Source organism: Nuphar pumila, chromosome 16 (assembly GCF_984573655.1).
Source record: "Nuphar pumila chromosome 16, dmNupPumi1.hap1.1, whole genome shotgun sequence".
NCBI lineage: Eukaryota > Viridiplantae > Streptophyta > Magnoliopsida > Nymphaeales > Nymphaeaceae > Nuphar > Nuphar pumila.
This window is the reverse complement of record NC_143264.1, coordinates 76632890-76773835: the sequence shown is the minus strand read 5'-3', so window position 1 is coordinate 76773835 and position 140946 is coordinate 76632890. Positions and strand designations below refer to the sequence as shown.

Genomic DNA, 140946 nt, shown 5'->3' with positions numbered 1-140946 from the left:
CCCATGTAGCTTCAGCTGGTCCTTGCTCACTCCATTGCACCAACACTTCTGTCGCTAGGCGCCTCTCTACGCATCTTCTTCTTTTTGCAAGCACTTGGACTGGAACCGGTTGGGCTACTTCTCCCAAATCAGGCAGCCCCATTGGTTGAGTAGGTGGGGGACCCTTGTGGGGCTTAAGCCTTGATACATGAAACACCGGATGTATCTTGGCCTCAGCTGAAAGTTGTAACCTATAGGCCACCTTGTCGATGTGCTCTATGACTTCATATGGGCTATGTATCTTGGTGCCAACTTGTGGTAACGTGCCTTCCTCAAGGTGAGCTGCCTATATGGTGGGGGTTTCAGCAAAATCCAAACTCCAACCTCATATTCTCGCTCCTTATTATGCTTGTCATGTTTGTTTAGTTCTATTTTGAACCTCTTGTATGTGCACCTTGAGCCCCTTGAGTAGTTTCTCTCTCTCAAGCAATGCGGTCTCAATCGCATCCATGAGCGGATCCCGTGACGTAACATTTTATAGTGGGAGGTTGTCTTCCATAAAGAGCCTCATATGGTGGCATCTTGATGGCTGACTGTATTATGGTATTGTATGACCACTCAAGCCAAGGCAATAACCAGATCCATTGTTTGGGTTTGTCTCCCACAAAAGCACTAAGATAGTTCTCAAGGCATCGATTTAGAACTTTCGTTTGTCTATCGGTTTGATCATGATGACATGTTGTGCTTATAGAAAGCTTGGTGCCCTGGAGGTTGAAAAAACTCATCCAAAAGTCACTCACAAAGATTGGATCTCAGTCACTCACTATGATCTGTGGCATGCCGTGGAGTTCAAAGATAGACTCCACAAAGACTTCGGACACCGATCTTGCCACGTAGGGGGTAGTGAAGAAGAATGAAGTGGTCATATTTTGTAAGTTGATCCACTACCACAAGTATGGTAGTGTACTCAGGCACCTTAGGCAAACCCTCTACAAAATCCATGAAAACTTTCTCCCAAACTTGGTTGGGAATAGAGAGAGGTTGTAGGAGCCCAATGGGTAATGTAGTCTCATGCTTAGTTCTTTGGCACACATCGCACTAGCCACATAGTCTTTCACGTCTTTCTTGAGTCCATGCCAAAGTGAACTCCTTATTAATTTGATAGTATGTCTCTCAAACCTTTGTGCCCAGCCACCTTGGTGTCATGGAAGTGTTGGAGGAGCTTGGAAATGAGGGGTGACCCTCTTGGCACAAGTATTCCATTTTGTATAGGATGTAGGCACTTTGTATTTCAGAATGCTTTATCTCTTGTGGATGGCTCTCCAATTGAGTTTTGTGCCTTTGGATCCCTCATTTTGCTGGTATTATTGGACCAACTCGTCAAGGAATGAGAAACTCACTCCAATAGCTAAGTTCATCTCCCCCTCTTCAAGCTCTCTTAGACAATGCATCGACAACCCTTTTTTCAACTCCTCTTTTGTATTGGATTTTAAAGTCATAACTCATGAGCTTAGAGATCCATATATGTTGAATTGAATTGGAGTGAAAACTCTTTGCTCAAACAGGAATTTGAGAATCTTGTGGTCGATTTGGATGATGAAATAGCATCTCAATAATATGGTCTCCATTTGGTGACGGCCATGAACTCCTTCTCTTTGTTGAAAGGCCTATCTTCTGTAATAATCTGTTAGAAAAGTTTTAAAATATAACTTAACTGTAAAGTCTTGATGATTTATTGTTTCCCATCAAAAGTGCTTTGAAAATGTTTAGTCCCATTTCTAAGAGAGAGAAGTTTTTCTGGTGGTTTAAATAGAGGGTTTGTTCTCTATTCTTTACTTTGGTAATCATTGAGTCTTTAGGTGGCTTGCGAACGTTGTTGTGCATCATGCAGTAATGAACATGTCGTTCGCACACACGCATGTGTGCGTGTGTGCGTGTGTGCGCAAGGGTGCTTGAAGCGCAATGTGGCATTTTGGTGGTGCACTTTACACTTCGCATGCTTGCAGCAGCGCGAGGTGCATATGAGGTGCAAAGATCCATTTTGAATTTTCGGGTTTTGAGTTGCCTGGCCATTTGAAAGGCTTTAAAATGCATTTATATAGAGATTATGGTGCATTGTGGTTGTTGGACGGTTTTGAAGGTCTTTAATCAACAGTCAAAAGTGGGTGACCGTTCAAGGACCTTTTCATCATAATTTTAAACCGTCAGATTTATGGACATTAATCTCATTTATCGCAAAACGTTTTGGCCTTTCTAAAAGTCTATAAATCTCTCAGTTTTTTATTTTTTAAAGCATCCGAATTTCTGACTCTCCAGTTTTTCTACTTTCTTTCTTCCCGATTTGGCTTGCAGAGTTCAAGTGTGGGAGAGGTCATTTGTTCTTGCGAAGCTTTCTTGAGGTTCAAGCCTAGTTGTATCCTGGGAACTCAGTCGTAACAAACCCTTTTTTGCATCTTCAAAATTCTTGAAGTGGGGTGATTGAAGTTCTAAAGATAGCGATCATAAGAACGTGCCTCTAGGCTTGAGATCTCCATTTCCTTAAATCCTTATTTTATCACTTGTTTGAAGTAACAATTTAAGTAACAATTTTAGAACTTCAATATGGACTCTAGTTTGACATCCAACTCTATCAATCTGCTTAGTCGTGACCTTGAAAAACTCGATCGATTTGATGGGTCAAACTTCAAGCGGTGGCAATCAAAGGTTTTATTCTTGTTGTCCGAGCTGCATATTGACTATTGTTGAGAAACAATGTTTTGATGATGAATATGTGATATGATATTGATAAAATATAATATGTTTATGCTTAACATGATGATAGGTGAAATGTTATATTATGACTTAGTATGATTTGTTGTGTATCTAACGTGTATTTGATGCAAGGTTGTTTCACTTAAGAAGATTGAAGACAATATGATCAAGTGCAACAATTTGATGCAATTATACTTGATTTTGAAGAAAAAGCTTGATGCGCATAGTATTCATAAAGTCTCTCCAAAGATGATTGACTGCCTCAAGATGATGATTTTTTCTTCTTTATAGTCATTTGTAACAGAACCTTCATAAGCATGCATATTTCATATTACAATATATGTTTTAAACTCACTCAATAAACATATAAGTCATTCATATACAAAAGGACAAGTTTTCATAAAAGTAACTGTTGAGTATGTGTTGTATTATTTTAAAAAGACCTTTTTAGAACAATCATTGTACTTTTAAAAGCATTTATGAAAAAGACAAAGTGATAAGATATATTAGCTCATAAGATAAGAGCATTCATATATGAATTGATGATTTTTCAAGAAAGCATTAATTGTATTTCAAAACAATTAATTCAAGAAATGACTATTTGAAATATAATCATTACTTTAAATCACTCAAGCATTAATTGTATTTCAAAGCATTTACTCAAGAAATGACCATTTGTAAAATAATCATTACTTTAAATCACACAAGCATTAATTGTACTTCCTACAAGCATTTACAAAAAAGACAAATTGACAAGATATAAAAAGCTCATGATTTCAAAAGCATTTATGAAAGAAAAAACAAATTATGAAAAGATATATTGGTTCATAATACACAAATATTTATGTAAAAAAATTTGGTTCATGCTTCAAAGCATTTATTCAAGAAAAGACGATTTGTAAAAAAAACATTATTTTAAATACTCAAACATTTAATGTACTACAAATCATTTATTTGAGAAATGACAAATTACAATATAATTCTCATTTCAAAATACTCAAACATTTAATGTACCTCAAATCATTTCATTTGAGAAAATAAATATTATAATACACATATTTATTGTTTTCCAAAGCATTTATTTAAAAATGACAATTTATGAAAAGTGAAATGGTACACAAAAATTATTATATTCTAAAGTACACAACTTTTTCATAAAAGAAAGGATGTCTTGAAGATGACTAGGCATCTCATAGCAAAAAGGAAAATCATTTCAAATGGTATTTCAAAAAGACATGACTTTTTGAAATCCTATAGATACAGACAAAAAGGTGTTATCTATATAAGAGTTTTTCAAGAAACACATAGCAGATGAAAATAGATACACTTATACGATACACAGAAAAAGAGCATAGAAAAAAAAAGAAAGAGAAAGAGAAAAAGACAAGAAAAGCTCTCTGACAAAAATCAAGTGTGCATTTGAGAAAGAGCAAAAAGAACAATTTGTTCTCCTGAGTGACTATTCTGCCTATTTTTGAAAGAGAGAACATTTTGTGAGAATCTTTAAAAGAGTGATATTTCAAACATGCATTCATCTTTTGCATATCATTCTAAAGGTTTTATAGAAAAGTGTTGTAACTTTCTGTTGTTGTTATTCCTTCTTGGTTTGAGAAGAAGACCTCTACAGGGTTGTCTGTATAAAGGTATTGTTCCTTCTTGGTTTAAGAAGAAGACCTTTACAGGGTTGTCTGTACGAGGGTGTTGTTCCTTCTTGGTTTGAGAAGAAGACCTCTACAGAGTTGTCTATATGAGGGTGCTTGTATTATTTATCCTTGTTGGGTTTAACAAGGAGTAAATAATGGATTACTCAAGTGGTAAGAGTTGAGGACAGGACGTAGGTCAGTAACTTGACCAAACCAATATATATCTTGTGTTGACAGAGTGGTGCTTGCAATTATTTTTAATTATTGATCTATAATTAAATTTCACTATTCACCCCCCCCCCCCTCCTAGTAGAATTTTAACTATGTCATCAAAAAGGCCTATCCCACTGTTGTTGCTGGAGAAGTTGAGACAGAAGAACAGAAGAAAGAGCGAGAGAAGTGGCATACTGACAACTACCAATGCAAAGGGCATATCCTCAGCACTTTAGCCGATTCTCTCTTTGACTTGTATTCTCCATTGGAGTCAGCTAGAGAGTTGTGGAATGCTCTCGAGATCAAGTACAATGCAGAAGATGCTGGTAACAAAAGGTTTATCATAGATCAGTATGTTAATTTTTCTAATGTTGATGATAAGTTTATACTTGCTCAAATTCATGAGATGCAACAGGACTCGAAGAATCATCGACTGCTGCATAAATATTTCTCACAGAGTGATGTAGATAGTTGATCATGCATATATTTTAGGGATATTTCATATAAAAATATGCATGATTTCATGAGAAAATGATTTAAAACCCCAATTTTATATTAGTTTCGAGTAAATGTGCTAAAATGATTTAAAAATAGAAAATGCATGAAAATTAGTTTTATTTTACATTTTAATGCCTATTTTAGTTTTTGTCATAGTTGTAGTAGTTTAGTTTTTGAAAATCATAAAAAAAATTAGATTTAAAATAGACTTAGTTTTATAATTTCTAAAACATAGTCATTTTGAGTTGTTTTGCAAATACTTTTTGAAGAGAGGTTTTGAAATGGAATTCTTTAAAAAGAAATGGACTTATGGAAAAACTCAAACTCTTTAAATATGATACGTAAGGGGAAAGAGAAGCTTGTCTTCTCTCTTTTGCCCAAGCCCTCTCTTCTTCCCCTTCCTCTCCACCTGTTCTTACCTCTTCTTCTCCTTCTCCCTATTTTCCCCTCTTTTCTCATCCTCTTTCCGGTGGAGAATTCCGACAACGGCTAAAGAAAGAGAGAGGATTCCAACCTCTCTTTTAATCCCTCCAGTTACGGTGAGTTCTTCTTCTTCTATTTTCTTCCTCTCTCTTTATTTTCTGAATTTCATTTAATTTTTTGTTAAGAATTCATAACTCATGTTAAAAAATTTGTTCTGATTTACTGTTTTTGTTTCAAAAATTTTTAGAATAAATTTTAATTTGTTCTTCATATGCATTTGTTTCTGCATTAAAAAAAATAAAAACAGAAAAAAAAATATCAAAGATTTGATAGTTTGATATGTCGATACTTTGATCTAAATTTTTAAACTGATTTGAATTTTTTTAATATGATTCAAAGTTGTCGATAATATGATCTGGAAACTTCAGTTTACAGTGATCTAAATTTGTCACTGGAGCATCCAGATCGTCTGGATCTCGATCAATTAACAAATTTTTACAAAAATTCAATCGATCGATTTTTGTTTTTTTTTCGGCGATCAATTTTTTTCAAAGCTTCTTGAAAGAGAGTTCTGGTATCGATCAGAGCTTTGGACTGTCGTAAAGAACCTGCCGGAATACAGATACAATGTTTAGGTGCCTGAAATCTCTGGATCTGTCGGAGATGCTGATCGGAATCCCCTGCTTTAGCCGGAATAACTTCACGATTATCGTGAAGATGTGAATCCAGTGGTTTCATTCTTGATCCACCATGAAATTCATTTCACGATTGCTATTTGAAGTTGATACTATTGTTTTTCTCGGTGATCGATTGTTTGAAATTGGATTGAATGTTGTGTTTTACTGATTTCTGATGGCTGTTACCGATCTTTGATCGCCATCCGTTGAAGTCACTGAATATTTGATCTCTGTTGCTGTTTGGAATACTGGCAAGTGATAGTTTTCCCGGTAAGTCTGATCATCGATCAAGGGAATTCTGGCAAATGTCCGGTTGATTCCCAATTGATTCCAGCATGTGTGAGTATTGCTTGATCGAATGGAATCAGCCGATTGAGATGTCTTCAATCAATTGATATGCAAATTGATGAGGTTTATTTCCAATTTTCGATCAATGTGTTTTTAATGTTTTCCGGTATCTCTGTTTTACCAGCAATAGATCGCCTGATCAGTCTAGCGACTTGACATTGTGTCTGAGAACTGCATCTCTAGTGATTCCTCTATGTTAATCGTGATTTATAGCAGAAATTTCTGAATTTTACTGATGATCAATGTTTTCTGGCAAAAGTCTTCTGGCAGATGAAGTTGAGTGAAATCTGGCATTTGTGAAAATAATTTGTGGCAAGAGTGTATTGATTGAAAAGTGTTGTGATTGAAGTAAAAACTTTGGTAGATGTTTGAAATATCCGTGAATGATATGTTGAGTAAATCTAGTACATATCAAATGCATGAAATGCTAAGTTTCACAGTGTATTTCCTATGAACTTCACTGTTGATTTTCAATGAGTTTCATTGCATGTTTTTATTAAGTGTTAGCTGGAGCAAATTTGAGTTTCGTTGAGAATTGTTGAGTTTTAATTGTTGATGCTTCGTTTTAAAGAGTATTAGTTCATTAGCTTGTAGTTGTTTAGTTTAATCTACCAATAGTTAGTTGTTAGTTCATTAATAGTTAATAATTAGATTAATCAATTAGTTAGTAGTTAGATTTAATTAGCATCTTTGTAATGATTAGCATTTTATTTTAGGTCAATTAGTAGTTAGTAATCATTTTTTAATTTGAAGTGTCATTTAGATTTTATAATTCTTTAGTATAGTTTTATTCTTTTATTTTGTATTGCTCGTGTTCGTTTGAATTGTGCAGGATAGCACAAGAGTGGAGCTGAAGCGCACACGTGACACAGAAGTACATGAAGATATAAGCTTTTTACTTCCAGATTAGAATTAGGAATTTGATTCTGGGTTTGTAAATATTGCACTTTATGCCCTCTGTGAAGGGTATTCATTTGTTGTAATAGGTAGTTGTTTTTACTTTACTCGAACATTTTATATTTTATAATTCAGCAATAAAGAAATAGTTTAGATTTGTATGTTTGAATACGAAATATTCTCGTTCCTTGAGTTCGACCCGGTCTCATCCACTAGTGAGAACCAGTTTTTATTATTTGATGTCTGGTTTTCACATATTTTACATATAAAAATCTTTTCAAAATTATAACGATTAAAAAGAAGACATCAATAGTAGACTCCATTTTCTTCATAGCCTCCACCAATCTTCTTTCCCGTCAGCAAATCCTGAAAATGACAACACACAGGATCAAATATCACTCTACAATTTAGCCCTTTTGTAAGGCAACTAAATGAGAGTAAACTTTGAGGAAATGAAGGACATTGTTCAACTGTAAGGAATAGGATATAGAAACATTTCCCTGACCAATAACAGGGGAGAAACTCCCATCAGCTAATGAGACACTCCGATGTGCAATAATAGCCTTTAGATCTGAAAATTTTAGAGTTTCCGTATAGATGTTTAGATGCACCAGAGTCAATAATCCACTTACTATCATGGGGAGAAAGATGGTCTCCTGTTGAGTAGGTCACACCCTCTACAGGAGAAGAGGAACTTGAAGGACAATGAGCAACCAGTTCATCATATTCTGCACGACTAAGAGTGATACAATCACTGGGGGAGTTGGTGTCATTCGCTACCTCTAGTTTTGTAACATTAACTTTTGAAACATTAGGCTTCAATGGAGAAGAAGCAGGTCGTCCATGTTTATCCCAACAACGATCTTCTAAATGTCCTGATTTTCTGCAAAAGGTACATTGGAGTTTAGCAACTGAGAACTCTGACGATAGGCCTGTGAGGAACCGAGCAACCATAGTCTCTTCTTGATGATCCTTTTGTTTTGAACAACACAGTGATCTATGAGCATTAAGTCTTTCAAAAGCAGCTTTAACAGAGGCATAATACTAGGCCAATCTCTGATCACCTTGCTGCAAATTATATATTTCATGTTCAACTTGAAGAATACGACTCACATTAGTCTCTTGAAAGTACGTATCTCGAAGATTATCCCACATCTATTTAGCCGTATTGTAATAAATTAGGCCATCTGCAATATGAGGTTCAATGTTATTCATGATCCATGACATAACAATGTCATTATCTTCTTCCCAAGTAATATATTTTCATGTCTTATCATTTGGTTCAGATTCCAACAGAATATGTTTTCTACGATGTCCAGACACTGACATCATAAACGTTCTGGACCACCTTACATAGTTTGTTTCATTTAATTTCACAGAGGACCCATAGAAGAAAGGATTTGTGAAGGCTTTATATTCCCCAATAGCCTCATTCTTGTAATCAGATTTTGGAACTTTACCCATAATGAATAACACTACCTCAGTAGTCACCACCAATATCGTTGCTGCAATAAACGTCCACGTGAAAAAAAATGTCACAGTTTGTAAATCTGGTAGAGATTTGTTCCACATTATGCATATCCACTACGGTGATGAGTCTTCACTACGACACCAGATCCACTACGGTGATGAGTCTTCACCACGACACCAGATCTGCGATCAGATCTGAACTAACCAGAACAAATGATCATATTTGAAAAAAAAAATACAAATCCATGACTATTTAATATAAATTTTCTTCACGACGGCCAAATATGAGCGAACCAAAACAGAAGTATGCAGGTCCACGACTGAAAAGTATATTTAATCTTCACCACACTCAGATCTGTGATCAGATCCCTAGAAAAAAATGCAGATCCACGACTATTTAATATAATTTTTTCTTCATGACAACTAGATATGAACGAACCAAAACAGAAGTATGCAGGTCCACGACTGAAAAGTAGATTTAATCTTCACCACACTCAGATCTGTGATCAGATCTCTAAAAAAAAATTGCAGATCCACGACTATTTAATATAAATTTTTCTTCACGACAACCAGATATGAATGAACCAAAACAAAAGTATGCAGGTCCACGACTGAAAATTATATTTAATCTTCACCACACCAGAGCATACGGTCAGATTAAAAAAAATGCAGATCCACGACAATAGACTGCATTTAATCTCCACCAAAAAAATTTGTCAATCTGACCGCCACCCACTTCATGACTTCAGCACAACACCCATACCTGTATCCACCCGATCTGGTCGACAGAGACCCATAGATCCACGCTACTTTTAGATCTGATTACAGATCTGAGTCATGACTCTTGTCAGACCTCAGATCTGTTATCAGATCTGTACCCACTCGTTCTTTAAAAAAAATTTAAATCGGACACACCTTTTTATCTGATCCTCTTCACTTGATCTAATACCCTTCACTCAAACTTTGGCGTAGAACCCGAGATCACGCTCCCAAGGTCGACAACTCTGATACTATGTAGAAGAAAAACTAAGAGGATACTCAGAAACGAGAGAGCGAGAGAGAGAAAGACCTCAGAAAATTTAATTAGGTCTAATCTCCTTTAGTTTAAATAGAGATTAGCCAAAAAGGTAAATTTACATTAGGGTCCCTCGTTATTTATAAAATACCAAAAACAATCTTAAGAATAAATAAACTTTACTTTAAAGAAGTCTACTTATCTTAACATATATCAAACCATATTGTCTAGAATTTAAAGCTAAAGAGGAAAGAAAATTGCTTTGGTTGGTACTTTTCAGGTTGACAAGGAAAGTTCAAGCAAATCTTTAGGAAATATGTCGAGGTTCCTCCACAACTGGTGTTGATGTCTCCACTTCATCACCATCTGGTATAACTCCTTGGCTTTTAGATTTTGGTGTTTCATTTCATATGACTTATAATAGTTCTATGCTTACCGACCATAGTATTGATTCAAGTAAGAAGAATGTTTTTATTGTGGATGGAACCTCTCTTGATGTTAAAGGAATTGAAAATTTTGAAAAATCTTCAAATTTTTATATTCAAAAAATAAGAATTATTCTAAAACTTAATTTAAATTTACTTTCGGTTTCTCAAATCACTGATCAAGGTTGTAGTGTCTCCTACACATCTAACCAATGCTTAATACAGGATCTTCGGTCAGGGAATCTAATTAGGGAAGGTCATATAGAAGGAGATCTCTACTACATGGATCGGTTAATTATTCAAAAGAAACCATTTTGTCTTAATGTATAAAAATTGGATTTAATTTTTTGGCATCAAAGACTCGGACATCCTAGTATTACTAAACTGCCAAACATATCTCATTTGAGAATTTTTTGTAATGAGAAAATTCAATGTATTGATTGTATACTTGCAAAAATGAAATCTATTCCTTATCAAGAGAGGACCTTTTTTGCTACTAAACCACTTGAATTAATACATTCTAATGTTTGAGGGCTCGCTCTAGTAAAATCTAAAGGTGGATACATATATTATGTTATCTTTGTGGATGACTATTTTCGTTATACATGGATTTACTTTCTTAGGCACAAAAATGAAGTATTTGAAAACTTCAAAAAAAATCACAAATTAGTTGCAAATCTGTTCAAAACAAACATATCTATATTTTGTTCTGATTTAGGGGGGAGAATACATGTCAAACGATTTCAAAAGTTACTTAGAATCCAATGGAATCTTGCACCAAAGGTCTTCTGCAAATACATCTCAACAAAATGGATTAGCTGAGCAAAAACATAGGCATATAGTACAAACTACAAGGACTCTGGTCATCTCCAAAGGTGTTTCAAAACATTTTTGGGTTGAGGCAGCCCTTACTGTAGTGTACCTTATAAATCGGCTTCCATTATCAAAACTTCAAAATGTAACTAAATATGAAAAACTTTTTGAAATTTTTATATATTCTTAGAATTGGTTTCTAAGAATGATGGTGATTTGATATCAGAAGGGAATCAAATTGATGATGATCAAATATATACTCAGTGTGGTGGACATCAAGTCATTCTCAAATTATTCAATATAAAAGAAGACAAGAAAGCTATCATCTTAATGCTTTAGAAAAATACTCTAACTTAGAAGCCCAAGAAACTAGAAATATTAGGCACTCCGAACGACAACATAAAGAACATGATAGATTTGTAACATATGAATCCTTTGTCCCTCAATACAGAGTCCGTTTAGCAAAAATTTTCTCCTACTTCAAACTAGTCTCATACAATCATGCTAAGGACTAACAAGAATGGCACAATGCCATGGGTGAAGAAATAAGAGCATTAGAAAAATCTAAAACTTAGGAAATCCATAGGATATAAATGGGTCTTCAAGGTTAAAACTAAAAGTGATGGAACATTGAAAAGACATAAAGTCATATTAGTAGCCAAAGGATACTCACAGAAATATGGGATAGATTATGATGAGACTTTTGCCCTTGTCGCAAGAATGACTACTGTTAGAAAATAGTTGTAGTTGTTATTAGAAAATGACTCATTTATCAAATGGATGTCAAAAATGTCTTCCTTAATGGAGAATTAAAAGAAGTATACATGAATCCACCACCTCGGTATGATATTCCAAAAGGAAAGGTTCTTCATCTTAAAAAGACTTTGTATGGTCTCAAACAAGCACCAAAGGCCTAGTATGATCGTTTTAGTTCTTTTATGACTAGTCTTGGATATTTTTCATGTTATACTGCTTTATTTGTTAACTAATATGCTACAAGCATTGTAATTTTGCTCTTTTATGTTGATGACATGATCATAACAGGAGAAGATAAACAAGAAGTAAATCACATTAAACATGTACTTAAACAAAATTTTGAAATGACTGATTTAGGCTTTCTTATATTTTTTCTCGAGATTGAAGTTGCTTATTTTCCTTAAGGATATTTATTATCTCAATCTAAATTTGCTACTGAGATTATTGATAGGTCTAGATTGACTGACGAGAAGAGAGTAGATACACCGGAAGTTATCAACTCAAAGATGAAGATTGATGATAGAACTTTATTAGATGATCTCACGCTATATCGACAGATGATTGGTGCCCTGACATACTTAACCATCACCAGATCAGACACTTCTAATGCATTTCACTCTACAAGTCAATTCTAGGACTCTCCTACCTCAATTTATAAGTGTTGTTATGTGTATTGTTAGATATTTAAGAAATTCTATTAACAGAGGACTATTATTGTCTTTCTCCTCCCCTTTTGAATTAGTTGCATACTCTAATTTTGATTGGGGAGGAGATCCCAATGATAGATGCTCAACCACTGGCTTCTATGTATTTGTAGGAGACTCACTGGTATTCTGCAAATGCAAAAAGTAACAAAAGGTTAGTTTGGTTGTAATGCTATGCATTTTGTGTGCATTGTGTAAGAAATAAAGATTATATTTTTAAAGTGTTGTGTGTTCCTCTAAGCCCCTAAGTGGCTATTGTGTTTTTGCCCCTTGTGTGGACTTTGTATTGTCCTCTTGTTTGAGGTGTGTGGAGAGCACTTGGTTTCATTAGAGACCCCTTATAAGCATATATCTCATTCTTTCTTCTTAATGAAGTTTCGTTTTTTCCTCTCTTGTGCCCTCTTTGTTGCTTGTATTGTTCTTATTCTCATAATGCACAAGTTGATACTGCTTTGCCCAATATACTTGCAAGATATTGTTAGGAAAGTTTTAAATTATTAATGGTTACTACCAAAAGTGTTTTGAAAAAGTTTAGTCCCATATCTAAGAGAGAAAAGTTTTTCAAGAGGTTTAAATAGAGAGTTTGTAATCTATTCTTTACTTTGGTAAGCCTTGAGTATTTAGGTGGATTGCGGACGTTGCTGCGCATCGTGCAGCAACGGACGCGCCGTTCGCGCACACGCGCACGCGCGCGTGCGTGCGCAAGGGCGCTTGAGGCGCAATGTGGCGTTTTGATGGCGCAATTTGCACTTCGCACGCTCGCAGCGGTGCGAGGTGCATATGAGGCGCAAATATCCATTTTGATTTTTCGGTTTTGAGACATCTGGCCGTTTGAAAGGTTTTAATAGCATTTATATTGAGTTTAAGGCGCTTTATGATTGTTGGACGGTTTTGGAGGCCTTTGATTGACAGTCAAAGGTGGGTGACCGTTCAGGTACCTTTCGTCCTATTTTCAAACTGTTAGATTTATGGCCTTTAATCTCATTTATCGCAAAACGTTTTGGCCTCTCTAAAAGGTTATAAATATCTTCTATTTTTCGTCTTTTGAATATCAGAATTTCTGACTCTCCAGTTTTCTCATTTCTTTCTTCTCGGTTTGGCTTGCAGAGTTCATGTGTGGGAGAGGTCATCTGTTCTTGCGAAGCAGTGACTCTCTTGAGGTTCAAGCCTAGTTGTATCCTGGGAACTCAGTCGTAACAAAACCCTTTTTCGCATCTTCGGAATTTCCGGAGTGGGGCGATTGAAGTTCTAAAGATAGCGATCTTAAGAACGTGCCTCTAGGCTTGAAATCTCTTTTCTGAAATCCAATTTTCACAAGGTTGGAATAACAATTTTAGAACTTCAATATGGCCTCTGGTTCGACATCCAACTCCATCAATTTGCTTAGCCATGACCTTGAAAAACTCGATCGATTTGATGGGTCAAACTTCAAGCGGTGGCAATCAAAGGTATCGTTCTTGCTGTCTGAGCTGCATATCGACTATGTCCTCAAAAAGCCATGTCCCACTGTCGTTGCTGGAGAAGTTGAGACAGAAGAACAGAAGAAAGAGCGAGAGAAGTGGCATACTGACAACTACAGATGCAAAGGGCATATCCTGAACACTTTAGCCGATTCACTCTTTGACCTGTATTCACCATTGGAGTCGGCTGGAGAGTTGTGGAATGCTTTCGAGATCAAGTACAATGCAGAAGATGCTGGTAACAAAAGGTTTATCGTAGATCAGTATGTTAATTTTTCTATTGTTGATGATAAGCCTATACTTGCTCAAATTCATGAGATGCAAATACTGGCCTATAAGATCAAAGGAGAAGGTATGTATCTTGATGATGACTTCCAAGTTGCTGTCATCATTGGGAAGCTGCCAGATTCCTGGAAAGAATATAGGAATCACCTAAAACATAAAAATGAGAAAATCACTTTAGATGGCCTTCTTAAGGACATCCGAATTGAGGAAGAGACTCGTCTTCGTGACAAAAAGAATTCGAGTCCTAAAGAAGGTTATCCTAAAGTGAACTTTGTTAGTAACAAGGGTGGCAAAATCATGAAAACCCAGAAAATCAAAAAGAATTTTGTGAAAGGGAAAAAGCCAACTGATAAAAAGAAAATTAGTTGTTATGTTTGTGGCAAGTTTGGCCATTTTGCTAGAGAATGCAGAGAACGGAAGAGGACTGGTCCTAAGCCAAATGAGTCAGAGGAGAGGCTTGTTGCTGTAATCTCTGAAACCTTTATGGTTGCTGCAAATAAGGACTGGTACCTGGATACTGGAAGCACTGTTCATGTGGCAAACGACAGGAACTTGTTCAAGTCGTATGAAGTAGTGGGGGAGGGATGCAATCTCTTTATGGGAAACTCTTCCTCAACTAAAGTGCTGGGAAATGGGAGTGTGGAAATTAAGTTCACCTCCGGGAAAGTCCTAACACTTGAGAATGTCCACTATGCTCCAGAAGTTCGAAAAAATTTAATCTCTGCAGATCTCCTGTCACGAAATGGTTTTAAGATTGTTATTGAGTCTGGGATTGTAACTGTGACCAAAGGGAAAATCTTTGTAGGAAAAGGGTTTGCCACTGGTGGTATGTTCAAGATGAGCATAAATGAAGCTACTACTTCTGTTTATATGGTTGACTCTTATTTTCTTTGGCATTCAAGATTAGGACATATAAATTCTCGTTGCATTCATAATATGAATAACTTTGGTCTTCTTCCGTGTCATGTGAAAATAAAACATAAACATAAGTGTGAGACATGCATTCAAACTAAGCTAACTAGACTCCTGTTTCCTAGTGTAGAAAAGAATTATAAATTGCTTGAATTAGTGCATTCTGATGTGTGTACGATGGATAATGTTTTGAGTCGTGGTGGCAATAGGTACTTTATTACCTTTATAGATGATTACTCAAAATTTTGTTATGTTTATTTATTGAAACATAAATCTGAAGCATTTTCCAAATTTCTTCTTTATCTAGCTGAAGTACAAAATAGGTTTAAAACAAAGATTGTACATTTAAGAACAGATAGAGGAGGTGAATACTTAGGTGGAGAATTTGATAAATTCTGTGAAGATAATGGTATTATCCATCAAACGTCAGCTCCTAGAACTCCTGAACAGAATGGAGTAGCAGAAAGGAAAAACAGAACACTTGTAGAAATGATGAATGCTATGCTTCTTAATACGGGTTTGCATTCCAACTTATGGGGAGAAGCTATACTTTCTGCTTGTTATATTCTTAATCGAGTTCCTTATTCCAAATCTGATAAATCACCTTATGAATTGTGTTTTGGTAAGAAACCTAATCTGAGTTATTTTCGTGTTTGGGGTTGTTTAGCATATGTTAAAATTCCAGAAAATAAAAGGAAGAAGGTTGGACCTAAAGCATTTAAATGTGCATTTGTTGGGTATGCTGAACATAGTAAAGCATATAGATTTCTGGACATTGTTAATGATGTTATTGTAGAATCTAGAGATGCATCTTTCATAGAACATAAAAATGCATTTGATTCTCTTCTTGATGGTAGCCGGATTATAGTAGATGAACTTCCTGTAAATGACTTGATTGAATATTCTAATGAATGTGTTGATGAACCAGAAACTGAAGTTAGACTCAGTAAACGCATTAGAAAACCAACTAATTTTTGTTCTGACTTTTATACATATCTAATTGAGAATGATCCTGTGTCTTTTCAAGAGGCTATGTCTTCTCAAGATGCTGCCTTTTGGAGAGAAGCTATTAATGATGAAATAGAATCAATTATGTCTAATAATGTTTGGAAATTAGTGGATTTACCAGTTGGTTGCAAAACTATTGGCTGCAAATGGATTTTCAAAAAGAAATTAAAAGCTGATGGTACAATAGATAAATTTAAAGCTTGTTTGGTTGCAAAAGGCTTTAAACAAAAAGAAGGTATTGATTATTTTGATACTTTTGCTCCTGTAACCAGAATATCTACTATTAAAATTTTGATTGCCATGGCTGCCTTATATAAGCTTCAAATCCATCAAATGGACGTGAAAACGGCCTTTTTGAATGGAGAATTAAATGAAGAGATATATATGGAGCAACCTGAAGGTTTGGTAGTGCTAGGGCAAGAGCGCAAAGTTTGCAAACTTGAGAAATCCTTATATGGATTAAAGCAAGCCCCTAAGCAATGACATGAAAAATTTGATAGTTCTCTGGTGCATAATGGTTTTAAAATTCATGATGCGGAAAAATGTGTCTACAGTAAAGTAGATAGTAGCTCAATTATTATTATTTGTTTATATGTTGATGATATGCTTATTTTGGGTAACAATAGTGAATGCATAAATCAAACAAAAAGATTTTTATCTTCATTGTTTTGTATGAAAGACTTGGGGGTTGCAGATGTTATTTTAGGAATCAAAATAATAAGAAATAAAAATGGCATTGTATTATGTCAATCACATTATATTGAGAAAATTCTTACAAAGTATGGATATCTTAATAGTTCACCAGCATGCACCCCATATGATCCAAATATGAAATTGACTCCTAATGATGGTGCTAGTGTTCAACAATTAAAATATGACAGTGTTGTAGGTAGCCTTATGTATGCAATGAACTGCACAAGGCCTGACATTGCCTATGCAATGAGTAAAGTGTGTAGATACACTAATAATCCTGGTCATCAACACTGGAATGCAGTGAACAGGATTCTTAGATATCTAAAGCATACTTTAGACTATGGAATTCACTATACCGAGTTTCCTGCTGTTATTGAAGGGTATAGTGATGCAAGTTGGAATACTGACTTTGAAGATTCCAAGTCTACGAGTGGTTGGGTATTTACCCTTGGAGGAGGAGCAGTTGCATGGGGGTCTAAGAAACAGACCTGTATAACTCATTCTACAATGGAATCTGAGTTTATTGCTTTGGCATCTGCTTGTAGAGAAGCTGAATGACTTAAGAATATGCTGGTGGATATTCCACTAGGTGAGAAGCCTATACCTGCTATTTCAATGTTTTGTGATAGCCAATCAGCTATATGTAAAGCAGGTAATATGAAATACAATGGGAAGTCTAGACATATTAGTCTAAGACACATTTTTATAAGACAAATGATTGATGACAATATTATTTCATTGAAATATGTGAAGTCATGTCAAAATTTGGCAGATCCATTTACGAAAGGCCTTTCGAGAGATGTCATCAATAAAACATCGAGGGGAATAGGAATTAAGCCAATTAAGTCATCACCTAAGGATACCCAACCTAGAGCGCTGGAGATCCCACATGCATAGGTTCAATGGGAAATGAATTGGTGAATGACAGATATTGAGCATATTTATGTAAGCCCATTACTGATGTGTGCTCATGAGCTGTAACTAATATGAGGGTTGAGCTAATAGCTCTTAATGAGTTTGTAGGCCTTAAGGCTAAGGTGTGTGTTACAGTACACCTAGACAAACTCACCTATATGAGTGTAGAAATGTGAGCCGTTTCTTATGAGAATTGGCAATTCTCTAGAGCACTCATGAATCCAGGAAAGCACAAGGCTCTAAATGTGCCAACATGAAATCCACACAATCGAACTTTTGGAAACCTATGTATGATTGAAAACTCCGTTAACAATATAAGGAGCTAAGTTCAAGGTAAGTCCACTTAGCACCTTGGTTAATTTAGGTTTTCTTTCAAATAGTGGGGGTTCAAGTCATGCAGACACTCTCACTAATGCATAAGTTTCTATGCAAGCCAAATATATTTTAAAACTAATGGGGGATTGTTAGGAAAGTTTTAAATTATTAATGGTTACTACCAAAAGTGTTTTGAAAAAGTTTAGTCCCATATCTAAGAGAGAAAAGTTTTTCAAGAGGTTTAAATAGAGAGTTTGTAATCTATTCTTTACTTTGGTAAGCCTTGAGTATTTAGGTGGATTGCGGACGTTGCTGCGCATCGTGCAGCAACGGACGCGCCGTTCGCGCACACGCGCGCGCGCGCGTGCGTGCGCAAGGGCGCTTGAGGCGCAATGTGGCGTTTTGATGGCGCAATTTGCACTTCGCACGCTCGCAGCGGTGCGAGGTGCATATGAGGCGCAAATATCCATTTTGATTTTTCGGTTTTGAGACATCTGGCCGTTTGAAAGGTTTTAATAGCATTTATATTGAGTTTAAGGCGCTTTATGATTGTTGGACGGTTTTGGAGGCCTTTGATTGACAGTCAAAGGTGGGTGACCGTTCAGGTACCTTTCGTCCTATTTTCAAACTGTTAGATTTATGGCCTTTAATCTCATTTATCGCAAAACGTTTTGGCCTCTCTAAAAGGTTATAAATATCTTCTATTTTTCGTCTTTTGAATATCAGAATTTCTGACTCTCCAGTTTTCTCATTTCTTTCTTCTCGGTTTGGCTTGCAGAGTTCATGTGTGGGAGAGGTCATCTGTTCTTGCGAAGCAGTGACTCTCTTGATGTTCAAGCCTAGTTGTATCCTGGGAACTCAGTCGTAACAAAACCCTTTTTCGCATCTTCGGAATTTCCGGAGTGGGGCGATTGAAGTTCTAAAGATAGCAATCTTAAGAACGTGCCTCTAGGCTTGAAATCTCTTTTCTGAAATCCAATTTTCACAAGATTGGAATAACAGATATATCCCCAAGCTTCTTTAGCCTCATGAAACTTGGATAAATTGTCTGCTATTCTCTATTCTAATCCATACATTCACCCTTGCATAGCTTTTGAGTCATAAGATAGCTACCAAGGCTTTGCCCATCACGGCTGTTATAAAGTCAGCCCAATAGGCATAATTCATTCAATCATGCTTCAAGGGAACAAGCTGAATCCCTTCTCCCTTCTCCCTTCTCCCTTCTCCACTTCCACCACAAAACCCCCAAACTACAACTCAGAAGCTGCACACAAACGCTGATGACAGCTAAAACAATGCCAATTATGCTGAAAGAAAGCAATATTGCAACACAAAAAGCCACTCCAATATGCACGAATAAAACAAGGCGCACAAGCATACTATTGATAACCAAGATTTAATGTATGGACCCACAAAGCCTTCAATAATCTTCAAATTTCATGCACATTATAGCCAAGACATATATTCATCAGGTTCAGCAGGCAAAACTCAGATTAATAGGCGAAATACTTAAACCCTATAGGCAAAACCACTTTACCTCCAGCAATATAACCTTCAAAAACTGCTCAAATCTCTCCCAAATCACAAAATACTTCCACCAAGCGCATTTGACAACTTTCTAACACAAAAACAACCCAAATGATGCAAATCTAGGGCATTGAAAACCCACGATGAGATCATTGCCAGCATATTTCTCAAATCTGAACACTATTTATGTCACTATTCAAAAAAAAAAAGTGCATAAAATCGAGTATACCTTCGATCGGAATGATTCTTGATTTAGAAATCATCTAAAATCAAGAGCTAGCAAAGTCACAACTCAATCGAACCAAACTGCATCAAATGTACAGGCATCCTTCTTGGGACACGCCAATGTTGTGAAAGGCATTGAGGCATAGCAAAGCGCTCCACCAAAAATGAAAGGCATAAGCCTCGAGGCGTAAAGTGTAAGCCTCAAAAATATATATTTTAAAAACTTTTAAATTTTTTTAAGAAATATATCTAAAATACAAATAAATAAAATATGCTTTATTCATGAAGCAACAACCAATATAAAATAGGAAATATCAAATAAATACCGAAAAATATCAAATAAAAGTAACATTAACGCAACAACTTGATTTATCTAAGTATCTAACAAATAAAATATGAGCATTCAATGAAAATTTAAGTAACAAAATCACTAACAATCAAATTCCTCAACATCATCATATAATGCACACAAATTCATCTAAAGTTCTAAAGAAACGTTAAGCTAATTTTTCTGCATGCTTATTTGAAAAAATAGCCCTGTCAAACTACTAAAACCACACATTCATGATCTAACAGTCAATTACATGTACATACACAGTCACATGCATATTTGCAAATAATTACACAAACTGAAAGTAACAATTTCACATATGTGATTTTTATATAAACAAACTAAATCATAAATAACAAAATTGACATATACAATTTTTATATACAGTCAATTGCAAAAAAAAAAACAGTCATTAAGAAGGAGGAGGAGGAGAAGAACTGAAGAAGAAAAAGGAGGGAAGAAGGGAACAAGAAAAAGAAGAAGGATAAAAACGAAAGAAGAGACGAAGGAGAGAGGGAGGTTACGTCTTCTTCTTTCGACAGAAGAGAGAGAGAGAGAGGAGGTAAAAGAGGGGCTTCAGGCCTCCCCTTTCTTTCTTTCTTTTTTTACGTATTAGATTTGGATCAAATGGGGGCTTTGACCTTCATTTGACCCAACAGTGTGAGGCATGCACCTCAGGCTGATGTGCGCCTCGCCTCGCCTCCAGGCGTATGCCTCAAGGCCTATGAGGTGCACGTCTTGGGCCTTTTGCACTATAAGTGTGTGCCTCAAGGCACAAAGGCCCTCACCTTGAGGTGAGGCATGCTTTTTGGGTATGGCTCACACCCGACACACTACAATAGAGTTTCTTTTTCCTCTTTCCTTCCAGATGATCACCAAATATCTCTATCTAGGGTTGGGTATGGCTCTAATACCATATCAAAGCAATAGAGTTTCCAACCATGAGAGAGATAGCAAAGAAGATGAGAAGAGAAACTTCATTTAGTGAGAAAAGAAGAAGATTGCACTATATAAGGGGGACATCCCTTCCACTACACTACCAGACAAAACTTGTTGACTTAGAGCTACTTTTACATGGACAAGAATACCCCTAAAAAGAATCCAATGTACAAGTAAATACATAAAGAAGGGTAGCACAATAATAGTGATACACATATTATATACTACTCTTAACACATTCCTAGGAAATTCATCTTCAACATGTCCAAGGGTGCACTTCTAACTTCTCAATGTGAACCATCATTTTTATTTTCCCTGGAAATCCCTCAAAAAATTTCCCATCAATGAAATCCTGATTTTTCCTTTTGTTCTTAGAGATCCACTTTGAAGTGCACATTCCAAACCCACATACTCTGTTTTATCATGACGAACATCTTGTACCCTATCATAATGCACTTCTTAACTTTTCTATATAAAACTGTCATTCAATTAATGAAATCCTTTGTGTCCTCCACATTACCCATCCTGTGCTCACCTTTTCAGTGTTTCAGCTTTAATGAGAGTATAAAAATTCTTGTTTCATCTTTCATGGAGTTACCTCTGTTCTGCCATATGCCACTCATCTATTCATTTCTTCCTTTTTTGTTTCAATTTCAAGTTTCAACTGTACAGTTTTTTTTTTATGAGGAACCACACTGGGCCCTACCCTGTGTGGTAGTCTCAGGAGTGAAATTGGCCCCACAATCGATCTCCTGGTAAATTTTCAAGCGTGCCCTCTGGTGGTTCGATTTGACCTCCAGATGTCTGGAGCCTGAACTCGCGACCCTTTCCCCTATCTAGGAGGATTTCAACTGCAGTGGGAACCATACAGACAATTGAAAATAGATGAAATGTCACGAAAAGTGATAGGACATTCATATGATTTTATCATGAAGATGTACATCCTTGAATGCACAGTTACAATTTCGTTTTCTTGTTATTTTGAAATTTGTATTTGTATTGTCAGGACAAAATCACACTCCTGTATTGTGACTATCGCCAGATTCCCAAGTCAAGGAAATATGACAGGATCATATCTGCGTAAGTAATTGACCACTTCATAAACTAAAATAGGATTTTTTTTCTAAGTTATAATGTGTTTTTTTCTTCAACAGTGGGATGATAGAATCTGTTGGGCATGAGTACATGGAGGAATTTTTTGGCTGTTGCGACTCGCTTTTAGCTGAAGATGGAATTCTTGTTCTTCAGGTCCAACTGATTCATTATTTCTTCATGATTGTTATTCAGAACCATGGTTCTTATTGTTTCTTTGGCTCCATTAGTCAACTAATATATAATTTATTCTTTGATATTGTGTGTGTATTGATGTAGTTATTGTGTATTCCCATGTGCATGCACAAGCACCTTCTTAAGAGTTACCAACATGTTGCTTACTCTGGTTCCTTTAAATATTCAAAGGTTGTTTATTGAGTTTCAAGAAGAGAGCTATCCTCAACTTTGCATTATTTTCTGGACATGTATTAATTGGGTTGGAGATCATGATTTTATGCTCGCAGTTTATATCGGTACCAGATCAACGTTACGATCAGTTGCGGCTAAGCTCTGGTTTTATTAAAGAATACATTTTCCCTGGTGGCTCTCTTCCTTCTTTGAGTAGAGTGGCATCAGCCATGACCTCTGCATCACGACTTTTGGTAAAAGCCTGCCTGCCCAAGCTTCTTTTCCTAAAAGTTTTCTTCCATTTCTTCTTTGGATAGTCTAAACGTACAACGGATACAGTGTGGAGCATGTGGAGAATATTGGCATACATTACTACCAGACCTTGCAATGTTGGAGAAGAAATTTCATGGCAAACAGAAGGTATGAGTTTTCCTTTGGGTTCAGGTCGGTATAAATCTTCTAAAGTTTGTAACGTCCAAAAATTCTGATCCTTGATGTTTCAGCAAAATTCTGGCTCTGGGATTTGATGAGAAGTTCATTCGCGCATGGGAATATTATTTTGTCTACTGTGCTGCCGGTTTCAAGTCACGTACACTTGGTGACTATCAGGTTAGGTTTTACCCTCTTGCATGTAATATGCCACTATCCACTTTTTATCTGTGGTAGATCAAGCTAGTTGTTGAAGGAATGCTAAGGTTCAAACCTGCCTGCTCATGCAGATTGTATTCTCTCGGCCTGGTAACTTGACCGCTTTCAGTGACACCTATCAGAGCATGCCTTCTTCCTACAAGATTCCTTGATGAACATGGTGCTTTGATGCATAAAAGCTGATTCAGTTAAAAGGAGGTTTGTGTGTTTTTATTTATGAACCACAAGAAGTGCGCAAAAAATTAACTCACTTAAATATATGTTCGCACATATTTTTTGTGGTCTTCACCAAACGTACAAAAATAAAATTTGAGAACCTTCCTATGATCCACCCAAAAGGGTGTGGATCGGGTCGCCTCGAGTTTGTTATGTTGGAACCGATCCGGTACCCAGCTTATGAAAACATGATAACCCAACTTGCGGTTTTCAGTTTCTTAGAAACCGCAAAGCATCAGACGACCCACATTGTCGATCGAAAGGCCTGTCGGCGACGACGGCCAATACAGCGCCCAACGGACTTCGGCAACATCTGACTCCCCATGTACTTTTCGGCGATTGGCAGCTGGATGGCCTGCCAAAACATAAAACCCCCTTTGGCCTCTGGTTCAAAGAATGCCATCCGCGAGGATGTCAGTGACCTAACGGCGAATGTCACACCCTGCTCCTCGGCGACGATGGTGGGTGAAACAAAAAACCACAATCGGTTGGATCCTTACAGTGGTCGGCCAGTGAGGCCGTAGGTGAAGCCGACGGTGGAAAATCGATGAGGGCACAACATAGCCAGCGGCGCCAGCGAGACTGACGGCTTTCTATGGCCCTCCCTTCCCCTTCAATCCCTTGGCGAGAATCGGCAAGTAATCTGTGGAAACCCTCTCTTTTTTTATATTGATCGATAGGAATGTCTGTCGCCACCAAAATGATCTTCTCATAACACTTCAATTCGGTGATCTGTGTCATGTCCTTTAATGTGATAGTCATCTCAATATGTTCGAACTGAAATGTATTGGTTGTTATATTTCATAATTGCACATTAACCTCTATGAGGGGGGTGATTGTTGTTTCATATTGTTATCTTAAAACAAAAAAATTTAAATGCATACAATCAGGCATGTCTTTCATATCCTTCAATAGAGATAGGAACCTTGTGGCTCTTACTATATATATATATATATATAATTTAATAAATTATTGCAAACATCTTAAAAATATTTATATACAAAGGTGTCTATAGTAGTTATTTTTTTTATAAAAGAAAACCGAGTCCTACTTTGTTGGCATGGACTTTTCTTACTTCTAGCTGTTTGCTTCACCCAAGATTGGAAAAGTAACATTTTCTACCATGTTGGATTTTTTCCATCAAAATGGGCTGAAACAAACAGGCCCCTAACAGATGAGAAACGCATGCGTTCTTGAAAAGCAGTAAAAGTAACAATCTAGTTGGAATCTCATGGGGTAAGTTGCTTTGACGCAATCTAACCTCATAAATATGTTTAGCATACTCAATTTAGTGGAAAATGGTTCTCGGGACATGTTTTTTAATGAAAAAACATGTTTTTTGACATGAGAAAGTACCGCACATTGTAACCCATTGATTTTTTTTATCGCCAAGGCTGGCCGTTTAAACCTTACACGGGTCAGAATTCGGTGATCCCACTAAAAAACATGCAGGTCACATCTATGATCCAAGGCAAAGAGAAAAAGAAGCTTGACGACTCCTTGAGGGCAAATAGTGCACCACAGGTTTACACTGTGGAGTCGTGGACACAGCAACCGTAAGTACGGCAAGCTTAGCCCTAGGTCTCTGATTCCGAGGGTTGTTTCCCGTCCATGGAATCTAAACCTCGCTCAATACACTCCCACGTTTAAAGACCCCCGACATCTTCTCTTCGCATACTGCTTCGGTTAGGCATGGAACCAGCTGTAACCAATTTATTCATCTTCAAAGGTCAGATTTCTCCCAGTTTTAGTTCACTATCACAATGCCAACATGATTTTGGCTTGATTGCTTGCTTGAGGAATGAAGAAATACCAACTATTACAAGAAATGGAATCAAGATTGGTTCACACGACCAACAACAAAAGATCAGACAAAACACTCTCTTCAAGCAAAACACGAAAGAACTTGTTTGTAAACCCCTAGACCTGCCTCAAGCAATAGATTTTTAACAATATAATCAGATGAATGACGTAGAAGATGCTTTTGAAGTGTGTTAATCCTCACAAGCCCAGATGAGAAGTATAGCAGGCATACAGGACTGTCATCACACTTTGCTGCCTGCAGTTTTTGTAAGAATCAGCCAAGCGCAAACAGCAAGGTTGCCATAATTCATGAGGGAGAAGAACCACCACAGTTCTAACCGCCGTCTGGTTGGGTTACAAGTTGAAATAATCCTGCAGAACCGGCATCTTCATCCCTATCCCAAGTCCTGGATCTCGGCATACTTAAAAAGCAGCATCTCCCCTGTACAAAAGGACAAATACAGGAGGAAACAAATTATGCCACTGTCAAATATTTCCGCTACTAATATTCCTATCCTGAGCTGAAGTGTTTAGCTCCCTTCCCCCTTTATACTTAGCTGTCTACTTCAAAAGGCTACTCAATAGCAAGTATCATGCAGAACTAATAGTGAGGCTTAGCCCTTCCCATAGTACAAATCATGCTGCCAAGATAAATAGCAAGTTCTTAACAAATATTTTGCTAGTCTTTCTCAATCACGAATAATAACTTTATGCTACTACAACATTACCACTAGAAAAGAAATAAAAGGAAAGACAAGCTCCGCAAATACAAACCAACTACACTTTAAGATGAAAATACTGATGTATCTAAAAGCTAGATATGGCTAGCAAGTACACCTAAAAGACACCCCACAAATTTAACTACAACGGAAATACTAAGAGACTTATACTCCTTGGATCTACTGATCTAAATAACAAAAGAGCTACATGTAACTATGAGAAATTTATGCAACCCAACCAGTCCAGCATTCCATTTCGTTCTGAAAGAGAAGCTGCCACCAGAGGAAGGAAAGCCAGGTGGTGAATGATCAGAACTCCCACTTGCCAGTGTAGCCACTTATCATGAACCAGAAGATCCACTCATCTTTCAAACACTCTACTGGCCCTGCCGATTCCCACCACCGTACCCACCATACCCAGCTTGGCCTCCAGGAGCACTGTTTGCCTGAGTTACACCATAGCCTCCACCTTGTCCCATACCATGCAAAGGATCAGACCTCCATAGAGAAGTTGGGTATCCTGAGTTCCCATTAGCATCTGCATAGCCACCACCCTTATAACCGGCACTTCCCCCAGGTTGCTCATTGCCACCACTGGGGGCAGTATTAGGAACAGTGCTAGCACGACCACCAACAGCACCATAGTTACCTGGATTACCATATGACCCCTCACCCCCTCCGTAACCATACCCATAACTTGGATTGGTAAAACATGCACCACCACCTGGTAACTGCCCTGAAGGAGCACCACCACCTCCAGCACCAGATGCACTCCACGGAGCTGCACCTCCATATCCAGCACTTCCACCATAACCAGTAGCATTCCCTTGCATTCCGTAGCCTGTAGGTGCTTGGTCGTTCCATAGGCTTCTGGGAGCACTAGCTGGGCCACTGTACCCAGAACTAGGGGGAGCACTGCCATATCCACCAACCCCATAACCAGGATACCCGACACTGCCATTACCTGGGGTTCCATACCCATAGCTAGGTGTCCCATAGCCAGCAGAACCATATGCAGGAAACCCACCTCCTGGTGCTTGAGGTTGACCATATCGGTTTGCATCCATTCTACCATCATATGTGTTCATGTTGGAACCAGCACTGCCATAGCTCTGATAGCTCCCACCAGTTGTACGACCACCATTTCCAGGACTTGCATCCTTCGGCAAAGCACGCTTGACCTCAACAAGTTTACCATGCAAATCATGAAACGTCTTGTGAAGAACTCTATCAACAGCCTCCTCGGAATCAAATGAAATAAACCCAAATCCCCTTTGCCTTTGGGTGCTCTGATCATACATAACTACAACATCTGTTACATTACCATACTGCTCAAAATATTCACGGAACCCGTCTTCGGTCAAAGTTGAAGGAAGGCCTCCCACAAAAATTTTCTTGGTTCTGCCTATGCTGCCACCTCCAATGTTCCTCCCTGCATTACCATTCCCAGCCTTAGAAGATGTCTGCTGTTCTTCTCTTGATAAGGCCCTCTTTGCCTCAACCTGAATAATCAAAGCAAAGATAACTGTCGGACACAATAAATGAAAGCACATGCACATCTATGAAACCACAAAATTGAAAGATAAATGCAATTCATACAGAAAACAAGGTGCTACTTCATGAGATGAAACAGAATTGGATTTCACAACTCATACAAAGTGTTTATTAGACAAGCGGAAACATCATCATATATCATTGTTGGTTCAAATATCTCACTTAATGAATAGCAACAAATCAACAGTGGAAAAGGAAAAAAGAAAAAAACCACATAAAACCGAAAAATCTCTTTAGTTTTACTTCTACAGGAGAGATGTTAGACATGTATAAAACATTATAAAAGTAAATGAATAATCAACACAAAATCGAAACGTAGATCATCAAATCCATTCACACCATTATCGCGCATTAGTGCTATCAGACTAGCACCAACAATAAAAAAACATATATATTTTTATAATGAAACAAGATTCTGGAGAATATGATTGTTCCTGAAAGAGCTACGAGGCAATAACATGGTTTCCAATATAAATCAACTGCGATGCACAGCAGAAACAGCTATTATCATCATTAACATATAGGAGGAACAACATTTAAAATCAAACTAGCATCAAGTCACAAATAAGCATAACCACCAATCATGTATTGTTCAACACAAAGTTTGCTTATGATAAAGCCAAGCTGAGTGAGAACATAACGAACAGAGATTATGTAGCGACAGAGCAAGCAAGCACGCGCTCACACATAGATCATCCCCTCGTACCATCATTAAAATTCGTTCGAAAATATCATAAAAGTAAAGCAGAACACGATGCAACGCAATGGTTTGGAGTTTCATCAGACACGAAACCAACATCCAACAATTGCCTTTTTTTTCGCCCTCCTAAAAGAGGACCCAACAGGATCCTTGTTACTACATGAATAACCTAACTCTACAAAATATGCATGCAAAATGGCCTTAGCCCTACATCAACAATTTAGCGGCTAAACCCATTTCATCAAATCTCCCCAAAAACAAAGCAAAGGCACCAACAATCCCACAAACCCCAGCCGAGAAAAGACGACGGAAAAAGCACAAGAACCGATCAAACAAATAGAAGCCCCAAAATCTCCCAACACCCAGAAGAGGAAACAAATGGAAAATCTAAGAAGAAAAAGAAGGGAACCCATCAATAGAGAACTCACGGTTCTGCCGTCGATGGTGTGCTTGTCCTCAAGAACGGTGTCGAGGAGGGAGGGAACAACGAAGACGACGAAGCCGAAGCCTCTGGGTCGACCCGTGACCTTGTCCCTCATGATGACCGCCTGGCTCACTTCCCCGTACGCCCCGAAGTGCTCCTTTAGCTTCTCCTCCGTCGTCTCCCACGAGATCCCGCCGATGAACAGCTTCCCCTGATCCGAATCCATCATCGCCCTCTCTCTCACTCTCGCTCTGGTTTTCCTTTTCCCCTTCCCTTCTCGTGAGGAACAGAAGGGAGTGGTTTGTGTTTGGGAGAAACCCTGGTGTGGGGTGGAAAATATCTTCCTACGGTTGCTACACAAGGAAGCTTTCAGAATGACGGGTGAGAATGGTCGTTTAGATAATGGACGGCCTGGATATGATGTAGGGCTTTTTTTTTTGTAGTGAACAGGGGTGTCAATGGGTTGGGTTTGACCCGGACCCAACCCGTACCAAACCCTATAAGGTCAGTGTTTGGTGATAAACAAGGAGGCCCGATTTGAATCCGGGTCATGTTCAGGCTTAACTTGTTTAAGCTAAACGAGCTGCTCGTGGCTTGGCTCATCAGCTGTACAAACCAGTCATGGACGAGTTAATGATGAGCTAACCGGGCCGAGTTAGTAGCTGATCGGGTTCGTTTACCAAGGTCATGTTTCATGATGGCCGTTGTCTAGCGGGGTCAGGTGGGCTGCAGGCTCTATTTTTAATCTAACCTCCAACCCGTTATCGGCATCTAGGGCATCCATAATTGACAGCTTAAAATGGAGCCATAACTTAGGTGTGTCTGATGTCGTTCATTGACATGAATGAATGGATTCAGGGAGACCCATCAGGATCAGTTTGAATTGCAGACGTGTGTGAACAAGGCACACCGGGACGTCCATGCACGTCCGCGAACAGGACAGGATGCACTCTCCTGTCCCATCCACGCACAAAAAAATATGATCTTTTTTGTTCATTTTGTTTATTTGTTCGAGAGTGTTCGTCCACCACTGTTCTGTGAGAGGGCACAGAGAAGCGAAGAACGGCAAATAAGTGTACGCAGGATGCACCAAATCCCCCTATGGGGATTCAAACGCCCAATCATTCACTTTTGTTTCATATTATGTGACAGACAATGCTGGAGTTTTTAAATTCCAAAATTGGTCATATTGTATGACAAAAATGATGCATTTTTCAAAATACCTTACTTTTTTTTAAATTTGCCCTATGTATAAATTCAAAAATATCTAGTTTTAAAATAACCATTTTAACCTTTGCATGAGTAAATTTTCTCAAGTTCACCTAATATATCAGTATGCTCATTGTGTATCGCAAACTCTTATTAAAATGTAGATTTGCGAAATTTCTGAACCTCAAGAAATTCGCATAACCAAATATGCAAAATGTTTGTAACTAAAACCTATAAACTTTGCAAATATTTTACTAAATTTACATATATAGTACAAAGATTGTATAACCATATATATGAACTTCTTGTACCTAAAACTTATAGAAATTTTGTAAATATTTCACTAAATTTGTATATTTTCTGTCGAAACTTCATTGACGACAAGATATTCCAAAAAGCATATTGTTAACAAGTGAAACAAAAAAAAGAGGATGACATGACTAAGGTGGAGTGAATTTTGAAAAAATAGAAAGTGAAGATGTTGAGGTGGTGAATGATGTTGATGGTACTCAACTAAAGGCGAAGGCCCCAATTCTAAAGTGTGTGCAGTGATTCATGCCAACATTCAATTAAAAAAATGTATTCTTGCCAAAAAAAATTTAAAAATAATTGTTTTACCTATTAACAATGTGGTTACTAGAATAACTCGAATGTTCAAAAACTCGCCTATCAAGTACCATAAAAAATACTTGTCAGATAATAGTCGTCAAAAATAACCGTCGAAGAAACACAACAAAAAAAACATAATGGGGCAAAAGGGGTTTGGGACCACAAACAAAGCCCTGAAATGTGAATTGTCACGTCTTAAATAAATATCGAAGTTGTAATAACCAATAATTTTTTGGTAATTTGGATCAGTTATAATATCTAAGGTGTGGATATTTCTAATCATTTATTTTATAATTTTCAAATGCGCAATTGCATTCACATCGAGATTTTGAAAAAAATGAAAGTAATTTTGTTAAAATCATAGTTTGCAAAACTCACCCCTACAACTTTAAAGGTAAAATGGTAATTTATATAATTTTTAGGGTTCATGGCAATATAAGAGACATATTCATCCAAGTCCTCTTTTCAACCATATGTTAAATGATATTTCTATAAAATACTTTTATAAAGTTAGCTTCTAAAGTTAAATGAGAATTTAAAATTCAACAAGGATCTAGTTAGAAAAGGTAAAAAAGAAACAAAAAAAGTTCAACTAAAACCTAACCAATTGGGTTCACCTAACTAGACCATATCAAACATTCTGGTTGGGCCAATTGAATTTGAATCTGGATATATTTGATATTCATGTTTTTTTGAGGAAAATTCTCCCGATATAATTGAGATTTTTTGTCGCTTTGCTTGAACATGTTATACGAGGTTAGGTTCTTATACCAAATACTCACAGTTTTTAATATTAAAATATTTCATGCGCTTATTTACAATTGATGTATGTTTTGTTGCAATTTTGTGTGTCTTGTTTTATGTACAAAATAACATTTATTTCACATACTTCATTTTTAGGAAAATGATATTTATTTCGTATGCATCGCTTTATGAAGAAAATAATAGTTTATTCACATGCATCTTTTTACATGCAAACCCTAATTTTGCATATCTTTTGCTTTGCATAAAATAATATTATATACATCGTGTTACGTGAAAATTTATATTTTAATATAGCTTGTGTTCACAGCACATAAAATGATCTTCATATGCCTTGTTTTACGTACATGATGCATCGAATCTCATCAAAACTCTAAAGTTAAGCATACTTGGGCAAGAGTAGTAATGGGATGGGTGTCCTCTGAGAAAGTTCTCGTGTTGGACTCTTTCTCATGTCCCGTTTACGTACATGATACATTTAATCCCATCAAAACTCTGAAGTGAAGCATGCTTGGGCAAAAGTAGTATTGGAATGTGTGACCTCCTGAAAAGTCCTCGCGATTGCACTTTTTTTAAAAATACTTGCAGACCAAAAAAAGGCCAAGGTTCGAAGAAACCTTCATGGGGTCGCAAGCACATAATAGTGTGTGGGACATATTTTTGTATTGGGGTTGGCTCGTGTACGAGCCCAAAATAACATCAACTCTTAAAGTGCAAAATAAGATACTATCCGATAAGTAAAACATGTCTATACATAAACCCAATAACTGGATTCGCTTCACATGCAAAGTGTTATTACCCTTAAAATGAGTGTTTAGAATTATTGAACCCCATCATGGTCTACACAATGTAAGACACAAAAAATAATCCCTATAATAAAGATAACCTTTCAGACCCATTGTGTTCTATTACCTTGGAAAACGTAAATGGTACAACCATGAGCGATTCTATTTCAATTTTTTTGAGTGAGGCATCCTAATGGTTTCCACTCACTCATAGTTTTTTTTAGGTCGAGGCTATCCACATGTCCTTTATGACATATCTTAAACTACTGCAGTTAGTAACTAGTAACAGATGCATCATAGTTGAGAGTCTATTATAATCAAACACCCAATTTAAAATGTATGAGAATAATGTATTCTTAAAATGTTTCAACTATCTACAATTATCTCCTCCCACGTACCAAAGTGGATGATTAACTATCGAAACAAAGAGCTTTGTAGTCATTGCTTAAAATGAAATTATGCCTGATAATGCAAACAGTTTCGTTCATTGCTACTGTTACACTGTTTCTGTAAAAATGTTTAAATGAACTATGACATCTGAGTTGCATAAGTAAAACTTTATTGAGGTGCATAAATATGTTTTAAAATTATGAATTACTTAAAATTGGTATAGATTGGTTTAATAGACTGTCAGAAGTATGACCCTTTATTGGGGTTTTGTTTAAGTTCAGAACAATAAATGCTAAGGGGCTGGTGCAGCATCGAGGACTAGCACTCTTCGGAGGATCCAGGACCTAGCTTGGAATTTTATTCATAATGTTTTGTATTTGAACATTTTGACAATGTTGATGTAAAAAATATTTTGATTTTACTCTAATAATGTTTAGTGTTGAGTCACCCCTAGGACCCGCCAAAAATGGCCGAACATTAAATTGTATTCTACTATCACTATTCAAAAAGAAAAAAAAATTCAAGAAATTTTTGGGTTTTAAATTTCAGAGTGTCACATAGGTGACAAATTTAATGCTAGTATGAACATTTACAAAAAAATGGGGAGGTCCGCATTTAAATCTTTGGTAAGTTTGTGAATCTCATATCGAATGTGTGAATGTTTGGAAAGTCTTTAAACGAGACACAAGTTTTGCATATACATATATTTGCAAATGTAAGCATACATTTACAAATCTCCTCAAGCAGTATTTACTTAACAAAAATTTGCAGATTATATTCGTGAAGTTCATATTGTAATTGTGATGGTTGGGCTTTAGATGTGCATATATGGGTTGGGCTTTATACATGAATCTAGATAAAAATCCAAGTTGTTTGCAATTGGTCCACCGTTATTGCTAGTGGTGACCACCATGGTTCAAAACTCATGGTGGGTGTCCCTTTGCCACATATTGAAATTGGGTCACTTCCCGATGGGAAGGGGACACCGCAAGGGAGGGTTCTATGTGTCTGCTGATGCGCAGTTGTCTTTTTGTATGTAGATTCATGTATGAAAATAATAGAGAACAAGTTCATTATGGATATCTAGCCAATTTGAAGCCGGTGAGAAGGATTCATGGTTGGTAAATGAGTCAAATGAACCAAGGCATGTTAGGGCTCAACTCATTTACCAATGGTTTGAGTTTGTGACTCGACTTGTATTCATGTTTAGTCGAGCCAAGCTTGGGCTCATCCCTAAATGAGACAAGCTGGCTCATGTAAAACCATTCCATGCTATTTACACATAAATTATATGTTTTATACATTGCATGTACTAGTTTATATTTTATGCATGTATTTTCTATTCATGCTTCTTGTTGTATCTAGATTTTATACTTCTTTTTTTATATTATACAATATATATATACACACATGAGCTCTCTCGAGTTGAACTCCTTGTGTTTGAGCTTGACTCGTTTAAGCTAAACAAGTTGATCATGGCTCAGTTCGTGAGCTATATGAACCGACCGCGAACGAGGTCGTGAAAAGCTGAGTCACGAGTTGCTTGGTTCATTTACGAGTCCTATTTGTATTTAATTAGTTGAGGAAATTACAAGGCTACCTGGTAGATCCAGATGAGCTCACCTGACAAGATCATTTTACTAAACAAATATTAGGGAGCACACCAGGTGTCAAAGGCCAAGATTATATGCAATGTTTGGCATGTGGGTGAAACAGAGTACCTAGTGTTTTGGGACCAATGTGTATGCATAGTCTCGTGGCAAACACAACAGCATTGTTGGCAGATGATAGAAAGGCACTTAGCAATTAGGTAGATGATGAACATTGGGCAAGAATTGTGTCTGCACTATCTTGTGTTGTGTGAGAGTTGAAATATGGCAAACTCAATGTTGAGTACCATTGAGTGGGGAATACAATAGATGTAGTAGCGGGCAATATTCATTAGGTTATCAATGGCATGCGGTGGTATCGTGTCATACGATGGATAATGATACAAACATTGGTGTGATGGTATGTTGATGACACAAGATGCGATAACGAGCAATATCTGTTGAGCCATTGGCGGTGTGCAGTGATAGCATGTCATATGATGAGTAATGATATCGATGTTGCAATGATATGTGGTAACAAAGTTGTGGTGCGTTGTTCTATGTTGAGTTGGGCCAATGAATTAGAGGATACCTTTGGAGATTTAGTTAAGAACCTCTCAAATCAGATAAGATATTTCACGCCAAGCATTTGGTACACACAAGAGTGCATATGGTTTGAAAAAAATCTTTCAGAGATCACGTTAGGTGGTTCTAACTATGTATGGTGACATGAGGCTAGGTGAGTGAATGCATAGGCATCGATGAATGATTTGTATAGCATTGCTCACTATGACATATAACTATTAACTAGCTGCAAGGCTGGAGTTCGACAATGACCTTTTCACATCCATTGAGATACTTAAAGGTTTTTTGGGTGATGCTTTCCAGAGATTAGGCCTTGATAGCACTACGTTGTTGTTGAACTCAAGTTGTTGGTTCAGAGGGGTGTGAACGTTGCCCCCTCTTCAAAACTTGAACAATGATTGCTTATGTACATTTGTCAAAGAGTACTCTAGAATTGTGCATAGGAAATATGAGCAGAGATGAGGCTTCGGCTACGTTATTGGTCGTTTAGGCAGTTGCACAGGGGGTGATGCACAATGCAAATGATCGAATTGATAGACGTAAAAAGGTTTTTCTAGCGCCGCACGAACTCAAAAAAAAATGTTTTGCCCGTGACACCATGTATGCCTACACAATTTTTTTTTAGATAAAATAAAAAATGGCTACAATTATTAATATAAATCTATTTCATATGGACAAATCAAACTATTTGTTGCAGTCAGGGCTGGGCTAGGGCTCGACTACAAACATGGATATAAATTTATTTCATATGGAATCAAGGTTGGGCTAGGTCTGGGCTTTAAAAAAAAACTTAACTGTTCCGGGAGGCAGGACTGGGCTACAACCCAGTCCTGCCCCCCCCCCGCTCTGCCTTTGTACGCTACGACGAAAGGATATAGGTTTCTCAAAAGAACCCCAACACAAAAGCTCACAAAGATTCAAGGAATACCAAAGTGCTCATTCAACATGTTTTATCTTTTAAAACCATAGTACAACATTGTGTCATTCACATATGAGATCGCTATGGATCTCGCATCCCATTTTACCTCAATATCAACATATTGCACATTTTGAAGAAAAACTGAATTTGCGTAAGGAATCCCTTTTTTAAAGAACTATAGTGCACTAACATAACTTCCATTATTTTGAAAACGAGTGAAGACAAGATATGAACAAGGCTGCATTCATGTAAGTACATATTTACCACAAATGTGAGCCTATGCACATTATAGCATAACGACAAGTCCAAAGCAATACTCAATTTGTGAAGCCACACATCGAGCGTAAAATGCATAAGTTGCATAAGGAGTGCATGATGTAGGAAACCATACCTCGGCCAAATAAATGTGTAGGTAATGCACGAGGTATGAATCCATACCTCGGCCAAATATACATGCAAGCAAATAAGGGCATAAGTAATGCACGAGGTACAAAATCGTATAACGGCCAAATGAACGTGCAGGCAAGTAAATATGCAAATAATGCACAAGGTACGAAACCACACATCGGCTACATATCTATGCAAGTAAGTAAATATGCAAATAATGCATGAGGAAAAAAACCATACCTCAATCCATAAACATGCAAACAAGTAAATATACAACAAAAAATAAGTATATAAAAATTAAAAATAAATATAAGCATATATAGCATGGCCATTTTAATTATTTCAACTCAATTCAGTTCATCTACTGGCCTTTTTGCACGACTTTACCCTACCTTAAGGGTTTCAGGGTTGCATGCGTCGTTGAATGTAGTAATATATGTCTCGAGCCATGGGACACGACCGTGCTTCATCGTGCAATATGCGAAGAACAAATAAACAGTAACTCAAATAAGAAATAGAAGGGGCTGGGTGGACTCGATTGTGAGCCTGAAACAGAGGACACCGATCTGCTAGGGCATCTGGCGGTGACAAAGGTGGTAGGAGCTCAGCCCTTCGACAATCTACTAACATCGCATTATGGGGCAAAGGCTAGGTTGATGCCACCTGCCAGAAGGCAGAAAATGCCAGAGCTTAGCTCATGCCGATTAGTTGGAAATCATAGGAGGCAGCAGAAGCTCAACCCCTGTTGACCTGCCAGCTCGACAAGGAAACAACAAGGGCTTAGCCTCTATCGTGTTTATCCAAAAAGGTGGTAGGGCTCAGCCCCTGCCGACCCACCGAAGGAACTCAGTCAGCATGAGCTCAGGCCCCTGTCGATCTGCCAGAGAGCGACTGGCAGGGGCAAAGCCCTCTGTCGGAAGGGGGTGCATGGCAGAGGCTGAGGCCCCTGCTCGTCAGAAACATCAAACGACAGGGGCCAAGTCCCCTGTCTACCGAAACAAGATGCATTTGGCCCCTGCCTGAAAAAAACCCCAAATGGCAGGGGTCGAGGCCCCTGCCTATCGAAATAATCACACGGCAGGGGTAGTGGCCCCTGTCTGACGGAATCAACAGACGACAGGGGTAGAAGCCCCTGCCTACCGAACAAGTCGAAGGGAGGGAGTCAGATGAAGAAGAAAGAAATGAAAGGATGTGTGTGTGTGTGTGTGGGAAGGGGGGGGGGGGGGGGGGCAAGGAAGGTGGAAGCAAGGACTCGAAGAGGTGCTTGCCGAAGTGAGCCTGCCGACGAGAAGGTCTGACAAAGAGTGCAGTCGGGTCCCATCGACCGGTGGGCTGCCGAAGAGTAAGGTCGGAGAGGGGCGAGCACAGAGAGCATGAGAAAGAGAGGGATCCAGGGGGTACCTGAATGACTACGACATCGGGGCTCCAGCGATGCTGTAAGGACCGGTGGCAGGGGAGGTCACTGGCACATAAGGGGAGATGGGTCGTGTGGTGCAGAGGAGAGGGAGAGACAGGGGAGGGTTGGGAGCAGTGAGAGGGGAGGCCTTTCGTTAAGAGAGGCCTCTCCCCTGTGTGTTCTCTTAAAGACACGGGGGAGGGCATGAATCGGGAAACCCCAAAGGGGTTTCCCTTTTTTTTCAAAAGAAGGGGGAACGGAGGGTCGCTGCTGCAGGGAGGGGAAAGGGTTTTAAAAAACAAAATCCTCATCCCACCCTCTGTTTATAACCCTAGCGGGTTAACGTGTCCAGGTTGGATCCAACCCGGATTTGATTTTTTTTCTTGAAAAACATGTTGTTTACACAAGATCAACTCATCTGACAAGATCATTTTACGAAACAAATATGAGAGAGCACACCCGGTGTTAAAGACCAAGATTGCATGCAATGTTTGGCACGTGGGTGAAAGAGGGTACCTAGTGTTTGGGGACCAATGTGTATGCATAGTCTCATGGTAGACACACCAGGATTGTGGGCACAACCTATCGTGTGGGTGATAGAAAGGCACTCAACGCTTAGGTAGATGACGAACATTGGGCAAGAGTTGTGTGTGCATTATCTTGTGTTGTGTGAAAGTTAGAATGTGGCAAGCACAATGTTGAGCACTGATGAGTGGGGAATACATCAGATGTAGTAGCAGACAATATTCGTTAGGTTATCAGTGGTACGCGACATCGTGTCATGCAATGGATAACGATATAGACATTGGTGTGATGGTGTGTTGATGGCATAGGACATGACAACAACTAGTATACGTTGGGCTATCAGTGGTGTGCAGTGGTAACATGTCAGTAATGATATGTGATAATACTGCTATGGTGTGTTGTTCTACATTGAGTTGGGCCAACGAACTAGAAGATGCCTTTGGAGATTTGGTTAAGAACTTCTTTGCTCATATAAGATATCCCACACGTAGCATTTGGTATGCACGAGGGTGCATATGGTTTGGAAAAAATCCTCCAAAGATCAGGTGGTCCCAACAGTGTATTGTGATTCGAGACTAGACAAGTGAATGCGTAGGCATTAGTAAATGATTTGTGTAGCGTTGCTCACTATGACATATAACTATTAACTAGCCGCAAGGTTAGAGTTTGGCAATGACCTTCCATCCATTGGGATACTTACATGTTTCTTGGGTGACACTTTCCAGAGATTAGGCCTTGGGGCACTACATTGCAGTTGAACTCAAGTTGTTGGTTCGGAGGGGCGTGAACGTCGCCCCCTCTTTGAAACTCGAACGATGATTGCTTATGTACATTAATCAAAGAGTGCTATAGCGTTGTGCATAGAAAATATACGCATAGTGGTGGCTTGGGCTAGGTCATTGCGCATGAGGTGGTGCGTGAGGCTAAACATCCGTTTGAGCAGCTGCGCATGGGGTGGTGCGCAATGTCAATGATCGAATCAACAAACGTAAAAAGGGTTTGTAAGAGACCTAGGGCAGTTAGGCTGGCTAGATTGGGTTGTCTAGCGCCACACGAACTCGCGAAAAATGTTTTGCCCGTGACACCAAGTATGCCTACACAAATTCTGGTGCCACTGTCCATGCAACACGTGTCGTTGGGCTTAATCTAATTCCGTCGCATTTCAAGACCTTATAGCTAATTTTTTTTCATCATGGGTGGGATTTGATGTAACTAGATCCAACTTCACTGAATACAACATCATCAAACACGGACTCAAAGACACATGACAGATCCAAATTCAATTATGCCCCGTTATATGGACCTTTATCCAGTATCAATACTATTTCCAAATCCCATAGCTGTTTGGGAGATTGCATTCAGCGGCCAGCTTGAGTTGGCATCTTCTTGCCAACTACTAGCTGCCAAACAACCAAATGCCAAAATAAAGTTACAAAAACCATTATGTGACCAGAAATTGAAAAGAAAGTAGTGATATTAAGAAAGATAAATTGGTAAGCAGTAAAGGAAAACAAAAAAACTGGCATCTTTTATATATAGTGTTTAATTTAATACAATCTATCGTGGGTACAATCTAGCTGGAATCTCATGATGCAGGTTGTTTTGACTCGATCTAACCTGGTAGGTGTGTGCAACATGCTCAATTTAGTGGGAATCGATCATTCGATCAAGTAAAAAAAATACATTTTTTAGACTAAGAACATCGATGCATTTACTCCCATTGATTTTTGCATCGTCGGAAAAACCTGTACACATGTTTGAGTTTTGATAGGTTCTGTGTCCCAAACAATGGCACACATATTGTAGACTCGGCCAATGCCCTCTATCGTCTTTCCTTGATAAAAAGAGGAAGCAAAGCTACCGATAACAAAAGGAACTGAGAAAGCAAAGCCAGCGAGGAATTTGTGCTTTAAATCCTTCCCAAGGACCCAAACAAAGCCTTTAGGTGAGACAATTGCGTCCCGTCAAAGTAGGACTCACGTTACAAGAGAGTCCCACTTTAGCGGGACTCTCACGTCCTGCGTTTTTTTATTCAGGAGGCGGGCTCCACCAATGACGGACGCCGGAACGAGTGCGTCCCTGCGCTTCTAACCCCCGAAGTCGGCGTAAAAGCCAAGCGGCTCGAGCCCTCTCCAAAGGCGGGTCCCGCCACAGTCACCTTCGCTACATATATATGACGCGCACCACTGGTTCTGGAACCAACTCGGAGTTCTCTGCTTTCGTCTTCGCGCCGTTCGTTCTCCTCTCCTTTTCTTGTCTCGGTGATCTTCGCCGTCCGATACGGTGAAAACCCTAATCGTCTCAGGTATGCTTCTCCCGCGCTTCCGGTTTCTTGATGAATTAGCCCTACTTTTTCTTACGTTAGAACTTCGAAATTCTTTTTGGCAATCCTTCTGTTTTTTATTCTCGCTTTCGGTTAGTTTTCTTTCTATTCGGTTGTTTTACCTATTGATCGATGTGTTTGCTGTTTATTTTTCCCGATTATTACTCCGATATAACCATCACCATCGCCATCGTTTTGTTGTTCTTTGGTAAATTTGGTGGATTATTCAACGCCGTTCTTATATATATATATATATATATATATATATATATATATATATATATTTGCGATGCCCTATTTTGTTAGTGTCTAACGTGGTACTTATGCGGAATGCTTGCTTGTTCTCATCTTAAGAGTGTCACTATCGCGTTACTTGTTTATCTTCACATTGACTGGGTGTTTGATCAATGCGTTTCAAAAGAACGATGAGAGTGTTTCTGCAAGACGTTGCATTGGGCCTGGATTAACACTTTGTTTAGTCCCTCCCCGCGGTCGAAAAAACAAAAAATTATAGTGTATTTTTGTTTATCCTTTTCTCGTGGTCATTGTTCTGAGTCGTATTTTGATGATTAGGTTTTGTTGCGGTCAACGGAATCATTTTGGGAATGACGTCTACTGTTACCATGCGAGCTAAGTACAAGAGTTCGGTGAAGGATCCAGGGATTACGGGAGTTCTAGTTATGGTACTTTATTGACTCTTTTCTGCTGTTGCTTGTTTTGTTTTTTGTTTGATGCTTAATGCTGGTTCAGTTGAGAATTATGTGTTAATTTTTATTTGTGTTTGTTAATTGTTACCGCTTTAAGCTCATTGTTTATTCCCATAGCATGGCTAAAATTCACATTCCTTTCCCGTACTTCAATGTATAACATATAATGCTTGTTCACAATGATCGATCCATAACTATTGAGTTGAAATTATGGGTGCCATGACTAGATGGTCAGGAACTGTTTCTAAGAGCAAATGAGCCCCTTTTCTACTACTGTAGGCATTTTATTGCACACTCATATGAGGGTCTTTTACTTCAAGTAGATTTCAGATTAGGGTATGCCTGTGTCAAAAACTCAAATTAAACACATTATGTACTCCAATTTGCTTCACACCAAAGAGATATATCAGTTATCTATCGTGGATTTTGTCTAAAATTATTATATTTTTGTAAAAGGAACTTTGCTTCACAGTTTGCCTTGTTACACAGTATATTGTAATGCTATTGTAAGGGTATTTAAGTAATTTTTATTGCCGGTGGCATCACTTCAGCCTAATGGACTTTAAGTGGACCCACAAAGTTGTGAGTTTATAGTGAAGGATTTGGAATTTCTCAAATTGGTCAGATGACATCACCCAAAAATGTGGTCTTTAGTGACATCAATGAGAGTTTCTGGGTGCTGGACGATCGCTTGTTTCACATGCTATTAGGATGCATACAATCTGGACACTTTGTTATCCATAACATATATTTGATCTGATGCTTCACTTTCCATGCTACCTTCTGCAAAGCATGCATTTCATGCAGGCAGCATGTGACAGTTGTGTTTTAACTTCTTCATCTTACTTGTCCGTTTTGTTACTATAACAATTTGCAGGAATATTTGGACTGGAAAACCTCTTATTGGTTAGATATTTTATTTTCATAGTAAGTTGTTGCTGGAACTGTGGAGACATGTATGGATGACAAAATTTTGTTTGAGAAGGATGTACAGATAACCATTTGTCAATTATACATCTAGCCTAACTTGACATATAGTGTGATTTGGTCCTTCTCTGGAAGGAAAGGATGATGTTCTTATCTTGATTCCATATGTGATTCATGATCTGCTGATCTGTAGCATTTGGCCAAATGCAGACAGAAGAAAAATCTGTATTTACGTCAAATGATCGAAGGTCATCTATCAATGTCGATTTTCGAAACATTAAGGGTAAGTTTTCCATTGGTGCATAGAGGCATTAGTCCATAAGTTTATGACTAATTCTTAAATGGTAATCTATGCATCTTTTGCCCTTATGTTTAGTATTATCCCATCTTTTGAACTTCAGGTATTTGCTGAATGGGTTGTTTCCTTTGTGCATGAATGGTTGTTGGGATTGGCCTTTGGATTGCATCTTTCTTTATTTTGTTTATTGTGATGCTGCACATGGAAACCTTGGGGGCCATGCAAAACATGGATTTTCTGTTTATAGTCTCTGCAGGTGTTTTACTAGTAGTATTAGTGGTAGTTTTTTCTATTGTTATTACCATCAGAGCAAAGGAATGTAATACATTATTATTATTAACTAAATGTAGAATTGAAAAAAAAAGACCAAATACAATAAATGGTTGCATATGGCATCCATATTTTATTTATTGAAGAACATACTGTTGAAATGAGATCCATCCAATGTAATTTCTTATTGGACTAAAAAAATAAGCAGACGTGGATTACATTCAGAACCTAAGTGGTTTTAAATAATGTAGAAAATATTCATCAGATTGTGCTGGAAGGAAGTTCATGTAATACACTTAAAATTGTCAGGGAGTGAAGTTTGGATAAGAATTTAGGAGCCTATTACTGCAATTAACTGTGTACAACACTGTCATATTAGTGTGAAAATTATGACTAAACTGCAAGTAAAGTAATGACCATTGCACATGAAAAACTATAAATAGTCACACTCATCTATGCACTTAAATATACATGGTCTCATGCTCTATTCAAGCTTAACTGACAAAAGCAAGTGGTGGGGTTCTGGCAAGAAATTCTCAAAAAATTGTAGTATACGGGGCTCTGAAGAATTTTAGTAGAAAAGAAAGGTATCATAAAGATATAATCCCACCATCTGAATTTGTTGGGCATGTCATTCCACATTGATATGCTTAATTCCTTCATAAATTTTTTCCCTAGCAAAGCTAAATGACATACTATGGCAGTGCCCAATGGTAGGAGTCAAATTTGTAATGTCCATCTCTTGCACAAATAATGTACATACAAGAGCCTTGGATCTTTCATGCCCAGTAGCTTCCTAATCGCCATTTTATCATTTGAATATTATCAGCCAAAGCAGGATAACTACTCAAGTTTGATATCACTGGGAGTGTGGCCAAGAAGGACAGTTTTTTTCATGCCATTCAAGTGGGGGAAAATGCACTCCTTGAAGAACCAAATATCTCAAATATATTGCAAGAACCCTGAATCTTTAATGTCCAAACGTTCTCCCCCCCCCCCCCCCCCCCCACCACCACACACACACACACACACACACACCACCCCCACCCCCATCCCCACCACCACACACACACCCTTTAATCATGTGAGTGTTATCAGCAAAAGTGGTATAGCTAAAGTTTCGCTTTGCAAGAAGCAGAAACAAACATTTCAGTGTCATGGAACTATGCTTAAAACCAAGCATATGAAAGTGCTAATCTAAATCTTTCTGGGTTTTTCATGGTCTAAAAAGAGTTCTTCTTGTAGTTGGTATATATATGTGAAGAATCATTTCTCTTGGGAGGTAATCATATGTGTACATCTTTAGATTCCCATTCAGGCAACATTTTATTTTGTTTCTCATTGTGCACTCCCATTTTAGCCTTATTTATTTTTCCAAGAGCCTTATCCCTCTGCATAAAATACATATTTGGTGTAATAGACAATTTATCATATTCAGCTATTTTTTATTGGTTATCAATTATTACTGGATTGAATCTTTTTTGATGTGTAATTTTTTATTTAGGATCTCAATTATCAATATTTATCATTAATTATTGCTGGATAGAATCTTTTGTGATAACATAGTTTTTGATTTAGGATCTATACATTTTGCATTTCAGGTCACAAGTTCAGCAAAGAGGGCTCTAAGCAAGCACTTTTAAATCTTACTCAAGATCCAGAAAAGGTTCATCTCCATCAAGTATTTTCTTTTGTGGGTGAGGGTATTATGCATATGGGGAGTTGAACATGGTTAGATGTATATGTTGTACTTTGCTTGCTGGTACACAGTTTCACTCTTGTGGCAGGAGTATGTGGTTTCATTTTAGCAACTCACTTGGTCTTTTCACTGGTCAGGGTGGAGGGTACATTTTTGAGTTTGAAAAGTTTCAAGATAGAGATACCTGTCGAGATTTTGTTGGTAAGTATCTAATAGATGAGATGGTACTTTTGATTGTACATAGATTTTTTTTTCTCTTCAATACAAAAAATCTTTTTATTACTAAGGTTCCTTGTCTCTTAGCCTCCATGTTTAAGTTATTTCAGGATTCATGTTTTGGTTTATGTAGTGGCTGTTTGGAGAAGCTGATTATCCAGTTCAATATATTTTTGCTGCTCCTTTTAGATATGCGGTTAGTCATTCTCTTCAAAAAATGTAGTTATTGTCAGCTTCTGTATTCCTTTGAGTCCTGATGGTCTGCTTCCGTTGAAACCCCTAAATTATGACTGCAACAAAAATTAGACTACACTTTAAGCAAGTAAATTTAGGTTTACTCTTGCAGTTCTGCCTACCTTTAAAGCACATATTTATGATAGTTGCAACCTAGCATCTACCCATCTGAAGGTCATGATGATATGAGAAGGTTTTGGATAGCTGCCTTCTAAATGTCGTTAAGCATGATTTGAGTTTCTATAACCTTGTTTTCTGCTCTAGCCCAGATTTATGACTAGGGCTTCACTTTAGCTGAGCCTGGGTATTCGATCTTGGCTTGAGTTCAATCAGAGCTTGAATTATGTTGTTCAAGCTCGGCTTGAGTGGACAGGAGCCAGCTCAAGTTATTCTCTCTTGTGCACGACAACAGCCTACCTGTTATTGGTAGGACTCTTATTTGTTGACTACTTTGGAACGTATAAGATATATAACTATAATAATAATTAATAAATTATGATTGTACACATCAACCAAGAAAAAATGGAACAAGCCCAAAAAAGCTACATTGAACTTTAACAAGCCTAAGCTCAAGCTCATCTTGGATAACTAAGCCAACCTCAAACTATTCTTGAGTGGCTTGTTAAACAAACTGAGATTGAGCTGAGATTTATTGAGCTGAACCAAAGCTTGTTGCGAACAACTTGGCTTGTTGTGTGATCAGGTATAGTATTGATTCTATTGAATATATATTTCGAGCTATGTCACATGGATACAGACGTGGGAATGGGACACAATGTGGGCACACTTGATACATGGCAATTCTTAAATATAAGGACATAGGAACATGGCCCTACACACACACAGATGTGAGTGTGTGCATAAACCAATTCTAAATCACAATAATTAAAGCATCAAATAACAAAACTAAGTTGAAATTGAAATTTAATGTAATTTATGACAAATTTTAAAAGAAAAGGAATCAAGTGAATATAGCAATCTCTAAGATCATAAAAGGAAATGGATAAAGTTAATGCTACAATGTTGATTGTCTCTGACACTGGTTTGACTGTGTCCATGAAGTGTCCTGGAGTGTCTGAGTGTCGTGTCATGTTGACACAAGTACACATGCTAAGTGAAATGTCTGTGTGACGGAGGTTTCTAGTTTTGGTTTCTTTTTACAATAGTGTGCATATTGCAATGTCTTCATGTGCATGTATGTGTAAGTGAGTGAATGTGGATTGGTGGGGAAGAGGAGGTGTCTTTGTGTGATCTTGTTAGGTGCAAAAGATTAGAATTATCCGGTGGTGTTAATTATGTCTTTTATTTCTTTGAGGAAAGATGATCTTGGCATATTTTAAAATTCTAGCCGAACATTGATGTTCATAATGAATCAGTGTTGTGAAAAGCGTTGAGGCCTAGCGAGGCGCTCCACCAAAAGCCGAGGCGAGGCGTAAAGCGTAAGCCTCAATTTTTTTTTTGAAAACTTTAAAAAAATTATAAAAAAATATCTAAAAATACAAATAAATAAAGGAATGCTTTATTGTTGAAATAACAACCAATAAGAAATAGAAAATTTCAAATAAATACTAAAAAATATGAGACTAACATATAAAAGTAACTAAAAACTGATTACATAACTGGAAAATATATGAGATTAACCAACAAAAGTTAAAATATACTAAGAAACTGATTACATAACTGAAATAACTGGAAAATATATGATATTAACCAACAAAAGTTAAAATATATGAGATTATTCTAAAAAATATGAGATTAACATATAAAAGTAAGTTACTTTTATATGTTACTTTAAGTAACATATAAAAACTGATTACATAACTGGAAAATATATGAGATTAACCAACAAAAGTTAAAATATACTAAGAAACTGATTACATAACTGAAATAACTGAAAAATATATGAGATTAACCTACAAAAGTTAAAATATATGAGATTATTTTAAAAAATATGAGATTAACATACAAAAGTAAGTTACTTTTATATGTTACTTTAAGTAACATATAAAAACTGATTACATAACTGGAAAATATATGAGATTAACCAACAAAAGTTAAAATATACTGAGAAACTGAATACATTACTGAAATAACTGGAAAATATATGAGATTAACTTACAAAAATCTTGTTGATTATGTCTTAGAAATCTTTAAAAAAATAAAAATTTTTTGCGCCTCACACCTCAGGCTTGCGCCTTGAGGCACAGAGGGCCGCGCCTCAAGGCGAGGCGCGCCTTTTGTGCCTCAAGGCGTGTTTTTGATAACACTGTAATGAATATTATATCAGGGAAAGAGTTAAGCTCATGTCTGACTTAGAAAGGACGAAAAAAGTTCAAAATTGAGCTTCAGATATGACTATGTGATAACCGTTGATAGTTGAAGCACTTAAGGATAGTGGGAAGCCTGATTCATGGGAAACTGCTCCCCTTTCAAAATGAGCAGGAAGTATAATACTTGAGATCAAGAAATTAGAATTTGGAAATGCAAGAAATAGGATTTCTGAAGCTATTGCTGCATAAAAGCTTTCATAGGGGGGGGGGGAGGTGTGAAAGGATTTACACTTGTGCCAATGTGGCACTTTCCCACCATGATGATTGTTTCATTCATGGTGGGAAAGGATTACATCAGGATTGCCAGCTCAGCACTTTCCCATGAAAGTTGCATGAAACAAACAAGGCCTTAATATATTGACTTGTAAAATAACTTACTCATAAATGTCTTGTTTGTCTCAAATGCTGTATACATAATTATTAATTTCAAATATTGTGTATATTTTTTGTGTTGTTTTGAACAAAATGATTAGGATGTCTTAATATAGCTTTTTTATTTTTTGGATAACTGGGGAAACACCGGATTTCTCATCGAGTTCATTGACATAAAACCATTTTTAATATGCATGCATATTTCCTTGTTTTAAACAAAATGATTAGGCTGTCTTAATATATCTTATAGATTATGATATCCCATTTTTAAGTAATCTTGTTACCTTCTTTGTTGTCCATCATTTTATGCAGTAACCATGTTTTTCTACTCAAAAGGTTCCCCTTGACACTTATTTTCCACTTCTTGCTTTCTAAATCCTTCTAAAATTCAAAATTTTTGCTTCCTGCTTCTGATTTTCGGTTGCTTTCGGCTTTCACTGTCTGCTGTGGTGACTATGTTAATGAATCTAAAGATTGTTCAAATTCAAAGTTATTCTGATTATTGGTTGACTCTGAACCGACTTCAAATTAAGCCTTCAGTGTGTTCTCTGTATAGGAATAGTCCTGGTCCAGGTCAGCGTAGTCTTCATTGTTGGAATATATTAACAAACACAATGGTGGTGTTTTCGCTTTTGTTGTATTTTGATGGGAGGCCTGAATCATTCTACAACTAATGGATAAGAGATGCAAGATTGTCAATGGCTCCATCTGGTTGACTTGAGGCACTTGCAACATTTACTTTGGTTCCACTTTCATCTCCTTTGTCATGTAATGCTGCTAAATTTATATAAGAATAAGGGTGATATACAAGATTGCACAAACTATCGTGGTATAAAACTCATGAGTCATACTATGAAACTTTGGGAGAGGATGATTGAGTCTAGGTTGAGGAAGGTTGTCGTGATATCGGAGAATCAATTTGGTTTTATGCCTGGAAGATCAACTATGGAAGCTATACATCTTCTTAGACAACTTATTGAAAGATATAGAGAGAGGAACAAAGATTTGCATATGGTTTTTATTGATTTAGAGAAGGCATACGATAGAGTACCTAGGGACGTTCTCTGGTGGACAATGATGAAGAAAGGTGTTTCTCTCAAGTACATTAGTATAATTAAAGATTGTATGAAGGAGTAGTAACCAATGTCTGCACTTGTGGAGGGGTGACAACCAATTTTCCGATAACGGTTGGGTTACATCAAGGATCTGCTTTAAGCCCTTTCCTATTTGCGATAGTGATGGATGAGCTTACGAGATCAATTCAAGAAAATGTATCGTGGTGTATGTTGTTTGCTGATGATATTGTTTTGATTGATCAGTCTAGAGCTGGGGTTAATGCTAAGTTAGAATTATGGAGACAGACATTGGAAGCTAGAGGTTTTAAGTTGAGTAAGAGTAAGACTGAATATATGGAATGTCAGTTTAGTAAGCAACGAAGTAGTGATGGGAGTCTAGTGAAGCTTGGTGAGCAAGAAATACCGGTGAATGATTATTTCAAATATTTGAGATACATCATTCAAAAGTATGGAGAAATTGATGGAGATGTAAATCATAGGATAAAGGTTGGGTGGATGAAATGGAAAAGTGCAACTGGAGTGTTGTGCGATCGTAGAATGCCATTGCGGTTGAAGGGAAAGTTTTATAGGACGACTATTAGACCCGCTTTACTATATGGTACGGAATGTTGGGCTACCAAGAGACATCATATTCAAAAAATGAGTGTAGCTGAGATGCGGATGCTTAGATGGATGTGTGGAAATACAATAAAAGATAAGATTCAGAACGAGGAGATACGTAAGAAGGTAGGTGTTGCACCCATTGAAAATAAGATGCGAGAGAATCGTTTACGGTGGTTTGGACATAGAAGAAATGGGAAAATATATTAGTTAAAAGAGGTCGGGGTAGGCCTAGGAAGACTTGGATGGAGATGATAGGAAAGGATATGAATGCTTTGAACCTCACCGAGGACATGGCATTGGATAGAAATGATTGGAGGAAAATGATTCATGTGGAAGACCCAAAATGAATTTCTTTTTTGGTTCATATCGCTGACCCCAATTGTTTTGGGATGAAGGCGTAGTTGTTGTTGTTGTTGTTTGTATTCTGATTCACGCGTATGTTGAGATGGATGTGTGGAAATACAATAAAAGATAAGATTCAGAACGAGGAGATACGTAAGAAGGTAGGCGTTGCACCCATTGAAAATAAGATGAGAGAGAATCGTTTACGGTGGTTTGGACATATTCGACGAAGGCCTAATGATGCTCCAGTTAGAAGGATGGAGAAATGGGAAAATATATTAGTTAAAAGAGGTCGGGGTAGGCCTAGGAAGACATGGATGGAGGTGATAGGAAAGGATATGAATGCTTTGAACCTCACCGAGGACATGGCATTGGATAGAAATGAATGGAGGAGAAGGATTCATGTGGAAGACCCAGAATGATTTTCTTTGTTGGTTCATATTGCTGACCCCAATTGTTTTGGGATGAAGGCGTAGTTGTTGTTGTATTCTGATCCACGCCTACTATACTGATGGTCAAACTGGAGTTTTACCAATTTTGGCCTTTCAGTGTCGTTCTGCATGCAGAAGAGGATCTGTGGTTCCAATATTCATTAGTATTTCTGTTAAAGAGATTTGATTGCGTTTTTTTTTTGAAAAGATTGATAGAGAAAAGCTGGCTATCGAAATCCAACCAATGACCATCACATTACAAATGAGATGCTCTAACCTCTGTCTAAGCAGACTCAACTCACATGGAGAGGAGGTTGTTGGGGCATGAGGATGACGAGTCAGAATCTGTCATTGTGACTTTATTTATTGTCATGTACTCTGTACTTTTAATTTCTAACAGTATATTTAACATGGAGGGTTTGATTGATATGTGGACTTAAGTCAAAATATTGTTCATCATCTCATGTGAGTCGGATCTTGAGAGCACTATGAAGCTAATGCTTTATTTGACTTTTCTGCAAAGTCAGTTGTTGGTGTTTTCTTCTCACTGAGAGGATAATCAATGCTGATGTTTTGTTTTGTTTAGTTATTAGTTCAGTGTATTTCACTCCCCATCTTGGTGACATTTTCCTTTTCAAAAGAGGATAAACTGAATTAGTTATGCCTTGACAAATGTGTAATGCCCATATATGAAAGGTGATTTCAAGAAAGCTTTAGTGCTTAGAAACATTAGTTGATGGTATGTCTAACATTGGTCTCTGGTTGGCCATTAATAATTTTGACCAGATAAAACTCTGGCCATCAACCAGTCTTAGGGTCTATATCTTTCAATTATAAATAAAAGGATCAGACTGCAGAAGTCATGAATCTGATAGAAAACACACTGATCGTGACACAAAAATATCTCCTGCTGGTATTTTAAACTGATGCAATCCCAGCTGATAGTGCGACTTTTACCTAAAAAATCATAACATTTGGGTTTAATATTCAGTTATCCACCACATCTATTACATACTATGCCACATAGGTGCGGGTGCGAGACCACAATTTCAAAAAACTTGGGTGCTCAGGTGCATACGCATTACCGACACACTTATATATATTTATATATGTGTGTGTGTAATATATATATATATATATATATATATATATATATATATATATATATATAATATACATGTATATCATAAAATGCATTTACAATTAGACAAGTATAAGTTTATTTTTTTTTTAAACTTGGACAATTTTAGATCTCTGTCACATGGGTGCGGGTGCAACACAGGTGCTTTGGCGGTGCAGAAGTTCTTACATAGATTACATAAATACTAGTAATCATCAACAGCATTTTTGCATTCATTCATGGCACATACAAAATAATCAACGATAAAAGAAATGCTAGAATAGTTACTATAGGCTGATGTCTGATACATTTCCTAAAACTTAGAGAAATTTTTGTTTTGATGATTTTTTTCCTTTGTCATTGTACAGGTAAAGTTCTTGGGAAGCTCCAGTCTGCAGCTGCATGTGGACAAGAGACTAATGCTGTTTCGGTCCAGGATGAACAACTTAATACTGCAGAGATGGAGCACAGAATGAAACTACTTCGAGAGAATAAGTTGGTTATTAGATGAAACATGCATTTTCTCAAGGATTATGCTTTGGTTTATGATATGGAATTGTAGAACTGAAAAGTTGTTTCTGTTCTCTTATGCAGCTCTTACCTTCTAACCTCTGAACTCTTTTGTTGTGTTATCTTCTTGAAATTTCATTCTCTTCTCGCAGCTTCTCTTGAAAATTTTTTATTTTTTCCCTCTTTTTGACTTGTTTTATCTGTATTCATGTTTGATGATGCATGATTTAGATTTGACAAAGCTGAATGGTAAGTGGTTGTGATAACTTGACATTTTAGTACGTTCAATGCAAAAGCATGCCTAATCCATAGCTCAAGAATGAAAATTACTTCGCTTTTATGCTGTGCTCCTGCTTTTTAATTTTATCATTGCTGGGTCTGTAATTGACAGTTTTTTTTTCATGCAACATAGTAACCATACTTATTTTTTACCTTTTTTTGGTATTGTTACCTAATTGGCGATTTAAAATCATGCTCTTTGATTTGTACAATCTGAGCCAGCTACTTCCTAATCATGAGCTTGAGCGGGCATGTGGTCATTTATTTTTCCACTTTCAATGAGCTTCCATGTCACTTCAGCCTTGCCATTTCTCAATTATAGATTGCTCTTTTATATTTTACTTTTGGGTCATGATATTACTCAGACCATGGTGTTATTTGCATCTTTGTGTGCATATCTTCAAGATCTTATCTACAAATCACTTCTTTGCATTACTCAGACCATGTTGTTTGCACTTTTTGTTTGCATAGCTTCAGGATCCAGGGATAGAGACTACTGCTATCTTCAACTTTTTCTGGTTCCAAGGCAATTCAATTTCTTTAAAATTTTTGTCCTCAAAGTAAAAAGTAATTGACCATTAACCTATTTAACTATTCTGTTTATCTCATTGTTTTCCAAATTCCAATACAGGGTCTGACTTTTTGCTTATGTCATAGAATTGAAAAGTATCTATTTGACGTGCCATTAAAAAGCCATGAACAAGTGAACTATTGGAGCATATGTTTTAGAAAGTGGTTTACTTTGCATGATAGAATTTTTAATAGTACATTATTATCTATATATTTTGCAAGTTATGGGATTGAAGTTGAGGATATGGTCTATCAGAAATTTACTTGCTTTTCTTCATTTTCTTAAACATATAGTCATTCTTGCTAATCCTCAAAGGCATCATTTGACAGTGAGTTGCAGAAGCTGCACAAACGATTTGTCATTGCTGGTGTTCTGACAGAGGCTGAGTTTTGGGCTACTAGAAAGGTTTACTTTCATGCTATTACAAGATCTGTTTTTATATTTCTGACTCGTGTTTGGAAACAAATATATACCAATTTTTAGTCATTTTTGTTGGGCATACAACATTTAAGCCTCCAGTATACTGCTTAATAATGTTGATCATTTTTACTGGTTTGCAATTGCTCAGAAATTGCTTGATCAAGGAACCTATCGGCAACCAAAGCAGCACACTGGTTTTAAAAGTGCCATGCTTGCAGATATCAGGCCTTCTACTGATGGTCGGGTATATCATCTATTTTTCCCCAGCAATGTTTATTGATTTTTCCTTCATTAGCATATTTGGTCCTTATGCAGTTGTGTCTGGCCTACCCACCTCTCATGCTGCATCTGGATGCCATGGAAAGTTCAGGATTTCCTGGATTCTAAATTTCTTGCTATGGTAGGAAGGGCAAAGGCATAATGAAACAAGAGCCTTCAATCAAGAACACAAAAGTTCACCAAAGATCCAAGTGGGCAAGCACAACAAGTGTCCACGAAGGGAACACCAACAAAGCCCACAAAAGAGCATACACAAGAAGGCTCAAGAATATAACAATAAATATTTTATTCAATCCACAAAATGCAAGAAGCATTGGATACAATGTGAAGGGGATAACCCCTATTTATATACAAATGGAAGCTCAAGAGAGAGACTCTTGAGAGACTCAAATAGAGTGGTTGAAGCTAGTCCAACGGCTCTATTTGTGGCCATTGGACTAGCTCCAATGGCTATCAAACTAGTCAAAAATGTGTTGACTAGTTTGATTCTAGTTCAAAATGATCTAGATAAAAAATAAAAGAAAAAGGAAAAATATATAAAAATACACATATACTATATATATACATATGTATATATAATATATGTACAATACATTGGTATGTACACACACACACACACATATATATATATTATACATAGTATGTATAGCTATATATATACACTTTTTTAACAAAAGGTCCATGAATTTCTTTCTTTTTCAGTATCTAAAGTTTTGTTTAGATGATCACCAAAAAGATATTGCAGCATTTCTACAAGTAGGAAGTTTTACTCCCAAGATATTATGGTCATCATATTGCATCTGAATGTTCTGGTATGCTTATTTTCTCACATGAATTGAAAGCTGATTGCTTGGAATAAAGATTGTCTTGACCCATGGCATCCACATTCTGCAATATATGAGGAGGGGATTATTCCTAAAAATGTCATTTCCTCGTTCTTGAGGAACATGTGTTCTGTATTCATGTAAATCATGGACAAAGTAATTATTCCCATACAATGAATTTTCAAAACTTCATGAAGCAAACATGCTGTTAATGTCATAATTGATAAAGGTTCATGTTCAATCAACTGGGTGTTCAAGAATGAACTAAGTGCTTCCATATATCCCTTGTGGTCCCAAAACCATGCATTTTGTGTACTTTTTCCTGACCATTTCTGTTTTTCTAAGTCACTGTTTCACTTTTCCAGACAAACAAAGTGACATTCAATTTGACTTCCGAAATCATACATCAGGTACTTCTAAGGCATTCTGATTTTTTTACATTCCTGTGTTTTGGTGCTGGTTGGCTTATGAGATTATCATGTAGGTTGTAATGATTGTTTCATCTACTACTTTTTCTGTTTGTTTTTGGATTGATGAATTCTATGGACTTGCATGAAAGATTGTGATATTCCCTTCTATAATCTGAGGGTGTAATGAGCTTATCTGCAAACTTTTAATTGTGGAGAAGATCTTTGAAATAGGCAACTGAAAGGGAAATTCACATTCAGGTTCGACCAAGGAATGCATTTTTTTTTCAATTGCTTCACAGACATGCATGTTTATGCCAGCACGAAATCTGGTTTATGGAAGTGATGACATTTTCCTAAAAAAATTATCTTGCAGGTGCCAAGTATTATAATGGTAAGATATACTTGGGGATAGAATTAGAATCTTTTTGTTTCTTATGGACATAGTGACAAAAGTTTAAAATGGCAAGTTATCGCCAAGATTTTTCTCGTGAGATTTGAAAAATATTATTTATCTCTAGTTTTTTTTTTCAGAAAAATATCGCCTAAAAATAAATTAATTAATATTTAATAAATATGGGGCAAATTTTTTTTTAGAAAATGATATGGGTTTAAGGTCTTGTCCAAAATTGAAACTTCTAAATAAAATCATTTAAAACTTCAAAATATGGGTTTAATTTACACGTTGGACTTTAGGAGACCTTTCCTATTCTCAATGCATTTAAAGCTTTTAATTTCCAAGATAGATTTTAGGAAACCGTTTTCTATTATCAACACTTTCCAAAGTTGCCTTGTTGAGAAACTCGTTTTATGTTTTTGGTGGATGAGAGGAAGTTTTATTACTATTAAATGAGAGAGAGAGAGTTTAATGATAATTTATTCACTTGAAAATAATGTTGTTCAATGCATTTTAAATGAATTTAAAGCAAGGGTCTCTTTTTTTATTTTAAATCTCGTGATAAAAATGTGAATATCGTGATAAAAGCACGATATTTAAGTTTTGTAAAAAATATCATGATATTTTGAAAATATCGTGAGATTTTAAAGTTTAAAACTGTAAGATAATATATCACACATTTTTTGTGATATTTTCAAAATATCGCCAATATTTGTCAGTATGCTTATGCATTAATAATGCCAAATTATCTCTAATAAATGCTAAGCACTCATGTTTACATAAATGGAAGATATAAAATAACTAATTTAACATATTCACTGGATTTAATATGTTCTCAATGCGATATTCAAGAAAAAAAAATTGCTAATGGCTATAGCTGTAAACGATGGAGCCAATAATGGTGTTTCAAAATATTATATTTGATGACAGCGTTCTTGGCATCCATGGTTGCTGCAACTTGTCTTTAGAAACATTCTGTGGTGCATTTTTTTTTTTTCATTTTTAGGATACTTCTGTGGCGACATAGATAATTGGAGTTTATTACTTTTATTTATTTGTATTATAGCACTTGCATATCTATTTTATCCAGTGTCCAGCAAGTGCCATATATTACCTAGACGTAATGAGGGTTAGACATGTGTGCTAATACAACAAAAAGAGTCCTGCTAGCTGGCGAATTTGGGGGTCACCTCTCTCTCTCTCTCCCTTCCTCTCTCTCGCACACACATTCTTGAGGGATAAATTATTATATTGTCCTATATCACAGGGACTCTTCAACTAGGTGCCGCACCCGATGCGGTCAACTTGACCCTGGGTGCAGTCAACGCACCCAAGGTCATTTATGTCCAACTTTTGGACTTTATATATATATATATATATATATAAATTTTTTTATATTTTTGCGGAACCCCCGCACCCAAGTTTTTTGAAAGTGCCGCACCCGCACCCATGTGACATAGATATTGTCAGAGAATATATTGGTGCTAAGATACTTTTTCTTCAGTTATTATCATGTTTGTTGATTTAAGAATTTTTGTTTTGTATCTCTTGATCCTCTGTTTTCTTTTAATTTCACAACCTAGTGGAAAAGCAAATAAAAGTGATTGACTGCCCTGCTCGCCACTGTTTTGGAATGAGAAAGATATTAGCATATTAACTTGAAGTGCATGGAACAAAAGGATAGAGTACGACCAGTATGTCAAAAATCATGTACCAGGTGCACAAAAAGCAAGGATGCCCTTACTCTGATGCTATGTTAATGCAAATAGATAGTTGAAGAGTAATATTATTCCTCATTGAATTAGGTAAATCCATTGAGTTACCTGCCAGTGCAAGACTAAGGGAAGTTACACCTGCTCTTGAATTCAAAACGATGTAAGAAAGAAAGTCTAAATGCCCTTGATTTATTTGGTTATAGTTTTCTCTTTTATGTAGATTAAAAGCTTGAAGTGGATTGCTCCTTTTCGTCAGTATTATTAAGGGATTTGCTTTTGCTATTTCTTGAAATGTTGTTTTTATCATGGAAAAGTATTATCATATCACTTCTAACACAGTATCTTTTAAGATTTAGTAGTTGAATGCAAATTCTTTTGTGTCTAATGATTTAACTGATAAGCAACTCTTTGAAGTGTTGCAATTGGAAAGTTTATCTTCTCTAAATTTTATTTTTAATTTGATTTTGTGGAACTTTTACAGATTTTTGCTGAGAAACCAGCTGTACATCGGGCTTTTCTAAATTTAGTACCAAGCAAGGTAGTGTAGTACTTCTATGTTTGAGGCCGGCTTCACTTTTTACCTTTTGCTTATGTGATCTGGTGTTTGTGTTTTTTTACTAAAACGTAGTCATTATGTTCTGTAATTATCAGATGACAGAGAAGAATTTCTGGACAAAATATTGTAGAGCTGAGTACCTTAACAAAACCAAAAATTCTGTAGCAGCTGCAGCAGAGGCAGCCGAAGATGAGGAGCTTGCTGTCTTTTTGAAGCACGATGATATATTGGCTAGTGAAGCTCGGCATAAGGTGCTTACATTGTCATCTAAGGGATTGATGATGTTAAACTGTTAATGTTTCTAGGTCCTTTTGCATTGATATCTCTTTCTGTAGACAGTTCATTAAGATGCACTTAAGGCGTGTTTGAATAGCAGGACGCACCCGAGCGGTGACTTGACCGGTCCCTGCCCAGGTGCAGTTAGGGGTGGCAATCGTGTCGGGTCGGCGGGTTGGCGGGTCAGAACACCTCAACACGAACCCAACCCGTTTATTAAACGGGTCAGATGTGGCAAACACGAACACGACCCATTTATTAAACGGGTAACCCGACTCGACACGGTTAACCCGTTTAATAAACGGGTCGGGTCGACCCGATACGATTACACGACACGACGACCCGTTTATTAAACGGGTCGACCCGATAACACGGGTTGCGGGTTGATGGGTTGACAGGTTCGTGTAAACGGGTTGACCAGGCCGCCTAACCCGTTTATTAAACGGGTCAGCCGGGTTGGCATACCCTTAACACGAACCCGACCCGTTTAATAAACGGGTTAGGCGGGTCGACCCGTTTACGACATGAACCCGTTTAAGCCAAACCCGGCTAAGAAGCGGGTTGGCGGGTCGTGTCAGATTTTGCCACCCCTAGGTGCAGTCCCGCGTCTGATACGCAGGGAGCCAACTCGCCAGGCGGGGACCCGTTGGTTACCGATGCTTGACAATTATATGAAAGGTGTAGATGTGTACGCCACAAGTTTCATATTAATGGGTAAAATCTCATTGCTGATGCGGTTTTGAAGTAAATCTGATAGCCACTTGGTTTTATCATGGTTCATTTACTTTAAAACACACTTCCATAAAAAAAATATAAATGTTAAATAAAAGTATATCTTAGAAATGATAAGAATGAATGGTTCATATTACATGAGGGTATAACTATCAAAAGGGATTTTCACATCTGAATTGTTAAATGGAAAATGCGATACTAAATTGACCATGCTAAATCCATCCATACAGTCTGATCTATGCATTTAATGAACTGAGTGGTGAGCTGTGACATAGCTTGGAATCCAGTCCATGTTGTGAATGTTTATGCTTGGTGAATTTTTCTTCAAGCATGATATTGATGACTTTCTTGTTTCTGATTTATGTCACATGGGTGCGGGTGCGGGGATGCGGCACTTTAAAAAACCTTGGGTGCGGGGGTGTGGCGGGGCAAAAATGTAAAAAATTATATATATATATATATATATTATATATATATAATTTTGAAGTTTTAACAGTTAACATTGTCATAATATCATTCATCATGCATGCAAAATTCACCCTAAGCATCAGTTAGTATTGTCAGACAATGAAAAGAAATAGGGATTCATCAACATTCCTTATCAACATTAAATTCAGTTTTTGTTTTCTTTATTATTTTTCATTAAGCAATAAAAGGCCCGACCAAGCATACATTTTTTCCCCTCACCCATAACCCCCAAACCAGTGGACTAAACACTAAACCTATCAGAAAGTGGTAGAAAAGAGTGAAAATGCACACTTGCTTCCAACATTCTGTTCACGTTGATCATTGTTGCCCAGCAGTAGAAACAATCATTGAAGTGAGTTTGAGATTTGTTATTGACAGGAAATTTAAATAATCAAGAAACTCAACCTGAATCACTCTTAAACTAACACAAATACAGAACCAACAAGCAACCATTGCTTGCTTGTTTTGCTTGGACTCCTTAATTGCTGGGTGACAGCATCAACAATGAAAATGGCACCACGGGCACAAACACTAAACAACACACAACCCAACAAAAGATTACACCAAAGAGGCATTATTATCAAATGCCTTGAAACCAATCAGACTAAACCTTCAGCCACGTCGAAAGTGAAGAAGCAAAAAATGGTCATTACCTCATTGTTTGCATAATTTTCTCACGAATATTCATGCTCAGCAGTGCCACAACAATAGTAAAAGAAGAATAAAGAATTCTTTTCAGCATATAATCCAATGTTTTAAAGGAAATAACCAAAGATTTCCTCCCAAATTGGAAGCGTTTTCCTTTGAATTTGAACCCAAAGAAATTCTGAAAACCGAACACACACAATTGATCGACCAAGAAACCAAAAAGATGCAAAAAGGAACCCTTCCTGATCGAGTTCCATTCTCAATGTCTAAAAATTTCACCAGCCCAACGTGAGTCTGAAGCTATGTCACATGGGTGCAGGTGCGACACGGGTGCGGCGCAATTTAAAAAATTTTGGACACGGGGACTCGGCTATATATATATATATATGTATATATATATATATCAATAATAAGTCGGCTATAGCCCATTAGGGGACACGGCTAAGATCATGCGTTTTGATGTTGATAACATTCCAAGTAAGTACCAAATATCTTGCTGTATATGTTGCAAAGTCTGGTTATATATATATTTTTAATATATATATATATATATATATAATATTTTTTTTTTGTTTTTTGCCCTAAAAATGGATATTTTTGGACTCAGTCAATGTTGACCGAGTCTAAAACAAGGACGGACTTGGCCTCGACTCGTTGACCGAGTCCGACTCGGCGTTGACAGAGTCTGGGCCGTGTTCGAAGTCGCACCCGTGTCCGCACCCATGTCGGGGCGTGTCGACTCGGGTGCGGCGCCTCCCTAGCCGAGTCCGTGTGACATAGGTCTGAAGCAATCCAATCTTAAACGCCATCATAACAAATGCAAAAACGACGGATAAGAATGCAAATAAAGCAAATACCTGTGTTTTCAGCAACCGCTCGACTTCTGCCTTCTGCCGATGCAACTCCACGCTGATCTCATCATCGAAGAAACCAAACGCCATCGGCGGAGAATCCCCCGACGACGCCAATTTCCTATCGTCGAGCGCAAGCCCTGCACTCTTTGTTGGCAGGGGAGGGGCCAAGCCCCCTCCCTGCGCCCTCTTTGTGCAGGGGAGGGGTTGAGCCCCCTCCTGCGCTCCTTGTTGGCAAGGGAGGGGCCGAGCCCCTCCCTGCACTCTCTGTGTGTAGGGGAGGGGCCGAGCCCCCTCCCTGTCCTCCTTCTTTGTGCAGGGGAGGGTCCGAACCCCCTCCCTGCACTCTCTGTTGGCAGGGGAGGGGCCGAGCCCCCTCCCTGCGCCCTCTTTGTGCAGGGTAGGGGCCGAGCCCCCTCCCTGCGCTCCCTGTTGGCAGGAGAGGGGCCGAGCCCCCTCCCTGCGCCCTCTTTGTGCAGGGAAGGGGTCGAAGAGGAGAGCAGAGGGAGTCAGAGAGGAGAGAGCGTACCTGAGGAGGAGAGGTTCGACAGAGCGGTCGGCGGCGGCAGCGGAGTCCGACAGAGGTCGATCGACAGAGGCTTCAGGAGGCAAGGTCGGGAGTAGAGGATTAGGGCAAAACTCCTCTGCAACATATTTCATCAGGATTTTTTTAAGTCTAAAAAGTGGACACAAATGACCCTGGGTGCGATCAATGCACCCAGGGTCCGGTTGACCTCACCCGCACGCGCACTCGCGTTGCGTCGCGTTGACGCGGGTGCGACACCCGGTTTGCCGAGGCCCTGTGACATAGTTTCTGATTAGTTCAGATGAGTTGTCTGTAACATGTATCGCTTACCGTCGGAGTAATGATCCATTTTACACCAGTTTTCCTTTGGGATCATAAATTAGGAGTTTAGGACATGGGTTTCATTGTCTCTATATGACTTTCATAATCAAGTTGTGAACTAATGTCTATTGAGAGCACCCTATCTTCTGATGTGGATAACAAAATAGATGCAAACCTATGTCACAGGGATTCGGCTAACCAGGTGCGGCAGCCGCGTTGACGCGACGCTGGTGCGGCACCTGGTGCGGTACCTAGGGTCATTTATGTAAAGAAGAAGAACGAAGAAGGCGTTTTTTCTCTTGGCCATCCGATTTGCATTTTAAAAAGCTAAAATGTCAACAATCCACGTGGCATTCATCCAAAATGCAAACAGACGGCCACGATGTGTGCATGAGCAAAAACGCTCTTGCTTCCGCGTGGGGGAGGGTTTCTCCCTGTTTGGATCCGAATCTGACCTGGGTCCGATTTTTTTTTTGCCGCACCCCCGCACCCATGTTTTTTTAAAGTGCCGCATCCCCGCACCCGCACCCGCACCCGCACCCATGTGACATAGATGCAAACCTTATCAATTGAACTTGGGTTGAAATCTGTTTGGATGCTGCCAACCAATCAAATTTGTATACTGAAGATCATATGTTTGATATACCGAACTTTGAAAGAGTTGTTGCCTGCCATTGGTATCTGTATGTGGCAATGTTCTAGTGACATTTTAGATTATGATGTAGGACCGTATTGACTTATTTGCATAACATGTGTTGACATTACTGCATGGTGGATAGACTCGATACAGTTAACATGTGTCAACTGGGATTTCCTCAATGCTTCTGTGCAGGTACCAACATGGTTGGCCTAAATCTAGTGAATCACTCCTGTAATTGTTAGAAGTGTTGCTATTTGAGGGAGTTGAGTTCTGCTTTGGTTGAAGGTCTCTCTTACTTGATCAACCCCCCTTTTTATTGGGTCAACCTCCTCTAATTTCTCTTTCTTTATCAGTGGTCTACCTCCCAACTGTTGTCTTTCAGCTATCGACCATGGGTGGCTAGGAAGCAGATAGTTGGGTAGGCTCTCTGACAGACAACACCAATGATGATGCCATTTCCCAAGCATCTCACGTCCAAAAAAGGGAAAAAAGAACTTGGCCATACACTTTTAATCTTGGTTTACCTGGCCTTAGGATAGATGAGAAATTATTAGGGCTGTGCTGTTGGTCATGGATGATTCCTCCCATCTACTTCAAGGCCACTACATGGTAGTATGTTGGCTGGAAGGTGAAAGGGAGCAGTGACTAAAACCAAGCTACTGTGTCCAAATCATTCTAAGTGGTGAATCAAGTCTAAACTTTGCTCAGCTGTAATTCTATGACTTGGGTGGCAGATACCTTAGGGTAATACATGTATTTTCCAAGCAGGGCATTTGGTATAATGTATGCATTTTCTGTGTTTATTTAACTTTAGTGCTATGGTATAAAAAAAGTTGTAAAGGAAATTTAGGAAGACAAAAGTAGCCGCTTGAGGATTTTCACATCTGGCGAGAGCTTTGATAATTCTCTAATTTCACGGTTGGGTGATTGGCTGTGGTCTGGCACTCTTGGCTGGAAAACTTGTCATGTGAATTCATTGGTGTAATCTAAGATGTCCCATACTGATAAGCTAAGATTCTATGATTACAAAAAAACAGAGAATTCATGAATTTTCTTTTCTTATTCATTCTTGCATGTTCTTAAGCCATGATTTTGCCTTGAAAAACTTGCTCCTTTGTGTTAGTTTTCATTATTGTGGTTATCACTGCAATGCCCTGTTGTGATAGACTTGTAACTCATTCACGATCTTCTGAGGGACCACTATGTCTTCTTGATTTTTGTAGTCTTTATATGCAATCCAAGTGCTCCTGTTTTGGTATTTGAGGGATAATTTAAACCTGCTGCCATATTATGTTACGATACTCGTGGGGTTGATGTGTGTACATGTCTGCTAAAATTTTGAAAACAACATGCATGATTGAAAAAAATCGAAAGTAATGCACAGAAGAAAGGTAATGAATTGGAATTGGAATTGGAATTTAAATTTACATGCTAATTTATTGCTGGTTCATTTGGAAAAGTGGAAATTTCAATTGATGAACTATATGATCAATGAACAGAATTAAGCACATTCTCCTATTTCTACTCATAATTGCATGATGCTAGTATTTCTTTTTAATGTTTGCTTCATGCTACGATATGCCACTCAGATCCGAAGGGTTGATCCTACAGTGGACATGGAAGCTGATCTTGGAGATGATTATATGCATCTACCGGTAGCTACATACTCCTTGTACTCATTGATTCATGTGAAATAGGATATCTTAATTTTGTTCATCTTTTTTTCCTGCAGAGACGATGGTTGTAATCAGTTGATGCTCAATAAAGTTATCTTTTAGCTTTTATTTTGTGCACATAAAATATATTGTGAGATGTGATCTCACAAAGGGTAGTCTGTCTCTGTCTGTCTATACAGAGTAATTTGTCATTACTGTATTGAAATTCCACACTTTTCTCATGTTGGAGAAGCCATAGGATCTGAACTTTGGTATTGTGTCTTTTGTGATTCTTGCAAGATGATTGTGGTAAAAATATGAATGACAGACTTGCTTAGCTTTGAGTTACTAGTGTTCTAATGGAAGCATGTACGTGCAATCCTATGTAACATCGGTGCTTCTGTACCCTTGAAGCACCCGCGTCGACAATGCTGGGTGCGGGTCAACAAGTGTCGGGAGCAGTCAACTCTGCACCGGCCATTTTTGTCCAATTTTTGACTTGTTCAACTTTGACCAAGTCCAAAATTGTTCAATTTTGAAAAACAAAATTAAAAACCTAAAGAAACTTGTAGCTTTGTGTGTCTATACAATCTAAATTTGCTACAATCGTTTGTACATGTTATCCAACAGAAAATACCACACTTCTCACAAATTTTCCATTCTTTTGTAAATTTAACCTTACAAATGTGATATGTATAGTTTGTTTAGTAGAAAACAGGTTTTAAATAATTTTTTTTGCAAATAGTTTTTCAAGGTCTTTAAAAAATCAATGGCCTACGATGTACCAAACTTTCATGACTCATAAAATCTTATTTTTACATCGGAAAAATGATCCATAGTGTGATGCCTAGCATACAAACCATGTTAAACACATCTATGAGGTCAGATTGAATTTATATAATTTGCATCTGTGATTTTCCAACTAGATTGTACACATAGTAGTAGTAACAAATAAATAATATATATATATATATACACACACACACACACACACACATCCCCGCAAGTTTTTTAAATTGTTGTCACACCCTTCGCCCCCACACCTATGTGACATGTGCAATCTGATACAAGAGGAACCGGGTGTTGACTTATTTATCAAGTCACTGGTTCGTCATGACAAGGTGTTGCAATTGGCTAGTCTCTTTCTTCAGCACATTTAGATAGTTTATTGCATATATTTCAGAAAAAAGTCTAGGCTTTTTAACTGCCAACAGTAAACTGATCTTTCATTCTTTAAGCATGGTGCTAAACTTTTTCCTCTCAATATAATAAGCTATAACAAAAAAATGATTTACTATATCAATTTCGTCTTTTTTTGATATTTACACGGAGAAACCACCCTCAGGATTAGATACCTAGCTGTGCTGGTTTTGCCTGCCGTACTTACGATCACTGTCCTGGCAGCGTAAAACTCTGTGGGCTTACCCTTGCCCCCAGGGAGTCGCTGTTAAAATATGTATATCTTGTATATATATATATTATATATGTGCTCATGTATACATATGTATGTATGTATATGTATATCTAGAATATATATATATTATATTTTTTATTCATTGTAGTACTTTTAGTTTTTTATTATTTTTGGTCGATTAAGTTGACCTTGACTAGCTGTTAGAGCTGGTCTAATGGCTAGCTCTTCTAACTAACAGCTAGTCAAACTAGCCGTTAGACCTAGTGAGGTGCCCTCTCACTCCTTGGTACTCTCTTCTCTCCCTCTCTCATGTTATTATTTTTTTACTTTGTGTGCCTTTGGTGTATGCCCTTAGTGGCATTTGTGATTGTGCCCATAATGGCCCCTTTGTGCTTGTACACTTTGGATTATTTGTGGACATTTGTTCGTGATTGAAGGCTCTTGTCTCTTTACATGGTATCAAAGCCATAATGCTCTTGACTTTTGGAGATTGGCAATCACGTGTTCGTGAAAAGCTCTCCAAAGTGTTCATGGTGACTCAAGCAGACGTGTTTCTCTCTCTCTCTCTTCTCTTGTGTAAACATGGAAGACAAGGAAAGTATTACCTTTGTCCTCGTTAAGCTAAATGATACTAATTATGTAATGTTTTTTTTCAATCATGAAGCACCATATATCGGGCAAGGGTTTGTGGGGATTAGTGGACGAGTCTGATCCAGAACCTAAGCTACGCAGAGAAATGAAAGGTCGTTGCATTACAAGTATGGGTGTTAACGGGTCGGGTTTACCTGGACCCGACCTGAACCAAACCTTATAGGGTTTGGGTATGGTGATAAATAATAAGACCTGATTAAGACTCGGGTTCGGACTCGAAGCTCCGACTAATACATGGACCCGTGTACAGTTTATGAATTTTTATACCAGACCTGGACCTGACCTAAGTTCCGATTAAGATCCACAAATTTTCAATGTAAAAATGATAAAAAATATGGTTTTATCGAGTATGGTTTGGGTCTGGTTCATGTAGTTCTTATCTGGTCCGATTTTGTTTTTTCTTATAGTGGACCCAATTAGACTCGGGTTCGGAACTGATACCATACCTGAAAACCGGATCTAAGTTTGGATTCACCTGGGTTCGAACCCAACCCAACCCGTTGACATCCCTAATTACAAGATGATGAGAGGACCAAGGCCATAACCAATTATGAGAAAAAATGGAAAGGAGAGAATGGGTCACACGAAGATAATGTCTTAGCTCATTAATAGCGTAGACATTAAGAAGTGTTTTAGTCTGGTTAAATTTGAATATGTCAATGATGCATGAAAATACCTCAAAAATGTATATTCCTTCAAAGATATCTTCAAGATAAAATTAGAACCATGACACAAAGGGATATGAGCATTAGGGAATACTACAATGCTCAATCCCAACTTTGGGAGGAATTGACTATTCTTGAACTTAAGTGGCATTGTCCCTTGTACATGCAGCTCCGTAAATAACAAATAGATGCAGAGCACTTCTATCAATTCATAAATAGGTTGCAACTTGAATTTGAAACAACCAAATCAGCTCTTCTCCATAGAGGAATAATTCCCTCTATTATTGATACTATTGAAGAGCTAAGCATGGAGGAGAATAGGTTGAAGAGACGCACTTCTAAGAATTATGATGAATCCGTCCTAGCGGTATCTGGGCCGTAAAATTCTACTCGCACATACAAGCTACCTCACTTTGGGAGGCAAGGCAATGACTACGATAAGAGAAAAATCACTTGTCATTATTTCCATGAACCATGACACATCAAACCATCATGTCCCAAGTTGAGAAGAATGGAGGAGAAAAAGGTGGATTCAGTTGGTCCACCTCAAGAGACTAAAGACATGAGCAACTCTCAAGACACAACCGTTGGAAGAATGTCCTTATCTCAATTGGTGGAGACTCTTTAACTTCTTTTTAGACGTTCATCTTCCTTAACCAGAGTCGTGGTCTCATGACTCTCATCCTTCTCTGATCTTGGTAAGTCTTCTTTGATTCATGATTCCAGTACATCTTGTCATATGACTCTCAATCAATGTTGTGAAAAGTGTTGAGGCGTATCGAGGCGCTTCACCCAAAACCAAAGCGAGGCGTAAGTCTCAATTTTTTTTAAACTTAAAAAAAACTTTAAAAAAAATATCTAAAAATACAAATAAATAGAAGAAATTCTTTATTGATGAAGTAACAACCAATAAGACATAGAAAATCTCAAATAAATATCGAAAAATGTGAGTCCTTTTACAACACAAATATTTAAAATCCGTATTTCTTAATTCTTATCTTTATTGTAATTTGTATTCCCGAATTACTGCCTTCATATAAATGTGCATGTAGGGACAAAAAAAATGCAATCTTATCTAAACAAAAGAGAGTATAGAATCAGTGTTGGTAGAAATAAAAAAAGGCTAACATTAAAAAAATTAATGACTAAGATAAAAAAAGAATGAAAAAAAGAACCAAGAGACAAAGAGAGATTACTTGTCGGTAGAGAGAGAGAGAGGAAGTCTTCTTCTTCTTACTCCTTGTGTTGGGAGAAATAAAAAAAGTGGCTAATATTAAAAAAAACTAACATAAAAAAATGCAAAAAATAGAACAAAAAACACAGAGAGAGGGAGAGAACTGTAAAATTGTCTATGAAGAGACAATACGCATACAAGCACAAATACTTTATAAAAGATGTGCACGAATGCACTCATACAACACTTGAACAAAATACGCACAAAAGCGTAAAAGTAGCAAAACATGCACTAAGGCATGTATTTTATAGAAAAGAGCAAATGCTTGAGTCTCTCAAGTTTAGGAAATACAAGGGGGAACACCCCTATTTATACACTCACAAAGGGACCACATTGGGGGCTCCCAATGGAGACGTTGGAGAGCCCCCAACGTCTCTATTGGGAGGCCCCCAATATGGTTCGAAATTCAAGAATAAAAAAAACAAAAAACAAGAAGAAATAAAAAGAAAATTACAATGCATATTCCTATTGGAATATGCGTAAAATGGCAAATTACAAGAATACCCTTTAGGGTATTTTAGGAAGATATATATATATATATACGTATCTTTATATATATATAAATATATATATGTATATTTAAGGATAATATTTTAACACCCCCCTCAAACTTACGGTGTGATAACCGCAAGTTTGTCAAGGAGGAAATTAAATCTGGGCGAGCAAAGAGCCTTAGTGAAGAAGTCCGCTAGTTGATACTCAGACGTCACGTACAAGAGATCAATGACCTTCTTCAAGTATTCTTCCTTGACATAATGACAGTCCATCTCTATATGCTTTATTTGCGCATGAAAGGTATTATTCTTGGCAATATAAATTGCACTTTTGTTGTCGCAACATAGCTTTGTTGGTTCTTTGATCAACACTCCCATATCTTTCAAAAGACGACGAATCCATATAATTTCCATGGTAGTGGATGCCATGGCTCTATATTCGGCTTCGGTGGATGATAGAGAAACCTTTTGTTGCTTTTTACATCGCCAAAAAATCAGTAACTCACCTAGAAAGACACAAAAGCCAGTGGTGGAGTGACGGTTATTAGGGTCACCTCCTCAATCTGAGTCAGTATAAGCAATTAACTTTAATTCAAAAGAAGATGATAAAAATACTCGCTTATTTACTGTTCCCTTTAGATATCTGATGATGCGAAGAACATCACTGATATGAACACCAATGGGAGCATGCTGGAACTGACTGGCTATGTGAATAGCATGAGACAGATCAGGTCGAGTGATGCTAAGATACATCAACGAGCCTACCAATTGCCTGTAAGGAGTAGGATTGGTTAGAGGAATTCTATCATCAATTTTCATTTTTTATCCCACAACTTCAGGAGTGTCGCAGACTTTGTCATCAGAAATTCCTGACCTGTCAATAATCTCACAAGCAAGTTTAAACTGAGATAAGAAATAACCACGTCGAGAATAAACAACTTCAATTCCCATAAAGTATGTCAGAAATCCTAAATCTGACATCTCAAATTTTGAAGTCAAGACAGACTTAATACCCTTGACTCCTTGAACATCATCACCTGTAATTAACATATCATCAACATAGAGTAATAATATCACAATACCTGCATCAGATTTTCTAGTAAACAAAGCAGTATCAGTATAACAAGAGGAAAACCCATTTTCCAGCATTACATTAGTAAATCTATCATACCAGGCCTTGGGAGCCTGTTTCAAACCATAGAGAGCTTTTCGAAGGCGAAGAACTTTATCTTTAGGAATCTTTATGCCTGGTGGGGCATCCATATAAACTTCTTCATTAAGATCACCATTCAAAAATGCATTTTCACATCCATTTGAAAGATGTTCCAATTTTTAATAGACGCAATAGTGATAAGACATCTAACTGTAACCATTCAGACTACATGAGCAAAAGTTTTTTCATAATCAATAACATATTCTTGTCCATACCATTTTGCGACTAAGCAAGCTTTGTATCTCTCCAGAGATCCATCACTCTTAGTTTTAACCTTAAAAACTCAACGACAACCTATAGTTTTCTTTCCTATAGGTAGAGTTTGAAATTCCCATGTCTCAGTTTTCCTAAGAGCATCGAGTTCATTTTGTATAGCTTCTTGCCATTCTATACATTTTTTAGCTTCTTCAAAATTTCTTGGTTCAAAGTAAGAATGAATAGTGCTAAGGCAAACCCTATATCTAGGTGAAAACGAATCAAAAGAAACAAAACGAGTTGGAGATCTCCTATTCCTTTCGGATCTTTTGTGGTCAATAGTGGGAACAAACTCACTATATTGATCAATAGCACTTCCGAAGGTATCTTGATTTCTACGAGAATAGGTTATAGGGCCACTTGAAATTCTACCTTCTTGGATATTAGGTGGGTCACATTCACCATCATCAGCCCGATTTTCTTCATCATGTTTTGATGATACGCCACCATCACTAGATATATCATCATTGCTAGACAATAAGTCAAATAAGAAAGAATAATCAACATTTTCTTGTTGAGAAACATCCTTTTTTAAACCGCTTTCGTTTTCTAAGAATGTCACATTTCTTGAGACATAACTTATCATTTCTAAGGTCATAATAACGAAACCCTTTTTGAGTTTCAGAATATCCAAGAAAGGCGCAAGAAATAGCCTTGGGAGAGAGCTTGTCATTCTTATCTGTAAGTATAAAACACTTACAACCAAAGACACGTAACCTATTATAATCAGGTTCTATCTTATGTAATACTTCAAAGGGAGATATCTTTCCCAAATTCCTAGATGGTAAGCGATTTATAAGATACACAGAAGCAAGAGCTGCTTCGGCCCAAAAGTTTTTAGGAACATTTTGAGATATAAGAAGGGTCCTAGTAGTCTCGATGATGTGCCTATGTTTCCTTTCGGCCAACCCATTTTGTTGAGGGGTTTTAAGACAGGACCTTTGGTGAACAATACCACTATTCTAAAGGTATTCCTTAAACTGATTGGAGATATATTCTCCTCCAGAATCACTTCTAAATATTTTTATGTTAGAGTTGAATTGATTCTTGATCATTATATGAAAAGTTTTAAAACACGAAAAAACTTCATGCTTATACTTAAGAAAATAAATCCATGAATATCTGGACAAATCATTCACAAAAATTATATAATAAAAAAAGCCTCCTTTTGAAACAACTGGTGTGGGTCCCCAAACATCTGAATGAACAATTTCGAAAGGTTCATAAGAGAACATAGTTCTTTGCTCAAAAGGCAAACTTTGCATTTTTCTGAGAATGCACTCTTTACAGGAAAATGACCTTTTATAGAGATCTTTTGCAAAATGTAAGTAAGACAACTTGGTGATATTAGGATGACCAAGTCTTTTGTGCCACACATTTACATCTTTGTGTCGGCCGACATTACAAATTTTTTTTGGAACTTGAAGAGAGTCCATATAATATAAGTCTCATTTTCTAAAGCCTTCCTCAATCAATTTCCCGGACCGGTGATCCTCTATTAAACATTTATCAAAAGAGAATTTAGTATCGCAACCATGGTCCGAGAGTTGAGAAACAGAGAGAAGATTTAAGTTTAGCTTAGGTATAAATCTAATTTTTGGAATAAAACAATCTTGAGTTTCACAATTACCTATGCCTTTAATTTCAATTGAGTTCCATCCGCAGTGGAAACAAAAGATGGAGAAATATTTTTTGAATAATCGGAGAGAGAATATATGTTTGAGGACATATGAAAGGATGCACCAGAGTCCAAAAGCCAAGCGACTTTACCTGGGGGAGAAGAGGTAGACACGACAACACCTGATGTAGCTCCCTTGAGGAGAGGTTGAAGAGCTTCTACTATTTGACTTAGAGAGAGAGAGAGGTCCACTTGAAGATACCTCCTCCTTCTGCGGTGTACTGGTGGTGGCCATGGCAAGAAGCTTCTTCCATTTGGGACATGTGGGCTTGATATGCCCGAGTTCTTTACAGAAATGACAAATAATTTTGCTATAGTCTTTTTTTCCTCTTTGTCCAATATTTTCACCTTGATTTTGTGGTTTAAAATGAGGAGGACGATAGGTTTTTACATTGTTGCCGAGTCTTGATACAACATTGACCCCATCCTTTTCTTCATAATTACAAGGAACGACAAGAACATTTGATCCTTGTTTACTTAAACACATACGGGTTTCTTCACCACTTAACTTGGTGAGAACATCTTCAAGAGAGGGAGGAGTAAAAGAGATGACCTTATTTGCTCAAATTCGGGCCTTAGCCCATTCAAGAAGTTGAAGAACAAATCTTCTTCAAGTTGCTTGTGACGAAGTTCAATTGCTTCTTGTGATCATCGCAAAATTTTTCCTCTCTTTATGGTTTCTCTCTCTTCCTTCTCTTTTCCTTTTCCAACCTCTATTTTCCTCCTTTTTGAAGGGAGAAAAATAAAAGAAAGAAAAGAAAGAGAGAAGAGAAAAAGAAAGAAGGATAGAGAGAAGAGGAACTCTTTTGCGCTGTCTCACTTGACCTTTATTTGAAAAATATTTAAAAAATAACTCGCCTCCGTTTTGAAAATTTGCGGGAAAAAGATGGAGAGACGGGATTCGCTCGTCGGTACGAGGTTCGACCTTTCCTGGCGCCTTTACCAGGGGTAATCGAACCAAGGATCGAATTTACGCCTTTTGCTTTGCCTAAATATAATCTAAGAATTCATTCTCACTCTAGAAGATCTAAATGCACAAAGAATCATACTTGTGCAATGCAGGGATGTATGCTCTTTTGAAAATTGATTTAGAAAATTTCCAAGTATTCTGAGATGAACTTGGTAAGGGAGTGAAGAAATGTATGAATCTAACTTTAGAACTTGAGATAGATCAGAGAAGTTCTAAGTTTTTGAAATAAATCAGGATTTGGAAGAATAAATGAGAAAGAATGACTTGAAGCTTTGAAATAAAAATGAAGTTTCAAAGTCAAAATCGACTTTGAATTTGGATTTTGAATTTAGAAAAGGAAATGAATACTTGAGATAGGATTGAATTTAGATTTTGAAGTTTGAAATTGGAATGGACTGAGAAAATCAAATGACATTTAAGAATAGAAAATTAGGGAGTTCAGATGAGATCTGGAAATTGACTTGGATTTGAAATCTAAAATTTGAAATTGAATTGGATCTCGAAATGGACTTAAGATCCGGGATCTGAGATCCGATGTAAAATTGGGTTCTGGATTCTAAGATGGATTTGGATCTGAAGTCTGAGATCCAAATGTAGAATTGGGTTTTTGATCCTAAGATGGGTGTTGGATCTGAAGTCTAAGATCCAATGTAGAGTTGGATTCTGGATCCTAAGATGGATTTGGATCAGAAGTCTGAGATCCAACATGTGAAATTGGGTTCTGGATCTTAAAGAGGAATTGAATCTGAAGTCTAAGATCCAAAGTGAAATTGGAGTCTGGATCCTAAAGAGGAATTGGATCTGAAGTCTAAGATCCAAAGTGAAAGTGGATTCTGGATCCTAAAGGGGAATTGGATCTGAAATCTGAGATCCGATATGAATGTTGAATCCTGGATCCTAAAATGGATTTGGAGTTTGTTAAATTCGGAAGATGAATTAAGAACCTTAAATTGAACTTGGAAAATGAAATTTTGAATATATAAATAAATTTCAAAGTCGAATTGGACTTGAATTCTGTTGTGAATTGGAAATTTTGAATATGAACTTGAAATTTCAAAGTCAAATTGAACTTTGAAATCTGATTGGAGTTTTGAATATAAATTGAATTTGGGATTTCAAAATCAAATTGAACTTTGAAAATGAATTTGAATTGAAAATTTTGAATATGAAATGATTTTTTGAAATCTCAAAGTTAAATTGGACTTTGAGATGGAAAATGAAATAGAATTGAAAATGAAAAAGATGAATAGGATTTTACAAGAATTGAAGATTGATTGAAGAAGATATTTACATCACTTGGAGTTTTGAAAAAGAAATTTTTGAAAACATGATGCAGTTCTATCCTAATTGATGAAATGAATTTGAAGAATTTGAGATTAATTTTTGAAAAGCTATTTCATTCTTTAGATGAATTAAAATAAGATTGAAGATATAATACATCCTTGACTATGGTCATTGAATGTATTATATAATAATCTATATTTAGATTCAGGTGAAGAATGAAACGCATTTGGTGCTTTTATAGAATTTAAAATGAAATTAACTTTCAATATACCCTAACTATGACCATTGGTATATATTTTGAGTCAATTTTAAGTTAAATTCTAATAAAAGGAGAAAATATTTAAGGAAAATATGATGAATTTTGAAAACGGATCCAGTGTGGATTCAGTGTTATTTCGTAAAAGATAACAATCCTAAGTTTTGTCCATACCTTGACTATGGCCATTGATATGGATCATCAACTTAGGATTAATTTACCTCTTAAGAAATGGTGCACGTGCCATTCGTGCTTCACCATTGTGAGTTTTAGAAAATAAAGGGGAAGATGAGATGAAATAAGTAATTTCTACGGTATGTACATGCTCATACATTCTAATCTAAGGTTTGAAATTTAAAATCTTCATTAATATCTAGCTATTACATTGTAGACTGAAAATTAAAATCCTAATCTAAGAAGAAAAATAACACTTTTCATGTATTTTCTGCAAAATGTGAGTTAGTACGAGGCAATAGGAAGGCAAGCATGCAAAAGGGAGCATCATCTTAGAACTAGCATGCATATGGTTATGCTAAATAAGAATATGGATACCTAGAGTGAATGTGTATAATACATCTTATAATGCCTATATGAAATAGAAAGGGTTTTTATATCTAAAGAAGACATATATATTTAGCTGGGAATAGTACTTATGCTAGCTAAAGAACATATATATATATATATATATGACCTAAACATTATGTCTAAGCTAAGCATGGAAATGTAGGTGATATACATGGTTAAAATGAGGATGGCTATGCAGGGGCAGTTTTCAAACTTTGTGCAGAGATATGACTGTGATAAACCTCAAGAAAATCACTCAGCAAGATGCTGCTGTACGATTGAGTGGTGATTGTGAAGCAGCAGTAGGTTGTTACTATGCACCTAAGTAGATATCAGAATGAAGATACAACTGCATGAAGATAGTTTGACAGGGGTCAGGTATGGAGGCAAGTGTGGACTTGCCATGAACCAACATCATAATGCCATGTGGTGGAAACCGCCGGGTTTGCAGCAAATAGAGGATGTTGAATGAGGGAAAGCAGGGCAAATGTTGTGGCCCGCATGGTTAGTGCATGAACATGTCGGGCTGTAGCATACAGCAAGTAGGCGGGTGAGAGTTGGATATGTTACCAATGTGGAGGGGATGGGTGACAATATAAAGGGTTATGAAAAAAAGGAATGTTGAAGGGCGAGGAAGTAACTAATGAGGCAGTGGCCAGGATGATTCTAGGTGAATCATCATGAAAAAAAGAATAATTCATAATGAAAAACCACCACGGTTCTTCACGAATAGACTTTGAAGGGGGACCACTGTGGTACTTCCTGATAGACTGCTACAGAAATGAAGGATCACAGTGGTTCGTTGTGAACCACTGTGAAAGAAGAGTGACGATTGTGGCCCTTGATGGATCATTATAGCAAAGGAAAACCACAGTGATTCTCTGCGAATCACTATAACAATAGCCACAGTGGTTCAATGTGAACCACTGTGAAAGACGCACCATCCTGTAGTGGAATTCGTGATTTATTGCAGAGGTAGGAAGCTGGACATACATAAGTGTTGTATATGATCACCCGTCCTATCACTATTTATTTATAATGAAACATATATGTGTAAGTATGAGATTTACACAATATGCACACAAATGTCCAACCCATTCTAAATGGGATAATCAGACTGAAGAAGGAATCACTGAAGCCCTGAGTATGCAGTCAGTGGCAAAACAGAAAAAAAAGGAATGGCCGATCTGGGGATCACATCCGCAGTTGCCATTTGAGGCACCAACACGTGCCTCAAAAAGAAAAAAAAAAGGAAGAACAAGGGGGGGGGGGGGGGGTGATACTGATAAAATGATGAAACCCCGTGAAATACTACAGGTGAATGTAATTTGAAAGTGAAGTATGACAGTGGATCTCAAGTGTAATGGTATCTACAGCATGTTAAAAAAAATGATGAATAAACCATAGCGAACTGATTCTCTCTATTCAATTAACTCCATCCACCAATTTCACAAAATGGTTTTGAATCCTAGGCAGACTTATTTATGAATGATAAATTGAGGAAAACCCCTTTTATGAGCAAAAGAGAGGTTTTTAGTGAACTCATCAGACGTTCTTGATTTTAGAATGGCCCAAGCAAAAATCAACTTGATTTTATATTAATACCAAAATCTCCTAAGAGAGTTAGGATGAATTGTACAAAGATAAAATTCATGCTGGATTAAACAATCGGTAACGAGAATGAATACAAAGAGGGGAGTATCACAGCTGTGATGGTCTGATATTGCCTGTAGGTTAATAACCTCAACCTCAGATGCTGAAATCAGTTCAAATGCTTCAGTATTTTCCTTGTGACACGCCGGAGATGCTTTCTGAGATGGATGTAAACAAAAGTTAGCAGATGGTATGAAACGCAGGGTACACTTACACAAGATAAAATGCCACAGAATTTCCTTTTCCTTCGCTGGGTCGATTTTTTTTTTTTTTATGATAGGCTTAACAACTGACATGGCTGCACCATAAGGAAGGCACCAGATTTCACTATGATATACACATTTTTTTTTACCTTATACCAATCATTTAGAGTGGTTTTAACCATCAACAGAAAACTATTATGATAGATTCCGACCCTCTTACGTTTGCAGTGATACCAGCATCATGACTTACTGAGGTCCATTAATAGGGACTTTTACTGATAGGCCTGGAGATAGAGATATGGGAGCGTCTAGCATGTACCTGCATCTTGAAAGTACTCAATGGGCAACAAGATAGATTAATACCATCAAGCCATCAACAAATTATTCCAAAAAAAAAAAAAAGAAAAAAAACTGGGAAGGAGTCACGGGATCTCATACAACAGTAGATCCCTACTGGGCAATCAGCTTTACATTTCAATCCAGATGTATGTATACATATGGCGAATGATTCATACAATGAACCATCGATTTTTTTTTTTGAAGTCTAAACACAGAATTAACATTACACATGAGGCTGTTGAACTTTCTCTAAATGACGACCAGATCATGGGTGTTCGATAATCTAATCATTTTTTTTTTGTAGACCTACGATCATCCCCAATCGTTAAAGAGATGGCGAGACAAAACAAATCCTCACGCGAGCTGCAGGATGACAAAGGGATGTCGACGATATCCCCTATATAGGCGAGAAGGGATCTTAAGGGATGTTCCTGTAGACACTAAAAAAAAAGATTATACAGATGTATTTCTCTACTTGGCACTATGATTTCTTTCTTTTTTCTTTTTTTTCTGCATATCGGGGCACCCTTTTGGTCACACGAATGTTGCATTTAGACAAATCGCATGACGCTATATCCATGATATGAAGACTGCCCTCAGGCAACCGAAAACAACAGTGGGTGGATGGTCGACTTGCAATAGGGAGCCAAACAACATCTCCCTGACTTCAGGTGACAGGCAAGAGATGGTATAATCAGCTGGAAAAGGATATGAGAAATACGAGCATATTTGGAAATACATACCAACGATTCAAATTAATCCGATAGAGTTGCAGACAAATCATGGAGATTCATGGCAAGCACTGGAATAATCTGGTAAAGTAAAAGTAGGGACTGCAACAACTAAGCTAAAAGAATCATAATCCGATACCTCGCAGTAGCCACAGAAAACCAGAATTAAGAGCTATCATACAAATGCAATTGAAAGTTAAGTTAGATGGATGGATGGGATTAACAGGGACCATCCGATCATGCTGTATTAAAAGAAAAAATATTAATCTAGAAATGCTAAACCGAAAATATTGATCAAAGAGAGCATCAAGATGATATCACTACAATATAGAAGGCATTTATAGAAAGAAATAAAAAGGGAAAAAAAAGAGAAGAAGAGAGAAAGAAAAGGAAAAAAAAAAGTGTTGGAATTAGGAAATTCCTCTTAATATTGCACAGGATACGTCGAAGTTGTTAAAGACAACTCAGACTTTACCCACAGTGCATCCATGGAGCAAACGACCAGAAAGAACAAACAAGCGAAGGGTGGAAAAAGGATGGAAGGAGATCACCTTGTTTGTCAAGAATCGCGAAAGGAAGCAACGAGATCTTGGTTCTATCCTGGAGACCCTTTTCCCACGGATGTGAATGGATCTTCTGATTTTGCAGATTCTGGGAGAGAAGCACCCTTGCTGGAAGTTACTATTGCCAAATGGAACTCCGAGAGGCTGCGAGGTTTTTAGGAGGGAGGGATCGACCTTCGATGGGGATGATGGGAGATGCTTGCAGATGATTCCTCTGGGAGAGGGATCGATGGGGGTAGTCTTGATGTTCGATATAGAGAGTGGATATCTCTTAAGGGATGTCGAGGATCGTTAGCAGAGAGTTGGATGTATGAGCGTAGATCAAGAAAAATCGATTCAGTGGGATGGAAGACACGCCTTGATTCCCCAATAATCCGATCCCCCTTGATGTGTGGAATGGCTTCCCTTTTAAAGCCGAAGGAGAAAGCTCCAGAAGGGCCTCCGTTAAAGATGGAGGGTTTGGAGAGGAGAAGTGTGCCAAGCCGTTGGCGATCGAAGGGTTTTGAGTGAGGCGACGAAGATGAGCGATGGAGATGATCGGTGACCGAAACCGCTGCAGATGAAGGGCGGATGGAGGGTTCGGCCATGGAGAGGGAGAGCATCCTGGAGAGGGAGAGAGAACGGCCGCCGAGGGAGGAAGGCGAGTTAGGGTTCTCAAAACCCTAACTCGACCCTTAAACGTTGAAAAGTCAGTTTTCCCAAAAGGGGCCTCCTTTTCAGTTTTTTTCTAAAAAGGTGGTTGAGGGTGAGTTTTTCGGCAAAATCTTCAAAAAAAACACGTAGTTTTTCCTAATTTCTTCGGGTTTTTTTTTTAATGATTTTTTCATTTTTTTGTATTTTTGTAGTAGAATCTGAGTTTTTTACACGAAAACAAAGATAAAACACTAATTTTTTTGTATTTTTCTGAGAAATATATGCAAGAGTATTTTTCTGAGAATTTCAGACCATTTTGGGGAAATTTCTTCAGAAGAATGGGTTTTGGATCCAAGTTTTGAGAAAACATTTGAGTTTTAAACCTCGATTTGAGGACTATAACACGATGGATCCAAACGGATACCGGACGAAGTGTCTGAGCTTTTCAAAAGGTTATTTTTGATAATTTTGAGAATTTGATTTAAAATTGGATAATGAAGCTCAGATTTGGATTTTGATGTAGATTCGGATCCGAAATTGAGCCAGATATGTAAAATGAACAAAATTTGAGAAATACAAATGGAATTTAGATTTGAAACTGACTCAATTACCCAAAAGATGGGGGAAAAGGGCAAAAAGGGGATATTTACAACATTTTGAAAAATTTGGGGTGTTTACACTTCTCCACTCCATTTAGGTTCGAGCATAACAAACTCATCCCAAATAGAAGAAAGGTCGGCGAAATATTCTCTAATAGTCATGTCTTTTTGTTGGAGAGTAAGAGCTTTCTTTTGGAGGTAGTATTTGTGTGATAAGTCTTTTGAGGTATACATTTTTTCAAGATAATGCCAAGCTTCCGAAGTTTTCTTGAACTTGATAATATTGACATTAATCTTGGTTTCAACCGACGAGAAAAACCAAGAAAGAATCTTAAAATTCTTCATTTCCCATTTGTCATGTTTCTTGGAGTAATCCTCAAGCGCTTTGGTTCTTTATCTCCCTCAAGAATGTTGATTTCTCCATCTTTAACAATAATAATCTTTGGTTCGGGTTCCGGGATTGTGCCTTGCACATATCCCCACAAACCCTTCCTTTTTATGTGTGCCTCCATGTTTTCGGCCCAAATATGATAGTTGGAACCATTTAGTTTAAAGTCGAGAGCAAAGGATGACTCTTTTTCGCCCATTAAAGAGTAAAGATGGAGGAAGAAAATCATACAAAGAGAAAATCTTTAGGCTTTACTTGCACAAGATTCTTCTAAAATATTGGAGAAGCAAGATCCACCACTTCAATCTTCAAAACACCAATGGCATGCTTTTCGAGGCACCTGAAAAACAAGGAATCCCATGATCCTCTATCACCAATCTTGCTCTGATACCATGTAAAATTTTCTATGAAGAGACAATACACATGCAAGCACAAATACTTTATAAAAGATGTGCACGAATGCACTCACACAACACTTGAACAAAATACGCACAAAAGCGTAAAAGTAGCAAACATGCACTAAAGCATGTATTTTATAGAAAAGAGCAAATGCTTGAGTCTCTCAAGCTTAGGAAATACAAGTGGGGAACACCCCTATTTATACACTCACAAAGGGACCACATCGGGGGCTCCCAAAGGAGACGTTGGAGAGCCCCCAACGGTTACATTTGTGACTGTTGGGGGCTCCCAACGTCTCTATTGGGAGGCCCTTAATATGGTACAAAATTCAAGAATAAAAAAAACAAAAAACAAGAAAAAATAAAAAGAAAATTACAATGCATATTCCAATTGGAATATGCATAAAATGGCAAATTACAAGAATACCCTTTAGGGTATTTTAGGAAGAGAAATATATATATATATATATATATATATATATAAATAGAGATACTTGTACATATATATATGTATACATATCTTTATATATAAATATATATATACATTTAAGGATAATATTTTAACAAGAACAACCTTTTTCTTCTTCTTCATCCTTTCGGCAAAGAGATAAAGGGATATTGAGGAAGAACAAGAGAGAGAGAGAGAGACCCTAATTAGGCCCATTTGACCCGATAATAAAAAGGGGCACACCTCGCCCTGAGGTGTACGCCTCATAGCGTATGAGGCGTATGCCTGAGGCATTTTGCACATTTTTCTTGCGCCTCAAGGCACAAGGGGCCTTACCTTGGGGTGAGGCATGCCTTTTGCACCTTAAGGCACGTTTTTAATAACATTGCTCTCAATCTTTATATTTTGTCTGAATATCGTGCTAACTCAAACATGTCAAATGTTTTTACTGTTGATGGTACATCTCTTGAAATCAAAGAAATAGGAAATTTTGAAAGTAATTTTCAAAACTCTTAAAAAATTTTAATTTCAAAAATTAGATATACTACTAAACTGAATTTAACCTTTTATTTGTTTCTCAAATTCGAGACTATGGATGTAATGTCTCATTCTCATCAAATGGTTGTTGGGTGCAGGATCATCAGTCATGGAAGCTGATTGGGGAAGGCCATCGAAAAGAAAGCTTCTACTACATGGACTTTTTAAAAATACCCAAGAATACATTTTGTTGTAATGTTTGGAAATTAGATTCGGATTTGTGGCATAAAAGCTTAGGCCATCCGAATGTATCCAAAATTTAATATTTTTCAAATTTGGGAAAATTTTGTAATATTGAAAATTTCACTTGTAAAGATTGTATTCTTAGTAAAATAAAGAAATTACTATTTCAAGAAAGGCTTTTGTTTCTACTAGACCACTTGATTTAGTACATTCAGATGTTTGGGGTCCAACATTAATCAAAACAAAAGGTGGATATGCATATTATGTAATATTTGTGGATTATTTTTCTGGATATACTTGGATTTACTTAGGCATAAGTCTGAAGTTTTCTTGCATTTTCAAATCTTTCATAATTTGGTCAAAAATAGATTTAAAAATGACATTTATATCTTTTGCATTGATTCATGGGGAGAGTTTTTATCAAAAGAATTTAAAGACTTAATTTGCATGGCATTACACATCAAAGATCTTGTCTATACACACCACAACAAAATGATTTAGCTGAACGAAAACATAGACATATTATGAAAACCATGAGAACCTTACTCATTGCAAGCCATGTACCTAAAGTTTATTGGGCTGAAGCCACTTTAACCGATGTGTATCTGATCAACATAATGCCATCTTTGTCATTACAAAATATATCACCTGTTGAAAAACTTTTCAAACTTACCCTTGATTATTCCATATTAAGAATCTTTGGATGCAAGCATTTTGTCTTCACCAACAAAAATGACAAACTTTCTTCCCGTGTCATTCTTTGTGGATTTGTAGATAACCAAAAAGGTTATAAGTGCTTTGGTTCTAAAAATGGAAAATTGTATGTTTCAAGAAATGTATTCTTTTTGGAAAATGAAAGTTTCTTTGATTTCGAAAAAACTAAGTAACTGAGTATTCTTTCCTATTAGATTTTATTTTCAAGCATGATAATGATGTTTGTGATTGTGAGATTGTTCTTGATAATGACAATGAATCAAGAAATGATATGATTAGTGAAGAGCAACCCCATGGTGATAAAACCTAATTGCAATATTCTAGACGTAGGGTTCCTAAAGCTCCATGTGCATTTGAGAAATATTCTAATGTTGAAAATGAACATGAAGAGCAATCTAGAACATCAAAGCCCCTAGAAAAGTTTGTCTTATGAATATTTTTCATCCAAGTACAAGACATGTATTGCGTTAATTCATTCCTATGTAGAACCATCGACCTATATCCAAGCCATGAAACATTCAGAGTGGGTAGAAGCCATGAGAGTAGAACTAAAAGCATTAGAGAAAGCCAAAACTTGTACAGTTCAAGATATTCCACACAGAACAAAACCTATAGGATGTAGGTGAGTATATAAAGTAAAAGCCAAGAGTGATGGGATCCTGAAGAGGTATAAAACCAAGTTTGTAGCGAAAGATATTCTCAAGAATATGTGATAGATTATGAGAAAACATTTGCTCCTATTGCCCGAATGACCATTGCTAAAACTCTTATAGCAGTCACTTCTATTATTGACATGCCCATATATCAAATGCATGTTAAGAACACTTTTCTTAATGGGGAACTTGTTGAAAAAGTGTACATGGAGGCACAACTGGGTATGAAAATTCCTAAAGAAAAGACTCTTCGCTTGTGTAAGGCCATTTATGAATTGAAGCAAGTATCAAAAGCATGGTTTGATAGGTTTAATATGGTTATGCTTAATATTGGTTTTAGATTTTGCTTGATTAACACTATTTTGTTTGTTAAGGAATCCAATGCAGGTATTGTAATTCTCTTGCATGTGGACGACATGATCATCACAAAGGGAGACAAACAAGGTGTTGAAAATGTAAGAAAACTTCTTAAAAATAATTTTGAAATGGAGCACCCTCCTACCTATCGATTATTAGACCAAACATAGCTCATGCCATCCACACAACTAGCCAATTGCAGCATGCTCCTACATCCATTCACATGAGAGCTGTTTTACGAATTATTAGATACATTAATAATTCTATTTTAGAGGCCTTTTTCTATCTTTTTCATTTACTTTGGATTTAATCGCTTATACTGATATTGATTGGGGAGGTGATCTCAACAATAGACACTCAACCATGGATTTTTGTGTTTTTATAGGCGAATCTCTAATCTTGTGGAGGTGCAAGAAAAAACAAAAGGTCTCGCTTTCATTGACATAAGCTAAGTATCGGGCCATGCACACGACTACGATGGAAGTGTTCTGACTAAGAAGATTGCTGGCAAACATGGAAATTCAAATAACAGGAGCTTCGAAGATGTGTTGTGAAAACAAGAGTGCAATCTACATTGCCATCAACCATACATTCCGCGAAAGAACAAAACATATTGAGATGGACTCTCACTATGTATGAGAGCAATATCTTCAAGGAAACATTGATCTGCTCTATGTCACATCCGAGTACCAATGGGCAAACTTTTTTGGGGAACCTCTCTCTGCTCTTAGATTTTACTTCTGGTCAAACTTTCAGTTATTATACCGTAAGTTTGAGAGAGTGTTAAAATATGTATATCTTCTTATATATATGTATATATATTATATATATGTGCTTATGTATACATACATATGTATATATAAGTATATCTATATATTAATATATATATTATTCATTGTAATACTTTTTTATTTTTTATTTTTTATTTTTTATTATTTTGGTCAACTAAGTTGACCTTGACTAGCCGTTAGAGCTGGTCTAATGGCTAGCTCTTCTATCCAGCTAGTTAGACTAGTCTAACGACTAGTTAGGTCCTCTGTCACTCCTTGTTACTCTCTTCTCTCCCTCTCTCATGTATATAAATAGGGGATTTCCCCCCATTGAAAGTATGCTTCTTGCATACATGATCCATTAATAAAATTATTATTTTACTTTGTGTGCCTTCGGTGTGTGCCCTTAGTGGCATTTGTGAGTGTGCCGATAGTGGCCCCTTTGTGCTTGTCCACTTTGGGTTATTGGTGGACATTTGTTCGTGATTGAAGGCTCTTGCCTCTTTAGAGTTGCCACGGTTCGGCTTGTTCAAGGGGTGACGCCCATGGGATTTGAACCTAGACCACCTGCCTAGCGGCCTAGGTCCCATCCCACTACGCTAAACCTCTTTGGGGTCTATATCAATTTCATCTGCAATAATACGCCTTAAAGTGGCATGATAAGATACTTCAAAGCTTCACTATCCACTGGTACATGCTTGATATTAAGCTTTGGTGATCATAGCAGGGCCCTGTCACTTATCATTGTGGGTTGTAGCTTCAATCTAAATGTTCCATGGTGAATGATTTTTTTTGTTTTCCTATACAGATCCCAGATTTGAGTATCTTTAGTATATATTTTATTTTCTTCATAAGGAAGAAGGTCTATTTAGCCAGCAAAGTATTCTCTTTATGCTCCGATGTGTGCATGGGCTGAGATTGTTATTTTTTTGTGCAATTGATTATGTGCTTAAGGTTTTATCACTTGTTTATAAAGGTTTTTGCTCTTCGACAAGTGTGGCTGCTTTCCATGCATAATATCACTGGAAATTATTATATGATATTATTTTAAACTTTCTCTGTTAATATATTCTTTCGCTTTCCTTGGCCTATAGGGTCATGGAATTCTTCATGATGGTAGCATGGAGAACATTGATGGTACAAATGAGTTATCAAGGACACTCTTACAGGACCTTAATCGGCATGCATCAGTTGTGCTTGAAGGGAGAACTTTAGGTAGGTGTTGCTTATTTTGTCGATACCACATTGTCATGCTCTACTTTTAGATGTTTGATGGTCTAGAATTGATCAAGGCAGTCATTTGACCGAACCTGGGAAGCTTATTTCTATTTCGTAAAAATCCAAGGGTTGTCTCAATTTTGGATGAAAACTAAATATTTTTTATGGTTAACTATTTCTACTGATCTTGTGGTCTTTGATAATTAAATGAATTGCATGTGCTAGTTATAAAAGAAAAGGCTATGACATACAGAAGTGCTGGGTAGTAACAGCTTCTCAATTTCCTTTTCAGCTAGATTAGAGAATGTGCAAGTGAGATGCTACCGTTGCTTATGTATCTTGCTCATTGAATTAATGTAACACTTCTAATGCCATATAAGACAGTGGGTGCTCAGTCAATATCAATGATATCACTATTTAAATAGACTACATTAAGATTCATATGATATTATTGATTCACACTTATTCACATGATTTGTTACCTTGAGATTGTCTCTATTGTGAACAGTATCTCCAAGACACCTAAAAAGTATCTTAATCTGAACACTTTGTGTCCAGGACACCTAAAAGTTCCTAAATTGGACGTGTCTACGGCACTGGATACTTCATGCCCTTAATTGGACACTTTGTATCCAAGTTCCAGATCCTATGTTTTAAGCTGGACACTTTGTGTCCAAGCATCGAACACATCATATCATGAACTGGACACGAAATGTCCAAGTGTCGGACACCACATGTCACAAATTGGACATTTCATATCCAAGTGTCAGACCCCGTGTGTCATGTGGTAGACCCTTTGTGTCCAAGTGTGGGCCAACTGCATGTCCAAAGGTGTCACTTCATGTCAACGTGTTGGAGATGCAATACCTATCCATTTTTTTTTGGACACTTGCACTGTCGACACTGGTGCAGTGGGCCTCTAGGAGCACCCATGTTACTTAGGGTCAAACCCATCCTCCCCCTTCTAGTCGACCCCTAAAATTGTGATAAGTTCAATTTATCACTGATTTTGTGACTACGTTTCTTATATGTAAAATACAACAATACTAGGTTTCATGGTTGTAGCTGTCCTTTGTTGGGCCTAATCCGGCTAAAGCCCATCAAATCCTATATAAACTCAGGTGCTAGTTTTTCAAATGAGCTTTTTAGATTGTTCTTAATTTGACTTGTTTATTAACTAAATGAGCTCGAATCAAGCTTGAGACAGACTCTACTTGTCTCAACATTATGTGCTACGTGCTTTTGGATGTAGTACACTTGTAGTTGCAACTAAGCTCGGTCTTAAATAAAGCAATTTATGTAAACAATCTCACCCTTTCCCTGATTATGGATGACCTAGATTGTACGATACTTTTAAATTTTCATGTTGTTGAACCATTCTTTATTAATCCAAGTAAGTTGTTTCTCGATCTTGTAAGTTTTTAAAAAGTAATATTTGAGCTAAGCTTACTAATACTTCAATGGTCGTTGTCTAGAACATAATACAATTACCAACATGCAAGCTTTCTATGTTGCAGCTGAAAATCATTTTCCTTGAAAGATTTTTCTTTCCCTATATATTGTTATCTATGTGATATATGTAGCCACCTGGATGTCAATACTACATGAGTATTGGTATCTAATATCTATACTGAAATTAAGAAGCAGCTTGTGGCAAATGGAGGAAATGTCTCACATTTTCATTGGTGCAAATAGTAGACATGCATCAGCATTATATACCAGTCACCAGTATCGTTCTCGGCATGGTTCCTCTCTGATTTTTTTTTTCAAAAAGTTTTTCCTGAAAAAATCTCGGGAAAATATCAGAAGTTTTAAAATTTGAAAAATATAAGGAATAATAAAAAAGATAATAAATAATAGGTTTTATAGTATTTTACAATTAGAAAAGTTTTAAAATATAAAAGGAACAAAAAAGATACTTAAAATATAAAAAATGTTGTTTGAAAATCTCGGGAATATTACGGGCAATTTTGGTGATATTTTGAAATTCTCAAGAGAAATTGACTGACCTTGAAATGCCAATAATATCGATGATATCGGTGACTATGCTATATACATAATAAAAGAAAGGGCCAAAGACTCAGATACCTTCAAAGAACTAAGAGAACAAACAAACAAGAGACAACTGAATAATGTAAAGTTATACAATATTGATGTATCAATATATACAATAACGACTTTGAAACTCATGATGGATGGATATATGTGAGTTTTTGAAGGAGACACTAAAGGGGCGTTTGTTACACTGCCACCCATGAGAAGCCACTTTCTCTTGAAAGGGAGGCCTAGGAGGGAAAGTGCTTCCCCATGGGCAGTGTTGTTAAAATCGTGCCTCAAGGTGCAAAAAGGTGCCTCCCCTTGAGGCGAGGCCCTTTGTGCCTTGAGGTGCATGTCTGAGGCATAAATGACAAAAAAATAACAAAAAATGCATTTTCAAAACATTAAAATGCATTATTTATTATTATTTAAAAGGTTTATTTTAATAAAATACATTTTTAACATTAAAATAACAAAAAATAGTTTTTTATAAATTAAAAACTTCAAAAAATTGTGTCCTCATATCTTATTCTTCAAAACATTTTCAAACTTATGAGTCAAACCTACTCATGCGTCCTCGTATCGACCACATGTCTTTCTGACATACGTTTAGATGGATGGCCATCAATAGTGGAGCTGTATGCTAAGCGAATCAGAGTCCAATCTGAATGCATGTTTGGATCTTACTTGAATGATTTAAATATGGAAATAATATGCCCAACTTGGATTGGATATTTGACGGTACTTGCAACACCCCAATTTTTGTAACCCGAAAAATGGTGGATTTTTTTTTTTGTTTTGAAATACATTTAAATCTTTTAGCAGTTAACAACGGAAAAAATACACATTGGGTACAAAACTTGGCATGCTACTTCATATGAACGCTTGCAAACATATAATTGTTGTATTTAAAATTTAACAACTAATTAACCATGCATGAAATAAAATCAAAGTTCCACAATATCCAAAATTAATCACATTTGTTCTTGATTTGAATTAAAATAAAATTAGAGTTCAAGATCCATGAAGCAGAGGAAAGGTAGGCTCAGTCCCCGTCACAACTTCCTGTAATGAAAAGGGGCGGAAGCACCAATAGAGCAAAAGTCACTCTTTAAGAGTGACCACTAGAGCCACGAACACAAACACCAAATGTGCACACACAAAACTCTCAAATATAGAAAATGACTTAAAGTCATAAGTTGGATATTATTGAAAAAAGGAAGAGAAGGGTGTACATGCTTACAAGAGGAGAAAACCTCCTCTATTTATAGAGGAGGGAGGCACTATGAAGGGACCACAAGGGGGCTCCCTTGTAGACGTTGGGAGCCCCAACGGTCAGAAATCTGACCGTTGGGGCCCCAACGACTACAAGAGTGGGGCCCCTTGTGGTCTTGCAAATAGACAAAAGAAAAAAGAAAAAAAGGAAAAAGGAAAAAAGGAAAAAAGGAAAAAGTAAAAAACAAAAATACATTGGCTGTTTTTACAAGAATACCCTTATCGGGTATTTCACTAAAAAAGAAATAGTATATATATACATATATGTATATATATACTTATATATATACGGATGTATATATATATATAAGTATATGTATATATATATACATATTTTAACACGCCCCCTCAAACTTTACGGGGAGAAGACCGAAAGTTTGCTAAGGAGAAACATAAAACGTGGAGTTGGGAGCGCCTTGGTGAAGAAGTCAACTAGTTGATACTCTGAAGTAATATATGGTAATGAGATAGTCCCTCTGAGGTATTCGTCTCGAACATAATGGCAATCCATTTCGATATGCTTAGTTCGCTCATGAAAAGTGTGATTGCTGGCAATGTATATCGCACTTTTGTTATCACAACAGAGCTTGGTGGGAGTGGAAATGGGAACGCCCATGTCAGCAAGGAGACTTTTGAGCCATACGATTTCCATAGTTGCCATTGCCATGGCCCGATACTCAGCTTCAGTGGATGACAGTGAAACCTTCTGTTGCTTCTTGCATCTCCACGAAATGAGGGATTCACCTAAAAAAATACAAAGACCCGTTATTGAGATTCGATCATTGGGATTTTCTCCCCAGTCAGCATCAGTAAAAGCAGTTAAGTCAAGAGATGAGGAAAAGGATAAGAAGAGTCCCTTGGATATAGTATTTTTGATATAACGCACAATCCTTATTACGGCTGCCATGTGAACCGAAGTAAGTGCATGCTGAAACTGGCTTGCTGCGTGAACTGCATGAGCTATGTCTGGACGTGTGATGGATAGATAGGTGAGAGATCCGATTAATTGACGGTAGGGGGTTGGATCCTCAAGAAGAACACAATCTTCAAGTCTCAATTTTGCATTAATAACTTCGGGAGTCTCAACTTTCTTTTCATCAGATATTCCTGATTTGGTACAAATTTCTGCAGCCAATTTCATTTGAGATAGGATGTACCCACGCGGGAACTAGGCCACTTCAATCCCTAAAAAGTATCTCAAATAACCAAGGTCAGACATGTCAAAAGTTTCTTTTAACATAGACTTCACATCATTTACTCCCTTTTTGTCATTTCCAGTAATAATCATATCATCAACATACAGTAGAAGCATAATAATAGAGTCACCTGTCCTTTTAACAAAAAGAGCAGTGTCAGTATAGCAAGAAAAAAAAACCTAAATTGATTAATACGTTACTAAACCTATCATACCAAGCTTTAGGAGATTGCTTAAGTCCATATAAAGCCTTTTTTAATTTTAAAATTTTTCCATTTAAGTTCATACCTGGAGGCGGTTCCATATAAACTTCTTCATTTAAATTACCATTTAAAAAGACATTTTTGACATCAAGTTGAAAGATAGGCCATTTTTTAACTGAGGCTATAGCAATAAGAGCTCGAACACTAGTCATTCGAGCAACCGGGGCAAACGTTTCATCATAATCCACCCCATACTCTTGGGCATATCCCTTGGCAACCAACCTAGCCTTATATCTTTCCAATGAACCATCACTCTTAGTTTTTACTTTAAAAACCCATCTACATTCAATGGGTTTCTTGCCATTGGGTGGATCAATGATTTCCCAAGTTTGTGCCCTTTTAAGAGCATTAAGTTCAAGTTCCATAGCTTCATTCCAATGAGCATATTGCTTAGCATCATTGTAATGAGATGGTTCATGAAAGGAGTGAAGAGCAAGTAGGCATGCTCGAAAGTTAGGAGAAAAGGAATCATACGAAACAAATCTATTTGATATTTTGGAAATCCGATTTGATCTTCTTTGAGAGGTCTGTTCGATTGACTCACTTTGGGAAAATTTTTCAAGGGCACAAAGAGGATTTCTTTCATTCCTTCTAGAGTAGACTTGAATTTGTCTTGAAACATTTTCTTCTAAATTTTGATCATCACTTGGATGTTCAAAATGATCTTCGCTAAGGGATTCACTAGGATCAATATGATCATCTATGATGTTTTCTTGATGCAACAAGTCAAATGGAAAGGAATAATCAATATTTTCATTTGGTTGGTGCGAAAAACCATTTTCTTCTTCAAGGAATGTGACATCTTTAGAGATATAAAGTTTGTTCTTAAGTATGTCAAAACATCGATAACCTTTTTGTTTTTCACCATAACCCAAAAAGATACATTCAACAGCCCTAGGAGAAAGTTTATCATTTTTATGAGTTAGAACAAAACATTTACATCCAAAAATTCTTAGTCTTTTATAATCGGGAGACATATTGTAAAGTTTTTCAAATGGAGAAATATTTTTCAAAGAGGATGAAGGAGTTCTATTGATAAGATATGTAGAGGTTAAAACTGCTTCGGCCCAAAAGGATTTTGGAATATTTCTTGAAATTAATAACGTTCTTGTAGTTTCTATTATGTGTCTATGCTTTCTTTCCGTAAGACCATTTTGTTGCAGAGTGTTAGGGCAAGAACGTTGGTGACAAATTCCATTTTCTTTTAAATAGTTTTGAAAATCATTGGACATATATTCGCCTCCCGAATCGGACCTAAGAATAGATAGATTTCTCAAAAATTGATTTTTGACCATTGCATGAAATTCTTTAAAGAAGGAGAAAACTTCGGATTTGCGACTTAGAAAGTAAATCCACGTAAATCGAGTGAAGTCATCTATAAAGACCACGTAATATGAAAAACCTCCTTTAGACAAAATAGGGGAAGGTTCCCACACATCGGAATGAATAAGTTCAAATGGCCGAGTGGTAAAGTAACTTCTTTGAGGAAATGGAGTAGCTTTAGATTTCCCAAAAATGCAATCTTTACAAGTTATGGAATTGTCTTTACAAGTATTGTTCAAAAACGGAAAAAAAAGACATTTTTACAAAATTTGGATGGCCAAGTCTCTCATGTCATATTCCAATACTTTTGTCTTTAACAAGATTGCAAGATGACTTAGATGGAAGAGTCAAAAAATCTATAAAGTAAAGGTCACCCCTTCTATGGCCTTGCCCAATCAGCTTCCCTGACTGAAGATCCTGCACGGTGCAATCTTTAGGTGAGAAAGAGACTTGGCATCCATGAGCGGTGATTTGAGAAACGGAAAAAAGGTTTAAATTAATTTTAGGAACAATTCTTACTTTAGGAACGAAAAAGTTTTTAAAATCAAGTGTTCCAATACTTTCAATTTTTAATGATGTACCATCGGCCGTTGAAACATAAGAAGATATGGGTTCGGAAAAAACATTTGAAAGAGAGTTTTTATGAGATGCCATATGAAAAGAAGCACCAGAGTCTAGTATCCACATACCTGGAGGTTATGAAGAGTAGGCGATGGCGGCACCGGATGTTGAAGGAGAAGTCTTGAGAAGATGTTGGAGAACTTCGGAGATGTGATTTAGAGTTTCTTTGATATCTCCTTTGGTACTTTCTTCCTTCTTTGGAGAATTTTCTCCAACCACGGCAACCTTCCCTTTGAGTTTTGGACAAACCGGTCTAATGTGTCCCGGTTCATTACAATAATGACATTATTCCCTTTCTAGGCCCATTACTATTGTTGTTAAAATGGGGAGGTCTATATGCTTTAACATTCGATCCGGGCCTAGTAACGGCCAAAACTTCATCACTCTTAATGCTCAAGCCAAGTCGAGTTTCTTCTTGACATATCTCGGCAAGTGCATCTTCAATAGGTAGGGCTTTGCTTCTATGGAGAAGAGATGCCCTTACTTGTTTAAATTCCGGGCGAAGACCATGAAGAAATTGGAAAAAATGTTCCTTTTCAATTTGTTCCCTTCTTAATTCAATATCTTCCGGAGCCACCCACTTAGGCTCAAGAAGAGCAAGTTCATCCCAAAGAGGAGTTAGAGAACTAAAATAGTCCCGGACACTCATATCCATTTGTTTGGTAGAACGGATTTTTTCTTGACAAAAAAATTGTCGAGCAAGATCCTTTTGGGTATACATACCCTTAAGAAAAAACCAAGCCTCATTGGCCCTTCTAAATTTGGCAATATTAGCACAATTTTTAAGGTCTACATTATTCATAAACCATGCAAAAATTTTGGCATGGTTACTTTCCCAATCCTCAATTTTGGATTGATGATCATTAATAGCTTTGATGCGTTCATCGCCATCTAAAGCTTTTTCAACTTCATTTTCAATTTTGGTGAGAACAAGAGAGGGTTCGGGAGTAGTTCCCATAACAAAACCCCAAAGTTTCTTACCTCTAAGATGATTTTCCATAGCGGAGGCCCACATGAGATAATTGGACCCATTTAGCTTAAAAGAAAGCTCCACTTTAGAGTCACGTTCCATCGGCACCAAAAGTCCTTCCTTTCTTCAAAAGTTGAGAGACACACGTTCCAAAGAAAAGCCCAATCACCAACCGAGCTCTGATACCATGTAATGAAAAGGGGCGGAAGCACCAATAGAGCAAAAGTCACTCTTTAAGAGTGACCACTAGAGCCACGAACACAAACACCAAATGTGCACACACAAAACTCTCAAATATAGAAAATGACTTAAAGTCATGAGTTGGATATTATTAAAGAAAGGAAGAGAAGGGTGTAAAACCCATGCTTACAAGAGGAGAAAACCTCCTCTATTTATAGAGGAGGGAGGCACTATGAAGGGACCACAAGGGGGCTCCCTTGTAGACGTTGGGGCCCCAACGACTACAAGAGTGGGGCCCCTTGTGGTCTTGCAAAAAGACAAAATAAAAAAGAAAAAAGGAAAAAGGAAAAAAGGAAAAAAGGAAAAAGTAAAAAACAAAAATACATTGGCTGTTTTTACAAGAATACCCCTATCGGGCATTTCACTAAAAAAGAAATAGTATATATATACATATATGTATATATATACTTATATATATACAGATGTATATATATATATAAGTATATGTATATATATATATACATATTTTAACACTTCCTACCTTCGCATGTAAGCTACTACTCATTACCTGAAAAATATTAAACCATATAGGGTGAGACACACATGTCTCAATAGAGTGAAATATGCTATGCTTGTAAGACAGAATTATAAAGCAAGAATTTCAATAGAGATTTCATGGTTTAACACTGAAATTAACTGAAACAGTCATACAACTAATCATGCATGTTCAGAATTTACATATTTAATAAAAGGACATTAATTCATACATTCAAAATATAGAATGCATGAGCAGTTAATATGAATCACTTACCATATGCAGGAGCCCTTCAATGTATGCATATTTTCTTATCTTTAATTATATTTTCTTACTTAGATGATGCATGCGATGCCAAATTAATGCACACACTGTAACGCCCCGAAATTTTAACCAAAAATTTGAAGACTTTTTTTTTTTTTTTATTTTTTTTTTTTATAACAACGGAAACAAGAAATACTATAGGGTTAAGTATTTCAGAACATTACAATGGAGATAAAACCCAAAACATTTATTTTCTTTCTTTATCAATGAAAAATAACATCAAAGTTTTAAATGATATGAGCAATTAAATTACAATCAACCCAAGCGATCCCTGGAACAATAAAACCAAAAATCTCGATAGCCGCTTATAAACCCTATTCTTTACCTGAAAAATAGTAAATTGATTGGAATTAGACTACCACGTCTAAGTAGGAAAACTGTAACTCTTAATGCTGGTATATCATGTGTTAAGTATGTGATGTGGGTGTCGTGTGTGATTTTCAGCTTATACAGAATCGCGTAAAGAAGACTATGCAACAATAATAATTAAGTAAGTAAAGCATTTTATGCAACAACAACAATTAAGCAAGTAAGACATTAAGCAAATAAAGCATATTCTGCAACTACAATAACAGTAACATGCATAATATTCATGTAACAACCACAATATGAATCCTATTATTTCATATCTACACATTTTAGGATTTCGTTTCATCACAAGCTCAGAATATAAAGCATGCTGACAGAATATGCAAATGTCTCTTTAATGACTCTACTCACTGTGATACCTAACTGTTCTAAATAGTGATTATTTTATCTTATTCCGCGCGGGTACACGCGGGCCGAGACAACCATCACAGAAGAGAACGTTCAGGGGTATATTATTCAAGGGTATTTTATTAATCCGAACATTCTAACTGAGACTGAATTCTCAGGGGAGCGGCCAGTGACCGAGAGAACCTCCCAAAGGCTAAAACCAAAACATGATGCATCCGTAACTTCTGTAGAAGAACAAAGAGCTACCACGTAGGACATATTGGTAGTCCGGGTCCCCCCCAACTCCGAGGATTGGGGACCAACGAGTCACTTTAGCTCGAAACAGTAAAACACGTCCCTGGAGTTTTGTACCACCTACCCTCTCCAAGGTAAGCCCGAATCTGAGTGGGTTAATCTTTTCATTTATTTAAATTACCCAAAATACATGAGCATTTCCCCAAACTACTACCTACTATCATAGTAGTAGGTTCCCAACCTTAGTCATTTTGCCAAGGTACACATACATCCATTTTTTTTTATATAAATTGCACAAACCCACTCAGAGTGCTCCGGTGCCTTTAAACCAGTTAAACACGAATGCCTCGGTGCCTTTAAACCAGTCGGGCAACAAAATTTAAATTTAAGTTTCTCATCAGTGTTATGATCATTATCCAGAATGTTTCAGTACCTTTAAACTAGTCAAGCAAAAGTTAATATTTATGTGGGTATTAACCTCTTAAACTAGAGAGCCATGGTGAAAACCTTCAAGTACCAGGCTTGGCGATTCATGTGCCAGCATTAACCATAACAATTACACCTAAGGGAAAATTTTCCTTATTCATCTATCACTACCACTGTTCACTCAAACTAAAAGAGTGGTTAAAACTTTCTTTGACATGAATCATCATTAACTTAGCTTGGCCCTTTATAAGAATCAATGGAGATAAAATTTAATAAAATGATAATTGACACATTCACAAATCCACTATTGATAATTCATTAATAGTAGCTTAAGATTTTTATGCATACTGTTTAAAAAATGTTAAAGGAGAAGCAGGCATCTCATAAATATCTTGAAATATTTACAATTGTCGAAACTAACATACACAGTGTTTATATACAACATACAAAAAACATAACAATTTGATGTGTATCACAATACATGCACATTTAGTACATTCAGTAAGATCCCTGGCCCATTAAAGCAGCTAGGTATATCCCACCATGCAAGCTCCAACATTGGTAATTTTTTTCTAGTTTCAGGATTCAGAGTACTTTGTTTAGCCAAATTTGAGAAGAGCCCTTGACCTATGCACACATATGTTGGTCAAGGTATATTCTAGCTTGATCGTTTGAGTCTATGAATCTGTGCATAAATTTTCAGTCTAGAGATCTTGAATATTGTACTACCTCATTAAATTCTATGAATCTGTGCATAATTTTTCAGTCTAGAGATCTCGAATATTGTACTATCTCATAAAAAAATATGAATCCTTTTAGTATGTTATAGTGAAACCTCACATCAACAAAACGGACCTAAAGGAGCATTCTTGCTCTGTGTTTCCCTTTACAACTGAGTAGAATATAGCCATAGTGTAATGGAAGAAAATCATAATTTCATGAAAGTAGCCAAACATAATTTATGTTTTGCATCAACACAACATAAGATAATCAATATGCTACTTTTTGACCACAAGGATCCCGATTAATATTGAAGTTCTGATGTCAAAGATCCAAATGTAATATTGTGGATCCGAACATCGCCTAGGCTATACCAATCTCACTAAAGTATTGTAGACCCCATATAGAAATTTTCTCATTATAATTTCGATTAAAACTTCGAGGATCCAATCCATTTGACCAAAATCTATTATTAAATATTCAATTTAAGGTTTGTAGTCCGATACCTAAGATCCGAATGGAATATCGAAGTTTTGAACAGGATATTAGGGATCCAACATTGAAGATCCAAACAAAATATCCGATATTTGAATACAAAGAACACATACAATACTGAAAATATCCTTTAATTGTTCAAGGGCATAAATTTTAAGTTTATTTATCGGATAAAATTCATGGGTATTACAACACAATTTATCACTTCCTAGCTGTGCTGATACAATACAGACAGACATTCTTAGATCAGGACCATGGCTCAGGACGTGTTTTACATACATGGGTGACTTTAGCCTAACCAGGTTCATTCACTAAGACGGGGTGAGGGACGCTAATACGAGAGAGATTCCCAACACCTTTTAACCCGATGCACCAATTTTTCCTCATGAGTACTAGAACCTCTACGCTGCAGTCTAATGCAGAGGTTTTCCCAATAAAATCGTGGGAGGGAAGGAACAACCTTTCGTGCCCGTAACAGACTTGCCCCACGAAGTTTTGTATCACTTGCTACTCTCCCATCCAGTATCTTGAGTTTTAATGTCACATGATTACTTGATTACAGTCTTACTTTTCATGCAACATCAACTTGAACTACTTTATGATTATAGATGCATTTTTATAAAGCAGTGTAAAGATTCACTTAATACAACTTGTAATCGAACTTGAGCACATGCGAGGTATGAATATCTTACTCATTTTTACACACCACATAGCACATGTACATAACAAATTCAATAAAGAACATGTATATAAACATTCACATCAATGAAACAGTCATATCATCACGATAAGTAAGCATACATATAGCCCACACATTTTTAGAATTTAAAACATAAACTTGCATTCATTGGATCCTTAGATCCTTGATCTTAACTGTGTAGACTTTTATTAACAATTCATGTCATAATTATATAAACTTTGCGTAAGATCAGACCTGCATAATCATTCACATAATGCATGCTAATTCAACGAAGAAATTTGCATAAAAACATATAAACTATGCATCTTTTGAACCTTGATCTATAAAGTTGCCTTAAATTTATCGAATTCTTAACTCTGCCTGACTGGTACAGAGCTTATAGAAAAAATTTGGCTCCATGAACAGAGCTGAAATTTCTACCGTATATAGAAAATTTTGCTAGCTGTCCGTAGCCGCAAACTGCTCGTAAAAACTCTTCCGTATGAGGGAGTTACAAACGTTTTACTATGGACCTATCAACTTTTGTTTTGACTGTCACAAGGACGTGCCCAGTCCATGCACCGAGCCCAAAATTTCACAGTAGATGCGAAATTTTGTTAGCTTTTCAACACAACAATCCGTTCATCAAAACTCCTCCAGACGAGGGAGAAAAGACCATTTTACTAGACGGAGGTCAAGCTGAAAACCTGAAAATTTTAAGATTTTGCATTCGGGTGAGCCAAACCGAGTCACCCGAATCCTGAAATAATTCAAAAGAAATAAGCAATATATATAAAATAAAATTCAAAAAAATCCACAATATTCACAGTAGATTGAACAGATCATAATCTATCAGAAATTATCAAATCTTGCATGAATCAACCCACGGAATTTGCTTTCTTGATAATTTTACCGTTTTCTTTTCTGAGAAACCTAATTTTGCTAAAATCGCAATATCTCAAAATTTTGACCATAGAAAACCTTAAAATTTGTACAGTATGCCTACAATAACATATTCTACCAACCAAAATCAATATTTGCAAGAAAATCATGGCATAAATCAAATATTAACTATTTTCACAATTTTATTTTCTGAGAAACCGATTTTTATGAAAAACCCGATTTCAAAAAGGGTTTTCTTTGGGAGAAAACATGTTTTTGCCATGGATCCTTAGATCTGAGTCAAATCCACGGTTAGGAGGGTCTGATCATGATCTAAACTCATGAAAAAACAAAGAAATCCATGCCAAGAACTCCGTTCTTGCAAGAAAAGCATAGATACCCTACCTTTTGTTGAAGAAAACATTTTTTGATGGATTAATAGCTCTTTTTGCACGATCCGACCGTTCAGCTCCTTTCAGCAAGATGAGGGCCTTAGATAACCTCAACACACCCTTGAGGTCTGGATCTTGCACCCAAGAAAGTAAAAGAAACCCTAAAGAAAGAGGGAAAGAGAGAGGAAAGAGAAAAGGGTTTTGGGGGGAGAGAGAAAGAGCTCTAAAAAAATTCCAGCACAAATGAGGGGGGCGTGAACTAGGCTAGGGCTTTATAGCCTCTCTTGAGTTAGGTCATGGGCTGAAATAAATCCCAGCCCTTGAGCAAAACATGAGAAGTCATGGGAGCCCTTGAGCAAAACATGAGAAGTCATGGGAGCCCTTGATCTCCACTTTGACTAGTCAAGATTTAAATAAACTTGAATTTCTCTCTACTTTAAATTTAAAATTAAAACTTGAAGTAGGGTGCCACATAGGATGGGATGGCTCACCTATGGACTCCTACTGAACTATTAAATGTGGTTAATTTATGAAAAATCTATTATATTAAATAATTGTTTAAATTCCAATTAAGATCATCTTTTTTTTTCTATATAACCATAGTTCATGCGAAAATGTAAAGGCATTAAGTATAAGCTAATTCCAACTTATTAAGCATGTTAATATGTATATTTTTACAATCTACTTTTGTTAATTCACTTTATTTAAATAAATTTCCTTAAAGAAAAATCAAAATTTTCTTTTTAAGAGAAACATTTTCAATTGGCCATCACTTTGGATTTTCTCAAATTTTCAAAACGTGTAGGGTTTATATTTACTACATTTTAACATAATTAACCCCCCTAAACCTTACGAATATACTCAAACATTCATTTTTAAAGAAATTAGGATTTTATATTGGCACGAAATTCAAGAAATTTCACAATATTATAGAAAAAGAACTTGGGAATTTTTCGGATATTACTGTATCAGATCCATTTGCACCCCTAGTACACAAGATGTTAGGTTGGTAAGTCCAAAACCAAACTGAGCATTGATGGTAGAGAAGATAATTAGGGTAATGAATATCTTCTGTAGTTTTTCTCGTGGAACTCATTTAGAAAATAAAAACTAATAATTTTTTGTATAATTATGTGTTAGGAAAAAATAATTATGTATAATAATTTTTTCAGTATTTATTTGAGATTTCTATCTTATTAGTTGTTGCTTTATCAAGAAAGCATTTTTTTATTTATTTGTATTTTTAGATAATTTTAAAGTATTTTTTAAGTTTTCAAAAACAAAATTGAGGCTTATGCTTTACGCCTCGCCTCAGTTTTTGGTGGAGCGCTTTGCTATGCCTCAATGCTTTTCACAACATTGCCCATGTGAGAGATGTGAACCCATTTTGATAGGAAAGTTACTTTTTTTGCATTTATATTTGGACCCCATCACCGATTTCTCATGGAGATATTTGCTTTACTGTTCATGATCTTGATATGGATCTCGATCTAGATCCAGACTCATACTAGAGGACATGTCCTGTGAGTTAAAGTCTGTTTAGGAGGTGTGTGAAATGGTATCAGCAGTTTTTACTTTATCCTTTTTGTAATGTCCCACATGGATTGTAACTGTCCCACATGAATTGCAACTGTTCGAGTCTTATACCATCTGCAATCAATATATAAATAGAGGTTAATGAAATGTCCACTCATGACTGAAAAGGGTTGGACTTGCTGCAAGTAGTCTCTCTCTCTCTCTCTCTCTCTCTCTCTTTCTTCTATGGTTTTCATTTACCACCCTTAGGAAAAGAGACCCTCTTTCATAGGAAACGACATGAAACAAACACCCCTAAAAGCAAGGTGAAGGATCAAATGATAATGTGATGGATCCTTACAAAGGATCTGGTCTGCAAAAATAGGAATGCATATCTAAACACTTGGTGTGCTTCTAAAACTTATGATGATTAGCAATATACATGGCATTATTATTGTCAAAATATAGATGAGCCACAGTCCATATCTAATAAGAACTAGCATAGCTAGATAATGTCAGTGATACTAGAAGCTATTTTGCTAATAATCATACTCAGTAGAAGAAAGGGCAACATGGAGCTGTTTTCTATATCACCATGGCATAAGAATTATCCAAGAAAAAGAAAAAAAATACAAAAACTGGTGTTAGTGTCAATCCATCACATCATTTCCGAATCAGCATAAGTAGTTAAGAGAGAAAGTGAATGATGAAGTGCTGGAACGGTCAGGCAAATGTATTAAACGATACACAACACTTCTGCCATAAGGATGAAGATAGGTGCATGCTGTAACTAACTGAATGAGCTGCATGAATCAAGTAATAATAAGATATTTTAATTGTCAATGCACCTATTGGTCCTGTGTGGTGTAGGTTTAAACCATATATATATGGAAGGGGGACTGTCCAACCAAAGGAGGATCCAAAATCTACAACCGATGATAATTGACGCCGTTCCTTCTCTATTTACTTATTGGGATTTTTATCATTCATTTAGTGAACGCCTTGTTTTGGATTATGAATTTTCGATGTCTAGATGCGTTTTTGAAAGCACTAAAAATCAATGACCCACAATACTTTGTATTGTAAAGTTTTAAATGCATTGTCAGCCGTCGATTTTTCACGTTTTGAAAAACATGCCTATATGTCGTAAAGTCTTCGTGTAAAGCTTTACTAAATAAATTATAAAGAACAAATATGAGGTCTGATCGATGAGATGCTCAAACATTGGAGAAGGGGAGCCGTCTGATCACCGTTGGTTGTAGATTTTGGACCTTTTTTTGGCTGGACGGTCCCCCTTTTCTCTCTCTCTCTCTATATATATATATATACTATAATGATGTATACTGCATACACCAATATATATTTCTGCTTACATCTATGTGTGTGATGTATGTGAGCCAAAATTTTATCGGATGGAGATTTTGGCTGAACTTCTTATGTTAGGTCATTTGCTAATTGCATCCTTCTATGTACTTCAGCATCTCAGCTCTTTTCCATTGTGGTTGAATGCATTTTGATTGCATCTAAAGTTGTATGTTGTTGCAGATGTGGAGCTAAGAGATACAAGGACTGTTGCAGAAGCACTTGCAAGGTCCAAACAGGGTTAGCAATTTTTGGCTGTTATTTGTAAAATGATTCATAGACAGTTCTGGTCATGAATGGTTCTTATTTTGTGATGAATGTTTTGCAGCTGAAGTGGCTAGTGAAACTTCAGAGGAGGAAGCAAACCGAAAGAGATTAGAGAGAGTGTTGCAAATGACTGAAATGGATGACCTGCAGGCAACCCGTAAACTCCCATTTGCATCCCTTTGTATCAAGGTGGTGAATAGTCGGCAGGTTGTTGAGAGGCCTATTATGCATAAGGGTTTCTAACTCTTTCCTTATTATAGGACCCACGTGAGTACTTTGATTCTCAACAAGCCAGCACCCTTAATGCTTTAGGAGAAAGTGGTGCTGATACCAAAACAAGTGCTTGCAACATGAGCACAGAGGAAGCCTATACGTCTTTGAGAAAGCAAATTTCCAACATTCGAACCATTGGATTCAAAAACCCAGTTATCCAACCTGATGTTGCTGCCAGGGTAAGATTCTAATCCGAGATTTTTGGGACATGATAATTAAAATAAAATGATTAATTTAGAAGCTTTGCTTCTAGCAACATATAGATGGTAATTAACTTATGGAATTTTCATCAAACATGATTTGTTTGATTTCATTTGCGAACCATTAAAAAGAATGTAGTCAAAGAGGCTGCCAAAAAATCTTCCTTTAGTGCTAGAGTGCTTGTCATTTCTGCAAGCATGTAGATCACATCCGTATGGTCAGATTTAAGGAAAAAAAAAGCCCCATCAAACCCTCAGTTCACACTGTAGTTCTCATATTCTAGTGGCCCATATATATATATATTTCTCATGATCCACAATGTCTACATAAATTTTGTGTGGTCCACTAAAGTAGTTTCTAGACCAAGTTTTAGTGTTTATTTGATCATGGCTGCATGCATCCATGGAACCTGGCCATGAATCCTCAGGGGGTTTTGTTGAATGCTTGAGAAATCATTTGGTTTTTGTACATTCATCCTCATAAGCTATTGTATGCCATAGGGTGTGATATCTACAATATTATGTTGGTTGAATTTGTTCTTGCAAAAAAAATGGTAATTTTGTTGGTCGATGCTATTTATATATCTCTTTAGCAAGGTAAGAAACTGCTTCTATATATGATGAAGTTGCTGTTCTGTAGGCTGCCTTGAATGAGGTGTTGATATTTATAGCTCAATGATTTGATACAATTCTTCCCCTATTTGTTTAACTGATGATGTGATTTTTGCTCGAAAAAGAAAACATGGAAGTTTATCTATTGTAATTGTCGGGATATGTTTGGATGGTTATGAGAATATTGTTTTATGAATCAGGTTGTTAGTAGCTTGACTCAGCATCTGTCAAGTACCAAGTATCATCAAGGAAAAAATCTGCAAGAGAGCTTCCTTGATCGGCTGCCCAACGGAACCAAAGAGGACTTGTTGCTTGTGAGTTAAATCCAGTTTTCTTCTTATCATCTCGTGCTACCTCATAAGTTCTTTTATAGCTCTTCCATTTTATGTCAACTAATATACTTCTTGTTATATAACAATTGTCCCTTCCCCACTTCTTTTTCTCCCTCCAGCATTGGGCATCCATTCAGGAGTTGTTGCAGCACTTTTGGTCATCTTATCCAGTTACAAGCACATATCTTTATGCCAAGGTGATTGATTGACGAATCTCAGACATGCAACTCTGATATTTACTTCTTTATAGAATGTATATTGATCTTCTGGCAGAATCATGTTTATGACTTGTAGTGACAGTGAATGGCTTGGGACCTATATATGATAACCTTGCTTATGTATATTTGATTATTCAATGTTAAACCCTTTTAGTTCATGTTATGATAAAAAGATGTGAACTCTGAATACAAATGGCATCAATTATGTATGAGGTACAAAATCGATACACAAACTTTATAAAGCTTCACCTGAAGCACATAAGCATAGTTTGGTGGTTGAAGAATTATCTGCTGTTCATTAAGAAGATTATTCTAGTACTTTTACACTTTTTATGGAGGAATGCATTTCTGTAGGAACATAGACATGATAAACCACCATCTTTGTAGGAATGAAAGTTCTGAACCTCGTCTTGTTTCCATCTGTTCTACGGTTAGTATTGCTGGCGACCAGCAGGGGGCTGATGTCTGTTGTTCAAAAGAGATTTCGTTGTTCAAAAGAGATTTCAAGGACAGTTACTGAATGACCAAGTATGATGGAGATGCTTGATGGTTTGAGACCAAGTAAAGGAAGCCTTTTTCATTTGGGGAAGTTACGGGTCTGATGGACTCATCATGGCATCATTCTATATCTCCCACATGAGGTTGGTGTTAACTGTTAAGCTATTTCCTTGAAATAAAATCTGGTGCTTTGGTGCCTCTCCTAGGGTCAAGGTTTTCACTTGGTTGGTGTCACTAGACAAAATAAACAGAGTTGAATATAAAGAAAAATTAATACCAACTAGCTAGCATTTGTTACCTATGCTTTCCGGAAGAAAAAGACACCTAACACTTGCTGTGATTCTGTCCTTTCTTTCAATTACAACTGTCATGGTTGGGATTATCATGGGAATTTTGGTCGGTTGGATGTATTCATCAATTATTTCTTGGACCATCTACACTTATAAAACATAAGTGTTGGAGAGACATGGAAATGGTGGCTGTTATCAGCTTGGTGGTTCACATGACTAGAGAGAGAATTTTCAATGAAAAAATGTCGCACCCCCTGTCAGTAGATCATGTGGTTCAAAGATTCCTTCATTGTGCTTAGTTGAGATGGCCCACCTCTTGGATTGGGCAATCTAGGATCAGCTTGACCTTATAATTTCTATATTTATGTTTAACTTGTTTTTGTGGTGGCTTATCGTCTCTTTTGATGCTCTTTTTAATAAAATTTATTTCTTCTGAAAAAAAGCTCTAGGCACTATCAGGCATCAGGCCCCTCATACATTTTTCCTAAATGCAAAAAATAACATGAAAAAAACAATGAAACCATAAAAAATATGAATAAATAGAAGAAGAAGAATATGGTGATGATGAGTAAGAGGAATGGATAGAGAAAGAATACAAAAACATAAAAGGGAGAAGAAGAAGAAGAAGAAGAAGAAGAAGAAGAAGAAGAAGAAGAAGAAGAAGATGATGATGATGATGATTGTAATGAAATGGTGATCTTCCACGAATGCACTCGGATCACTCAAAAGGAAGTGTCTAAAAAACACTTTAAGCAAGACCCATAAAAGGGTAAAAGCAGAAAACCACAAATAAATAATGCAACTTTATTGAAGTAGACAAAAGCTTAAAAAGCATTTGAAGAAGTAAGTTTACAAGAGGGGCTGCACCCTTATTTATACAAGAGCAAGAGGGAGAGCTCACAAGGAGCTCTCCCTTCTAGTCGTTGGACTAGTCCAACGACTAGATTGTTTGGTTAAGTTCCAGTTGGAACTTAACCAAACTATATTATCTAGTTCAATATGAACTAGATAATATAAAATACATGAAAATAAAAGAAAAAATAAAAATAAAATAGGAAAAAATATATATAATATAATAATATATATATATATATAATGTTACATTTTAACACTCCCCCTCAAACTTACGGTACAATGAGCAAAAGTTTGTCTAAAATGAAGTGAAATATGGGAGCTGTGAGAGGTTTGATGAAGAAATCTGTTAATTGGTATTCTGATGTAACATATGACAGATCAATGGTGCTATGCAAGTATTCCTCTCTGACGTAGTGACAATCCATCTCAATGTGTTTGGTGTGTTCATGGAAAGTCCGGTTGCTTGCGATGTAGATTGCACTCTTGTTGTAACAACATATTCGTGAGGCTTGTGTTGCTTCAGCTCCCATATCAGCGAGCAATCGCCTGAGCCAAACAACTTCCATTGTGGTGGTTGTCATGGCTCTATATTCAGCTTCAGTGGAGGAAAGGGAAACCTTCTGCTTTTTCTTGTACCTCCACGATATTAGAGATTCACCTAAAAACACACAGAAACCAGTGGTTGAGTGCCTATTATTAAGATCACCTCCCTAGTTAGTATCAGTATAAGCAATTAAATCTAAAGATGACGATGCAGACAAAAAGAGTCCGCGTGAGAGAGAACTCTTTAAATATCTATTAATGCGTAAAACTGCTCCCATGTGAACAGAGGTGAGAGCATGCTGAAACTGGCTAGCTGTGTGAACAACATGTGCAATGTCTGGTCGAGTGATAGAAAGGTAGGAAAGTGCTCCAACAAGTTGTCTAAACGGAGTGGGATCCTCTAGCTGTTCTCCATCATCAATTTTTATTTTAACATTTACTACTTCTGGAGTGTCAACTTTTTTATCATCGGTAATGCTAGACCTGCAAACAATATCAAAAGCGAATTTAGATTGAGATATTAAGTACCCACGAGGGGAATAAGCAACTTCTATTCTTAGGAAATATCGTAAAAGTCTTAGGTCAGACATTTCAAAATGAGTTTTAAGAAGAGTTTTGATATTGGCTACACCATATTTGTCACATCCAGTGATGACCATATCATCCACATAAAGAAGAAGAATGATGATACCTGCATCAGATTGCTTAATAAACAAGGCAGTATCAGTCAAACAAGAGCGAAATCTAATATCAGTCATAACATGACTAAATCTGTTATGTCATGCTTTTGGTGCATGCTTAAGGCCATAAAGGGCCTTCTCAAGACGAAGAATTTTACCCTTCGAAAGGCTGATACCAGGCGGAGCTTTCATGTATACTTCTTCAATCAGACTCCCATTTAAAAAGACATTTTTGACGTCCATTTAAAATATAGGCCATTTTTTTATAGAAGCTAAAGCAATTAAAGTTCAAACAATGGTCATTCGGGCCACATGAGCAAAGGTTTCTTCGTAGTCAATGCCATACTCTTGAGCATAGCCTTTGGCCACGAGTCGGACTTTATATTTTCTAGGGTCCCATCACTTTTGGTTTTGACTTTGTAGACCCATATACAGCCTATAGGTTTCTTTCCAAGTGGCAAGTCTTGAATGGACCAAGTGTTGGCATTCTCTAATGCATCTAATTTAATTTTCATAGCTTCAATCCATTCTACATGATTTTTGGCTTCAAAATATGAGGAAGGTTCAATATAGGATTGAATTAATGCAAGGGCTGCCCTATACGAGGGTGAAAAAGATTCATAAGAGATGATTTTTTTGGGAGGTCTAGCAATTCTTGAAGTCCTGCGAGGAGGAGCTTCATAGAATCTTTCTAACGCACATGGAGGGCGTTGCTCTCCAATTCTTCATCTTGAATACTGTAAACCAGCATCCCTATTGGTTTGGTCTTCACTATCATTTTCAGAGATAGTAGGACTTTGATCATTGCCAAAGTTATATTCAAAAGCCTCTTCGTTGGATTTTGAAGTTAAATCAATTAAAAAGAATATTTAGTAATATCTTTGGATTTTTCACTTTCAAAGAAATTTTCTTTTTCAAGAAAAGTCACGTTTCTTGACACATACAATTTACCATTTTGAAGATCATAGGATCTGTACTCTTTTTTATTTTCAGCATATCCTAAAAAGGCACATGGGATTGCCCGAGGGGAGAATTTATCGTTCTTGTTTGTAAATACAAAACATTTGCAACTAAACACTCTTAATCTAGAGTAGTTTGGAGCTGAATCATAGAGTTTTTGAATTGGAGATATATTTTCTAAAGAAGAATATGGCATTCTATTGATGAGATAAATGGCAACTAGAGTTGCTTCACCCTAAAACCCTTTTGGCACTTGACTTGCTATTAGCAAAGTCCGAGTAGTTTCCATAATGTGACGATGTTTGCGTTCTGCAAGACCATTTTGTTGATGGGTGTTTAAGCAAGATCGTTGATGAATAATGCCATATGAATTAAGATAGTTTTTAAATTCTCTAGACAAATTCTCCCTCTGAATCGGTGCAAAAGATGAAAATATTATTTTGAAATTTGTTTGTGACCATTTTATGAAAGATTTGAAAGTGAGCAAAAACTTTGGATTTATGTTTAAGAAAATAAATCGAGGTATGTCTAGAAAAATCATCAACAAAGATGACATAATATGCATAACCGCCTTTAGAAATAACTGGTGCAGGTCCCCAAACATCCGAATGTATTAGCCCAAGAGGTTTTGTAGAAACAAAGGTTCTACTACCGTTATTCTTTTTATTTTTCCAAGAATACAATCTCTACAAGCAAAATTTTCAGATTTACAAAATTTTCCCAAACTTAGAAAGTATTGAATTTTAGACATATGAGGATGGCCAAGTCTTTTGTGCCATAAGTCTGTTTCCAATTTCTGAACATTTAAACAAAAAGCATTCTTTGGTAGTTCCAAAAAGTCCATATAATATAACCCTCATTCTCTATGGCCTTCCCCAATCAGCTTCCCTGACTGGCGATCCTGTATCCAGCAACCATCAGAAGAGAAGAATATATTACATCCATAATATAAAATGTTTAAATTCAGTTTTGGGATATATCTAACTTTTGGAATATAAAAAGTTTTGAGTTTTTCAAAACATCAAACTCCTTTTGTATCGAGAGATGTTCCATCTGCTGTAAAGACTTTTGAAATATTTGAGTTATTTTTAAGACATTCAGATAAACATTTGTAATTTAGGGTCATATGAAATGAGGCACCAAAATCTAAGAGCCAAGGAAAGTTACCTAGACCGGATACAGACGCGTCTGCTGCTCCAGTTGAGGCTTCAACGAAAGAGGATACCCTTTGGAGAAGGGGTTGAAGAATCTCCATTAATTGAGTCATGGAAACAGGTGCATCTTGATCTTTTGGCTAGACTTCAACTGATGCAACCTTCTTTTCATCTCTCCTTTTTAACTTTGGACATTGGGGCCTATAGTGCCCTGGTTCATGAGAGTGATGACAAATCACTTTTCTTTTGTCAAACTTGTCATTCTGTCTCCCAAAATGGGGTGGCCTATAAGTGCGTGTATGATTCATAGGCCTAGATACTGATAGGACGGAATCATCATCACCTTTAGAGGAACTTTTTCGGAGACGATTTTCCTCCATTGTTAATTCTTCAATAGTTTTCACAATAGAAGGAACTTTTCCTCGGTGAAGGAGGGCCGATTTGGTGGACTCAAATTCCGGCCTTAACTCAGTTATAAACTGATAGAAATGTTCAGCATCGAGTTGCTTTTGGCGAAGATCAATATCTTCGACAGAGTGCCATTTTGGCTCTAAAAGAGATAGTTCTTCCCAAAGTTTGGATAACCCATTGTAATATTCTCGAATTGATTTGTCTCCTTGGGTCATCATCCAAACCTTTTCTTGAAGATTACACACATTTGCAATATCTTTAAGGGAATACATTTTTAAGGTATTCCCATGCCTTGTCGGCATGATCAAATTTGGCAAGACTAGAGCACTTTTTAATGTCAGCACCAGTGTTATTAAAAATGCGCCTCAAGGCTCAAAAAGCGTGCCTCGCCTCAAGGCGAGGGCCTTTGTGCCTTGAGGCGCAGGCTTGAAACACAATACCCTTGAGGCGTGCGCCTCATAGGCCTTGAGGTGCACCCCTTGAGGCGAGGCGCGCCTCGGAGTGAGGCGTACATGCCTCGATTTATTTGGTCAAATGAGGGTCAAAACCCTCATTCGACCAAAAAAAAGGGCTTAAAAAAAGCCCTACGACCCCTTTATGTGTTTTTATTTTTTTTTTCTCACCCCTATCTCTGTTTTTTTCTCACAACCTTCTCTCCCTCACGGCTCTCACAGGCTCACAACATTCTCTCTCGCATGGTGGAGTCCCGAAACAGGTGTGGATTTTTTTTTGCTCTCTCGTTCTCCTCTTCTTCTTTTCTCGTCTCTCGCGTGATACAAAAAAATACACAGATTTTGTCTCTCTTTTTGCCGTAGTTCATGCACAGAAAATGCATTCAACTATTCTAATTTATTCTTTTTGTTTTCAGTTAATGTGTTCTGCATTTTCAATACACCTCTGAATGTGCTTTGCGTTTTCAAGATGCTTCCGAGTATGCTTTGCGTTTTCAATACACATCCAAAGGTGTTCTGCGTTTTCAATACACCTCTGAATGTGCTCGGCATTCTCGATATGCATCTGAAAATAAAAGAAAAACAAAAGATTAGTGCACTTTGCTATGAGGCGTGATTTTATTTATTTTTGTCAGGATGATTCTGTGCCAAATACATTCCGTCGTATATATGCTAGGGGTCCTGCATTTTCTTTTATGTACAGAAACATGGTGTTACATTAAAAAATGTTTGTGTTTTATGTTTCATTAGATGGTTAATTTTTTTGTATGTTAATGGATACGATCACTGCAGCTGCGTGTTTTTGCTTTTGCTGGAAATCTGCAAATACACCTGATATGCATTTCCAGCATTGGGGAAAATTTTGATACGCGTGTTTGACAGTGAAAAAGATATAATATGTTGAAATCGTGGTATCTACGTGTTTTTGTTTTTAATGAAAATCTGCAAATACACCTGATATGAAAATATGCAAATTTGAGATTTTTTATTTTTTGTTGGTTGTTGCTTCATCAATAAAGCATTTCTTATTTATTTATAATTTTAGATAATTTTTATAGTTTTTTTAAAGTTTTAATAAAAAATTTTTTTTAGGCTTACGCTTTGCGCCTCGAGGCTTACGCCTCGCCTCAGATTTTGGTGGAGCGCCTCGCTACGCCTCAACGCTTTTCACAACACTGGTCAACACTATTGATAAGCCATGGCATTATTTTCGCATGTCCCATTCTTCACTCTTTTCACTTTTTTTCATAGGAGGCTAAAGCCTTTATTTTCTCCTCTTCTGATAATGAAATCCCCTTATCTCCCTCTTTTTTGGTAATGGATAGTTTAGGTTTCAAATCGGAACCATCCATGATCCCCCATAAGCCTTTACCCCATATGTGGTGCTTCATGATTGAAGCCCACATTACATAATTTGTATCACTTAATTTCATGGGGATGATGGTGACTTTATCATTGTCATCCATTGTTAACAAGGGGGGAAAAGAAAAATGTAATACCCGTGAATTTTATCCGATAAATTAACTTGAAATTTATATCCTTGCACTGCTACAAGGATATTTTTATTATTGTATGTGTTATTTGTAATTGGATATCGGATATCTTGTTTGTATCTTCAATATCGGATTCATAATAGCATGTTTGGATTTTCGATATTCCATTTGGATCGTAGATGTTGGATCACTAAAATTGATATTTAATAATTGTTAGGTCAAATGGATTTGTATCTCTGGTATTGGACCCTCATTATGAGAATCAAATTTGATATTGGAATCCAAGATGAATGAAGCGGATCAACGAAGTTTAAATCAGACTTTTTGTGAAGAAATTGCTATAGCGGATCCATATCAATTTGGGTCCATATATATATGTATAATATCATATACATAATTGAAAAAGGAATAATAATAATAATAGTAATATAATAATAATCATATACTAAAGATATATATATATGTATAATTTTAATGTGTGGATCCATAGTTGGAATCCATATGGATCCAACATGCGGATCCACATCGCAAGAGAACTTAAGGATCCACATCGCAGGAGGGACGCGGATCCAAAACTCGGTTGGATCCCGGGTCTCGGATCCAGACCCGAGCCGCGCCCCGCGTACGCAAGGTAAGCATTTAAATTTTTTTTACCCGATACTGGGCTCTCGATATGCTGCGTAGGGTTCTGAGTGAACCCTAACGCAGGGCGATGGTGTGAAAGGGGAAGGGGTGTGCGCAGCCGCCGGGGGGGAGGAGGTAACTACCTCCTTCCGTTTCGGGGCCACCTGCCCTATTTACTCCCCTCCCACACCTCTCTTCCATCTCTCTCTCGCTCCTCTCTACCTCCCACTCGCCTCTTCTTTCTCCTCCCGCACTCACTGTCTCACTGTCCCTCTCGACCCGAGCTCGCCAGCAGGAGCAACCGATGCCGGCGATCTCCCTGACTGCGACAGCCACCTCCTCCTCGTCGGAACAGGTAGGTTTTCATGTTTTCTTCTTCTTTTGGGTATTATGTGGGTCGAGTATGGGGTGCGGGGGCAGTGAATAGGGATTTACGAGTGCAGTGAATCCCAAATCTGACAAGAAATTTTGGGGATTTAGGGTTTAAGCTACCGAAATTCCAGAATCTCCGATTTGGGGATTTTGGAGTTTCAATAGTAAAGAGATAGAGTGTCTGGCATGGATTTAAATCTGGGGAAATCGAGTTGTTATTCGGGATTTCACGGTGAACCCCAAACCGAAACCCCAAATCGTTGATTTGGGGGTTTTGTAAGTCGGTCAAAGAAAAAAAAAAGGGGGGTTTCTATTCCTGCTGTAGGATTTCTGAAATTTTTCTTTTGGGTATTGACGGTGTTCGGTCATGTAGGGGTGGTCGGCAACACCTCCATCCATGGCATCTTCGAGGAGAAACGCTGGAACAGGTAGGATTTGCTGTGTGTTCCTTGTTTGGTATATCATAGTTCGAGCATGCTGTGTGGGTGGCCAAAATCCCTAACAGGAAAAGAAGGATTTCAGGTTTATGGTGCCGAAAATCCCAAATCGATTGAGTTGGGGATTTCGGATATCAGAAAGAGGGGTTCAATAGGGCTAATGCCTTCCATGTTGAGATTTTATGTGTAAATCAATAATATGATAGATGTCACCATGTATTAAATCATTGCTAGGTTTAGATTAATCATGTGTTTTGGTATGTGGTAATCTGTGTTGAAACCCCAGTCCTTTGAATTTGATTGGGTATAATTGCATTGTACGTTTGATATCATTTTTTTTGTTTAAATGTTGTTACCTGTGAGCATGACCAGTTTGTATCACTATATGCCATGTAGATTCAACCTTTACATGCTCTAGCTTTGGATGCAGGTTAGCTCTACCATTTACTAATATGTATGCTTAACAGGGAAATTCGGTCATGGTATTGTCTCAGTTCTAATAGGGTAGGGGAGAGTGTTGCTATTAATATTAGGGGTTGAACTGGCATCGTCCTATACATAGTAACTTATACAGATTGCTCCTGACAGAAAAATCATTGGTTATTATATTATACTTTATGCTGTGAAAAAGAAGAAGAAGAAGAAGGGATTAGTCATTTGCATAGCTTGTCTGCGATATTCAAATATAGATATATATATTTATATATACCTCTGCATATTGAATTCTGCTAATAAAAGGGAATTTACTTTGGAATGATTACCAGTGGGACATATTGTGGTTATTCGTTGCTAATTAGTTCGATGTATAATTTGCTGCAATTCAGATGAACCATAGTGGTGCAATATTTCTATTTAAATGTCATTATAGCTCAGAATGTTGTTGCCTTTTTTGTGTAATTAAACAACAATAAGTTCTTTGATATATGTGTGCTAAGTGTGGCTCTGAAAATGTAGACTTATCTTAATTGTTGATTCCTGTAAAATGGTCATACTAGCTAAACTATTATTGGATCTCAAAGGAGGATCAATGTTAATCTATGTTGTTTCATCATGGGATTCTGAAAAATTTAGATTGACTAGCCCTGTATGTGATATCGGTGATTTCTGTTAAATGAAATCTTTAGGTTCACAACATCATGTGATAGGATTAGGAATCAACATGCTTATTTTATGGGATCGTTAAAATTGTTTGGAAACGGATTGAAACAATTGCTATTTCTGAATATACATACCTGGTAATCTGTTGTGGGAGAAATCTTGGAAGCAAGTATACATAGAATCTAGTTGGATTCATGTTAAGTTGAAATTTAAGTTAACATTTACATGCCTATTCAGTGGATATGCAAATTCCTATTTAGATGCTTATAGGTGGATGCTCGGGTCCATATGAAGCTGCATATTAGTTAGATGCTCAATGCCTATGTAATGGCTTAGTAAGTGTATGTTAAATTTCGTACAAAGTTGCATATCCAGTTAATATTCAATGCAAACTTAACTGCATATTAGGTTGTTATTCACTGTTACGTGAAACTGTATATTAAACTAATGCTCAAATGCTTATTGAGTTGCATGGTAAAATGATATTCAATTTTATATACTAAGCTGCATAATTTAGCATGTTAAATTGCATATTTCTTAAAATAAGCAAAATGCCATTAAGTGTATATCATCTAGAAGGTTCAAATAACCATGAAGATGTTTATTTTTCAATGTTCATATGCTTGTTAAACTGTATATTTTTTTGAAATACTATTGCCTAACACTACATATTTGCTGAAAGTATCAAATGCCAACTAAGCTGTATATCTTGTGGAATGTTCAAATGAGAAGGTGTTTGGAAAAATGTATATAGTTGTATTACCAAATTTCTAAGATTACCCTGCATGCTCAATAAGGGACACCAATAGTGTCTTTGCTTGTTGGCAGAGCTTTTAATGCATGCCACTTTTTTTTATACATGGAGGCGTTGTGGCAATTTTCTATTAAAGAATAAATAAATAATAATGATGATGAATGATGATTTGATAACCGAACCTATGGGTCGGTTTGTTGTGAACATATGAATGTCAAGGCAGTGTGTTGAGGGTCATGCATAGACCATCGAAGTTATAATGTGAATCTACATGAAAATGAAAATATAATATGGTTGCCCGACTGGTTTAAAGGCATCGGAGCATTCGTGCTTGACTGGTTTAAAGGCACCGGAGCACTTTGAGTGAGTTATGCAATCAATATGACAAAGGATTGGGACTGGTTTATACACCTTGGTAAAATGACTAAGGTTGGGAATTCTACTGCTATGATAGTAGAAGGAAGTTGGGGAAATGCCCCATACTTCGGGAACATAACTAAATTAAAAGATTAATCCACTTAGATTCGGGCTTACCTTGGAGAGGGTAGGTGGTACAAAACTCCGGGGACATGTGTTTTACTGTTTCGAGCTAAAGTGACTCGATGGTCCCCAGTCCTCGGAGTTTGGGGGGGGACCCAAACTACCAATATGTCCTAGGTGGTAGCTCTTTGTTCTTCTGCAGAAGTTAGGGATGCATCCTATTTTGGTTTTGGCCTTTGGGAGTTTCTCTCGGTCACTGACCGCTCCCTTGGGATTTCAGTCTCAGTTAGAATGTTCGGGTTAATAAAACAACTTTGAATAATATACCCCCGAACGTTCTCTTCTGTGATGGTTGCCTCGGCCCGTGTGTACCTGCGGGATAAGAAAAGATAAACATCAATTAGAACAGTTAGGTATCACTGTGATGGAGTCATTAAAGAGACATTTGCATATTTTTCAGCATGTTTTATATTGTAATGATCTGAAATCCTGAAATGGGTCAATACGAGGTGATTGAACTATTACATGAAAGTTATGCATGTTATTGTTATTGTTGTTGCATCGCCTACCTCACTTGCTTATTAATGTTGCATATTATGCCTTACCTGCTCAGTTATTGTTATTGCATAATTGTTTACCTGCTCATGTATATGACTGTTGATTATTGTTGTTGCTTTACGTGCTATTGTATATACTAAAGATTTACACTTGACACCCACATCACATACTAGACTCATGATGTACCTGTATTAAGAGTCACAGTTTTCCTACTTAGACGTGGTAGTCTAATTCCAATCAATTTACTATTTTTCAGGTAAAGACTAGGGTTTATGAGCGGCTGCGGGATGAGGCATCGGATTGAGATTTTTGGATTTATTGTTCCAGGGATGGTTGAGTTCATTTTATGTTTTTAAAACTCTGATGTCATTATTCCTTGATAAATGGAAGGAAATAAATGTGTTGGGTTTTCTCTCCACTGTAATGTCTCGAAATGCTTAATCCTATATTATTTTTTGTTTACGCTGTTAAAAAAAAAATCCTCTTAAATTTGGGTTAAAAATTTTGGGGCATTACAAAAAAAGGGAAAGAAAAGAAGAGAAGAAAAAAACAAAAAGAAGTGGGAAGGGAAAGAGATACAATACAAGATGTTGAAACCCTTCAAATGACACGATTTGAAGTCGATAACGAAGTGATAAAACACCTCTCTCTAAGTGACAAAACACTTTGCAAGAACAAGGTGATGACACACCTTTTGCACAAGGGACACGAAAACCGAGATGGCCTTTCTCCAAGATCTAATAATCCCGCGGCTCTGATACCATGTAATGAAATGGTGATCTTCCACGAATGCACTTGGATCACTCAAAAGGAAGTGTCTAAAAGACACTTTAAGCAAGACCCATAAAAGGGTAAAAGCGAAAAACCACAAATAATTAATGCAACTTTATTGAAGTAGACAAATGCTTAAAAAGCATTTGAAGAAGTAAGTTTACAAGAGGGGCTGCACCCTTATTTATACAAGAGCAAGAGGGAGAGCTCATAAGGAGCTCTCTCTTCTAGTCGTTGGACTAGTCCAATGGCTAAAAATCTAGCCGTTGGATTAGTTCGAACGACTAGATTGTTTGGTTAAGTTCCAGTTGGAACTTAACCAAACTATATTATCTAGTTCTATATGAACTAGATAATATAAAATACATGAAAATAAAAGAAAAAAATAAAAATAAAATAGGAAAAATATATATAATATAATAATAATATTATTATCTATATATGTTACATTTTAACAGATGATAAACAAGTGGAATGGGTAGAGGAACACAAGCGTAGAATACCGTGCCACTGTTGCAGTCACTGCTGTTTCATGGATTAGAAATCTACTTACTACATAAGTCTACATTGCATCAGTCTATTGCATGATTTGTTCTTTATTGCGGTACTATGAATCTTATTTATCATGGCAAAGTGAAGCATATTCAGGTCGATCTACACTTTGTGGGGAGGTTGAAGATCAGGAGGTCTATCCTCACATCAGTAGTGGAGAACAAGAAGTGGCAGAACCCCACTTATTCTCGAAACTGGGATTTAGAAAAACAAATTATTCATAGTTCTTACTCATATACAACATAAGGAGGAGAGAGAGAGAGAGAGAGAGAGAGAGAGGTGTTCAAGTCAGTTTCATAGTATCATAATAGAACTGGGGCAGTTTGATCATTTCAGTCCAGACAGCACATTTGTCTCCACACTTATCATGCAGTTTTATATTTATGCTATTAATGATGTAGTCTTGTACATTTGTGATATGTAATTATGTACAATTGTCTTGTGGAGGAGGGGGGTTGAGGCAGTTTTGTAGTATCATACTAGAACAGCAACATTTTGGTCATTTCACTGCAGACAGCATATTTCTCTCCACACTTATCATATGTTTTGTGTTTATACTATTAATGGTGTAGTCTTGTGCAAATGTTGTATGTGTGGTTGTATGAAATATGTACACATTGCAAGAGCATAGTTGTAAATTACCTGAGCTTTCCTATTATATAAATACTTCTAATAGAAGGGACGCCCCCAGACTAGTTGATCCCTCTTTCTTGACTGCCAGTCCATTCTGCAATGATTTCTCTGATAACCCCTCGCTGATCCGGGCGACTTTTTGACTACTAAGCCTGACACATACCAAAGCATTATAGAAAGCACCACGCAACATTCAAACAACATTCTTATGCACGATAGTACTTAATTTAAATCATGTGAATAGGGATAGTGTAACTGACATATGTGATTTTAGGCAGAACATATGCAATCATGAAAGGATGAACTACATAGTGTAAATAAGTGTTGCACATGTCAAACCACCTGTTTAAGACCTGAATGTTCTACTTAATTACCTCGACTTGTCCAAGTCAATGTTAGAGGTATTTCCTCTTCTTTCCTGGAGTTCTAGAGTAGCGTTGGATGTCATTAAGATACTATGGTAGTTCTGGAGTGTGGTGCCATAGCACATAAACTGTCAGTTTTGTTCAGCATATTTTCCATTTTAGATTCTGGTGTTATTGCTGGATATTGTTTTGAATAAATAAATTAGTTCCATTGCTACGTAGCTTTAAGCGTGTCCTTCTACAGGTTAGCAGATTAAAAGATGCTATGACACAAATATATCCCAAACTTCAGGTACTTTTCTTTACACCACTTTTTATGCATGTTTTTCTTTGGAGCTTGATAATAATGGTGTATTTTGTTGCACTTGCATTGTTTGTTTTTCATTGCTATTTTAAGTATTTGTGATGATTTTGGAAAGTTGTCGGTGTGTCGCCAACCAGAAGCATTAATATGATCTCTAAAACTAAGAAACATGAGAACCGCTCATTTTTCAAGCAGCTTGGATGAAGTGTAAGCTCTTGCCAAGTCACCAATGCCTCGTATCTCGAATCAGAACATGAAGGCTATAATCTGACAATTATTACCAAAACCTAGAAACAGCTCTTTTTGTGCAGAATTAAAAAGTGTAATCCATGTTTTTATTTAGCACTGGTACTAGTCAGAAATAGCTGAGGGAACTGGAAAAGCTGAAGAAAGTGTTCATCCAGCTGTTACTATTTATCTTCTCTAAAAATGTCCAAGTGAACAAGTTAGATATCCCATGAATAACTCTAGTTCAACTAAAAAAATGTTAAATATTAAGAAGATAACTAAACCATGGGATGTCTATGCTATTTAAATCCAGTTCTTATTTATTATTAATTTAAGATATCAAAAGGTCTACTGATGCTAGTCATCTAATTCAAAAATGTATGCAATGGGGTTTTCTTATTTTGAAAACCTCCTAAGTGATTATAGTTATTTGTTTATCTGGATCATGCATGTAATTACATTAAATGGGTGGAGCAAAAATCTCAATGATGCATTAAAAGCATATGCAGTGAATCAGTGATTATATGAAAGGTTGTGTTTCTAGTGTGAGATGTGATAGATCATTCTACAGCCCAAAACTTGTGGCCTCATTTAGCATCATTCTTTGGTAAAGACCGCCTTCTCCCCCTCCCTCTTTTGACGTTATCGGATGTATGAGTTAAGTCAAACCTCAATATGAGCTTTAATCATTTTTCCTCTGATTGGAAGCGTCTTGAAGACATTGTGTTGCTTGTTGACATGCCACTAATAGCAAGGTAAAGGACGTGGCACCTTTGAAAGGCATTTCATAGTGGAGGCAGTTCAATTTTAAACACAGGATGTAACTTCCCTTGTTTCTACTTCTGATAATCTGGAAACTAGCATGAGATGCCTAATGTTGCCTTATTGAGATTGGGAAGCTAAGATGATTTAGGAAGCAGAAGTGAGAAACAAAGCATTTTTACACTTTTGAGCTATGTCACATGGGTGCGGGTGCGGGCGCGGGTGCAGGTGCGGGTGCGGGGATTCGGCACTTCCAAAAAACCCAGGTGCGGGGGTGCGGCAGGGGCAAAAATGTAATATATATATATATAAATAAAGGGGAGAGAGAAAATCCTTTACGCAAAAAAGGATTTGAAAAGCTCCTGCCAGGAGCTGACAGCTCCTGCCAGGACTGACAGGAGCTGCCTTTTCAAATCCGATTTTCTCTGCTGACAGCTCCTGTCAGCAGCTGACAGGAGCTGTCAGCAGATTTTTTTTTTTTAAAAAAATTCGCAGGAGCTGTCAGGAGCTGCCTTTTCAAATCCGATTTTCTCTGCTGACAGCTCCTGTCAGCAGCTGACAGGAGCTGTCAGCAGATTTTTTTTTTAAAAAAATTCCCAGCCCATCAACAACTGTCAGTTGATTTTTTTTTTAAAATTTCGCAGCCCATTTTAGAGGGCAAATTTTTAAAAAAAAAAATCCAAAAAAAAGGACCTAAATGATCCTGGGTGCGGTCAACGCACCCAGGATCGGGTTGACCGCACCCGGTGCCGCACCCACACCCGCACCCGCGTCGACGCGGGTGCGGCACCCTGCTAGCCGAATCCCTGTGACATAGCTTTTGAGGAAGCGGGAACCAGTTTGAAGTTGAGCGTGATTCGAACTTGACAGTGAGCTGGAACTATATTGCAAGTGAATCAAGAATCAAATTGGAAGCTAAAGGGTAATCAAATGAGTAGTGAAATAAGAATCTGAGCAAAAGCAAAATAGTAATCTGACAAAATAAAAATGAAATCAAGTGAGGAGCAAATGTGTATTAGATTTCTTTAACTGACTAAAACATATGATCCATGTTGTTCTTGAGATATACAACAACAACAACTACGCCTTCATCCCAAAACAATTGGGGTCGGCGATATGAACAAAAAAAAAATCATTCTGGGTCTTCCACATGAATCCTTCTCCTCCAATCATTTCTATCCAATGCCATGTCCTCGGTGAGGTTCAAAACATTCATATCCTTTCCTATTGAAATGAAATGGGGATCTTCGAAACACGAGCTTAGATTAACAAGGGCAAGTGTCAAGAATGACACTAAAGCATAACCCTTAAAAAGGGTATAACTGGAAACAAAAAAAAAATGTATTCTTTATTGATATGAAAAACCAATTGCTTAAGAAGCATTGGAATAAAATACAAGAGGGGCTGCACCCCTTTATATACACAGCTGAAAGAAGACTCAATAGAGTTGTTGGACACAGTCCAACAGCTCTATTAAGAGTTGTTGGAATGTGTCAGTCCAACAGCTCTATTAAGAGTCAAGTCTGGACAGGACTTGACTAGCAACAGCCATTCTAGTTCAAACTGAACTAGATGACATAAAGACAAAAAATAAAAATAAAGGAAAAAAATTACAGAAAAGAAAGAAATGAAAAATGTATTTATATATATATATAATAATATAATATTATTATATATACATATGTGTACAGTGAAATCAGGGAGCAGCGAGAGGCTTTGTAAAGAAGTCTGCTAACTGATATTCTGAAGTGACATATGGCAGATCAATTATCCTGTGTAGATATTCCTCTCTGACGTAGTGACAATCCATTTCGATGTGTTTGGTGCGTTCGTGGAATGTTCTGTTACTGGCAATGTAGATCGCACTTTTGTTGTCACAACACATTTGTGAAGCCTTTGTTGCTTCAGCTCCCATGTCAGCAAGCAGTCGTCGGAGCCAAACTACTTCCATGGTCGTGGTTGCCATGGCTTTGTATTCAGCTTCGGTGGATGAGAGAGATACCTTCTGCTGCTTTTTACACCTCCACGAGATCAATGATTCCTCTAAAAAGACACAAAAGCCAGTGGTTGAGTGTCTGTTATTGGGATCACCTCCCCAATCAACATCAGTATATGCAATTAAATCAAGAGAAGAGGAGGAAGATAAGAAAAGTCCTCGTGAAAGAGAGGACTTGATGTATCTGATAATACGCATGACTGCTCCCATATGAACATAAGTAGGAGCATGTTGAAATTGACTTGCTGTATGAACAACATGTGCTATATCTGGTCTGGTAATGGATAGACAGGAAAGTGCCCCGACAAGCTGTCTGTAAGGAGTAGGGTCTGCAAGAAGTTCTCCATCATCAATCTTCATTTTAACATTAACAACTTCTGGAGTGTCAACTTTCTTATCATCAGTAATACCAGACCTGAAAACAATATCAAAAGCAAATTTAGTCTGAGATAATAAATATCCTCTAGGAGAATAAGCAACTTCAATGCCTAAAAAATATCTCAACAAGCCCAAATCAGTCATTTCAAAATGAGATTTAAGAACTGTTTTGATTGTTTCAACTCCCTGTTTATCGCTTCCGGTGATGATCATATCATCCACATAGAGAAGAAGCACAATGATCCCTGCATCAGAATTCTTAATAAACAAAGCAGTGTCAGTTAAACAGAATTGAAAACCAATATCAATCATAACATGACTAAACCTATCATACCAAGCTTTTGGTGCTTGTTTAAGTCCATAAAGAGCTTTTTCTAAGCGAAGGACTTTACCCTTAGGAATACTTAGACCAGGAGGGGGTTTCATGTATACTTCTTCAACTAGCTTTCCATTTAAAAAAGCATTTTTGACATCCATTTGAAAAATAGACCATTTTTTGATAGAAGCTAAGGCAATTAAGGTTCGGACAGTAGTCATACGAGCCACCGGAGCAACGGTTTCTTCATAATCAATCCCATATTCTTGGGCATAACCTTTGGCTACTAAACGAGCTTTATATCTTTCAAGAGTACCATCACTCTTGGTTTTAATTTTATAAACCCATCGACATCCTATAGTTTTCTTCCCTGAAGGAAGATCTTGAATATTCCATGTAGAAGCCTTTTCAAGTGCATCTAATTCAGCTTTCATGGCTTCTATCCATTTGATATCATTTTTTTGCTTGAAAATATGTGGATGGTTCTTCGTATGAGTGAATTAATGCAATAACTGCCCTATATGTGGGTGAGAAAGACTCGTATGATACAAACTTTCCTGGAGGCCTCGAGATTCGGGATGATTGTCTAGTTGGAATGTTAGAATATTTTTCAAGTGCACATGGAGGATTAGACTCTTGTCGCCTGGAATATTGAATACTAGTATCTCTATGAACTTCTTCATTTTCAACATTAAGATCAATAATTCTTTGATCATCATCAAAGTTACAGTCAAGGTCATATTCATCAGATGTTGATGTTAGATCTAGCAAAAAGGAGTACTCAGTGACGTCTTTTAATTTTCTAAAATCAAAGAAGCTCTCCTTTTCAAGAAAGGAAACATTTCTAGACACATATAGTTTATTATTTTTGAAGTCAAAACATCTATAACCTTTCTGGTTTTCAGCATATCCTAAAAAGGCACACAGAATCACACGAGGGGAAAGTTTATCATTTTTGTCAGTAAATATGAAACATTTGCACCCAAATATTCTTAGTCTAGAGTAGTCTGGAGAAATGTTCATAAGTTTTTCAATGAGAGTGATATTTTGTAACGAAGAAGATGACATCCTATTAATGAGATAGGTGGCAGTTAAGGCAGCTTCTGCCCAAAAGTCTTTCGGGACTTGATTTGCTATTAATAAAGTCCTAGTGGTTTCTATAATATGGCAATGTTTTCGTTCTGCCAGTCCATTTTGTTGAGGTGTATAAGAACAAGATCTTTGATGTGTGATGCCATACAATTTAAGATAATTTTGAAAATCTGTGGATTAAAACTCTCCCCCTGAATCTGTGCGAAAAATAGTAATATCATTTTGAAACTTGTTTTTAACCATATTATGAAAAGTTTGAAAGTATGAAAATACTTCAGACTTATGTTTGAGAAAGTACATCCACGTATGTCGGGAGAAATCATCGACAAAAATAACATAGTAAACAAATCCTCCTTTAGAAATTACTGGTGCAGGACCCCAAACATCTGAGTGTATTAATTCAAGTGGTCTTGAAGAGAAAAAGGTTCTGTTCTGAAATGGTAAGCTTTTCATTTTGCCGAGAATACAATCTTTACAATCAAATGATTCAGAGTTACAAAATTTCCCTAGATTTGGAAAATATTGGATTTTGGCTATATGTGGGTGACCAAGTCTCTTATGTCACAGTTACAACTCTATTTTTTGAATATTATAACAAAAAGCTTTCTTCGACATTTCCAAAAAATTCATGTAATAGAGTCCTCCTTCTCTATGGCCTTCCCCAATCAGCTTGCCTGACTGACGATCATGTACCCAACAACCATGAGAAGAAAAAGAAATATTACACCCATAATCAGAAATTTGAGATACAGATAAAAGATTTAAATTTAATTTGGGAACATGTCTAATTTCTGGAATAAAAAATTTTTTTGTTTTATAAATTTTTTCAAAATTTCCTATTCCTTCTATTTCAAGAGAAGTCCCATCAGCAGTAAAGACCTTTGACACACTTGTTTTATTTTTAACACATTTGGATAGACTTTGATTATTTGGGGTCATATGAAAAGATGCACCATAGTCAAGAAGCCAAGAAATTTTACCTAGATCAGAAAAAGATGAGGCTGCTGCGCCGGTTGAAGCTTCAGATGAGGAAGAGGCACCTTTGATGAGAGGCTGAAGAATCTCCATTAGTTGGGCTAGGGAAACTGGTGCATCCTGATCTTTAGACTCCGATCTAGCAATTGCAGCTCTTTTTTCTTTCAGCTCCTTAAGTTTGGGACATTGTGACCTGTAGTGTCCCAGTTCATGACAGTGATGACAAATAACTTTCTTCTTATCATAGTCACCATTTTGTCGGTTAAAGTGAGGAGGCCTATATGATCGAACATGATTCCCTGGTCTAGACACGGCTAAAACGGAATCATCTTCAATTTTTAAAGAACCTTTCCGGAGACGATTTTCTTCCATTATTAACTCTTCAATAGTTTCAACAATAGAAGGAATTTTTCCCCGGTGAAGCAGGGCGGATTTAGTGGTTTCAAATTTCGGCCTTAATCCAGTGATAAACTGGTAAAAATGTTCAGCATCGAGGTGTTTCTGACGAAGCTCGATGTCTTCAGCACAATGCCACTTTGGTTCTAAAAGGGAAAGTTCTTCCCAAAGTTCGGACAACCCATTGTAATATTCACGAATAGTTTTGTCTCCTTGTGTCATCATTCGAACTTTTTCTTGGAGGTTGCACACGTGTGCAATATCTTTAAGGGAATACATATTCTTAAGGCATTCCCATGCCTTATCGGCATGATCAAATTTGGCAAGACTTGAGCATTTTTTAATGTCAACGCTATTGATAAGCCATGACATTATCTCCGCATGAGATATTCTCCATTCTTTCCATTTCTTCTCGTATGAGGAAATAGCCTTGATTTTCTCTTCTTCCGATAGAGGGACCTCTTTATCTCCCTCCTTTTTAGTAAGAGATAGCTTAGGTTCCGAATCGAAACCATCCACAATCCCCCATAAGCCTTTTCCTCATATATGGTGCTTCATGATTGAAGCCCATGTTACATAGTTCGTATCGCTTAGTTTCATAGGCATGATGGTGACTTTATCATTGTCATCCATCGATTACAAGGAGAGAAAGAATAGGGATAGAAGAGGAATAAGAAGGAAAATGAAAAAGAAAGAAGGAAAAAAACAATACAACAAGATGTGAAATCTTCTCTAATGAAGTGATAAAACACTTCTCTTCAAGTGGCAAACACTTTTGCAAACGGGCACGGAAACTGAGGCAGCTTTTCCTCAAGATTTAGTACTTCCGCGACTCTGATACCATGAAATGAAATGGGGATCTTCGAAACACGAGCTTAGATTAACAAGGGCAAGTGTCAAGAATGACACTAAAGCATAACCCTTAAAAAGGGTATAACTGGAAAAAAATAAAAAAAATGTATTCTTTATTGATATGAAAAACCAATTGCTTAAGAAGCATTGAAATAAAATACAAGAGGGGCTGCACCCCTTTATATACACAACTGAAAGAAGACTCAATAGAGCTGTTGGACACAGTCCAACAGCTCTATTTAGAGCTGTTGGAATGTGTCAGTCCAACAGCTCTATTGCTAGTCAAGTCTGGACAGGACTTGACTAGCAACAGTCATTCTAGTTCAAACTGAACTAGATGACATAAAGACAAAAAATAAAAATAAAGGAAAAAAATTACAGAAAAGAAATAAATGAAAAATGTATTTATATATATATAATAATATAATATTATTATATATACATATGTGTACAGTTTTACATTTTAACACCTATCACCTCCATCCATGTCTTTCTAGGCCTACCCAGACCTCTTTTAACTAATATATTTTCCCATTTCTCCATCCTTCTAACTGGAGCATCATTAGGCCTTCGCCGAATATGTCCAAACCACCGTAAATGATTCTCTCTCATCTTATTTTCAATCGGTGCAACGCCTACCTTCTTACGTATCTCCTCGTTCTGAATCTTATCTTTTATTGTATTTCCACACATCCATCTCAGCATACGCATCTCAGCTACACTCATTTTTTGAATATGACGTCTCTTGGCAGTCCAACATTCCGTACCATATAGTAAAGCGGGCCTAATAGTCGTCCTATAAAACTCTCCCTTCAACAGCAATGGCATTCTACGATCGCACAACACTCCAGTTGCACTTTTCCATTTCATCCACCCAACCTTTATCCTATGATTTACGTCTCCATCAATTTCTACATACTTTTGAATGATAGATTCCAAATATTTGAAACAATCATCCACCGGTATTTCTTGCTCACCAAGCTTCACTACACTCCCATCACTACTTCGTTGCTTACTAAACTGACATTCCATGTATTCTGTCTTACTCTTACTCAACTTAAAACCTCTTGCTTCCAATGTCTGTCTCTATAATTCTAACTTAGCATTAACCCCAGCTCTAGACTCGTCAATCAAAACAATATCATCAGCAAACAACATACACCACGACACATTTTCTTGAATTGATCTCGTAAGCTCATCCATCACTATAGCAAATAGGAAAGGGCTTAAAGCAGATCCTTGATGTAACCCAACCGTTATAGGAAAATTGGTTGTCACCCCTCCATAAGTGCGGACATTGGTTACTACTCCTTCGTACATATCTTTAATTATACTAATGTACTTGAGAGAAACATCTTTCTTCATCATTGTTCACCAGAGAACGTCCCTAGGTACTCTATCGTATGCCTTCTCTAAATCAATAAAAACCATATGCAAATCTTGTGTCCTCTCTCTATTTCTCTCAATAAGTTGTCTAAGAAGATGTATAGCTTCCATAGTTGATCTTCCAGGCATAAAACCAAATTGATTCTCCGATATCATGACAACCTTCCTCAACCTAGACTCAATCACCCTCTCCCAAAGTTTCATAGTATGACTCATGAGTTTTATACCACGATAGTTTGTGCAATCTTGTATATCACCCTTATTCTTATATAGAGGCACCAAAGTACTCTTCCTCCACTCATTAGGCATCTTATTTGTCTGCCAAATTTTGTTAAAAAGATTTGTCAACTATTCTAAACCTTTCTCTCCCAAGCATTTCCAAGCCTCGATAGGTATACCATCTGGGCCAACTGCCCTTCTTGATTTCATTTTCTTCAAAGCCTCTGCAATTTCTTTCTTTTAAATCTTGCGCATGAAGTCACGATTCATCTCATGAAAAGGAATAGAGAAGTCTCCAAGATCCTGAGCATGACTTTCATTAAATAGCTTATCAAAATAATCTTTCCATCTCTCCTTAATCTCCTCATCTTTGACTAAAACCCTTTGCGTTTCATCTTTGATGCATCTAACCATACCCAGATCCCTCGATTTCCTGTCTCTCATCTTTGCAAGCCTATAAATATCCTTCTCGCCCTCTTTGGTATCCAACTTGTCATAAACCTCTTTATATACCTTATCCCTCACGTTTCGAACTACTTTTTTAGCTTCCTTCTTTGCTATCATATACTTCTCCAAATTCTCATTATCACGACTCTTACTTAGATTTCTATAACACTCTCTTTTAACCTTAATAGCTAATTTGACATCCGCGTTCCACCACGATGTATCCTTACTTAGCGGTGCACTGCCTTTAGACTCACCCAATACTTCCTTAGCCACCTTTCTCATGCCACCCGCTATCTTATTCCACATTGATTCTGAATCCTCTTCGAGACACCAATCAGCTTCCTTAACTACCTGCTCTACAAACATTCTTTGTTTAGCTCCTTTCAGTGCCCACCATTTATTTCTAGGATCTATCCTATGTCTATCCCTTTTGCGACATTGTCTAATTCTAAGATCTAAAATTAATACTCTATGTTGTGTAGCTACACTTTCTCCCGGTATAACCTTACAATCGATGCAACAACCCCTATCTCTCTTTCTAAGTAGGAAAAAATCTATCTGACTCGTATTAACCTCACTTTTAAATGTTACTAGGTGAGACTCCCTCTTCCTAAACAAAGTGTTTGCTAAGATCATATCATAGGACAAACCAAAATCTAAAATCCTTTCTCCACTTTCGTTTCTTTCTCCTATACCATAGCCTCCATGGATACTCTCAAATCTATCCCTACTAATGCCTACATGCCCATTAAGGTCACCGCCGATGAAAAGCCTTTCTCCATAAGATATCCCTTGTACTACTCCATCTAAATCTTCCCAAAATTGACGCTTAATGGAATCAGCTAAACCTACTTGAGGTGCATAAACACTAATAATATTAATAATATTCGTACCTAATACTAATTTAATAAGTAAAATCCTATCACCCTTCCTACGGACCTCAACTACATTATCTATAAACTCGCGACTCATAACAATCCCTACTCCATTCCTATTTCTATTTATTCATGTATACCAAATCTTATATCCCCAAGGTTCTATCACTTTTCCTTTCTCACCTACCCATTTGGTCTCTTGTAGACATAAAATATCAATCTTTCTCTTACACATAACATCTACTAACTCTACCAACTTACCAGTTAAAGACCCTATGTTCCAAGTGGCTAACCTAATTTTATGGTCTTGGACTAACTTCTTTACCCCCACCCGTCCAACAAAGTGAGGGAATCCTTGCCTATTTGACACCACACCCGGTCGCCGGTGTGACGCGTCGCTTCCGAGTGACGACCTAGCAACCCTTGCCCATTTATCACTGCCTTCGGGCCTATAGAGTACAGCGCGTCGCTCAGTAGGGAACGCCCCAACGAAATTCTCATATTGGTTCATATTCATAGGGTATGACCAAGTTTTTATGTTGGCTGTCACAGGCCTACCGCAACCCTCCTCCTTTATCCGGGCTTGGGACCGACAATGTATAACTAAACAGTTATGCACAAGCGGAGTTGACATATAAAATAAAAAAAATTACATTGTTGATAGTTAAAGCTTAAAACTAAAATGTTTGTATTACTATAGTATTGTATAACATTAACTTTTGCTTTAAATGTCAAAAGAACCATTTAATGTTGTGTTCCTTTATTTTCCCTTTATGAATGAATCATCAATAGTAATAGAATTAGTCATCATACTAACTGAAACATTGGCATTCATGAAGTTGATAGAGTTTTACATGAAAGAATGAATCATGATCGAATACCTTCTAGAGAAGAGGGAAATAAGGAGAAAAAATGTAAACCATAAATTTGTAGCTAAAATTTCTTGTTTTTAAAACATGTTCTATTGTTTTCCTTTATGAATGTGTCATCAATAGTAAAATACTTTCATACTAACTGAAACATTGGCATTCATGAAATTGGTAGAGTTTCACATGAAAGAATGAGTCCAGAAATTATCGGATTGTAATGAAATAAGCGGAATTAAACCCAATGTCCTATAATGGACATTCACAAGCAAAAAGCAAAGAAAACACAAAGCCAACAATGGCTTGCTTAAAGGAAAAATCTTATAAAGCAAGAAATGGGTTTGTAAAAGCCACACTTTACAAAGGGGTTTACCCCTCTATTTATAAGCAAAAGAGAGAGAGAGAGTGGGAAAAGAGTGAGAGAGAGTGTGTGCATTGGGAGGCCCAAGAAGGAGTCATTGGGCCCCCAACGGTCACATTTGTGACCGTTGGGGGTCCAACGACTCTTAGTTGGGACCCCCAATGCATTATGCATTTACAATAAGAAAAAAAGAGGAAAAAGAAAAGGAAGAAAATAAAAGAAAAAGACTAAAATGCCCCTATTGGGCAGAATTACAGAAATACCCTTTATCGGGTATGATGGGATATCAATTAGTATATATATATATGTATATATATATATATATATGTATACATATATTTTAACACCCTCCCTCAAGCTTTACGGGGACATGACCGAAAGCTTGTTGAGAAGAAACATAAAACTAGGAGCAACAAGAGCTTTGGTGAAGAAATCCGCCAACTGGTACTCGGACGTAACATACGACAATGCTATGGTCCCTCTTAGATATTCATCACGAACATACTGACAATCCATCTCAATGTGTTTAGTACGCTCATGGAAGGTGTGGTTGCTTGCGATATAAATTGTGCTTTTATTGCCACAACCAGAGTTACCAGAAGCGCCTAGGTAAAAGGGTAAGCGCGCTTCCCCGAAGTGCGCTTCGGAAGCGCGAAACGACGCGCTTCCGAAGCGTGCGGGGAACCGACACTTTTAAATGGGAAGCACACTTCCCTTTTATGGGAAACACGCTTCCCCAAATTTTTTCAATTTTTTGTATTTTTTTTTTTTCGCTTCCCCCTCTCTTCCTAGGTCGCTTTTGGTTCGCTTCTTAGGTCGCTTCCGAGACGATTCCCGACTCGCTCCTAAGTGGTCCCACGCTTCTCGCTTCCTAAAATTTTGAAAGTGCCTCGCTTCCTCAACTGGCAACCATGGTCACAACACATCTTGGAAGGTGTAGAGATGATTATGCCCATATCACTTAAGAGACCTCTAAGTCACACAAGCTATATGGTTATAGTGGTCATTGCACGATATTCAGCTTCCGTTGAGGACAATGAAACTTTGTGTTGCTTGCATCTCCAGGAAATCATAGTCACCTAAGAATACACAAAAACCAATAGTTGAGAATATCATTGAGATTTCCTCCCCAATCAGCATCAGTATAAGCAATTAAGTCAAGTGATGAAGAAGAGGAAAGAAAAACTCCCTTAGTTATAGTATTTTTAATGTATCTAATGATTCTTAAGATTGCACTCATATGCATGGTTGTAGGTGCATGTTGAAACTGGCTGACAGAGTGAACTGCATGAGCTATGTCTAGCGAGTGATGGATAAGTATGTCAGAGACCCAACAAGTTGGCGGTAGGGAGTGAGATCTTCAAGAAGAGTTCCATCTTCCAATATCAACTTTGCATTGATAACTTCAGGGGTTTTCGTCTTCTTGTCATCTGTGATGTCAGACTTTAAACAAATGTCAGCTGCAAGTTTCATCTGAGAGAGAATGTACCCCTGTGGTGAGTACGCTACTTCAATACTTAAAAAATATCTTAAGAAACCAAGATCAAACATGTTATTTTTTTTTCAGAACTTTCTTAATATCATTAATTCCCTGCTGATCACTTCCAGTGATGATTATATTATCAACATAAAGCAAGAGAATAACTACTGAAGACCCTGCACTTTTCACAAACAAAGCAGTGTCAGTATAGCAAGAGCGACAATTCAAACTTGTCATTACGTTACTAAATTTATCATGCCAAGCCTTTGGAGCTTGTTTTAATCAATATAAGGCTTTGTTAAGTTAAATTTTATCATTACCAATACACGCTCCTGGCGGAGGGTTCATGTAAACCCAGAGTTACCGGAAGCGCCTAGGCAAAAGGGGAAGCGCGCTTCGGAAGCGCGAAACGTCGCGCTTCCGAAGCGTGAGGGGAAGCGTCCCCCTTTTTTGGGAAGCACGCTTCCCATTTATGGGAAGCGCGTCCCCCTTTTATGGGAAATGCGCTTCCCATAAATGGGAAGCGCGCTTCCCCACGCTTCCCCCTCGCTTCCTCATTTTTTCATTTTTTTCGCTTCCCCTCGCTTCCAGTTCGCTTCCTAGGTCGTTTCCGAGACGGTTCGGAATTTTCTTCTAAGTGGTCCCACGCTTCCCCGCTTCCTAAATTTTTGAAAGTGCCTCGCTTCCCGCTCCCGCTTCCTCGACTGGTAACTCTGTGTAAACCTCTTCATTTTTTTTCTCTATTTAAGAATGCATTCTTAACATCTAATTGATAGATAGGTCATTTTTTAACAGAAGCAACAACAAAAGAGTCCTAACACTGGTCATCCTAGCTACGGGAGCGAAAGCTTCCTCATAGTCAATACCGTATCTTTGAGCGTATCCTTTTGCTACTAGTCGAGCTTTGTAGCGTTCTAATGACCCATCGGTCTTAGTTTTGACTTTATAGACCCATCTACATCCAATCGGTTTCTTTCCAGTGGGCAATGAGGTTATTTCTCAAGTTTTTGCCTTTTCAAGAGCACTAAGTTGCAAGTTCATGGCTTCGACCCACTGGAGAATATTTTTGGCTTTATTATAATGAGATGGTTCATGGAATGAGTGTAACACAATTAGGCATGACCTATATTTTGGTGTTAGAGACTCATAAGAGACAAACCTATTAGGAGGATTGGAGACTCGACCGGATCTTCTCAAAGAGGTTTCTTCTATGTTGGACCCTTGGGAGTATTTTTCTAAAGCGTTTATGGGAACTTATTGACCACGCCGAACATAGGTTTGAATTGGACTACTATCAATGACATCATTTTCGTTTCTGTTTTCAACATTGTTGAGAGGAATGTCCTCTTGGTCATTCAACAAATTATCATTAGAAATCACCTCTTCTTGAAGAGTCACTTCTTCTTGAGGAAGAAGATCAAACAAGAAAGCATATTCACTTTCATCAATATCTTTAGTTTTCTCAAACCCATTTTCATTTTCTAAAAAGGTTACATCTTTAGAAACATACAATTTGTTGCTTTTGGGGTCGAAGCATTTAAATCCTTTTTTGATTTTCTCCATATCCTAAGAATACATACTCAATAGCTTTTGGAGATAATTTATCTCTTTTACGTGAAAGAACAAAGCATTTGCACCAAAAAATTCTTAATCTATTAAAATCGGGAGTTCTTTAAAATAGTTTTTCATATGGAGATGTATTTTCTAAGGATGAAGATATCATTCTATTTATCAAGTAGGTTGATGTTAAAACGGCTTTGGCCCAATAGTTTTTTGGAATTTCTTTAGAAATAAGAAGTGTCATAATGGTTTCTACAATGTGTCTGTTTTCTTTCGGCTAAACCATTTTATTGAGGAGTTCTAGGACAAGATTTTTTATGGCAAATTCTATTTGTTTCTAAATAATTTTGAAATTCATTTGATAGATACTCTCCACCCGAATAAGATCTAAGAATAGAGATATTACTTAAAATTTGATTTTTGACCATCATATGATTTTTTTTAAAAAAGGCGAAGATATCAGATTTTAAGTTAAGAAAATAAATCCATACATATCTAGTAAAGTCATCAATAAAGGTAACATAATAGGAGTATCCACCTTTCGATATAACCGGAGAAGGGCCCTAAACATCCGAATGAACTAACTCAAATGGTCTTTTAGTCAAAAACGTTCTATGTGGAAAATGAATAGATTTCATCTTTACAAAAATACAATTCTTGCAAACAAAATGTTTCTCGTTACAAAATTTCTTTCCAAAAGAAAAATAATATATTTTTGAGAAGCTTGGATGTCCAAGTCTTTGATGCCAAGTTTCAATATTTTTATCTTGGACATAGTTTTAAAAAGAGTTGGTAGGAAGTTTCAAGTTGGTCATGTAATAGAGGTCTCTCCTTCTATGGCCTTGTCCAATCTGCTTCCCGGACCGGAGATCCTGTATAGAGCAACCCTTAGTTGAGAAAGAGATTTCACATCCATGATCACATATTTGAGAAACAGAAAGAAGGTTTAAATTTAGTTGAGTTACCACCCTCACATTTGGCACAAGGGGATTTTTGGAAAAACTTAAAGTTCTAGCAATTTTGATTTGTAAGGCGTGCCATCGACGGTTGAAACATAAGAGGTTTTTGAATTTGGACATAAGTCGGATAACCCATTCTCATGAGGTGTCATATGAAAGGATGCTCCGGAGTCAAGGATTCAAGAGGACATACCTGGAGGAGAGGAGGAGGCAATGACAACACCCGATGTAGATGGAGATGAAGATTTGAGTAGCAATTGGAGTGCCTCGGATAGTTGAGCAAGAGAAAAGGAATCCCTTTATTTTGTTGAATCTTCTTTCCTTGGCGTGTTTTCTTCAACGGAAGCAACTCTTGGCTTCAAAGCTTCATTTATCTTTGGACAATTTGGCCTTATATGTCCCGGTTCTTGACAATGATGACATATGGCTTTCTTATAGTTTCCATTATAGTTATTTTGTCTTCCAAAATGAGGAAGCTTATAAGTCCTAACATGATTTTTGGGTTTAGAAACGGCTAAGACTTCATCTCCCTCTTTTACCATGCCAAGACAGGGTTTTTCTTGGCATATTTTGGCAACGACATCTTCTAAGGGAAGAGGCTTAAATCTACGGAAGAGAGAAGATCTAACTTGCTCATACTCCGGTCTAAGCCCATGCAAAAATTGAAAAAAAAATGTTCTTTTTCCATTTGTTGCCTTCTAAGTTCGACATCCTCACTATCTACCCATTTGGGTTCTAGGAGGGATAGCTCATCCCATAAGAGACTAAGAGAGCTAAAGTAATCGCGGACACTCATGTCCCTTTGTTTAATGGTGCAAATCTTTTCTTGGAGGAAAAATTGCCTAGCGAGGTCTTTTTGAGTGTACATACATTTCATGAAGAACCATGCTTCGTTAGCTTTGTGAAATCTGGCAATGTTTGTACAAATTTTTCACTCCACGTTATTCATAAACCATGCAAGTATTTTTGCATGCTTACTTTCCCAATCTTCAATCAACAATTGGTGTTCTTCAATGGCTTTAATTCGTTCTCCTCCTTCTAAAGCTTTCTCTTGTTCTCTTTCCATTTTGGTGAGTTGTAGTTGAGGTTCCGGAATGGTGCCCATCACATAACCACAAAGCTTTTGCCCTTGAGGTTGTTCTCCATAGTGGACGCCCATACCAAGTAGTTGGTACCATTTAGCTTGAAGGTGTGGTCAATCTTTTGTTCACCTTCCATGGTGAAATAGAGATAGGAGAAGCAAGAAAAGATATGCTAACTTATAAGGAAACTCAAGTGAAAAAGGGATTTGACAACTAGAGCACAACATTGCTCTGATACCATGTAATGAAATAAGCGAAAATAAACACAATGTCCTATAATGAACATTCACAAGCAAAAAGCAAAGAACAAGTCCACAATGGACAAACAAAAAGCCAGCAATGGCCTGCTATAAGGAAAAATCTTATAAAACAAGAAATGAGCCTGTAAAAGCCACACTTTACAAAGGGGTTTACCCCTCTATTTATAAGCAAAAGAGTGAGAGAGAGAGTGGGCATTGGGAGGCCCAACAAGGAGTTGTTGGGCCCCCAACGGTCACATTTGTGACCGTTGGGGGTCCAACGACTCTTAGTTGGGACCCCCAATGCATTATGCATTTAATGCATTTACAATAAGAAAAAAAGAGGAAAAATAAAAATAGGAAAAAGAAAAGGAAGAAAATAAAATAAAATAAAAAAACTAAAATGCCCCTATTGGGCAGAATTACAGAAATACCCTTTATCGGGTATGATGGGATATCAATTAGTATATATATATATATATATATGTATATATATATATATATATATATATATATATATATATATATTTTAACACAGATACCTTCTAGAGAAGAAGAGGGAAATAAGGAGAAAGAATGTAAACCATAAATTTGTAGCTAAAAAATACTATTTTCTTGTTTTTAAAACATGTTTTATTGTTTTATTTTAAAAATTAAAAAAAAGGTCTATTTGGGAAATCATGATTTATTATTCAATATTTAAGATCCCATATCTCGGAATCATGCTTCTCAATTTAAGAGAGGCTCGGGGAAGCATGAGGAAAGTGTAAAGGGTTCAAGGAAGCATGATTCTCATTGCATTTTGCAAGTGAGACATGCTGTGATTTTGGAGCATGCTTCCCACTTCTATATGGCACTTCCTATAACTTTACTTATCTCTCTCTCTCATGCACACACACACACACACACACACACACACACCAAAGCACCGTCACAAGTGATGCAATATTATAAATATATAGTTAATTTTTAGGGTCAAATAGGTCATTGTCACTTTACAAATTAAAATTACAAGAACATCCTACTTTTTGAAATGTCTTTCTCCTTCAAAATAAAAGATGTGAGCTCTCTCTAAAGTAATTGTATATTTTAAAAAATGCCAATGCTTTTGAGGGTATTTTTGTCAGTTCAATCAATTGCATGCTGCTAAGGTTAATATAAAGGGTTTAAAGTTAAGAGAGAGATTCAAGGGAATAGCATGTATGCAGTTTAATTACAAATGTACATTCTTTTTTAACCATAATTAGGGTTATTAAATAAATAAAGGTTTTGGTGTGCCCACCAACAGAGGTCATGAGGGGCCATCTTAATCTCTATAAACCCTCTCTTAATACTACTTCCTCCTATTCTCTTTTTATGCTAAGAAAGAATTTATTAGTTTAAGGTAAAAGCAATGAGCGCTGTTTGTCAAATATTTAAAATACCATGGTGTAGATTTACATTATTGTCTGGGAACAGGTGGACTGGTGGGGTAAGGTGATGTTAAAATGTATATCTTGTACATATATAATGTATACCCTCTCACTCCCTCTCATGTTGTGTATATATAGGGGATCTCCCCCTCATTGTTTGTACGTATCTTGCATACATTTTTGAATTAATAAATTAATATTTTTTTACATTGTGAGCTCTCTTTGTGAGTGTGCCCATAGTGACTTTTTTGCTTGTCCATTTGGCTTCTTTGGTGGACATTTGTTCTTGTTTGAAGGCTCCACTTTATTTTAATGGTATCAGAGCCATAATGCTCTTCATCTTTGAAGTTGGCAACCTCGTTGTTCTTGTGCTCATGGATCACTCCTCAACTATGTCACCTTGGTGCGGGTACGGAGGTATGACACAACAATTTCAAAAAATATGGGTACGGGGACACGACTATATATATAAATATTAAATATCACATAAATACAAAATAAATTGAATATAATCTAAATATATATTCTATATCTAAAATATATATTATATATTGAAAATATAAGGTTATAAACTGAAAATATAATTATAACTTATAAATTAAATACAAACTTGTTTGTACTGAGGGTAAAATGTCATGTCCGGGTGTCAATGCTTGTCGACACGGGTACAAAGGGCAAAATGGAGTGTCCAGGTACAATGGCTCCTCAAGTGTTCATGGTGCGGTAGTTGTGGTGGCTCCAGTGGGCGTGCTCATTCTCTATATCCTCTCTGTATCTCTTACCTCTTCTCTCTAACACTAACTATGTAATGTGGTCTTCAATCATGAAGCACCATATTTGGGGCAAGGGCTTGTGGGGATTAGTGGATGTATTAGATCCAAATTCTAAACTCCTTACCAAAGTAGAGAATGGGAAGGATGTTGCACTCGAAGGGGATGAGAAAATCAAGGCCATAACCGATTATGAGAAAAACTAGAAATAATGGAGAATGGGACACATGATAATGTCTTGGCTTATTAATAGCGTAGACATTAAGAAATATTCTAGCCTAGTAAAGTTTGAGCATGCCAATGATGTGTGAGATTACCTTAAAACATATATTCACTTAAAGATATTGCATATGTGTTCAATTTACATGATAAGATTAGAACTATGACTGAAGTGAATATGAGCACTAAAAAATACTATAATGCTCTATCCGATCTTTGGGAAGAATTGACTCTTCTAAAACCAAAGTGGCATTGCCCTTTGGATATTGAGCTCTTTGACAAAATCAAATAGATGCAGAGCATTTTTACCAATTCATAAATGGATTGCGTTCCAAGTTTGAAGCCACCAAGTCAGCTATTATCTATAAAGGAAAGATTTCCTCTATTGTTGATACGATTGAGGACCCAAGTATGAAAGAAAATAGGTTGAAGAGACACATACTCAAGAATGATGATGAATCCGTCTTGGCTGTATCTAGGTCGGGAACCTATGTTCACATATACAAACCACCTCACTTTGGGAGATAAGGCAATGAATATGACAACAAAAGAAAAACCATGTCTTTATTTCCATGAACTGGGACACATCAAGCCCTTGTGTCTTAAGTTGAGGAAAAGGGAGAAAAAATGTGGCTTCAGTTGGTCCACCTTAAGAGACAGGTGCTTCATCCTCTTCTTAGTGAATCATCTTCACGTGCACTTGAAAATTATTCAAACATTAGAAGTGAAAATGAGATTAAATATAGGAGATCATCTAAAGTATCAAAGCCTCCAGAAAAGTTTGTTTTACGAATCTTTTTTATCAAAATACAAGGCATGTATTGCGTTAATCCACTTCTACGTAGAGCCCTCGTCTTATGCCCATGCTAAAGAACATTCTGAGTGGGTAGAAGCCATGGGAGTCAAATTAGAGGCTTTAGAAAAAGCCAAAACTTGGACACTTCAAGATCTTCCACAAGGAAAGAATCCTATAGGATATATGTGAGTTTATAAAGTAAAAAACAAGATTGATGTGACCCTTGAGAGGTATAAAGCTAAATTAGTAGCAAAAAGATATTTTCAAAAATATGAGATAGATTATGAAGAAACTTTTGCCCATGTTGTCCGAATGACCATTGGTAGGACCTTTATAGCAGTTGCTTCTATTAGGAATTGTCCCATATACCAAATGGATGTTAAGAGCACTTTTATTAACGAAGAACTAGTTGAAGAAGTGTACATGGAGGCACCGCCCAAGTATGAGCATCCCTGAAGGAAAGGCACTTCACTTGAGTAAGGCTCTTTATGACTTGAAGCAAGCGGCAAAAAATTTAGCAAGGTTATGCTTGCTATTGGTTTTAGATCTTGTTTGACTGACACAACTTTGTTTGTTAAGAAATCTAATGCAGATATTGTCATTCTACTTCTATACGTGGATGATATGATCATCATTAGGGGAGACAAACATAGAGTTGAAAATATCAAAACACTTCTTAAAAACAATTTTGAAATGACTGATTTGGGTTTTTTAAGATATTTTCTAAGAATTGAAATTGCTTACTCTCCTACAGGGTATTTGTTGCTTCAGTCTAAATTTGTTTATGATATTGTTTTCAGGTTTGACATTACAGATGATAAGAGAGTTAACACTCTTAACGTTACTAATGTCAAAATAAAAATTGATGGTGGAGAACCTCTTGAAGACCCAACGGCTTATCGTAAATTGATTGAAGCACTGTCTTACCTATGAATCACTAGACCAGACATAGCGCACACTATTCATACAATTAGTCAATTTCAACATGCTTCTACATCCATTTGCATGAGGGCAGTAGTACTATTTAGTAGACACATTAAAAATTCTATTTCTAGAGGCATTTTTATGTCTTCTTTATCTACATTAGATTTAATTGCTTATACTGACGATGATTGAGGATGTGATCCCAATGATAAATATTCAACCACGGGTTTGTGTTTTTCTAGGTGAATCTTTGATCTCATGGATGTGCAAAAAGCAACAAAAGATCCCGCTTTCATCGACTAAAGCCGAATACAGGCAATAACCACGTCTACGATAGAGGTGGTTGGGCTTAGAAGATTACTGACGGACATGAGAAATTAAATAAAAGGACCTTAAAAAACGTGTTGTGACAACAAGAGTGCATCTACATTAACAATAACCACACGTTTTACGAAAGAACAAAACATATTGAAATGAATTGTCACTATGTATGAGAGGAGTATCTTCAAGGCAACATTGATCTGCCTTATGTTACATCAAAGTATCAATTGGGAGACTTCTTCACCAAACCTCTCTGAGGTTTCACTTCCTTGACAAACTTTCGGTCGTTATATTGTAAGTTTGAGGGGGAGTGTTAAAATGTATATCTTATACATATATAATGTATATATCATATGTCTATGTATATGTATGCATACATATGTATGTATATGTATATATACACGCATATATATGTATATTATATATGTTATTTCTTATTTGTAAATAATATTTTTCTGTTTTTTATTTGGGTCAAATCATGTTGACTAGCCGTTAGAGCACAGCTAGCTAATCTAGGTGTTAGGCTATCTAACGGCTACTAGGCTCTGTCACTCCCTCTCATGTTGTGTATATATAGGGGATCTCCCCCCTCATTGTTTGTATGTATTTTGCATCTTTTTTTGAATTAATAAATTAATAATTTTTACATTGTGAGCTCTCTTTGGTGTGTGCCCTTAGTGGCCTTTGTTGGTGGACCCATAGTGGCTCTTTGTGCTTGTCCATTTGGCTTCTTTGGTGGATATTTGTTCTCTTTTGAAGGTTTCACTTTCTTTACAGGTGAGTGGATTTGTTGAGAACAACCCTTGGTGTACAGCCTGATGAGCCTAGGGCTTGTGCCCTGTCTTGTGACCCATATTTATGGTTTTCTTGGGAATGCTAACTACATTGCCTGGTTAATAGCAAAAATGTAGCCATTGCTTCAATTTCAATGAAAGTTAGTCAAACATCTTTTTCCTGTTCGAAACCATTTACCAAATGTAGGTTAGACAATGGCTATGGCCATAGGCTTGCTTTTTGTCGTTTATTTATGTGCTTTAGAACTGCTGAATTGTATGTTGTATCTGATGTGTTATTGTACGATTTTCTAGGAGACTAAAGAATCTGTACAGTCAGAGTTCCGGCATCAAGTCTCCCTTCTGGTCCAACCAATGCTTCAGGTACTTCACAGATCTTTTTCATATTTTTTCCCTGAGAATCTGAACTCATGTTCGACAAACCATTCATGTATAAGTTTTCCCTCTGTATTTCAAAAATGATCTCCGAGCAGTATCTCCTATGCAATGGTTGTATGAAATGCGAGTTTGTTTCCATTGATGAGTATTTTAGCTTGTTTTCATGTTTCAATTTTTTAAGCTAAAATCTATATTCATATCATCTAAAATCAATAGAGCGGCAGAGCCCTTGCTGCTCAGGGAGATGAAACAGGTGTAAACATGAGAATTTTGTTCATATATACATATTTCCTTTTTAAAATTTTTGAAAGCATAGAGATAAATGTTCTCCTGAAAACTGAATAATCTATGTGGCTTGTACAGTCTCTAGATGCTGCCTTTGCTCACTATGAAACCGAGTTGCAGAAGGCCGCTAAAAGAAGCCAGTGACAGAATGGATTTCTTTAGTTGAGGTTTGCCTACATTTTAGTTTATGTGCAAGTACCATGCCATCTTGCACCATTACTCGTATATAAAAGATGAATTTTGCTATTCACTATTAATGAGAAAGATTTGTTCCTCGGCGCGCCGAATGGAGAAATTTTATTTGTTTTTGGTAGATGAATGAGATTAAATTGCACTTGCTCAGCACCCCTTATGAGTTCGTATTAAAGCGGCTCTTAAAGGGTGAGGACTATATGGGCAAAAGTTACCCCACGGTGGTTACTCATGTGGTCAGTGGGTTCCTGTGTCAAGCTGAAGGCCCAGGATCGAATCCCACTGGTGGACGGGGGCTGCCGTTGCTTTATCACGGTTAGGGCATGTAAGGCTGGGCGATTGTCTCCTCAACCCGGAGTTTTACCTTGCAGGTAGGGATGCACAATGGGCCATCTCGGCCTGAACCCATTGGGAAAACCCCAGCCTATACACACACACACACACACACACACACACACACACACACACACACACCGGCCCGGCCAAAAGCCCAGTTCAGTGCAAAGCTGTTATCACCTATTTTTCAAACACAGGATCGAGTCAAAGACATCTTCTTTCTATATCTGAGTAGAAAATTACACTGATAACTAGCGTGTGAGTTAGAAACACCCAAGCATGCACTTGTTCCATCTCGTATGGGGAAGAGATGCCCCACCTGGACATTAAAATGCATACATTTCTCAAAATTAAGATATGTAACATGCACATTTGCTTGCTTAATTTAACAGGGCGTTTGTCCTCTTGGGTGTGAATTTGACCTGTTTTCAAGTCCAGCGATTATAAGGGACTAAAGCCTGAAAGTCTACTAGTACACACTACATAGTCTCAGCACATGACAAGCACAAAATCCACCAATCTTGATTTCAAATTATAGCGTGAAAGTTCTTGATTTCAAGTTATAGCGTGAAAGTTCGAGTGCTTCGCACTCCTTTCTTGGTCTATATTTCATTGGATGCTATCATACTGCACAATTCTGCCACCATATAATCCCTCCATTATAAGGCAGAGTGGTCGTGGGGCCTCACCTGGGGTTTTGCTCGCTTCGGTGAGGGTTCCTCGTCATAAAACAAAAATATATATAATGCCTCCATTAATGACAAGCGGGTCTGCTGAGCAGCACTTCAATGTGAACTTGTGACCGCGATGTCACAAATCCAGTCTTTTAAAAAAAAATATAAAAATAAATATGAACCTAAACAATATAAAAAACTTTGCATAAACAGTTTTTAGCTCACTGTTAAAAAATAAATAACTGTTTGAATAAAAATTAATTAAGAGATTAGGGTGAGAAATGGAGAAATAACACGTGTACGTGGTTCGGCTAAAGGCCTACATCTACAGGAAAAATTTCTTTTTCAATTTATTCAATCTATCAATTTACACGCTTATACAGGTACATGATCCAGATAAAAAAAATTATCTACAACCAATATGAGAAATAATCAAGATGCGATAGAAATAAACTATAATTTTAAAAACTGTAGATTGTCACCTTTCTTGATAAGAGATAATATCTGAGATTGCAACTGTCCTATGACACAAACAATTATCTTTGAAACTATTATCTGTGATAGACAATAGCTTTCCATATCGTTATAGATTCCGAACAAATATGACACTAAAAACATGATATTTTCAAATTAAATGATTTTTTAAAACATAACTACATATACATTTATGGACTTTCCGACCACTGTGTGAGGGTCAAGGCCCTGTAGTTTGCCAACTACCTTCTTGTAAGTTTTTAAAGTTGATGCTGGTGATATTTCAAGAATACCTCCATATTTAAGAACCAATAGAATTTTGACACAAACACGATATTTTCAAGATGTTATTGTTTTAAACATTATTGCAATTTATCGTGATATTAACAGAATCTTTTAAGGTGCGTTTGATTACCTTGGATTTTAAGGATCAGATTTAGTGTGGGGTCTACATGAAATCCATGGTTTTTGCAAACATGGGGACTCAGATCCTTGGATTTTAGATTCGAAAGTACTTCCCCATTCATGGATCCTCCTTAAAGCCGTAGGACTTGAGATCAGAGTATACTAAACGCACCATTATATTTTCAAAATTTTCCTT

At 36.9% G+C, this 140946-nt stretch overlaps 2 protein-coding genes across 2 annotated transcripts; one reads left to right on the top strand and one right to left on the bottom strand.

Annotated features, from left to right (window-relative positions):
* Positions 1-25926: 25926 nt before the first annotated feature.
* Positions 25927-29052, bottom strand: LOC149813684 (heterogeneous nuclear ribonucleoprotein 1-like). The gene is made up of 2 exons (XM_089991264.1): positions 28731-29052; positions 25927-27550 (listed from the first exon to the last, which is right to left on the bottom strand). Exons 1-2 carry the CDS (start codon positions 28953-28955, stop codon positions 26426-26428), a joined length of 1350 nt encoding a protein of 449 aa, XP_089847390.1. The 5' UTR covers positions 28956-29052; the 3' UTR covers positions 25927-26425.
* An 11024-nt stretch (positions 29053-40076) lies between these two features.
* Positions 40077-138956, top strand: LOC149813683 (general transcription and DNA repair factor IIH subunit TFB1-3-like). Its single transcript, XM_089990986.1, has 21 exons — positions 40077-40187; positions 40779-40888; positions 42050-42122; positions 44009-44073; positions 44244-44307; positions 51199-51325; positions 52520-52595; positions 52759-52854; positions 54079-54123; positions 56714-56770; positions 56884-57039; positions 62840-62905; positions 83847-83967; positions 100299-100355; positions 100444-100571; positions 100643-100834; positions 101668-101781; positions 101919-101996; positions 116242-116289; positions 138301-138369; positions 138748-138956. The coding sequence occupies exons 2-21, from the start codon at positions 40811-40813 to the stop codon at positions 138811-138813; spliced, it is 1776 nt and encodes a 591-aa protein (XP_089847112.1). The 5' UTR covers positions 40077-40187; positions 40779-40810; the 3' UTR covers positions 138814-138956.
* The last annotated feature ends 1990 nt before the right edge of the window (positions 138957-140946 follow it).

Coding starts and splice junctions, on each gene's coding strand:
- LOC149813684 (XM_089991264.1), bottom strand. CDS start 28,955: ATGATGGATTCGGATCAGGGGAAGCTGTTCATCGGCGGGATCTCGTGG. Junction 27,551..28,730: donor ACACCATCGACGGCAGAACC/GTGAGTTCTCTA, acceptor TTGATTATTCAG/GTTGAGGCAAAGAGGGCCTT.
- LOC149813683 (XM_089990986.1), top strand. CDS start 40,811: ATGACGTCTACTGTTACCATGCGAGCTAAGTACAAGAGTTCGGTGAAG. Junction 57,040..62,839: donor CTAGTGAAGCTCGGCATAAG/GTGCTTACATTG, acceptor TATGCCACTCAG/ATCCGAAGGGTTGATCCTAC. Junction 62,906..83,846: donor ATGATTATATGCATCTACCG/GTAGCTACATAC, acceptor CTTGGCCTATAG/GGTCATGGAATTCTTCATGA.